General features: G+C 47.3%; 5 protein-coding genes and 1 non-coding gene across 8 annotated transcripts in view; 3 read left to right on the top strand and 3 right to left on the bottom strand.

The window, feature by feature from the left end:
• LOC144325498 (uncharacterized) overlaps positions 1–252 on the top strand; it is a 6,094-nt gene extending 5,842 nt beyond the window's left edge. The window contains exon 1 of the mRNA XM_077918936.1: positions 1–252. This exon is cut by the window's left edge and continues 5,842 nt beyond it. Within this exon, the coding sequence (XP_077775062.1) occupies positions 1–170 (170 nt within the window). The 3' untranslated portion in view covers positions 171–252.
• Positions 253–3,486: 3,234 nt separating this feature from the next.
• TRNAT-CGU (transfer RNA threonine (anticodon CGU)) lies at positions 3,487–3,558 on the top strand. Its single transcript has one exon. It is a non-coding gene; the product is annotated as a tRNA-Thr (tRNA).
• Positions 3,559–36,649: 33,091 nt separating this feature from the next.
• PARN (poly(A)-specific ribonuclease) lies at positions 36,650–83,330 on the bottom strand. Its single transcript, XM_028705717.2, has 24 exons — positions 83,158–83,330; positions 80,154–80,231; positions 78,984–79,063; positions 77,741–77,808; positions 77,562–77,643; positions 77,303–77,363; positions 75,770–75,935; positions 73,969–74,034; positions 73,665–73,703; positions 72,830–72,872; positions 71,017–71,097; positions 70,789–70,845; positions 69,181–69,258; positions 68,201–68,244; positions 67,215–67,257; positions 65,776–65,851; positions 65,077–65,187; positions 64,906–64,975; positions 63,771–63,826; positions 62,824–62,910; positions 61,031–61,105; positions 45,196–45,388; positions 42,391–42,575; positions 36,650–37,606 (listed from the first exon to the last, which is right to left on the bottom strand). Exons 1-24 carry the CDS (start codon positions 83,174–83,176, stop codon positions 37,554–37,556), a joined length of 1,911 nt encoding a protein of 636 aa, XP_028561550.2. The 5' UTR covers positions 83,177–83,330; the 3' UTR covers positions 36,650–37,553.
• Positions 83,331–84,381: 1,051 nt separating this feature from the next.
• Positions 84,382–95,839, top strand: ECI1 (enoyl-CoA delta isomerase 1). Of its 2 annotated transcripts, XM_077918622.1 has the most exons (8): positions 84,473–84,537; positions 87,371–87,456; positions 87,586–87,702; positions 88,495–88,622; positions 89,820–89,966; positions 91,980–92,101; positions 93,819–93,997; positions 95,425–95,839. In XM_077918622.1, exons 4-8 carry the CDS (start codon positions 88,506–88,508, stop codon positions 95,589–95,591), a joined length of 732 nt encoding a protein of 243 aa, XP_077774748.1. In that variant the 5' UTR covers positions 84,473–84,537; positions 87,371–87,456; positions 87,586–87,702; positions 88,495–88,505; the 3' UTR covers positions 95,592–95,839. The 2 variants fall into 2 exon arrangements, with proteins under 2 accessions (XP_028562261.2, XP_077774748.1); XM_028706428.2 differs by lacking the exon at positions 87,371–87,456 and having other exon boundaries at positions 84,382–84,537.
• Positions 95,840–96,173: 334 nt separating this feature from the next.
• DNASE1L2 (deoxyribonuclease 1 like 2) lies at positions 96,174–113,273 on the bottom strand. Of its 2 annotated transcripts, XM_077918620.1 has the most exons (9): positions 113,064–113,219; positions 107,011–107,158; positions 105,186–105,274; positions 102,021–102,104; positions 100,879–100,979; positions 99,828–99,940; positions 98,807–98,961; positions 98,065–98,161; positions 96,174–97,924 (listed from the first exon to the last, which is right to left on the bottom strand). In XM_077918620.1, the coding sequence occupies exons 2-9, from the start codon at positions 107,146–107,148 to the stop codon at positions 97,871–97,873; spliced, it is 831 nt and encodes a 276-aa protein (XP_077774746.1). In that variant the 5' UTR covers positions 107,149–107,158; positions 113,064–113,219; the 3' UTR covers positions 96,174–97,870. The 2 variants fall into 2 exon arrangements, with proteins under 2 accessions (XP_077774746.1, XP_077774745.1); XM_077918619.1 differs by having other exon boundaries at positions 96,174–98,161; positions 113,064–113,273.
• Positions 113,274–119,062: 5,789 nt separating this feature from the next.
• On the bottom strand, positions 119,063–133,603 carry KPNA7 (karyopherin subunit alpha 7). The gene is made up of 10 exons (XM_077918618.1): positions 133,487–133,603; positions 132,955–133,080; positions 131,672–131,757; positions 130,036–130,304; positions 128,366–128,448; positions 127,215–127,478; positions 125,210–125,443; positions 122,647–122,829; positions 121,597–121,746; positions 119,063–119,403 (listed from the first exon to the last, which is right to left on the bottom strand). The coding sequence occupies exons 1-10, from the start codon at positions 133,550–133,552 to the stop codon at positions 119,317–119,319; spliced, it is 1,548 nt and encodes a 515-aa protein (XP_077774744.1). The 5' UTR covers positions 133,553–133,603; the 3' UTR covers positions 119,063–119,316.
• Between the last annotated feature and the right edge of the window lie 7,809 nt (positions 133,604–141,412).

Below are 141,412 nucleotides of genomic sequence, written 5' to 3'. Positions count from 1 at the left end.
GCTGGGTCCTTCCAAAGCGGATTTTGAAAATGAACGGGAACCGGGTCCCCCAGGTGGTACGATGGGAGAGCAAATCCAAAACTGCTCCAACTAACTCTGCTCCTTCCGGCTTGGAAAAGGAGGCAAAAGGGGTGCCAAAAAAACCTGCTGTGACAATCCAGCCGTCTTAGAGAGAGAAGGGGATTTCCTCAGAAGCAGAAGAAATATTGGGGTGGGGAGGAAGAAACTATTAAAGATATTTGCCTGAAAGCAAAGCCCAGCTGCTGGCCATCTTGTGCTGTTTTATGACAGTTTGCTAATGTCGTGGGGAGATTCTCACTCCTAGGGATTGAGGAAGGAAAAATTTGGTTCCGTTTGCTACAAAACCCCACACTTTCTAAAGCACTCTGCAAACCAAAACACAGCGATAGCCTTTGAAAATTGCGTCCCGGTTTAATTCTGCAGCGCAGCTCTCCTGCCAAATAATGTGTGCAAAAAAAAAAAAAAAGATATACTGGGGTAAAGTCTGCAAATAGATGCATGTGCAAGTGAAAATAACGTCTAGAGATTCATTTTATCGGGAGAAACATAAACATTAGGGAAATGCGTTGCAAAAATGTGTATATTGGGCGGAATTTCATACAAAAGATGTATACGGGCAATGACCGTTTTGCAGGGGGGTTGTGTTCCTGACCCCCCCCCACGCGTCAGTGGAGTGCATGGAAGTCCACCCTGTCCCATTATGCCCTCTTTTGTATGACCCCACTCTCTTTTCTGGCCCCATCTGGGTTGCGGCGATGTGCGCATGCGTGGTTGCTTGTTCTTTGAACACATGCAAAACAGTTGTTGCCTTCATTAGACATTTGCACTAAAATGCTGGTGGAGTTTCATGAGGACTTTAAAAATAATAATAAAATAACGGATGTGGAAATGTGCGGAGAATTTAAAGATGGGGGAAATAAGAAACTGAGAAACTGAAATTAGCAGATTTGCCCACCCCACTCACCACAACCCTGTTGGCAGAGTAACTAAACTGCAGCTAGGAAGCCTCCTCAGAGTTTCTGCACTGGTTGTCCATTTGCTCCTGGGCCAAAGTCAAGGCATTATTGTTGGCCCAGAGAAGCATAGAATTGTTGGAAGGGACCCGAGGGTCATCTAGTCCTACCCCCTGCAATGCAGGAATATCTTTTTTATTTTTAAATAATTTTTATTGTTTTTTCCCATAATTTTATGCATTTTAACATAACCATTTCAAACATTAAAGCACAAGGTTCTTTTGAACTTTCAGGCCTCCTTCCCTCCCTCCATGGGTTCCATGTTTAAGATTGAAAGACCTACACTGGCTCCCAGTACGTTTCCGAGCACAATTCAAAGTGTTGGTGCTGACCTTTAAAGCCCTAAATGACCTCGGTCCAGTATACCTGAAGGAGCATCTCCACTCCCATCATTCAGCCCAGAGACTGAGGTCCAGCTCCGAGGGCCTTCTGGCGGTTCCCTCACTGCAAGAAGCCAAGTTACAGGGAACCAGGCAGAGGGCCTTCTCGGTAGTGGCACCTGCCCTGTGGAATGCCCTCCCATCAGATGTCAAAGAGAAAAACAACTACCAGACTTTTAGAAGACATCTGAAGGCAGCCCTGCTTAGGGAAGCTTTTAATGTTTAATAGACAATTGTATTTTAATATTCTGTTGGGAGCTGCCCAGAGTGGCTGGGGAAACCCAGCCAGATGGGCGGGGTATAAATAATATATTATTATTATTATTATTATTATTATTATTATTATTATTGCTGCTGCATCTTTTACCATTATCCATCTATTTTAAATAACCATAATTGTCAAAATTCCTGATGTTTAGTTAGAATCTCCTTTCTTGTAACTTGAATGGTTTGAAGAAAATCTGGTCTGTAGTTACAATCAGGGCCAGATTTAGGTTTGATGAGGCCCTAAGCTACTGAAGGTAATGGGGGCCCTTTATATGTCCAGCTGTCCTTTGTCAACAACAAATTATCGCTGTTTTTTGTGTTGAATATATGCTATATGTTAATTTATGGATCTAATAGGTATCTAAAGACATTTGCACATAACAAAATATGTATTTTATCAAAGTAATTGTTGAACTGAAATTCAATTAAGAAGTATATTAATAGTGGAATTTTTTTGGGGGGGGGGGTCAAGAGAGTGGGGTCCTAAGCTATAGCTTGTTTAGCTTACACGTAAATCATTAATTAAATTAGCTTACAGTATTACATATAAATTACCTTTTAATGAGGGTGAAAGAGGAGAGCGCAAAATATGGTCTGAAGCTCAACATCAAAAAAACGAAGATCATGGCCACTGGTCCCATCACCTTCTGGCAAATAGAAGGGGAAGAAATGGAGGCAGTGAGAGATTTTATTTTCTTGGGCTCCATGATCACTGCAGATGGTGACAGCAGTCACGAAATTAAAAGACGCCTGCTCCTTGGGAGAAAGGCGATGGCAAATCTAGACAACATCTTAAAAAGTAGAGACATCACCTTACCAACAAAGGTCCGTATAGTTAAAGCCATGGTTTTCCCAGTAGTGATGTATGGAAGTGAGAGCTGGACCATAAAGAAGGCTGATCGCCGAAGAATTGATGCTTTTGAATTCTGGTGCTGGAGGAGACTCTTGAGAGTCCCATGGACTGCAAGAAGATCAAACCGATCCATTCTTAAGGAAATCAGACCTGAGTGCTCACTGGAAGGACAGATCCTGAAGCTGAGGCTCCAATACTTTGGCCACCTCATGAGAAGAGAAGACTCCCTGGAAAAGACCCTGATGTTGGGAAAGATGGAGGGCGCAAGGAGAAGGGGACGACAGAGGACGAGATGGTTGGACAGTGTCATAGAAGCTACCAGTATGAGTTTGACCAAACTGTAGGAGGCAGTGGAAGACAGGAGTGCCTGGCGTGCTCTCGTCCGTGGGGTCACGAAGAGTCGGACACGACTAAACGACTAAACAACAACAACAACAATTACATATAAAACAAGCTTGATAGGTTCATGGAAAAATGGGTGGTGTTTTGTTTTGTTTTTTGCAATGTTTTGGAATAATAAGTTCAATGACAGCCTTGTGCAACTTTCAATACTGTGTTTGTCCACCTATCTGCTTTAGTGGATCAAAAATTAATTGAAAAGGAAAGAGCAGCTCGCAATCGGGGATTGGGGAGGGGCACGTGCCCCGCCTCTCCGCAGGTGTCCTGTCTCTCCCCGGGGCTCCTCTGCGTTTGCTCGGTGCGGAGTTGCAAGAACGGGATCGGACCGTCTTTTTGCAACAGACCCAAGCGAACACCCAGGCGCATGCGCACTGAGGTGTGTGCTGGGGGGGTGTGGAGTTCCAAGGAGTGTACTTCCCAGGGCTGCCGCTTGGCGGCGGACAAAAAAAAAAAAGCAAGACAGCGCAGCGAGCGTCGGGGGCGCGCGCCGGCGTCGCCGCCGCCTCGGGAGCGGCGCCAGCTTAGATGGGAGTGAGGCGAGGCTTTCAACGCAGGCGCGGTGGCCAAGTGGTAAGGCGTCGGTCTCGTAAACCGAAGATCACGGGTTCGAACCCCGTCCGTGCCTCGCTAAAACCTCGTGCGGGCCGAATGCCTCTTCCCCTCGCCCCGGTGGGCGCGCCAGAGAGAATGAGAGGGAGGGGCTCATTTTTAGGGCAATTTAAGACCCGAAAGCGAAAGTTTAAAGAAGATGGGGGGAAAGGGGGGGCGAGGAGCCACACCGCAAGGGAAACTAGCGATCTCCGCTCGACTCCGTTTGTTTCCCACGTGAAAGCAAACACGGGGAGAGCATTCGCTCGCCAGGGTCCTGCGCCTTAATCGTACCAGGTCGGCTTTTGATTTAAGGGGTTTTTCCCACGTTAAAGGGAGATCGATCAGCCTGGAATTGCCTTGCACTGCTGGGGTTGCCGGTTTCTTTTCCTAGCTCCTGCGCCTTTTAAGAGCAACCCACCACGCGCCAAGCTTTCCCCCAAGAAACAAAGCGAGGGGGAGGAAAGGCAACGTATATATATATATTTTAATATATACATATTTTTTAAAGCTGCTGACGTGGGAGTAAGCAGGAGTCAAACATCTAACCGTGAACTTTGCTTTTATTTATTTATTCCGGCATGTTCTAATCATTGCACGCTCAACACCTCCACTTAAGTGCTTTTGCTGGGCTGGGAATGGCGATACTTCTTAAATGCCTTGCATTATGGAAAGATAATGTTCTAGTCCTCATGAAAGGCGCATCACGGCGCAATTCACAACAGTGGTGAGCAGCATCCAGGGGGGAAAACACACCTGAAGCCACTAGAGGGCGTTCTTGCAGCACCAGACTTAACTGTGATTGCAGGTTGTCGGAAAGGAAACCGAATTTGCAGAGCAAAAAAGAGTGAGACGTTGGGGGGGGGGAGCAGCAACTGGCAGCTGCTTTGATTACAATTAGGGAACAGCAAGGCGCAAATGTAAATAAGCCAACCAGTTTCAGCCTGGTTGCAAGCCTATGGTGCAAATTCCTATTCCTTAGTTAGTGCATAAGATGCTATAATGATTTGCATTGTTCTCTGACAGCGAAGGTTGATTCCTCTTCTTCTGGTCAGCCTCCTGCACAGCAGGCAGAAGTTCAACAGGTGACTCTTCATGTCTGTCTCAGAGGCCACAATAACCGCACCTGTTGAAATTCAGGCAGCGCCCTCTTTTGCAACAGAACTTTTTGCTTTTGCAAATCAAAGCTCATGTGTGACCATTGGAGGGCAGCAAATCCACCCTGCTGTTTATTTATTTATCTCAATAAATGATTCCCAGGGCGCATTCCGCGAAGGAAATTAAAAGTGAGCGGCAGCAATAATACTGAACCAAGTAATGCGAGCCACCGAGAAGTTTCCGCCTTGGTTTCGGTTCCCAGGGATTGTTCGGAGTGTGACCTCGGATGATAAACAAGCAGTTATTGCTAATTCAGCTGGCAGAATGGTTCTCTCGAATGACCTGAATGCTGATGGGAAGGAACTGTTTGGCTCAAAAGATAACAAGAGTAAGAAACTGTGTTTATGGGAAGTTTTGTTTTTAAATTGTGTATTTTAGCATATCCCACTGATGTTACTAAATGCTACTTTTTAACCTAAATGTTATTAAATGCTAGCTTTTGTAAAGCATTAAAACTTGCTAAGACAGTTTAAATTTGGGGAACGACAGAGGCTTTCCACATGGCTTCTTGTTTGTACACAGTGGCTCAACATGGAAATTGGGGAATATTCAGAACAAAATTGCAATTCTTAGCCGCCCCCCGCCCTCCCAAAGTAGAAAGCATTAGTTAATGTCTTGGTATTTATTTTTTTCTATTTTCACATTCAACTTGCCTTATTTCAGAGGAAAGATCATACTCAGTGGTCGCTCGCATCTCCACAGACTGCAGAGAGAGAGGCCATCTGAAACCCTGGAGAGCAGCTGCCAGTCAGTTTGGACAGTACTGAGCTAGACGAATGGTCTGAGCTGGTACAAGGCAGCTTCCTAATATTTTCCACCCACAACAGCACATGTTATCTGATGTTCCTTGTCTCCTTGCACTGATGATTTTCTTCTCCAGCAGTTGGAATGTTCAGGCGCATTCTATGACCAGACAGATGGCCTGCCTCATTGCGAAAGCCACTGTGACATCACAGAATTTCAGCCAATGGGCGTGGAGGCAGTGCCTAATTTATGCAAAAGGCTCACTGGGGCTCAGAACTGGTGTTTGTCATGCCACGCGATGCAATATTTTAAAAGAGGAGAGCACCTCTGAACATGTACAGTGAGCCTGTTCCGTGCAATTGTACCTGGTCCTGAAATGTCTAGGATTTTATTGTGAGTCGCTGAGAAATGTAGGCATATGATACATCTAATAAATGTATAGTGATGAATAATAATAGGGGTGGAATTTCAGCCAATGCTACGCAGCTTCCAGACAAGTTGCTGGAGGCTGCAAAACCTTTTTTTTATATAAAATGAAGTACTTCTGTCATAGCTGACAACTTTTCCCTTTTCTTGCGAGGAATCCTATTCGGAATAAGGGGATTTCCCTTAAAAAAGGGAAACGTTGACAGCTATGGCTTTTGTAACATAAGGCAATACACAACACATAATGTATACTCTGAAATGAAGTACGTATTTTTGTTAGATACAATGCAATACAATTAATACAAAGTATAATATGTAATTGAACTCAGGTGTGTAAGAAGATAATAGAATTGTAAAGTTGGAAGGGACCCTGAGGGTCATCTATCCAACCCCCTGCAAATGACAGGCAGGATTGTGTTCCTATGCAGCGATTCTGCAGCCACACCACGCAAGTGCAGAAACTAGATGCAAAAGACAGCATCCTGGGCATGCACTTTAAAAGTTAAGATTCTAGTCCCTAAGACAGGCGCAGATATGCGTGAAGGACTCCTGGTAACAGCAGCAGTCCTTCAGAAGGCCCCGTAAAATGTTTTGAGATCAGGAGGTGGTGGTGGAGAAGAGCCAAACAGCCATTTTTGCCCTTTTCCCCAGGCAGGAATAAAGAGTGGAAATGGAAAAAGGTGTTCCTGCGGCCGCTGGTTCCAGCTGCTGTTCCTACAGAACCGTCCGCGAGGCCTTTCTCCTCCAGCTCCGGGTGGGCGTGGTGGCAATTTCAAAACTGCATCTACTCGTTTGCTTCTCTCCCTGCTGCAGCTGCCTGATAACGCAAGAGCCCTGGCTGTGCTGCAAAGTCTCCTCTTTCTTCCAGCGCCTATACTACACCCCCATCCCCTTCCGGAGCATGTTGGACTGCAAGCAAGCTGGTCGGGGCAGGGACCGTACCCGCTTGCCTGTCGCCTCCCTGCGTCCCCCCTGGCAGCTCAGTTGCAGTCGGCAACGTCTGCAAGGGGCGCCGGCTTGGCGAAGCCTGGGAGCCTGTTCCTACGTTCCGGGCGCGCGGTTGCTTGTTGCTTCTTAAAGCGGCAGGGGAATATTGCAAAGCGGAGACAAGAGTGTTGGGGGCAGCAGCAGCTTTTCCTCTCCCCTCCTCGTTCTTTTTCCTTTAATGCGTGAGCTCCAGGCCTTTGCATGGGCGAGGAAGGGCCCCCGTTGCGCGAGGTCGCGGGGTGCTCACCAACACTCCAACTGCAGAGAGAGAAAGAGGGGGCACCCTGGCAGCGCAGAGACACCTCTGGCCAGATGTGGGGCCGGAGGGCTTTTTTGGGGGGGGGAGAAAGCAGACAGCCGCTTCCCCAGTTCCAATCGGCTTTATATGCCACCACCCCACAGTCAGATCTCTTCTCCCTGCCTGGGCCAGCCTTCCCTTGGCTGGCGGGCCACACCCCCCTGTCTCCGCCGACGGGGCGGGCAGAGGAGTCGCTGCCCCGCGGGGCAGCCAGGCAAGCAGGCAGGCAGACAACTCGGGGAGACTCTCTCTTGGGCGATCGGCCGCGGTAAGATTTTGGGGGGGGGGGTCCCAGCCAAAACACGCCCCCCCGCTCCCCACGGCCACCCGCCTGAGTCACGCTTTCGCCGGGGAGGAGAAGCAGCCAGGCAGCCAAGGAGGGAGGGAGGGAGGGAGGGGCGGCGGCCACGCCAGGAGGCGCCCGGTCGCCTCTTCCCCCTCCCCGGCCTCGGCCCCAGGCAGCCGGGAGATTCCCCGTGCCCCCCCCCCCCGCGCCGCCGCTGGCGGAATCTCTTCTGACACCCCCGCCTGTGCAACGCCGCCGGGTGAGTCCTCTCGGGGGAGCCCCTCTGGGGATTCCCCCGGGTCCCTCCTCCGCGCGGGGATCCTCGCCTGGGCTCCGGACGCCGGCAGGTGTATTTGAGGAGGGGGGTAAAGAGGGGGGGCGGGCGGCACCCCCTCCTTGCTTCCTTCCTTCCCTCTCTCCCTTGCCTGTCTCTTGGTGTTATGCAATCAGAAGTGCGGGGGGGGGAGACCCCCCTGGCAGCTCCCCGCCCCCTTTCCCCCCTCCCACCCCGGTGGGCTTTTGTCAGATGGGGGGAGGGGAGGCGGAAGCCGCCAGCCAGCCAGACGGAGCACCGGGGTTCCCCCGGGAGCGCGCAGCAGACACTGGCGCCCGCCTGATCGGCTGGAGAGAGAGAGAGAGGAGTGGGGGGTGGGGGGGGGGCGCGTTCCCGTCCCACCCCCCGGAGCTGGGCTCCTTGCTCTGCCCGAGATGTGGAACTCAGGAAGCAGGTGGCTTGGCGGGGTTGGGACACGAGAGCATTTTATTATTTTATTTTTAAAGGACGGGGATGCAGAAACTAAGCCCCCCCCCCCAAAAAAAAAGACCCACGTGGAGCCCAGGCTCCGCTAGCCTGACTCCCCCACCCGCAATGGCTTGACTGTCTCCACGTGGCTGCTTTGCTTTGCAAAATACAGCGCGTCTTCCTGGAGGACAGCGATGGTGCCAGACATAGCCTGCTTTGTACGTGCTCAGACAGTTCCCTTTGGGGGCTTCGTAAGGACATCTCGGAAGGAGACCCTGCTGGATCGGGGGTTGCTGGAGGGTCCCTAAGCCAGGGCGCTTGCTGGCTGGCCGGCCGGGTGCAGCCCCTCTCCCCATGGGATGCCTGAAGCTGACAGCCCTGACTACTTGGGATTCAGAGGTAGACTGCACTTAGGTATGGAGGTTCCGCTTATCCAACACAAAGAGGAGCCGTTGATGCATGAATGGGCCTCCACCCCTCCTAAAACCCTCGCGTCTTGTGTCAATGAGTTTCGCACATGATTACATAGCTGTCAACGTTTCCCATTTGATTAAGGGAAATCCCCTTATTCCGAATAGGATTCCTCGCAAGAAAAGGGAAACGTTGACAGCTTTGCATTAATAATAACAATAAGAACTTACTCTTGCCTGCCCATCAGCTGGACTGGGTCGTGCTGAGCTCTAGTTTTAGGAGAGAGGCAGAAAAACTTCTCTCTGCTTTCTCCACGTGGTGTATAATTTTAGAAGCCCGTAGAATCATAGAATGGTAGAGTTGGAAGGGGCCACGAGGGTCATCCAGTCCAACCCCCGCAACGCAGCAATCTTTTGCCCCACGTGGGCCTCGAACCCGTGATCTTGAGGTTAAGAGTCTCATGCTCTACAAACTGAGCTATCTCAATTACCTCCCCCCCTCCCTTGCAGGCTTTGAGGTGGGTGGGTGGGTGCATCACTGAAATCTCAGGTGCCGCATCTGGAAAATAAACAGGCATGCCTTGCTTTTTATTCCAGAGAACCTTTGCTTTCGCCAAGACTCCTGCTGTCAGTTTTGACTTCTGGGTGTAATCTGTGGGTTTTTAGGGTTTGTTTTTTTTTAAAAAAATCGCTTGCATGCTTTGTCGTCTTTTGTACAATGGTGCTGCCTTGTGACCTTTGCAGGGAGGACTGGGGAAATATATGGTTTAAATAATAATGAATAGTATTGCGCAGAAACAGGGCAGCTAAGGTGTCAGCAGCTGCTGCTGCAAAGCAGTAAATTAAAAGTAATGCATGGAACCTCCATGCATAGGCACAGTATACCCCCAGAGGGAGAATTCCACTGGGCTGGATGAGTCCTTGATCTAATCCAGTGAAGCACATCTTACAAATCTGTGTTTTTGAAGAAAGTTGCGGGCGCAGAGCATGGGTGTAGCTGGGATTTTTGTTGGGGGAACGGGGGGCAGGCCTTTTGTTAGGGGCAGCAGAACCTCAGTTTGCTCTGTATTTTTATTGGATTTCTACTGATTTTTTTGGGGGGGGTAGCTGCCCCTCCCTGCCCCCCTACCTGGGCTGCACCCATGGCGCTGAGCGTATTGGGGAGGTGATGGCAAAGTGGAAGGAAAACAGCAGAGGTTGGGATGGGGCCTGTCGGAAAGCACATGGTGCGCAGCTTTGCCTCTGGGGTAAGAAGAGGTGGGTTGTTCTGGTCCTTGAGGGATTTCAGGGGAGCCAAATTCAGAGGGCTACTCCGCAGCCGCCGCTGTGAAGCTGCTTCCCTGGTCTGCCACAGGACTGTGGTCTAGTGAATTCTGCAGAGACTGGGGTGATCTGGATGTTCAAAGTTCCCATCAGATTGTGGCTCTTGCAGTTCATTCCTACCAGAGCTTAACCCCACCCTTGATAACAAGCATAAATCTGATCCTTCAAAGACTTTGCTATCTGGCCGTGAATGGGAGTCAGCAGACTCTGAGTAAGATCTGTGCTTGGTTGGTGGGGAGATGGGTGTGTGTGTGTCTTTCTGCACAGGGCAGGAAATTTTGCCGTCTCGTCTCAGCTTGCCAGGAGGGTTGGGAAACTCTCGTAAGGGAGAAATCTAGGCAGGGAAAAAATCCAGGGGAGCGCTCTGTGAAATAAAAGTGAACTTTTGGATGCGGTGGTTCCAGAGTCGGGGTTTTGGGGGCGAGATGAGCTTACGTTTTATCCAACTGGCCCACAAAGTCCCTCTTCTGGAGCTCACGTTGGTCTGCAAAGTAACCCTGTTTTGCGGTGGCTGAGAGAGCGGAGGGTTTGCATGGAGTTTCTACAAAATACCTGTATCTTAACAAAATACCTGCATCTTCACTGGCGTAGCAAATCAGCCTTGGGTCACCTGCAGGCAGCCTGTTTCTTGAGCTCTCCTCTTGATTGCTTTGCGCAAATTCCACATTGTGCATTCTGCTGTTTATTGGATATTCATTCTAATTTATTTATGGGGAGTTTATACAATGTTGCGCCAAGTCCCTGTTACCCCACACTTTTTCAGTGCGTTTCCCTGCCAATTTCCTTACTGTAAAATATATATATCCAGGAGTGTTGTTCCTTTTTGGGGGGTGAGTGGAAACAGATTTGTTGTGCAAAAGCACCAAATCACCCACAAATCGAGCAATCTAAATTCCTGATGTAGATAATCACTCACCCCTCGTTCTCTTGCGGGAAGGGAGCGTGATGGCGTTTTGTGGTTCGCCTCAGGTGCCAAAATGTTTTTAGCCAGCCCTGGTCGTGTGATGTTAGAAATGTCCCTCCGTTTGTCCGGGGGAAATTCCTTGAGAACTCCAGCAGTCCTCATGGGCAGGAAATCAGCTGCAAGATTAACATGTGACAGGAAAAGCAGATTAAAAAACCCCACACGCTTCTAGCAGGCCTTTCCCCATTAATGATACAGGAATTTAATTCATTACGCATTTTTTTTTAAGATTTATTAGTTGCTTTTCTGCAGAAAATGAACTTGGAGCGACTTATGAAACCAAAGATGCAACATAGATTCGAATGAAAAATGAAACCAACCTAAAACTGAATACTGTAATATATTCAACTGTGCCTCAACTAAGAATTGAATTCCAAAGGACTGGGTGAATTGAAATGTTTTCTCCTGGCATCTAAAAACATTGTGAAGGGGCCAGGAATGTCTCATAGCTTTGTGATCACTCCCTGTCCCTATGTGCCCGCCAACTAGTTATTACCTTGGTCAGGGTCTGCTCAAGACATTTTGACACCTGAGGCAAACTACAAAATGGCACCCCGTCCCCAGCAGGGAAGAAGGGGTGTGTGAATATCTGCATCAGGAACATGGGTAGGTGAGTGGAAATAAAGAACTACACCAGGATCTGCTGCCCCTGTGGATCCTGCCGCCTGATGCAGTCGCCTTACCTTGTCTCACAGGTGGGCCGGCCCTGACCTTGGTGGTGTTTATTAGGTAGATCTTGCCAAAAGATCGCCGCGTTCTCATTGCAAAACGTTTTTGCGAGCGTTGGATAGATGCCCCGCTTCCAGTCCCTGTGTGCCTTTTTGACATCTGGAATCTTTTAAAGTATGTTACGGTTTGTGAAGGAACCGTGTGGTTGTGCAACGGTGGCTTTGCTGAATCTGTTAGGAGCAAGCTGAGAAAGTGTCTGAAGTGTCCAAAGCGTGTTGGACGAGCTTTTTCTTTTGTGGGGGTGCAGAGTTGATGGGAGGAAAAGAATGCCTCTGCTTGCAACAGAATGTAAGGCAAAGGAGTTATGGAAAATGAGCAGGCGGGTCCACAGAACTCTGGATCATCCTTTGAAGGCGTTTTTGACCCAGGAGCAGCCATTCTTTGTGTCCTCCCCTTTTGACTCTCCCAGAGCTGCCTGTCAGCTTCCCTTCTTAGCGGTTATTCGGCCTCAATGGCAGACGGCAGTCTCGTCAGTAGGCGGAGCACATCTCCTGCGGGAGGGGCAAGGCAAACCTGCCTTCTCGCCTTACCTGCTCGCTCTATCTTTTGCCAGGACTTCAATGCTGCCTCTCTGGGTTGCCTGGGAGAAGTTGCTGGGGGGGAGGGCACGTTGGCCGAAGAATACAGTGGTACCTCGGGTTACAGATGCTTCAGGTTACAGACGCTTCAGGTTACAGATGCTTCAGGTTACAGACTCCGCTAACCCACAAGTAATGCCTCGGGTTAAGAACTTTGCTTCAGGGTGAGAACAGAAATCGTGCAGTGGCCGTGCAGCGGCAGCAGGAGGCCCCATTAGCTAAAGTGGTGCTTCAGGTTAAGAACAGTTTCAGGTTAAGAACAGACCTCCGGAATGAATTAAGTGCTTAACCCGAGGTACCACTGTAAGTGTTTTGGCGTTTTATGTAGGCTTACTCAAGATGTCATTGCTCGTCTTCGCACATAAAAGGCAAATGTTTTCTGAGGTCCCAGGAATTTTCTGGCTCCCCTCCTTTGGCTCTGAGGACCTTCTTTTTTACCCCAGACAGGGGCATGATGTACCCTGTGCACCCCCCCCCCCACCGAGCCATGACCACAAAACTGTTTAACACTCTGCTGTAGGGACAGTACAGCGGTACCTCGGGTTTACAGACTCCGCTAACCCAGAAATATTACCTCGGGTTAAGAACTTTGCCTCAGGATGAGAACAGAAATCGTGCTCCGGCAGCAGCGGGAGGCACCATTAGCTAAAGTGGTACCTCAGGTTAAGAACAGTTTCAGGTTAAGAACGGGACCTCCAGAACGAATGAAGTTCTTAACCTGAGGTACCACTGTATTATCATCCTGCTGTTGCTCCAGACAGGTGGATTGTGGTTTGTTTTGGCAAGCGAGACCTCCATTCTCTCTCCCCAACCAAAGAGCATGGAGTAGGAGGGGGCCTAGGGTCCCGTGGTCCCCTTCCTCAGGCCTGTTCATTTGTCTATTTATGCCTCTGTCTATGGGCAGAGTACCCAATTAACTCATGTTCCTCTTCTTCATAAAAAGAAGGAAAATCCCATATCCGTATCGGGGCCTTACCTTTCTTAAGCAAACCAGAATATCACAAAACAACAACCACAACAACAACCCACCCATCTGTCTGGGTTTCCCCAGCCACTCTGGGCAGCTTCCAGCACATATAAAAACAAAATAAAGCATCAAACATTAAAAATGTCCTGATACAGAGCTGCCTTCAGATGTCTTCTAAAAGTTGTGTAGTTATTAATCTCCTTGACATCTGATGGAAGGGCATTCCACAGGGCAGGCGCCACTACCGAGAAGGCCCTCGGCCTGGTTCCCTACCTTCTTATTTGTTATAATAATAATAATTTATTATTTATACCCTGCCCGTCTGGCTGGGTTTCCCCAGCCACTCTGGGCAGCTTCCAGCAAAATATTAAAACATAATAATTCAAATATTAAAAGCTTCCCTAAACAGGGCTGCTTTCAGATGTCTTCTAAAAGTCTGGTTACAGATAGGTAGCCGTGTTGGTCTGCCATAGTCAAAACAAAAAAAATTCCTTCCAGTAGCACCTTAAAGACCAACTAAGTTAGTTCTTGGTATGAGCTTTCGTGTGCATGCACACTTCTTCAGATACACTGAAACAGAAGTTGCCAGATCCTTCTATATAGTGAGAAGGTGGGGAGGGGTCTATTTCTGAATAGACTGGAAAGAGAAGCTGCTGAATTGCAACTCATTACCAAACTTAAAACCATGGAGAGACCTGGTCTGAACAAAGACATTGGATTCTTATCTCATTATACATGACAAAGCCATTTTTCACCACCTCACCCCTTGCTTTTTCCTGTAAGACCTATTGCAGTCGTTAAGAGTCGTCAACAGGCTCATCACAGCTATCTGCCAATCACCCATTCCCACCACCCTTCTGAGTAATACCCCTCCCCACCTTCTCACTATATAGAAGGATCAGGCAACTTCTGTTTCAGTGTATCTGAAGAAGTGTGCATGCACACGAAAGCTCATACCAAGAACTAACTTAGTTGGTCTTTAAGGTGCTACTGGAAGGATATTTTTTTTGTTCTAAAAGTCTGGTAGTTGTTTTTTCCTTTGACATCTGGTGGGAGGGTGTTCCACAGGACAGGTGCCACTACTGAGAAGGCCCTCTGCCTGGTTCCCTGTAACTTGGCTTCTTGCAGCAAGGGAACCGCCAGAAGGCCCTCGGAGCTGGACCTCAGTGTCTGGGTAGAACGATGGGGGCGGAGACGCTCCTTCAGATATACAGGACTGAGGCCATTTAGGGCTTTAAAGGTCAGCACCAACACTTTGAATTGTGCTCGGAAACATACTGGGAGCCAGTGAAGATCCTTTCAGACCGGTGTTGTATGGTCCCAGCGGCCACTCCCTGTCACCAGTCTAGCTGCCGCATTCTGCTTAGTTGTAGTTTCTGAGTTGCCTTCAAAAATAGCCCCCAAGGCATGTGAGTTCCCCATAACTCTTCGTTTTCTTGACCATCAAGCCTGAGGAAGTGTCCTGAGGTACTCAGAAGCTTGCATGCTGTTTTGTGACTGTGTGATTGGCCTAAGAAAGGTACGGACGTGATACAGATTTTTACGAGGATTTCATGTTTTGAGAGAGAGCCATAATCGTCCTGTGGGAAGGTGGGAGGCCGGACTGATGAAACCTGACTCTCTGCACCCCAGATTCTGTCAGCGTGTACATCTAAAAACGTTGTGTGTGATGAATGTAGCAAGGAATTTTACATACACAACCAGCAATAAGCTCACCTATATGTGTTAAATTGCTTGTAACACATGAACAAATGTGTTTGTTCTTTGAAGTACATTACAAGTATGTTGCCATATTGGATGTAGGAGAAATTAGAATCAGTTCCCTTATGGAGGCAGACTCTCCTAACTGGTACTTTCTGAATCAACGTGAGAACCAAAACACAGAACATTCCTTCAAAATCCACAGTTCTCTGCAATGCAGTCCTCCAGCGAAGAAAGGGCTGCAGACACCAGGGTAAACTGTGCATAAATATGCATATATTAGTGAAAATACCCTGCAAAAAATGCATTATATTTGGGGAAACCACTTTGCAAAAAAGAAAAGCATATTAGGCAAAATGCATGCAAACGTGTCTTATTAGGAGAAATTTACACTCCAATGCTGTCAAATTTTCACGAGGACTTAAAAAAATAAATCACAAACCGATGTGAAAATGTGGAAAACTAAAGACTGGAAAAATGAAAAACCGAGGGAAACGAAAACTGGCGAATTTGCCTGTCCCTCCTCTCTTAATGCTGGTTGTATATGTTAAATAGGGACCCGCAGTGCATACAGAATTGTATCCAAATAATTCTGTGTGGCAGTAGGGACGCGGGTGGCGCTGTGGGTAAAAGCCTCAGCGCCTAGGGCTTGCCGATCGAAAGGTCGGCGGTTTGAATCCCCGTGGCGGGGTGTGCTCCCGTCATTCGGTCCCAGCGCCTGCCAACCTAGCAGTTCGAAAGCACCCCTGGGTGCAAGTAGATAAATAGGGACCGCTTACAAGCGGGAAGGTAAACGGCGTTTCCGTGTGCGGCTCTGGCTCGCCAGAGCAGCGATGTCACGCTGGCCACGTGACCCGGAAGTGTCTGTGGACAGCGCTGGCTCCCGGCCTATAGAGTGAGATGAGCGCACAACCCTAGAGTCTGTCAAGACTGGCCCTTACGGGCAGGGGTACCTTTACCTTTACCTCTCTTAATGCTGGTTGTATATGTAGAATAGGGACCCGCAGTGCGTACAGAATTGTATCCAAATAATTCTGTGTGGCATAGCAGACCTGCCCTGAGAATTGGCATTTGCTTTGGCTCTCTGTTCAATGTCCGTTTGGTGCACAGGGTCGGGGTCATAGGTCGGCATGTGCTGAGGCCTCGCACCCCAATAGCTCCCTCCTCCTGGACAACGAACCTTTCCCCTCCTTTTCACCATTGCGGCTTGCTTGTTTACCTGCCCCTCCAGCCTGGAGGGGATAATTGAGCCAATTTCAGCGGTGAGAAAGGCAGAGGAGCAGCTGCCATTGCCTGCTTGCTCATTGGCTTTGTCTGGTATCGAGGCAGAGGAGCCTCAGCAGTTGGCAACGATGGAAGTAAGGGAAGCACTTACTCTCTCACCCGAGGCCGCCCAAAAACTTGGGAGCCAACATTACCTTGGTATGCAAACCCGGGTTTATGACAGCAACATGTGAATGGGCTCTTGCTCAATGCTTGCCTGTTATGTTCAAATTGTCGTGGGCTGCCTGACTTTCCTCTGTGTAATGTAGGGTTGTATATCACCACTCAGTTAGATGCAGCGAAATGAACGGACCTAAGGCTGTTTACATACCATGACACCCCACCTGGCCCATTTTTTTGGGAACTGTAGTTTACCCCCTCACTGTGCTACAACTCCCAGCACCCTTAAACTACAGTTTCTGGGATTATTTTTTTTGATTTTTTTTTTTGAGAAGGGTATGTGCTTTAAACATCTGGCTTGTTCACAGCCTTAAGGTAAAGGTAAAGGTACCCCTGCCCGTACGGGCCAGTCTTGCCAAACTCTGGGGTTGTGCGCCCATCTCATTCAAGAGGCCGGGGGCCAGCGCTGTCCGGAGACACTTCCGGGTCACGTGGCCAGCGTGACAAGCTGCATCTGGCGAGCCAGAGCCGCACACGGAAACGCCGTTTACCTTCCCGCTGGTAAGCGGTCCCTATTTATCTACTTGCACCCGGGGGTGCTTTCGAACTGCTAGGTTGGCAGGCGCTGGGACCGAGCAACGGGAGCGCACCCCGCCATGGGGATTCGAACCGCCGACCTTTCGATCGGCAAGCCCTAGGCGCTGAGGCTTTTACCCACAGTGCCACCCGCGTCCTGTTCACAGCCTTAGTCATGTCCATTAATTTAAAGCGGTCTTCTAACACTGGATCTCAACGATTTATTTATTAGGGACCTTGCCGAAAACCCACAACTTAAGAATATATACATGGTTATATACAACACTTTGTGGTGTAGCGGTTGGTCAGGAGGTCGGACGAGAGCTTGGGAGACCCAGGCGCAAACCCCCTTTCAGCCATGAAGTTCATTGCGTCATCGTAGGCCCGTTACTCTCTCTCTTTCAGCCTACCTCAAAAGGTGGTTGTGCAGAGAAAAGGTGGGAGGACAGAGAATTTTTTATTATGTATTTAATTATGGGGTATCAGAGTTTTTAGGGGGTTAACCAGGCTGGGATAGCTGGGATAGCTGGATTGTTGGTTTTTGAATGTCTGATGTAGATTTTTTCAATTTCGTTGTTCTGTATAAAGATTATCGTACTGTATCGTAACCTCGCCTGGCAGTCGGAGCTCTTTGTACGAGTGTGAAACATAAACTTATTTACCCAGCACCATCATTGCTCTTCAACGCAGGGAAAATGAGGGACTTTTGGGGGCAGATGTGTTTTTTTTGCACCACCATAATGCCCCTAAAAATCCTTATTGCTCTTGCAGTATCCTTCCGGTCGGCCGGACTCAGGTCGGCCGACTTTTCTCCAAGGCTGGAGCCACCGACGGCTTGGTGTGGAGGAAAACACCTGCGGGCCCACGGAGCTGCGCTTACCTTTGCCTTATTTTTAGCCTAAACCCCGCTGAGGAGGACCACCTGTTGATCAACGAGTTTAGTCAGTCGTAAATCCCGGGAAGACGTCTCGAGCGCCGCTGGGGGCCTCCCGGGAGCGGCTTGGCAGGGATGGGGTTGCGTTTCGCTAGAGACGGGAGCGGGAGAGCCTTGGGAACGTGTGCTTCTCGTTGGACGGGTCTCGGAGTGAATCCGAGGGCGCAGTCGGGCTGCCCCTACATGTCCCACAGCACCTGAGTCACCTGCCTCGTCCAGGGCTGCTTGCGTCGCCTTTCCACACACCAGAAGGCCATTCAATAGAGCCCTGCAAGCAGTGCTAGAAACTCAGATACAGTTGCCATCAAAATTATTCAACCACCATTGCAAATCAGGTTTATTATCAAAATTTGCAGGCTTTCAGCTGTTTGCAAGGAGCAAATCAAAGTTGGGTTTTCAGCTGAATTTGGGGGAACTTCTTGAACAGTGCTGGATTTTCTTAGCTTAGGGGACCTTCTGCCTGCAAGACGGATGCTCTGCCCGGATAGCTCAGTTGGCTAGAGCATGGTGCCGATAATGCCAAGATTGCGAGTTTGATCCCCGCATGGGACAGCTGCGTATTCCTGCCTTGCAGGGGGTTGGACTTGAATGATCCCTCCTAACTCTACAATCCTATGATTCTATGACCACTAGGCCATGGCCCTTCCCAGTTTGACAAGGGTTTTGTCCATAGTATTTGTTTCTTGGGCGAAACAGCACTGCTTCTGTTACCCCAAGTGTATTCTCCGGGACTTTTGCTGGGAGTTACTGGGCGGTTAGTCCCGTCATGAGCTTAGGAAGCATTGATACCTGCTGGCAAGGTTTCCTTCCCAGAAAGAAAAGCATAATTAAAAGCAACGTTGTGTGGATTGCCATTAATCTGTTTTGAATTAATTTTATAAATGATTTTAGAATGTTTTATCATTTTACTGTTGTTAGCTGCTCTGAGCCCGGCTTCGGCTGGAGAGGCCGGGATATAAATAACAACTTCTTCTTCTTCTTCTTCTTCTTCTTCTTCTTCTTCTTCTTCTTCTTCTTCTTCTTCTTTTCTTATTATTATTATTATTATTAAAATAAACATTCACACTATCTGTATTAGAAAAGTGTGTAGAAGATAGAGAAAGATTACGGTGTACTTACTTTTACTTTTATGTTTCTAGGTTTGATGTTATGTTATTAGTAACTTTTTCTGTCAGGAGGTAGCAAAGTGGGTGAAAGGAGAAACAAACCAGAAGCGGAAGTTGGGGGAAGCCTAGGAGCGGAGGGAGGGAGGAATACATAGTAAATGTTAAGAATGTGAGGTGTATGTAATGAATGAAAAAGAAAAAGGAATAAAAATTGTATAAAAAAAATAAAATAAAAGCAACGTTGTGGGCAAGTTGCTGGGATCTCTTTTGATTTTTTTAAAAAAGATATTTATTAAAGTTTCAAAATGTTACAAAAATATGAAAAAGAAAAAAAGAAAAAAGAAAATACAAAGTACAAAAAAAAACCAGTTAAAAACAAATCAATCTTTCCATATCTTATCTTTCGTTTGCTTGTTTCCCTGACCTCCTCACACCTCCCTTTTTTGTATTCCAGTTCAATTAGTTAATTCAGCAAATCCTTTCCCTCTTTGTTTATCTTAATCCTTTATCTTAATATATTATAACTTTAGATTATCACCTGTTAACAATCCATTTTTACATACTCCTTTAAACATTGCTGCTAAAAACCACTTAACTTCATTCCGACATCATTCTAACATTCATTAATTTTGCAGTATTTCTGTAAATAGTCTTTAAATTTCTTCCAATCATCTTCCACCGACTCTTCTCCCTGGTCTCGGATTCTGCCGGTCATTTCTGCCAGTTCCATATAGTCCATCACCTTCATCTGCCATTCTTCCAGGGTGGGTAGATCTTGTGTCTTCCAATACTTTGCAATAGGTATTCTTGCTGCTGTTGTAGCAGCCGGGATCTCTTTTGAGGACTGCTTGCTCATCGAGCCCAATGCCAACGCCTCGTGCTTTGACTGTAGCGAGCAGATAAATATTTTGGTGGGCTAAGTTGACAGGCAGGAGGAGCCCGATAACCACTCTCCATCTTGGGCTGATTGGTGACTTTGGGGAAAAAACAAAAACAGATACAGCAGGGAATTTGGACCTGGTTGTTGGGGCTGTGGGTGGCAGGAGCATAGCTGTCAACCTTCCCTTTTTTTGCGGGAAATTCCCTTTTTCCAGCGCTGCTTCCCGCTGCTATCCCGGATTGTTAGATATCCCGTAGGCTGTCCCCGGGACAGGTGAGGCTGCTGGTCCCTTATTTTCGAGGCTGCTGACCCCTTATTTTCAAATCTGAAAGTTGACAGCTATGAGCAGGATACACACTGAGATCTGGGATTCTATCTTCCAAGGCAGGGTCCATGCTGTCACAGGAACAACAGAAGAGGCTTGCTGGATCAGACCAATGGCTCATCCAGAATCCTAGGGAAGTTTGCCTGACGCCTTCATTATACAGTGGTACCTCGGGTTGCATATGCTTCAGGTTACAGACACTTCAGGTTACAGACTCCGCTAACCCAGAAATAGTACCTCGGGTTAAGAACTTTGTTTCAGGATGAGAACAGAAATCGTGCAGCGGTGGCAGCGGGAGGCCCCATTAGCTAAAGTGGTGCTTCAGGTTAAGAACAGTTTCAGGTTAAGAATGGACCTCCAGAACAAATTAAGTTCTTAATCCGAGGTACCACTGTGCACCTTTAGACACCAGGCAAAAACTTTCGTTTTCAACCAGGCCTTTGGTTGATCTGATTTACATCCTATGCCCTTTTAAAATGTGTTTTTTTTTAAATTGGGGGGTGCTGTTGTGTTGTTGTTTTATTTTTGTTGGGTGCTTTGTGGTTTTATGTCTTAATTTTATTCTGTGAACTGCCCTGAGACCCACGGGTATAGGGCGGTATATTCATCATCATCATCATCATCATCATCATCATCATGGAATGGTAGTTGGAAGGGAACCCAGGGGGTCATCTAGTCCAACCCGCTGCAATGCAAGAATCTCAACTAGATCATAGTTGACCAGGTGCCTACAGGAAGCTTGCAAGCAAGACCTGAGTAGAAGAGCCCTCTCCCCTCCTGTGATTTCCAGTTTTCAGAAGCATAGGCAGTGCAAGATTTATGTATAAGGTAAACAAGCTATAGCTTAGGGCCCCGCTCTCTTGGGGGCCCCCAAAAGAATTAAAGGAAAAGAAAACCTGGATGTACATTTCCAAAATATAAGATAAAAAACAAATAAAATAAAACCTACATACAGAGGCAGTGTTTTGTTTTGTTTTGTGTTGTGTAGGCTCCTATGGTGTAAGTAATGGGCCCCGTCTGCTAGCCTGCTCCCTAAAATATCACTGGTTTGCTCATTTCTATATATAGGGTGCCTACATTCTGCATGGACTGGTTTAATGGCAACATGTTCAAATGGCTTGAGATACCTATTAGGTCCATAAATTACCATATAGCAGATAAAAGGTAAAGGTACCCCTGCCCGTTCGGGCCAGTCTTGCCAGACTCTAGGGTTGTGCGCCCATCTCACTCAAGAGGCCGGGGGCCAGCGCTGTCTGGAGACACTTCCGGGTCACGTGGCCAGCGTGACAAAGCTGCATCTGGCGAGCCAGCGCAGCACACGGAACGCCGTTTACCTTCCCGCTAGTAAGCGGTCCCTATTTATCTACTTGCACCCGGGAGTGCTTTCGAACTGCTAGGTTGGCAGGCGCTGGGACCGAGCAGCGGGAGCGCACTCCACTGCGGGGATTCGAACCGCCGACCTTTCGATCGGCAAGCCCTAGGCGCTGAGGCTTTTACCCACAGCGCCACCCGCGTCCCCATATAGCAGATAGTCAATACAAAATAGTATATAGTCCCCATATAGCAGATAGTCAATACAAAAAAACAGCGGCAATTTGTTGTTGACAAAGGACAACTCGGCATACAAAGGGCCCCATTACCTTTAGTAGCTCAGGGCCTCATCAGACCTAAATCTGGCCCTGAGCATAGGCACCATGTGTAGAAGTCATTCATTCATAGCCTTTCTCCTCCAGTTCTAAAGTCATCCTAGCTGGTGCTCATCACTGCCTTTGGAAATGAGTTCTGTAGTTCGATTATGTGCCATGTGATTAAAAATTTAGTTTTGCCTGTCTTTCCTCCTCCCTCCTGACCCCACCTTTCAAGAGCTAAGGAGCAACTTTTGAGTTTAGTCCTCAGGTGTTCTTGGGCAAGGGCTTGTAAATCCAAAATCCCACTGGGAATGCAGAAGCTCTTAGGCCTGGCTCTGGCATAGCTCAGTTGGTTAGAGCGTGTTACTCATAATGCCAAGGTTGCAGGTTCAATCCCTGTGTGGGACAGCTGCTTAATCCTGCATTCAGGAGTTTGGACTAGAAGATCCTCAGTTTCCCTTCTGTAATGGCTGGTGGCTCTTTCTATCCCTTCTGTAATCTCTCGGATGTAGTAAGATAATAATAATAATAATAATAATAATAATAATAATAATAATAATAATAATAATTTATTATTTATACCCTGCCCATCTGGCAGGGTTTCCCCAGCCACTCTGTGTGGCTCCCAACCGAATGTTAAAGACACAATACAACACTAAACATTCCCTAAACTTCCCTAAACATGGCTGCCTTCAGATGTCTTTTAAAAGTAAGATACAGTGGTACCTCGGGTTACATACGCTTCAGGTTACAGACTCCGCTAACCCAGAAATAGTTCCTTGGGTTAAGAACTTTGCTTCAGGATGAAAACAGAAATCGCCCGGCGGCAGCAGCAGCAGCGGGAGGCCCCATTAGCTAAAGTGGTGCTTCAGGTTAAGAAGAGTTTCAGGTTAAGAACGGACCTCCGGAACGAATTGAAGTACTTAACCTGAACTACTTAACATGGTAGTTGCTTATTTCCTTGACATCTGATGGGAGGGCGTTCCACAGGGCAGGCGCCACTACCGAGAAGGCCCTCATTGAGGATTGTGTTTCACGAGAAAGAGGGAGACCAGGATTCCAAGATTCCTCCGTGACTCAGAATTAATCAGGAGCTCTATATATTGTGGCTGAAAACCAGCTTTTGCTCTCCTCCTCCTACCCTCCACCCCATTTTTCTAGTCCGGGGTGTGGCTTCAAATATTTAGGGAGTTGTTGAGCCAGATGGTATTTGACTTGGCCCAAAGTAAGCTGCATTCTCTCCCCCCCCCCCCCCACGCACTCTATTATTTTAAACTCAAGTTGTCATTTCAAGGCAATAGTACATTAATCTAGTGAAGGGCTGTTAAAATATTTGACCGTGTTATTTATGGAGCCATTTTTCAGCCGTGATGGAAGATCACTGCATGGTTTTGACTCTTGCTAACTGCATGCTCTCTACCATGAGGTAAGGTGAGGCAGACCCCCAAGGTGGTGGATTTGGGGCACCATTAAGGACCATTAAAGAGTTGGGAACAGATGGATCTGACCTGTAGGAGGCATCAGTCCTGCAGGTAGAGACCTGACTTCAAGACCTTTCTGCAGCACCCTGCAATAGTTTGGGATGAGAAGCGATGCATATGGCGTGCCGTTTATGGATGAGTAAATCTACACAAATTTGGTTTCACTTTCTTGTTTTTTCAATCTCGAGCACAGTTCTACACATTTCTGCATAAGTTTGTTCTGCATCGGCATTTTAATGCAAATCTATCCATTATACACATTTTTGTAGTTTTGCCTAATGTACATATTTTCCCACCACATATAACTTTTGTATGCTGTTTTCATACCTCAGATTACATACGCTTCAGGTTACATACGCTTCAGGTTACAGGCTCCGCTAACCCAGAAATAGTACCTCGGGTTAAGAACTTTGCTTCAGGATGAGAACAGAAATTGTGCTACAGCAGCGCAGCAGCAGCGGGAGGCCCCATTAGCTAAAGTGGTGCTTCAGGTTAAGATCAGTTTCAAGTTAAGAACGGACCTCCAGAACGAATTAAGTACTTAACCCGAGGTACCACTGTATATGCATTAATATGCAGGCTTTACTCTAGCCAAGGCTTTTTAAATACACATTACTTACTTGGCAGAACTGAATTGCAAAATTTGGAGAAGTGCCAGTTTTGAAGGATGGCGGTGTTTTCGTTTGCTACTTGTTTTGGAAAAATATGTGTTTGGTAAGTTTGCCTTTAAATGTGAACTGAATTGAATTTCTCCCCCCATCCCTGCTTGTGACAGGGCCTTATCTGTTGTAGCACCCTGACTTGGGAATGCTTTTCCCAGGGAAGATTGCCTGGTGCTAACTCGAATGCCATTTCAACTCAAAGGCACAGGCCTTTTGATTTGCTCAAGCCAATCTCCTTTAACTGAGGCCCTCCAGATGCTTTGGACTACAACTCCCATCAGCCTCAGGCAACATGGCCGTGATGGGAGGGGGCTGATGGGAGTTGTAGTCCAAAACTACTGGACAATCTCGGGTCGGGAAGACCAGCTTAGGCTATTGTGCTGATTCTGTTCCTTGCATTTTAATATTGTTTTCCTCTGACTTTCATTGTTTCTGTTGGTGGTGCCTTTAAGGACAATGTATAAATAATCAAAATTGGCATGCTTTCTTGCATTGCCCTGCTGGAACTGACTCTAAGTGAGTCTACTTTATCTGTCTTTAGAAAGAAAGAAAGCACTTGAAGATGCTGTGCTTGTGTTTGTGTGCATGTGCGTGCCAAGGGTGTATCTTAAGAGAATGTGTGTAAATTTATTACTCCCCTGTAAAAATGCTTTGTAGACTTGGCCATTCCCTGCAAAACAGCACCTCACTTTTCCTTAGGACGTCCCTATTCTCATTGGATACACACTTACGAAACTTCAGGTTATTACAATAATCCTGCTAATGTTTTTATCTGTCTGCAATTCATCTGTAAATATTTGCTTTGTAAATATTCAACAAACCATTTTCATTCTTTTATAAAAAAAGTTTGTTATCGTAATTCTTATTCTTCTGGTAGGTTTCGCCTTTCCTGCATATTCCATAAGTTTTTGTACCCATTCCTTCTTTGCTAACTGCCCTCCTTATCCAGTGATCAAGCAAGCAGAGGTGTCCAGGCGAGGTCCACAGAGTTAAGAGAGGGCAACAGATACATAGCGTTGCCACCCATCCAGAACTGTCCAGTATTTCAGTGTAAAATCCTACGTCCTGTATTGATTCAATACAGGATGCAGTTTGTCCTGTATTTCCACCCAAGGGGCCTCTGTCTGCATCCAGCTGGAGGGTGATGCTGCTGAGATTTTAAATATATATCCATTGTTTAGGGGTATGTGTACCCCTGCGTACCCCCAGAAAAAAAACACTGCCCTTAGCAGACTAGTTCTCAGAATTCTTCTTCATCTCTGAGCACAGGTGTTATATGGTGACAAGACCTCACTCCTATCAGCAATCGTGCTGCAGCATTCTTTGTTAAGTAGAAGTTTCTGGGGTGCCTCAGACAGGAGGAGAAGGTTTAAAAACAGCAGCAGCAGCAGCCTTCTCTGTCTTTCACAGATGTCCCAATCCTGACTGGATGCTAATAGCAAAACAGCAATGTTAACTGTAGTTTAGCCTTTGGAAGCCAGAGAACAAGGCTCCAGTGTTGTGAATCTAACGGGAGAAGAAACTTTTTTTTTAAAAATAGTTTCTTCTCTAGCATGGTGAATTGTCAGTTCTGTTGCCACCCCAATGGCGGCCTCATTTCCTGTCACGGTGTTTCCTGAGTCTTGGACAGAAGTGAGCGTTTAATGTGTGAAGTAGGAGTTGGAATCTCACACAGTGATTGGTCAGTTTCGTGGTTACCACCTCCGATCGTGGCTTCCTTTCCTTTCCCCATGTAATGCATGTTCTTTGTACTTTTGTCCATTTACTGTATTTATTTTCCCTGATTTGAACTATAAAATGGTGATTTTTTTGAGAATAATAATAATGATAATAATAATAATAATAATAATAATAATATATCCATTGGAAAGCTCAGAAGGAAGCTGGCAGCCTGCAGATTGTGAGGAGCAACTGAATGGCCTTGAAGACATCTGGGGAGGTGGAAGACAGTCTTATCTCCCTCACTCTAGACTTGAGGACTGGGAGCTGCCTCAGGCCATAATGATTAATGGCCTTCAGTAGGTTGGTTCCCTCTGGAGAGGGGAACTGATCCCAGCTGGAAGGAGCAGGAGAGTTTAATCCTCCCAGACCTTCCTCTTCCCTTTCCCCTACAAACCCGTTCCAGAATTCCTCAGCTTGGGTTGGTTTGCTCAGCATTCCTGCCTCACATCTTTGGCACCCCATCAGTGTGTGATTAATACTCTGGAAGGTGCAGCAATTTCCTGAATATCCAGTGAAGGGCTGAAAAGAATCTCTTTTTAAAAAAATAATAATGTGTTCTTTCTTTAAAAAAAAAAAATCTGGATGAAAGCGCCAACGACTTGTGTTTTCGTCTTCTTTCTCGCAGCTCGGTGATTCATCCCTTTGGAATAAATACCCTGAACATCGCCGGCTTATGTTAGAATCTGAGCAGGATTCTGACCGCTTGCCAGAGCAACCAGTTGCCGGTGGCTCCTTTTGCTGTGATCAGTGCATAAATCAACCATGTGCTGTATCTGCTGGTTGCTACGAGAACTCATAAAGACATCAGAAGCATAGCTGTCAACGTTTCCCTTTTTTAAAGGGGAATTCCCTTATTCCGAATAGGATTCCTCGCAAGAAAAGGGGAAAGTTGAGAGCTATGATCAGAAGAGTCCTGCTGGGTCAGGCCAGGGTCCATCTAGTTCAGCTTCCTGTTCTCTTGGTGTCCAACCAGACTCTGCCTGTGAGAAACTCACAAGGAGGACCTGAACACAGGAGCCATCTCCCCTCCTGAGATTTCCAGAAATTGGTATATGGCAGCAATACTGACTCCAGCCGTGGAGGCAGAGCCGAGCCATCACGGTTAATAGCCACGGATAACCCTCTCCTCTGTGCATTTGTCTAATAATCCTCTTTTAATCCACTCAGCGCCTGCCAACCTAGCAGTTCGAAAGCACCCCTGGGTGCAAGTAGATAAATAGGGACCGCTTACTAGCGGGAAGGTAAACAGCGTTTCCGTGTGCGGCTCTGGCTCGCCAGAGCAGCGATGTCACGCTGGCCACGTGACCCGGAAGTGTCTCCGGACAGCGCTGGCCCCCGGCCTCTTGAGTGAGATGGGCGCACAACCCTAGAGTCTGTCAAGACTGGCCCGTACGGGCAGGGGTACCTTTACCTTTACCTTTTATGCTGCCTTGGTCAGATCACACCTGGAACGCTGCATCCAATTCTGGGTACCACAATTTAAGAAGGATGTTGACAAGCCGGAAGAGCATCATATCATACATACTGTTAGAATTCCTGCTCCATGATTGCAGTCATGGGATTGTTGTCTTTCACATGACGGTGTATGTTTTGGCTCCACAAAGTGGGTTGTGATGGAGACAGGATGTTTGTGTTACTGTGTTCCATGAAGTGGGACTATTGTCCTTCGTTCTTTTTCTCTTTGCTGTCTGATGCTAGAGAGAGAGGGAGCCATGTTGCAGTGCTCCATGTGTGTTTATATGTAAATAAAGTGGATTAGCCAAAATGCTGAGTTGCTGAGGTCTGTTATGCAACTGCGCAAACTCAGCGGATCCCTAAGTGTGCCGATGTCTGTTGGCATCAGTTGCTGTGATGTTTGGGCAGAAGAAAGCTTTTGAAGCTCCTGAACGATCTACCAGGAGGGAGAGAACATGCCAGTCAGGCATGTGTCTCTGCCAGAGTTCTACTCGAGTGTAGGACGAGCTCCTAACAACACCACTCTTTAGTGATGCAGCCCTCTTTAGGGAAGTTTTTAATGTTTGATGCTGTACTGTTTTTAATATTCAGTTGGAAGCCGCCCAGAGTGGCTGGGGAAACTCAGCCAGATGGGCGGGGTATAAATAATAAATTATTATTATTATTATTATTATTATTATTATTATTATTATTATTATTATTATTATTATCGCAGAAGGAGGTGGTCTACAACAGAAATCCTGTCTGCCAGGATACCTGACAATGGCCAGTGATGGCTTTACTTTGGCAGCCCGGCCATTATTTTATGATGGTAAATACGACAATGGGGAGACTTTCCCATTTCCTTCCTCCTTGCAGAGAATTTGGGAGAGTCAAAATGCTCTCCTGTACTATTTCAGACACGTGGTTTATATACTTATGTATGTGGTTGCCTTGTAAATTTATGAACATTTAATTTATATATTTGAGACCCCAATTCTTATAACACACCCAAGTTTGTCGCCATAACTATGCACTGCATGAAGAAATACTTCCTTTTATCTCTCCCCAATCGTCCACCATTCAGCATCGGCACTGGACGTGTTATGAGATAGGGAGGAAGACTTTTGTCTGTCTGCTTTTCCTGGAACACTGCCCTTGCTCTCCTGCACCCCTGGCCCAGTCAGGAGAGAGAGAAGCCCATCCTCTTTGGAAGGCATGGGGATGCAGGTCAGCGAGAACAGCCTGCTTCTCTGGAGTATACTGCGGGAATGAATGAAGCCCTGAATTTTCTCACATGGTTGAGCTGTCGCCCAGAGGACTTGGCTTGCTGCAAGTGGTGGCGATTCCATCAGTGTTGGTGGGATCTGGTGGGGTGAGAGGCAAGGGAGCCAAACAGGAGGTGGAGACGAAGCAGGACGCTGAATTAGATGGGCCCTTGTTCTGATCCAGCCAGCTCTTCTGATGCTCTTGGGAGCCTAAGGTGCAGTTGTGGATTAGGTAAAGGGACCCCTGACCGTTAGGTCCAGTTGTGGACGACTCTGGGGTTGCGGCGCTCATCTCGCTTTATTGGCCGAGGGAGCCGGCGTACATGTGGCCAGCATGACTAAGCCACTTCTGGCGAACCAGAGCCGTTTACCTTCTCGCGAGAGCGGTACCTATTTATCTACTTGCACTTTGACGTGCTTTTCAACTGCTAGGTTGGCAGGAGCAGGGACCGAGCAACGGGAGCTCACCCCGTCGCACAATACAAAAGCAATAGCATTGGAGGGAGAGCTTGCTTCGCAAAAGTGGCAGCTGCGCGCACCGTTTCCCGCAGCGGCGTGTGCTGTGACCCAGCCGCGAAGGAAACTGAGCATAGCCTGAAATGCCAAATGCCCGGGGAAGGTCCTGTGGAATGCAGGCATTGTCTAAATGCCTGGCGCATTCATCTTTGCTGCTGTTTGGTGCATTCAGGAACGCCCTGCCCTGGGAGTTTCTGGGTGATGACACCCTCGGGGAAAAGCAGGTAGATGGCTTAGCAAACGCTCCAAAACCCATTAGGAAGCAAACACAGGACAACAGCCCAAGCGGTCTGGGAGCCTTGCCATAGCCGAGAGCTGAGCTGACTGCAGGCCAAAATACATGATGCGTTTTGCTCCGAATCTGACGGCAGGCCTGGGCATACCAGCCTGGGAATAAACGCCATTGAACAAGCCGGGACTTTCTTTGTAGTGAGTACCGTATGAATGAGTTTATTACTTCGGTCCCAGACCAGTTGCAGCTCACATACACATACAATATCAAGGAAGTCATAAAACATGTTAGGGATACATTTGAATTTGCAATTAGGTATAACAGGGACAAAACAGATACAGTGGTACCTCTAGATACGAATGGGATCCGTTCTGGAGCCCTGTTCACATCTAGAGGTAAACGTAACTAGCGACGGTGTGTCTGCACACGCGCGCATCGCTTTTTGATGCTTCTGCGCATGCGCGTGACGTCATTTTGAGCGTCTGCGCATGCGCTCCATTACTTCCGGGTTGCCGAGGAGTGCAACTCGAACGTGCTCAACTCGAAGCATATTTAACCCGAGGTATGACTCTATAGCAACAGTTTAAAAAATACATAAATTAAAACTTAATCACTAAAATATAAAATTATCATTTAAGGCCTTAATCATTATGGTAGCACAGCTTGTTCCCTAAGTTTTAGGGCAATTGCACAGAATTTGGCTACCCCTAATGTGATCTCAGGATCCTTGTCCTCTACCAGGGATTTTAGACATTGAAGTTCGGATTCATTTGGAGATTTTTGCATAGCAGGTGTAATAAATACTGAGCTTATATTCCCATAGAAACGGCAGCATAACAAAGCATGAGAGACAGTTTATACCTCTGTCTACCTCCATTCTTTGTAGTAAGTACCGTATTGGCTCGAATATAAGCCGCGCCCACAATTAAGCCGCACCTTTAAAATTATTGGGGGGGGGGGGGAAGACTACCCAAAAATCACAATTGCTAAAATTGCAAATTGCTATTCAATTACTGCAATTCCGCAGGCACTCACACCCTTAAATGGGAAATGTATAAGAAAATCCTACGGGTACCAGAGAGGACCCGCAAGTGGGTTAAACAGTCTCAAGCTTGCAAATCGGCAATAAAACATTTTTTTGTTCCGTTTTGCTGCATGTTTCAGCAGTGACATCGTAAAAGCTAATTTTTGTAAGGTCACGAATTTAAGTTCCACTTTAACTTTCCACGGTCGGAATTTGGGAAAATGGTGCAGCTTATATTCAGGCCAATACGGTAATGTGTACAGCAGGGCTGAGGAAGCTTTCCCAGCCTGAAGGCTGCATTGCCTAGTGGGCAGTCTACTGGGGGAATAGTGTCCCTGGTTTGTGGAGCTAGAGGTTAAAGTGACAGAGCCATGGCTGTGACCCTTATCCAGGGCGGGATTTAGGTTTGATGAGGCCCTAAGCTACTGACGGTAATGGGGCCCTTTATATGTCCAGCTGTCCTTTGTCAACAACAAATTATCGCTTTTTTGTGTTGAATATATGCTATATGGTAATTTATGGACCTAATAGGTATCTAAAGCCATTTGCACATGTTGCCATGCAACCAGCCCATGGAGAATGTAGGCACCCTATATATAGAAAGAAGCAAACCAGTGATATTTTAGGGAGCAGGCGGGGCCCATGACTTGCATCATAGGAGCCTACACAACACAAAACACTGTTGCTGTATGTAGGTTTTATTTTATTTGCTTTTTATCTTCTATTTTGGAAATGTACATCCAGTTTTTTCCCCTTTAAATTTTTTGGGGGCCTCCAAGGGAGTGGGGCCCTAAGCTATAGCTTGTTTAGCTTATACGTAAATCTGGCACTGCCTTTACCTTGGCATGGGAATCTGCACTGAAGCCATGCAAAGCTTTGAAAGGATGGTGGGGCAAGGAATTCAATTCTGTTTTGATTTAAAGACGAGCCATCCTTTAAAAGTCACACAAATTCTGCAGGGCAGCTCTACAGCCAGAGAAAGTTTACAAGGATGCAAATATTTTGGGGAAAGTGTAAATAGGCATGCATGTGTCAGTGAAAATAGCATTTGCATTAGGAGAAACTGCTTGTGTCTCTTTTTGTTGCGCTGTAGTGCAAAGCTGCCCCCGACGGCAGTAAAACAGAAATGTTGGGGGGAGCGTTGCAGAAGAAGCAATAAAGCCTAGAAGATGCATGGACAGCCCGGAATAAATTTACCATTAAAGGTAAAGGGACCCCTGACCATTAGGTCCAGTCGTGACCGACTCTGGGGTTGCGGCACTCATCTCGCTTTATTGGCCGAGGGAGCCGGCGTACAGCTTCTGGGTCATGTGGCCAGCATGACTAAGCCGCTTCTGGTGAACCAGAGCAGCACACGGAAACGCCGTTTACCTTCCTGCCGGAGCAGTACCTATTTATCTACTTGCACTTTGTCGGGCTTTCAAACTGCTAGGTTGGCAGGAGCAGGGACCGAACAACGGAAGCTCACCCAGTCGTGGGGTTTCAAACCGCCGATCTTCTGATCAGCAAGTCCTAGGCTCTGTGGTTTAACCCACAGCGCCAACTGCGTCCCAAAATTTACCATTAATGCACTATTATTACATCTTTGACATGTTGCAGGACACATGCACACACCAGTCTGGAGTAGATAGGGCTGGGTGAGAACTGGATTTCAATATTGTGATATATCACCAGCTAAACATCCTGATATCCCGATATATCACAATGTCTGAAATAAGGATGGAGCTATGCAGAGACAGTAGTTGGCTTAACCGTTTCCCCCCCATTCTGGCTTTTGCATAGCACACAAATGCAAACATATCATGAGTTGGGATATATCTCCAGGTCCAAAATTTTGAAACAGGTATCACGCTGTGGACTTCAAACCAGTCTGGGACGATTTAGCGTTATATCGCCCAACCCTAGTCTGGAGGGACCTTCAGACTTGTAGATCAGCCTTGTCCACCATCTAGGGCAGGCATAGTTAAACTCGGCCCTCCAGATGTTTTGGGACTACAATTCCCATCATCCCTGACCACTGGTCCTGTTAGCTAGGGATCATGGGAGTTGTAGTTCCAAAACATCTGGAGGGCCAAGTTTGTCTATGCCTGATCTAGGGTGTCCAGGGTCGTGTTCTTCAACCGTGTGCACCCACATCTTGGTGAACCCCAGCTCACCAAGCTCCCATCCATCCCAGCCCAGCGTGGCCAACAGAGAGGGCTGATGGGAGTTGGAGTCCAGTGACTTCTGGAGGCTGCCTTGCTCCCATTTTAGCAGCTGCATTTTATAGTGCCTACATAGCACAAATAACAAGGCAGACTTCAGACTTTGCTTTGGCTGGCTTTCCCGAGCCTCCCTCTCTCCCCTACTCCCATTTCATTCACTGCTAATGGCATTGTTGAAAAGGGAAATATTTTCACCCTAATCAGCAGTAAACAAGAGTGATAAGGAACTGGTGCACACTGAGGATTTGGGCACAGTTTGGAAGGGCCCAGCGGCCTTGCTTGTTTGCTTCTAAACTTTGCACCGCACCTCTTCAGTTCCACATTCACATCCCTGGCACAGCTTACAAGCATAGGATACTATTCTATTAAATGATAATACTAAAATAAAATGATAACTGTAACAATATTAATTGCATTCATATCCCAGCCGCCTTCCCAACGGAGCCCAGAGCAGTAAACACACGTGATAAGACAGGCCATCTTTCTGGATAGCTCAGTCTATGCCTGTTCTGAATCACTTGGAGGACTCAGTCCCTACTTGTGGGCCTTCCTAGGGGGCAATCTTGTTGGCCACTGTTAAGAACAGGATGAGGGCCCCCTGTTTGGCCTGATCCAGCAAGCTCCAAAAATAAAATATAAAATAAAATAAAAATGCCATCTGCTTCAGCTTGTTCTGCATCTTGCCTGGCTTCAGCATCGCCTGATCATCTTCTAATTAACTGTCCTGTTCTGTTCAGCGCTCGTAATTACTAACGTAAATTAGCTCCTTCGCTCTGAGGAATGCGGGCGGCGGTGGATAAACGCTTCCAATTCAGGCCGCTGCTCAATAAACCGTTCTTGCCGCGTGCCAAATGGTTGCCTTAAGCATGGGCTGGATCTCTGCACATGCAATACCTAAAAGATAAGTATTGGCAGCAGTTTGACTTGGTCGAGAGATGGATGCCAGCGGTGTCCTCAGGCTCCACCCCCAGCCTTGACTGTCATTGCTTCGCCTTCTTTACCTCTTCTGGTTCTGGAGGGCTTGCAGGCAGGGAAGCTGGTTGCCGCAGAAGGGGGAGACCCATTGACTTCTTTAGCAGCTTGCCAAATCTCTGCCTCTTGGCTCTGCTCCTTTCCAGCCTCCGCTTCTGCCTCGGATTCTGGACTGCTCTCTGCCACAGGCTCTCCCTGCTCACTGAGCCCTGTTGCCCTTTCAACTTCTGACACCTTGCTCTTCCCAGGGTTCTCTCTCTTCTCCCTCTGACCACTCATTGTTATCCCACTCCCAATCCCTGAGCTCTGAGCCTTCTTAGGGCAGCGGTTCTCAACCTGTGGGTCCCCAGATGTTGTTGGACTACAACTCCCATCATCCCTGAGCTCTGGCCTTGCTAGCTAGGGGTGATGGGAGTTGTAGTTCAACAACATCTGGGGACCCACAGGTTGAGAAAGGCTGCCTTAGGGGTTCCCCAGCTGGTTCCTCCCACTATTCCTCTGTACCCAACCAGTCTATGCCAGCCCCCGGCCTGGAAAAAGATTCTCAACATTGCCATGATGTACTTGATATCTAGGGACGCGGGTGGCGCTGTGGGTTAAACTACAGAGCCTAGGAATTGCCGATCAGAAGGTCGGCTGTCCGAATCCCCACAACGGGGTGAGCTCCCGTTGCTTGGTCCCTGCTCCTGCCAACCTAGCAGTTCGAAAGCACGTCAAAGTGCCTTCGGCGGGAAGGTAAACGGCGTTTCCGTGCGCTGCTCTGGTTCGCCAGAAGCGGCTTAGTCCTGCTGGCCACATGACCCGGAAGCTGTACGCCGGCTCCCTTGGCCAATAAAGTGAGATGAGCTGCAACCCCAGAGTTGGCCACGACTGGACCTAGTGGTCAGGGGTCCCTTTACCTTTTTTTAACTTGATGTCCAGCTGTTCTGGTGGGCTCCAAAAGCCCCCTAACTTCTTGCAGTACTTTTGGGCTGTGCGGCCAGACTCTCTACTTTTTTTAGGGTATGGAAAACTGCGTCCCGGGTGCCCAAGTGCCTGAGCCAGTGCTGCAGCTGGAGAGCAATGCTTCTGTTTTGGGGTGTGTGTGCGGGGAACGGAACATCACTTTGGTTATAGCCTGGAGCCAGAGCTGTCGGCCTACACAAGGACACTTCTGTCTTCGCTTAAACAAAACCGCCTTTGCAGCAAGGAGCCGCGCAGTTTGCGGTGGGATCCTCTACAGCCAAAACATCTGCTCATCTGGCAGACGTCGAGAGCCAGCCGAGGCCAGAAGCTTTGTAGAACAAATATGCAAGCAAATTCCATATTTATTCTCTCGCTGCCCAGGGGCGGGGAGAGCAGGGGAGCTGAGCGATTTGCCTTTGTTACGGCTCACGAAGAGAGCGCAGCGTTCGGCGGCGGTAAGCAAGGATTTCCTGAAAACCACGACAAAGGCCACAAGCAATGACCCACTGTTTGTCTTATTATTGCGGTGTTGTGTCTCTTAGTCCTTCCAGTTGTGTCTGCATTGAGGAAAGAGATTCCACCGAAATATTAGGAAGACCTTCAACAGATTACGATACCGTCAACAGATAAATGGAATGGATTAAAGTTCAAGCTGTAAGCTACCATTGGTAACATATGAAGCTACTTCAATGGTATTTGGAATGAGTCTCCACAGACTATATTAGTTTATTGACAATTGTGTATTAGGATAAGAATATACACATCTGTATAAATGTAGGGCAATAGAACAGTATTATTATTTTTGTTCTTTCTCACTCACTTCTCCCCTTTGCTCTTATCTTTTTATAAATGCAATCCTCATAATATTATTAATAAACAGATGATCCTGGGGACCGCCCCCCTTCCAACTCTACAATTCTATGACAAGTAGCAGCTGCCCAGGGGTTCAGGAAGGAGCTTCTCAATCCTACCTGGCGACAGATTGAACCTGGAACCTCTGCTGCTGAACTTCGCTCCTTTCCCAGCTTGCTGGGTATAAAAGGTTTGCAAGATGGATCTGGTCATTATATGGCAACAAAAGAAAAAAAGAAAAAAGGTAAAGGATCCCTGGACGGTTAAGTCCAGTTAAAGGTGACTATGGGCTTGCTATTGAGAGACCCAGGCCCCATCTGCGCGACACCTTTAAAGCAGTGTCACACGGCTTTGAACAGTCCTCCCCAAACGATCCTGGGAGCTGTAGTCTGTTAAGGGTGTTGAGAGTTCTTAGGAGAGCCCTCTTCATCTCCCAGAGTTACGTTTTCCATGGTGGTTTTAACAAATCTGCCCTTCTTCCCAGGGAATTCTGGGAACCGTAGCTCTCCTGACAACTTTTAGCACCTTAAAAACTGCAGTGCCCAGGATTATCTGGTGGGAAATCATTGTGGTTTGAAGTGGTATGACGCTGCTGTAAGCATGTAAAGGTAAAGGACCCCTGGACAGTTAAGTCCAGTCAAAGGTGACTATGGGGTTGCGGCGCTCATCTCACTTTTGGGCCGAGGGAGCCGCTGTTTGTCCACAGACAGTCATGTGGCCAGCATGACTAAATCGCTACCGGCGCATGGAGGACTGTGACAAGTGCCAGAGCGCATGGAAACACCGTTTACCTTTGTGTCGCAGTCGTACTTATTTATCTACTTGAACTGGCGTGCTTTCTAACTTCTAGGTTGGCAGGAGCTGGGACAGAGCAACGGGAGCTCACCCCGTCATGGGGATTCGAACTGCCAACCTTCTGATTGGCAAGCACAAGTGGCTCGATGGCAGCACGTCTTGGAAGAGTGGGGGGGATCCCACCTAATGCCTCTCTGGATGCTGCCAGATTCCAGCTCCCAGCCCATCACCATGGAGTCCAGTAACAGTTGGTGGGCTCCATGTTGCAGAGACTGTGGAGAGGCATAAGTGCAGGGCTGGGGATGTTTGGCCTTTCATTGGCTACAATCTCCCATCATACCATTGGCCATGTTGGTTGGGGCTGATGGGAGCTGGGAGTCCAACAATCTCTGGAAGCTCAGGGTTCCCTAGCCTTCTGCTAAGTCACTCAGACCCCTCCCAAGTGGCCATGAATAGTGTGAGCCTATCTCGCAGAGCTCTTTCTCAAACCCATGATTTGAGCAAGGCGAATGGGTGATAGAAAAGATTCAGCACAGTCTTCATCCGAGGTTGCGCTCATTGATCAACAAGCAACTGGAACTTTTTTTTAAAAAAAATCTGGCTGGGAAAACCTGTTCCCTCTTCTACAGCTTGTGATGCAATCCTTATTAACCCTAAAATGGTTGGGTGTTTTTTTTTTTTGCAAGGTGGGGGAACAAGAACATTGTGATTTTTTGTAAACCTGCAGAATGTATTTTGTATAGTTAAGTATTTACTTCTAGCTTCAGTACGTTGTATTTTTATTTTATTGCTATGGCTAGTGGCTGATGCAAATAAAAGGTTCTTCTGATTCTGATTCAAAATTGTTTTTTAAAAGCACACACAGAGAGACCCAAGTCCTAAGAAAAAAAATCTTTAATTTTCACTTTATGGAAATACATTCCCCGCCCCCATATTCTCATTTCCATGATACAAAAATGTTAAATATCAAACCAAGTTTATGAAATCTACCAAAGCAGATCTTTTGTTTTGTATTTTAAACTAAGGCTGGTTAATGTCGCAGGTTTCCATTTGTACAACCCACAAAGTTAAGGGGAAAAGGGAGCAGGAAAAGGATGTCCCCCCCTCCCACCTCTATATACCACTCAAATACTTCCCGAATGAAAGGTGAGGTTGAGGAAAATAGTGGGCCCCCCCCTAAAAAAAAGACAAGACAAAGGATGTTAATTTAAGGGGCTGGGGGAGGAAAAGGGGTGGGTGGGAGTACAGATCCTAGAAAGAGAGGAATGAAAGGGAGTCAAGTGGCTGAAAGCATTTTGTTACTGGCCAAGTTGCAACAACAGGTGAAAATCTGGACTAAAGACAACTTGCGTATAAACCGCCCCCCGCCCCCCCCTTGATGGAGCAGCGGAGCAAAGTTACAACACACACAGGTTCTTCTTTTTGCGAATTTCACAGGGTACATGCCGTTTAAAGGTGATCAATACCAAACACTCAGCCTTCTAACATTTATGACGAGCAAAAAGTAAGATTTCAGGTTAAGCAACAAAACCGACGTGTTACACGCACACATGTACGAAGGTGGGGGAGTGGCGGCAGCGATGATTGTTCCGTAGGGTTTTCTTTAATTAAAAAAAATTAAACTGATTGCTGAGAGACATCTTGCTTTTTATTTGTGTATATTATATAAACCCACCCCCCCCACTTCGTTTTAAAATAAAGGGCAGCCCGGCCGAGGTGCGAGGGGCTGCAGATTCATCCGAACTTTGAGTCTGCTTCATGCTGGTGTCGTAGCCGGATGCTACCACGTGTCTGGAACGTCGAAAAGTTGGGTGGGCTGGGCCTGGTGGTCTTCTGGAGGAAAGCACATGACGCAGTGGTTATGGAGAGCATCCTAACAGCTGGGATAGCTCAGCTGGCAAGAGCACGAGATTCTTAATCTCATGGTTGTCAAGTTCGAGTCCTGAGTTGGGCAAAAGATTCCTGTACTGCAGGGAGTTGGACTAGATCAGCCTTTCTCAACCTGTGGGTCCCCAGATGTTGTTGAACTACAACTCCCAGCACCCCTAGCTAGCAAGACCAGAGATGAAGAAGAAGAGAAGAGTCTGGATTTGATATCCCGCTTTATCACTACCCGAAGGAGTCTCAAAGCGGCTAACATTCTCCTTTTCCCTTCCTCCCCCACAACAAACACTCTGTGAGGTGAGTGGGGCTGAGAGACTGCAGAGAAATGTGACTAGCCCAAGGTCACCCAGCAGCTGCATGTGGAGGAGCGGGGAAGCGAACCCGGTTCCCCAGATTACGAGTCCACCGCTCTTAACCACTACACCACACTGGCTGAGGGATGATGGGAGTTGTAGTCCAACAACATCTGGGGACCCACAGGTTGAGAACCGCTGGTCTAGATGATCCTCATGGTCCCTTCCAATGGCAATTCTATGGTCTCGTGTGTCAAAGCGGAAGAGCAGACTCTGCTCATGCCTGTGCAGGGATCCCGAGTAAGGACCAAGGCCAGGGAGCTCATGGACCGTCAGAAGGCTCTGCCAAGTCTTCGTGTTATAAGATAATAAGTGGCACCTCGGTTTTTGAACGTAATCCGTTCCGGAAGACCGTTCGACTTCTGAAACGTTTGAAAACCAAGGTGCAAAGGGCGGTTTGCAAATTTAACTGGGAAAATTGAGAAAAACTCAGGGGAAGCAGTTCGAAAACGGAAGCATTTACTTCCGGGTTTACGGCGTCCGAAATGTTTGTCAACAGAGACGTTTGAAAACCAAGGTGCCACTGTATTTGTTTTAGTGCTTACATTGCAAGCTGCTTTGGGAGCCTTGGCGAGCAGGTGATATATAGACCCAATCAATCAATCAATCAATCTTGAAAGAAAGAAAGAAAGAAAGAAAGAAAGAAAGAAAGAAAGAAAGAAAGAAAGCTGGGTCTCAAACAACGTAATTTGGAAGGGTGTCAGGGCCTCATTTAGCCACAAAGCGGCACAGTGACATTACGGACCGAGGTTGGCTGTGGCTGTCATGGCCGCTGCCCTTTGGGTGTAAAAATGAGTCTTATAGTCAAGGGCGACTTGGGGCACGCAGGGCAGCTATGCAGAGCTTCCGTAACTAAAAGCAGCCTTTCCAAACCTGCTGCCCTCCTGGTATTTGGGCTACAACTCCCAGCAAATGGCTGAGTGGGACTGGTAGAGCAGAAGACAGGGAGGCCAACAGCAGGTGGCGCTAGAGCCAACAATAGGCAGAACCACTGAATCCTAGTTTGGTCTCCGTCATCCTCCCTGCAGAGTCATACAGGAGGCAACCCTGAGACTAAGGAGGAGGAGGGTGGTTGTAAGTAGTAAGAAGGCAGGCTTGGCTTTGCCAGTTTGACAGGCCTGGAGGGAAGGAAAACACACCAGTGTCGGAATTGCTTCTCAGCCTGCGACAGCATTCAAGAACTTAGTGTGTGGGGATGACTGCTCAAATAACTGAGGAGCTGTAGTTTCAAGCACTAATACAACCACTTGGTCATTAGCGTTTTGAAAGCGGTGTACATAAAAATAAATCAAACGGAAAATAAAACCGTAAAAACTCATCATAAAACAGTTATTCCAAACACTACCTGGAGTAAGGAAGTCATTATCATGTGGCTGAAGCTCAGAGCCCATCTAATCTCGGTCAGGCAAGGGTCACTATGGTGAATGCATGGCTTCTAGTCAATATGAGCTGCACATCTGAGCCATGGGGGACGACCAACAGAGACTGTCCCAATATCTTAGTGACCAGGCAGGGATATAAGGGATCAGCTGGCTTCAACTTGCTAAGGGCCTTGTCAATAAATACAGGAACCTGAACCTGGCCTCGTAATATCTGGGCACCAAGCTTGTACACTCCTGGGTTATGTGCTGGCAATATCCTGTTCCCATCAATAGTCTAGTTCCAGCATTTTGTAGCAGCTGGAGCTTCTGGATGTGGTGCAATGGTAGCCTCACATGGAGCAGAGTGCAATAATCGAGACGTTTACAAGCCCTTCGGGACAAAGAGGCCTGCTATTCATTCACATGTGGACAGCTTGAATTATTCTCCCATTTAGTTGCAGTTTGCTTGTGCATAATGAGAAGCACAAAGGTGTCCTAGGTGACTGCTGGAGATGTGGAGAAAAATCAGGCACTTTCTACCATATGTGGTGGCAATGCAAGAAAACTGAGGTGTTTTGGGAGGACATCCATTTAGAATTGCAAAAACTGTTAAAAATCTTTTTCAATAAAAAACCAGAAGCTTACCTTCTGGGAATTACGGATTTGAACTTCCCTTAAAAAATAAAGGACAACTTTTTATATGCTACAGTGGCAGCAAGAGTCCTAATTGCTGCAATCTGGAAATCTGATAAACTTCCATCTATGCAGGAATGGATTCAAAGATTGATTGAATATGCGGAACGAGACAGTTTCTCTGAAAAAATAAAGAACAAACCAAAACAGGTGTTTGTATCTAAATGGAAAGTCTTTAAAATATATTTGAAAAAGAATTATAGTAGCTTAAATTCTGTCGCAGGATTTGATTAACTTCAGTAGTAGCTTCAAGAATGATGTGAGACCTAAGATAAATTAAGATGCAGTTTAAAAAAAAGAGAGAAGCAGCTTGGCAGTGCTGAGTTGTGAGCAGAAGTGTTGGAGGGCTGACACAAGACACCGGCATCACTGCTCAAAAAATCATAGAATCGGAGAGCTGGAAGGGACCATGAGGGTCATTTAGTCCAACCCCCTGCAATGCAGGAATCTTTCGCCTAACCTGGGGCTCGAACCCACGACCCTCGTGCTCTACCAACTGAGCTACCCAGCTGCCACAAATCAAACCTTTGCCAAGTAGAATCCTGCTGTACCCTAACCCTGTTTTGTGTTAACTAACACTGGCCTAGTCTGACACTAGAATTAAGTAAAGGTAACTTGTGCCTTTAACAATAAAGCTGGACCATAAAGAAGGCTGATTGCCGAAGAATTGATGCTTTTGAATTATGGTGCTGGAGGAGACTCTTGAGAGTCCCATGGACTGCAAGAAGATCAAACACATCCATTCTGAAGGAAATCAGCCCTGAGTGCTCACTGGAAGGACAGATCCTGAAGCTGAGGCTCCAATACTTTGGCCACCTCATGAGAAGAGAAGACTCCCTGGAAAAGACCCTGATGTTGGGAAAGATGGAGGGCACAAGGAGAAGGGGACGACAGAGGATGAGATGGTTGGACAGTGTTCTCATGTTTATGACTGGTTGCATTATTTTCAGGTTAATGAAATGTTTTAAAAAGATATTAAAGAAAGGGGTTATGTAGAAAAAGATTCAAAGTTCCAGACAGAAGCGATAAATAATGATTGTAAAATTTTGTCAAAAATGTATAAAATACTGTTGGAATGGAATATGAAAGTTGAGGAAGTTAAATCGGTAATGGTACAATGGGCCAAAGATTTTGGTTACAATATACAGTTTGAGGATTGGGAAAAACTGTGGAAGGAGAACTTAAGATTCACTGCTTGTATGGCACTAAAAGAAAATGTTCTACAGATGGTATATCACACCGGTAAAATTAGCAAAAATGTATAAGACGTGTAATAAGTGTTGGAAATGTAAGGAAACAGAAGGAATGTTTTATCACATGTGGTGGGAATGTAAGAAAGTGAAGGGATTTTGGGAGATGATATACAATGAAATGAAAAAGATGTTAAAATGTAAATTTGTAAAGAAACCAGAGATTTTTCTTTTAGGGATTACAGGAAAGGAAATAAGAAGAAAGGACTTTAAACTTTTCCAATATGCAGTTACAGCAGCAAGAATCCTACTGCCCAGAAATGGAAACAAGAAGAAATACCGACGGTAGAAGAATGGAGACTGAAGCTGACAGACTATGCAGAACTGGACAGATTAACTGGGAAAATTAGATATCTCCGAGACCAAAAGTTCATCGAGGACTGGGGGAAATTTGTTGATTATCTGAAAAGAACGTGTGATGTGCAAACAACGCTAGTGGGGTTTCAAGAAGCACTGTGAAAGTTGAGATATATTGTTAGAAAGAAATAGAAGTGGGAGGGAAGGTTAATGGCAATATAAACAGAAGAAATGCGTAACTGAGAGGTAAATATGGATGATTGTCAGAGAAGCTGAAGGAAGTCCAAACAGAGTTAAATTTGTGGAAATTTTGATATGATTGTTTATTTGTGTTGGAAAATTAATAAAAATTATTATTAAAAAAAAGAAGAGATGGTTGGACAGTGTTCTCGAAGCTACGAACATGAGTTTGACCAAACTGCGGGAGGCAGTGGAAGACAGGAGTGCCTGGCGTGCTCTGGTCCATGGGGTCACAAAGAACTGGACATGACTCAACGACAACAACAAACTTGTGCCTTTGCTAAAGTGAAATTACTGCTGCTGGCTTATTGTAGCGGCCGGCCACAACTGCAGAGCTGTCAAATGCTGCGGCAGACTAAGGAGCAGCTCTAGCACCAGTGTGTTTTTCTCCCCCCCCCCCATCCAGCCCTACCAAACCGGCAGAGCCAAACTCACCCCACAAGCACCACCCACTAAACCTAAATCCATGCAGAGCTAAATCAAGCTCTCTGCGGCACCAGACGTGCTGATTTATCAACACACCTACGTATTCCACTTACCTGCTGAGGCATGTTCCCTTTTGGCTTTCTTGAACTTCTTGGTTTTTTTCTTCCCCTCTTCCAAGGGCTCCGCAAAGGAGTCTGGGGGATCCTCCTGCATTTCGCTCTCTTCCACGTCGTCACAGCCACTCTCCTCTTGAATGGGGCTCATGCTTCTCTTCCCCACGGTGCTGGTAGCTGAAAAACTGGGGAGGGAAAGAGAGAAAAGAGGACATTCTCAGGTTCTCATGCAGAAGTCTGCTTTTGCTGCCTCCTCCCCCAACACCCAAATCCCTTTTCCTTCTGTTTTGTGATATATATATATATATATAATTAAATTTTCTGTTTTACAATTTAAAATACTTTACATTTAAAATATTTTACATCCTTAAAATACCGACTTATTTCCCTTCTTCTCTTTCCATGTTGCATTTTACATACCATAAATCCCTGCATATTTTACAAAAACCATACCATTCAGTATTCCATTATATCAAAAGTTATTTACAATGTTGAATTTATCTGAATGCTGCCAGCGTTTTCAGCTATACACAATTATTTCCCATATATTCAATAGATGTTTTCCAGTCTTCTTTAAATGTATGTTTAAAATTGTAACATGGTTCCTTATATTTTCCATTGATTTCCATTTGGGTGGTCCCCCCGCCCCCGTAAAGTACAGCAATTCCCTTTTAGGTGCCCACTGTCTATCCATATTAATAGTAATAACCTTGACAGGAGATAGCAGTTTTCCTTTCCAGCAGATTTTTATATTTCTCCCTAAATCCTTTTTCCTTACATGTCATGTAAGGACATATTTCTAAGCTATTCTGGGAGCCCTTTCAGCTGAAGAATGGGATGAAAATGTTTAAAATAAAATCAGTGATTCTTGCACAGAATTACCAATTGAACAAGATGGGATGAAGTCAATGCACTGGCTTTGAGGATTTTTCTCTCCCTACAATCAAGCTTTGTGAAACAGCCACGCTGGTTGCTGGTTCATTCACAGGCTTAGTTCAAGGTGCTCACATTAAGTGTTTAAAGCCTTAAATGGCTCAGGTCTCAGATATCTGAAAGGTTGCATCCTTCCCTACAGGCCGTCTCAGGTATCAAGACTGGCAGAGGAGGACCTCTTGGGAGTTCTGACACCCCTGGAATTTTGGGAGGTGGCGGCTCAGGATACGGCATTCCTCTGTGGGAACCCCTAATTTGCAGAAACCCCGCCGCTGCAGAGGTGTGTCGAGCCTCTTCATTGGACAGCTTCCACTGAGTGCTGAAGACACACCCCTTTACCCTGACAGCTATACAGTGGTATCTCGGGTTAAGAACTTACAGTGGTACCCCGCAAGACGAACGCCTCGGAAGACGAAAAACTCGCTAGACGAAGGAGTTTTTCGTTTTCTTAGCCACTTCGCAAGACGCATTTCCCTATGGGCTTGCTTTGCAAAACGAAGCTTGCCCCGCAAGCTCCGGGGATAGCGGGGAAGCGCAGCGCGTCTTCCCCGCTGTCCCCGGACCTCTTTTGAAGCAAGGGGCGGCGGGGAGAAGATTGCTTCTCCCTGTTGCCTGCCCCGCAATCGCCGGGGACAGAGGGGAAGGCGATTCTCCCCGCTGCCCCTTCCCTTGCTTTAAAACAGGGGCAGGCAACGGGGAGAAGCAATCTTCTCCCCGCTGCCCCTTGCTTTAAAACAGGTCCAGGGACAGAGGGGAAGGCGCGCACCGCTTCCCCTCTGTCCCTGGACGGTCTCCATAGGAACGCATTGACTGATTTTCAATGCATTCCTATGGGAAACCGTGCTTCGCAAGACGAAAAACTCACAAGAAGAAAAAACTTGCGGAACGAATTAATTTTGTCTTGCGAGGCACCACTGTAATTCGTTCTGGAGGTCCGTTTTTAACCTGAAACTGTTCTTAACCTGAAGCACCACTTTAGCTAATGGGGCCTCCTGCTGCCGCTGCGCTATTTCTGTTCTCATCCTGAAGCAAAGTTCTTAACCCTGAAGCGTATGTAACCTGAAGCGTATGTAACCTGAGGTACCACTGTAATAATAATAATAATAATAATAATAATAATAATAATAATAATAATATATTTCTACCCCGCCCATCTGGCTGGGTTTCCCCAGCCACTCTGGGCGGCTTTCAACAGAACATTAAAAACAGAATAAAACTTCATACATTAAAAACTTCCCTAAACAGGGCTGCCTTCAGTTGTCTTCTAAAAGTCAGATAGTTGTTTATTTCCTTGACATCTGATGGGAGGGCACCACCACCGAGAAGGCCCTCTGCCTGGTTCCCTGTAACCTCACTTCTCGCAGTGAGGGAACCGCCAGAAGGCCCTCGGCGCTGGACCTCAGCTTAGGCATTTTGCTTCGGGGAACCCGCCTCTGTTGTTCCACGTGAAACGGTTTGACCCATTTTATAACTGCAACGGCTGTATCTGTTTTTATAACATTGTTGTAATCTGCCCTGGGACTTCTCGTAGAATGGATCATCTAATTGCAACCGCAGGAGAATCTCAACTAAAGAGCCCAAGACAGATGGCCATCGAACCTCTGCTCAACATCATCCAAGGAAGGAGGACAGCTCGCTACCTCCAGAGGGAATCAAACAGCCCTTACTGCCAGAAAAGCTCTCCCTGCTGCTTAGTCGGAATCTCCTTTCTTGTAACTTGAAAGCCACGGGTTCGAGTCCTACCCTCCGTGCCGAAGGGTGGGTGTGAAATCTTACAAATGGGGATACCTGGGTATCTTCGAAATGCATGGAAAAGTGATTCTCTCTCACCTGTCTTTCAAAGGCGCAGGCAGTGAAAAAAGTGCCTCTCACCTGTTCGGGTTGTAGTACCGGTTTTGAAGCACGTACGGAGCGGCCTGTGTTTTCAGCCGCTTTCCCTCCATCTCCTTCCAACCATCTTCCGTCCATTTCCTCTTGCCCTGCCTCTTCTCCTCGTGCTTCTTCTCCACGTATTCTGCGTAGGTCTGGATTCTGTAGCTTTCTGCGTACTTGCTGGTGTTCACGGCTGCAGGATGCAATGAGACAGCTAGTTAACACTGAGGCAAACTGGAGCCAGGAGAAATCTCTATTCGCCAGCCACATTCTATTTACAGCCGTGCCTTGGAAGTCGAACGGAATCCGTTCTAGAAGTCCGTTTGACTTCCAAAACCAAATCGCGGCTTCTGATTGGCTGCAGGAAGCTCCAGCAGCCAATCAGAAGCCATGGAAGCCCCGTCGGACATTCCAGGTCCAAAAGAACGTTCGCAAACCGGAACAATCACTTCCGGGTTTGTGGCATTCAGGAGCCAAAGCGTCTGAGTTTCAGGGCGTTCAACAACCAAGGTACGACTGTATTTATATTGTTTCTATACCAATTGGTTATATGTTGTTTTTGTTTTCGTGTTTGTTTTGTTCTTCCTTGTTTTGTTGTTTGTTTCACTATTTTTTTGGTGTTCTGTGTGTATCTGTGTGTAATGAAAATCAATAAAGAGAATAAAAAAAAAAAGATTGTTTCTATACCATTTTACAGGCGTGGGGGGGGGGCAAAGGAGGAAATCTCTTAAGAGGTTTACAGCACCTCTGGAAACATTAGAAAGGCAACACTGCAGAATATCTGACTACAGAGGCCCCTTCTCCCAAATATAAGCACCGAGAGAAGGAAGTTGAGGTCTGAACAGGACACTGCAAAGGCGCATCAAATATAAATAAATGCAACATTCAAAGAAGCAAAATGAGCAGCAAAACAAAGCAGCCTTTTAAATGGCGGGAGCATTACGAAGTAAAAAATCAGGTACAAAAATGCCACATTAGAGCAGGGATGGGAAATCTCAGGAACTGACCCAAATGCATCCCTCCAACGTGCTGGGAACTGTAGCTCAGTGAGGGTGTCTCCTAATACCCCCCCCCCCCCAGGATCCCATAACCAACCCTGGATCGCTCATTGCTGTTTCTAGCACTGAGATCCGCCAGGCTGAAAGGTCTTATTTAAGCGAATTTACTTTTCCTTAACTACAAAAAAGTGATGCAAATTGTGCTATATGGTCTACTGCAGAGCTTTTGAAACTGTGTGTCGCGACGCATTAGTGTTTCGGCTAAAGTGTGTAGTTGTGTGAACGCTCCCCGCGCACTTCCCGGGTCTGGAAGGGGGTTAGTTTAACCTTGCTAGCAAAACTGAATTACTATGTCGCGAAATGATGTGTGTCTAAAAAGTGCGTCACCAACATGAAAAGTTTGGAAAGCTCTGGTTTATTCAGTTCTGCTCAGATGGAGCAACCCCCAGCCCTGTAGCCGAAAGACGATGAGTCTTTTTTCTCAATCTGCAGGGAGCGTTTGTGAGAAACACCCTCTGAACCCACACCCTTTAAAAATATTTCTTTGTAGCCAACCTTTTCCTTGATTTTCCTCCAGGTATTGTGCAACCCAATGCATTACCTGGAGACAGAATTGCCCTCATCTATTCCTGCATTTTGATTCTTTGGCTAATGACGACACATTTTCAGTTTGCACACAGTTTCCCACCCCTTTCCACATTGAATCCATGATTTCTTAACAGCTGTGCTAATGTCTTAAAACTTATGCCTTGCCTCATGGATGGGCCGGCCCTGGCGGATGCGACCCTAATATTCTGAGGACTGGCAGTGCCAACTGGGGCTCCACTCCTGATTCGACCTGTGTGTGTGTGTGTGTGTGTGTGCATCCAAATTTTTTAAATTCTAGTAACCTTTTCGCTAGCAACTTCCTCCCTCCCTAGGTTAGCAGGAGGTCTGACGGAACAAGTTGGGATGCATTTTCCAAAGCTTCTGGAAAAATAGACAGGAAAAATACAACTCATCCATGTTTTGCTTCTGTTGTTGTTGTTGTTGTGTGTGTGTGTGTGTGTGTGTGTGTGTGTGTTGGGGGGCTTTTCCTTACAGACTGGTGGCTCCCGAAATGTGGCGGTTCCTTCTTTCGCCTTGCTGGTTTCTCGCAACATCCCGAAGAAGAAGAAGAGAACCTTTGTGTGTGTGTTCCCTCTCTCACGCACGCACACACGCGCTCCCGGAGGTTTCGCCCTCGCGATTCCCTTCAAGTCCCAGCAGCTTTGCAAACCCGCTGCCTTTCATCTCCCTGCCAAGCTCGGGCGCAAAGCCAGCCACCTCTTAGGGGTGAGTCAGCAAAACCCCTTGGCTGCCAGCTGATGCCCCTTAGCTGTTTTCAGTCCGACTGCTTAGAGGAAAGTGTTGCACAGCTGTCCTGTCCCCCCTGCGCCCCCCCAGGTGTTGTAGGTGGATGAGCTGTTGCTGGAGAGTCACTTCCATGCGCCAAGATGTTCAGCTCCATGCAGCCACCGCTTAAGAGCTGTATCCAACACTAGGCCTACTCAAGAGCAGGCCCACTGAAATGAATGGGCCTGACGGTCCTCCTGTCCATAAATTTCAACAGCGTTGGAGACAACCTGCACTCTCAGTCGTTCAAAAGGAGCAACCACCAAACTGAATTTTAACAGGGACAAATGTAAGGTTTTACACTCGGGCAAGCAAAACCACCTGCACATGTGGAAATGATTTGGGATCTTGGTGGACCACAAGCTTAATGTGAGCTAACCGTGTGATGCAGTAGTGCCAAAAAAAGAGGGGGGGGGGGAAGCGTATGCTAGTATAGGCTGCATCAAAATAATAATAATAATAATAATAATAATAATAATAATAATAATAATAATAATAAAATAAATACCCCACCCATCTGGCTGGGTTTCCCCAGCCACTCTGGGTGGATCCCAACAGATATTAATAATGATGATAATACAAAAGTGATAAAACATTAAACATTAAAAACTTCCCTAAACAGGGCTACCTTCAGATGTCTAAAAGTCAGATAGTGGTTTTATTTCCTTGACATCTGATGGGAGGACATTCCACAGGGCGGGTGCCACTACTGAGAAGGCCCTCTGCCTGGTTCTCTGTAACCTCACTTCTCGCAGAGAGGGAACCGCCAGAAGGCCCTCAGAGCTGGACCTCTGTGTCAGGGCTGAATGATGGGGGTGGAGACGCTCCTTCAGGTATACTGGGCTGAGGCCGTTTAGGGCTGGACCACACTGATCTAGGTTTTCAGACAGGGGTCTCTCCCAGCCCTGCCTGGAAGTGTTCAGGAGACCCTTTGTCTGTGAAATACATGCTCCGCTTGCTGCGCTATGGCCCTTCCGCAATACAGTGTCCACTGACCACACAGGCAGAGCTGTCAAATCCTGCTCAGTAGCCAATTGCCTCTCAGTAGCCAATTGCCACAGTTTGGACCCCCTCCAGTTCAAGGCAGGCAGCAAAGAATTCCTCGGGCAGCAGATCAAAGGACAAAACACAAGGGCAGTGTCACAAAAGCCATTAGCAAAGGATGATCAGCCAAGCCCGGCTCAGGCAGAGGGATCCCGAAGGGATGCAAAAACACAAAGGCCCGCTTTCACCACGGCACGAAGAAGAAGAAGAAGAAGAAGAAGAAGAAGAAGAGGAGGAGGAGGAGGAGGAGGAAGAAGAGGAGGAGGAGGAAGAGGAGGAAGAGGAGGAAGAAGAAGAAGAAGAAGAAGAAGAAGAAGAAGAAGAAGAAGAAGAAGAAGAAGAGGAGGAGGAAGAAGAAGAAGAAGAGGAGGAGGAAGAGGAAGAAGAAGAAAAGGAGGAGGAGGAAGAAGAAGAAGAAGAAGAAGAAGAGGAGGAGGAAGAAAAAGAAGATGAAGAAGAAGAAGAAGAAGAAGAAAAGGAGGAGGAGGAGGAAGAGGAGGAGGAAAAAGAAGAAGATGAAGATGAAGAAGAATCCCCCACCAATCTGGCTGGCTTGTTCCAGCCACTCTGGGCAGCTTCCTACACATATAAAAACATAACAGGTATACTACTACTAATAATAATAATAATGCTGCCCCCCCCCAATGCTGCGGTCCTCAGGCTGAGAAGGGTGCCCTACCCCTGTTTCGAAGTGCACTGCATGTTTTAAAATGCAATCATTGCTTTTTAAATTACGCCTCCCCCCAGTCTCTCTGGTGATGCTCTGGAGATGGGACAAGGCAAAAATCTAAGCCAGCTGACAAGAGGCCGACATTCACGGCTGACACTCTCAAACAGGCCTTTTACCGCCCTGTTTTTCCAGACGACACTTTGGAGATTAGCTTTTACGATGCGTTGTGCATCACTTCCAAGCTACAGCGGCGGCAGAAAATGCACCTCGTTCCCTACATTGCCCGTGGGACTAACAAAAATAAAAACAAACCGCTCTGAATTATTAACTGAAACACATCAAAACCCAAGATGCAGATAGAAAATAGCAGATGAGCGAGTGTCTCAGCGCAGGGTATTTGTGAACTACACAAGCCCAAAGGCTGTTCCCCTCCCTTCCTCAAACCACCTGAATAATATTAATAATAATAATAATAATAATAATTTTTTATTTATACTCCACCCTTCCTGGTTCAAAAACCGGGCTCAGGGCGGCTAACAACAAATTTAAAACACTTAATTGTAAAAGCAGCATAAAATAACAGTATAAAAACATGAATAACAATAAAAATCAAAAATCAATTTAGGGGAAATAAGCATGTTTTCTCCCTTTTCCCAACCTGCTTGAAGGATTTTGCTCCCACCAAAAGCTATTCCTTTTCACGCTATCTCGGCTTCGCCTTTAGACAAATGCTCAGCAGTATCCCACGGGAGACATTAAATCACTGCAGAGGGCATTCTAGAACTTCCTTAAAAGACAGCAGCTAAGCCACAGGTGTCATAATGAAAAGTTGCCATTTTCAGCCACCCGGCAAGCCTTGCATTCCAATATTGGGCTGGTTGGAATGGGCAAGTCAGGCAGGTGGTTAAAACAGGCTCTCCGCATCAGCTCCGATTCTGTAGACAACCGTACTGCAGCTTGGAGCACAATTACTCTTGCCTATATCTCCTTATTTATTTACTTAGCTAGCAAAATTTATATGCCCCTTCATTAAAAAAAAAACCACACACCTCTAAGCGGCTTACATGCGATGATGTGAAACGTTCATTAAAACAGCAATAACCGCTGACCTTAAAATCAGCAAATAAAATGATCAAAATATAGATAAAATCTGTATTTTTAGCCGTATACCGACAACGCTGTACAACTTTATGCTGTTCCCAGGTTGGACGTCAAAAGACTCACAACTAAATTCTAGCCTCTAGCTGAGGTTATCTTCCTCCTCCATTAGTTTTTGTCACAGGTCTATCTAAAGTCCATCTTTGTCCTGAGGGAATGAGAGATCTAAGCTTTTAAAAGGCTGCTGCTTTTGGTAGCTAGACCCAATTGTTTTATTACATAGTTTTGGTCGATCCCTACCATTTTAATGTATTTTTTTTTAAAAAAAAAAAACACCTTCGTGAATTTCATCTGAAAAGTGTTATGTCAGTATCCTGAACAAATAAACCTAACAGTATACTGTATTGGCCCGAATATAAGCCGCACCTTTAAAATTCAAGGGGGGGAAAAGACAATACCCGAATATAAGCCACTCCCTTAAAATTGGGTTACAGGCTGAAAATCGCTGCGGTTGGTACAATTGTAACTCCGAGCCAATTTAAGCCTTTGTTCTTGCAAGCCCGTAAAAGTTACCGTACAATCGCTAAAATCGCAAATCGCTATTCAATTGCTACAATTCTGCAGGCACTCACACCCGCAAATGGCAAATGAACAGTCTCAAGCTCGCAAATTGGCAACAAAACGTTTTTTCCTTCTGTTTTACTGTATGTCTGTTTCAGCAGCGGTATCGTAAAAGCCAATTTTGGGAAGGTCGCAAATTTAAGCCGTACTTTAACTTTTCACGGTTGGAATTTGGAAAAAAAAAGTGCGGCTTATATTCAGGCCAATACGGTATATCCCACATTATTTTCTGGATGTTGCTAAACTACAACTCCCATCAGCCCCCCCAAGCATGCCCAAAGGCCAGGGATTATGGGAGTTATAGTTCAGCAGCACCTGCAGAACCAAAGGTTCCCCATTATCAATCAGCTTTGCATGCAGAAGGTCGCAGGTTTAATCCTCAGCATTTCTAGGCTTGCCTGGGACAGATTCCCTCTCTGAAATCCTAGAGAGGGGCTGCCAGTCAGAGTAGACAATACTGACCTAGATGGACTCGGTATAGGGCAGCGCTTTTAGTTTTTATGTAGTTCCAGCACCAGAAGGCAAGGGGGAAATGTAGACTCTGGAAAACTGAATCCCTGCATCTGAAATCTGATGGCGTCGTTGGGATGATGCGGAAGACTAATACTCTTAAAGATTATTCAGGTGGCGTTTAACACCACTTGAGGCTGTGTATTGGAAGCGGGTGGGAGGGGGGAGCACATGTCAAATATAATGGCGCAAAGGATTCAAGAACTGGAAGGGCACCCTGCCTGCCTGGGGTTTTATATTCTTGAAGGTTTCTCCAGCCCGTTGCAAAAGAATTCAGAGCACGACATTTGTACGCTGTTAGCGATGGAAATAGAAGCTTGGTGCCTTTTGCGGTGGGGAGGAGCGGAGAGGGGAGATGAAATCCCTGCAGTGAAACAGATAGCTTGAGCCAGCTGGAGAGAGAAATCTGCTCAAGGGCTCATTTCTTTCGCAGCCGAATCCTAAGAAGGTTTAACTCAGCACTCGGTAAACTGGGCTACCGCGAAGGTGGTCAGGATGGGAGCCCGAACGGGGACCCTGCTGCGAAAGAAATCTGACGGGCTATGCTGAAAGAACCACGTAAGGGGGTGGGGGAATAACACAGCTCCATTCTGCATTTGCCTCTATAAGAAATCGTGCAGCGCAAAAAGGGGCAGGCTCCATAGCAGCGCGCCACCTGCACTACATGCGTAAAGGGGATGCAGGTGGCGCTGTGGTCTAAACCACTGAGCCTCTTGGGCTTGCTGATCAGAAGGTCAGCGGTTTGAATCCCCACGACGGGGTGAGCTCCTATTGCTCAGTCCCAGCTCCTGCCAACCTAGAAGTTTGAAAGCATGCCAGTGCAAGTAGATAAATAGGTACCGCTGTGGTGGGAAGGTAAACAGCGTTTCCATGCACTCTGGTTTCCGTCACAGTGTTCTGTTGTGCCAGAAACGGTTTAGCCATGCTGGCCACATGACCCGGAAAGCTGTCTGAGGACAAGCGCCGGCTCTCTCGGCCTGAAAGCGAGATGAGCGCCACAACCTCATAGTCGCCTTTGACTGGACTTAACTGTCCAGGGGTCCTTTACCTTTTCCCTTACATGCTTACAGCAGCATCATATCACTTCAAACCACCATGATTTCCCACCAGATAATCCTGGGCACTGTAGTTTTAAGGTGCTAAAAGTTGTCAGGAGAGCTACGGTTCCCAGAGTTCCCTGGGAAGAAGGGCAGATTTGTTAAAACCACCATGGAAAACGTAACTCTGGGAGATGAAGAGGGCACTCCTAAGAACTCTCAACACCCTTAACAGACTACAGCTCCCAGGATCGTTTGGGGAGGACTGTTCAAAGCCATGTGACACTGCTTTAAAGGTGTCGCGCAGACAGGGCCTGGGTCTCTCAGGCTACGAGGCCAGGATCAAGGTACTTGTACAGTCGTACCTTGGTTTTTGAACAGCTTAGTTCCCGAACGGTTTGGCTCCTAAACGCCGCCAACCCGGAAGTGAGTGTTCCAATTTGTGAACCTTTTTGGAAGCCGGCTTCCAATTGGCCGCACGAGCTTCCTGCAGCCAATCGGAAGCCGCGCTTTGGCTTACGAATGTTTTGGAAGTCGTCCGGACGTCCGGAACGGATTCCGTTCGACTTCCAAGGTACGACTGTATTAATTTCACGTGGAGGAGGCACACAAAGAAAGCCTCCGATGATGAATGCAGAGTCTCGGTCGGTTTATGTCCTGCCAGTAAGAGCATAAGAATGCTGGATTAGGCCAGCATCCTGTTCTCACAGCGGCCGACTAGACACCTGTGGGAAGTCCAAAAGATGGACATGAGCGAACCAGCCCTCTATTCACCCATGATTCCCAGTAACAGATACTCAGAGGCACACTGGCTGCGACAGAACCTGGCCACCATGCCAGCAAGCCTTGCCAGCTTCCGTTCATTTTAACTGGGACCTGCGTAGGAGAACTTCCTGGAGGGCATGCCGCAGGGAGGGGGATGAAATTAATTGGGCAGCGTTCAAGTGGCAGTGATCAGCACCATTCAAGCCCATTAACAAGATGATACAGCCTTAATGCCCAGTTAAGGCGCCCTGATCCCCTTCCCTCTCCTGCTGCTCTGTAAGCTGACGGGGAGGATTAGCAGAAGCGAGCAAGCGAGCGTTCCTTGCAAAAAATAAACCAAAACTCGATACGCTGCACCTGCTCCTGCCCCTGAGGCGCTCTCGGCAAGCATGCCGGCCTTCCAGGATCTGCCTCCCTAGAGAGGAACAGGCCTGCAGTGCAGCCCATTTGGCAGGGTATTGTGTGTCATGACGGTAGCGCATGAAACCACTTAAAACACACACACACACATTCAGGGCTTGCCAGTACAGTAGTGCAATGTAGCGCAGATGGTGGCTTGTCGTGTCAAGGCAAGCCTAAAAAATTGATTCCCGGTATTCCACGGAACAGCTTGCATTGCAATGGTTGTCCAACACGAAAGACCAGCTCTTTTCTACCCATTACACTGCAATTAACAGAAAACCAACAGCATTTGGCCTCCCATTTGGGGTGTGTGTGTGTGTGAGTGTGTGTGTGTGTGTGTGTGAGAGAGAGAGAGAGAGAGAGAGAGAGCATACACTTGCATTGCGTTTAGCACTTTTCAAAGAACTACTCTGTCCATTGCAAAGCTCTGCTTATCACCAAGTTTCCCACAGGGTTTTCCCAGCTGATGAAAACTCCCAGGCAGCTAATGGGTGGATGAATCCAATCTGCTCCTCACATTCCTCTATGGCACATGCAGAAACTGCTTCCTTGACCATTGGACCCACTATGGGTCTTGTCCGCTCAATCTGCTGGAGCCTGTCTTCGCTTGCAAGGGATGTCCCTAACACACTGAGGGTTCGAGACCCATCGGCTCCCCTCACCTGGTTTAGCCAGCCAGTCGAAGCCCTTTCCCTGAGTGTAGCCGCTGTCTGATGCTGGCAGCTTCTAGGAGCCACAGGTGAGAGCTGAGAGCAGGATGGGGACCAAAGGTGGACAAACCACTCCAGAAGGCGCATGATGTGTCCCCCGCCAGATGTACTAAAGGTAAAGGTAAAGGGACCCTTGACCATTTGGTCCAGTCGTGGCCGACTCTGGGGTTGCAGCGCTCATCTTGCTCTATAGGCCGAGGGAGCCGGCATACAGCTTCCGGGTCATGTGGCCAGCATGACTAAGCCTCTTCTGGCGAACCAGAGCAGCGCACGGAAACGCCGTTTACCTTCCTGCTAGAGCGGTACCTATTTATCTACTTGCACTTTGAGGTGCTTTCAAACTGCTAGGTTGGCAGGAGCAGGGACCGAGCAACGGGAGCTCACCCTGTCGCGGGGATTCGAACCGCCGACCTTCTGAACGGCAAGCCCTAGGCTCTGTGGTTTAACCCACAGCGCCGCCCGTGTCCCTCCCAGAGGTACTACCCCTCCCCTATCACCCCATACACCCTGCCTTACACAAAATCGGACTATTTACCCACCGAGTCCAGTATTGTTTACTGAATACTTTGCCAGAATTCCAAGCACAAAGACCTTTCCTAGCAACCTATCCTTCATTTTCTTTTTTAACTGGAAATACCGACTGAATGAGACCTTCCAGAGGCAAAGCACATGCTCTATGCCTCTGCTCCCTTCCTTCAAACCTTGCTTTCAAGCACTGCTTCCTCCTCTTTCTGTGCTGATGGGACTTGGCGTCCAAATCATCTGGGAGGGGACCAGGGTGGCGTCGAAGGGGAGATAGGGACGCTGCCCCACGAGGAGCGAAATTGGCAGGTCTCTAGCCATCTGGCTCTCCTGAACTGGCTCTTTACGAAACCAGCCACCCTCAGACTTTTGGCACGGCCCCCGGGGCACAAACCCCCGCCACCCGCTGAAGTAACAGGCGCCGCCTTTCAAACCAGGAAGATTTCGCTACCTGGGATGACGGCACAGCCTCTCGTGCCCCGACACGAATTATGAAGGAGCACTTCAAAGCGGGTTCCTGCCGCTCGGAGCCTCGCAGGGAAGTGTCGATTATGGAGCTATTTATTTCACCATGAAAGGGAGATGAAGATCAGCTGGCAGCGGAGTCGCTGCAACCCTCCTCTCATAACTCATGGGAATTACCTGGAAGAGCACTTTATATGGCGAATAATTACCTTGATAAGAATCTTTTAACAGATTCCCCCCACCCCCTTTACTGGAAGTAGACTAGAATGCACTGCTACACAAAAAAATGATGAATGGAATCTACAGAGAGAGGTGGGAGACTTGACGCCATTCCATGTTCGTCACTGCACTTGTCTGACTGGTCTGCGGCGATTATCTTGTAACAGGCTTCTGACTGAATGTGATAGTCTGCACTTGAGCACAAGGGGCCCATGGAAATGGGGGAAACTGGCTACACCCAGCTACCACCAGACTTCTAGCCTGCTAGTATATTGACCCATTACAGCCGTACTTCGGAAGTCGAACGGAATCTGTTCCGGAAGCTCCTGCAGCCAATCGGAAGCTGTGCCAGAAGTCCGGGTTCTGAAAGAATGTTCGCAAACCGGAGCACTCACTTCTGGCTTTGCGGCGTTTGGGAGCCAAAACGTACAAGTGCCAAGGTGTTCGGCTTCCAAGGTATGACTGTACAGTGGTACCTTGGTTCCCAAACTTAATCCATTCCGTAAGTCTGTTCCAGAACCAAAGCGTTCTAAAACCAAGGCGTGCTTTCCCATAGCAAGTAATGCAAAATGGATTAATCTGTTCCAGACTTCTAAAATTAAAAACAACCCCTCAAACAGCAATTTAACATGAATTTTACTATCTAACGAAACCATTGGTCCACAAAATGAAAGCAATGATCAATGTATTGTGCTATAAAATAAACAAGACAGTATTGTAGATGATAAATATTAAAATATATTTTTTTTCTTACATGCACTGATGATAGTCATTGTTTGGATGGGGGGCTTTTATCCATTTCTGCAGTTACATAATCAATCAGTAGCTGAGCTGGGTTCCACACAGCACACAGTCACAAAAACAAGCCACAAAAATGAAATCACAAGTCACAGTCACATGTCAGTCCCATAAAATGAAGAACAAGTCACAGTCAAAAAAACAAAAAAGCCACACGAACGAAAATGCAAAAAAATAGCAAAAACAAGAGCTCCAAATATCACCTCTCTGTTGCGTATGTGCTCGGGACTCAAAAGCCGACAGATTCAACAGGAAGCCTCTGATTAGCAGCGGGGGACTCAATTTACAAACGGAACACACTCAACAGGAAGCGGAACATGTTCCGCTTCCAAGGCAAAGTTCACAAACCGGAACACCTACTTCTGGGTTTGCAGCGTTCTATTTCCAAGTTGTTCGTAAACCAAGCTGTTCTAAAACCAAGGTACCACTGTATAGCATTTACACCTTCAAATATTTCAGACAGCAGATTTACTAGAATTCCTTCTAAATTTAGATGCTGTCAGTTCAACCACTCGGAGCTTGAAGTGTTCATTCACGCGATCTTTTCACTGTAGTTTTCATCGGGGGTTACGAGAATGCATACTATAAGCTTCTATGAGATCATTTCCTGGTCGATCTTCAGAGGCCCTTCTGAGTGGCCTCACTGAGGAGACCAAATCATTTTTTTACTGAGCAGGTGGGGGAAATACCTGAATCAGCCATTGTGTTTTTGAGTCCTGCTACAATATGCTAGACCTTAGCTCAGGCTTCCTCAACCTCGGCCCTCCAGATGTTTTGAGACTACAATTCCCATCATCCCTGACCACTGGTCCTGCTAGCTAGGGATCATGGGAGTTGTAGGCCCAAAACATCTGGAAGGGCCGAGGTTGAGGAAGCCTGCCTTAGCTTGTTGTTTTTAAAGAATAATTAACTGGACTGGGGTTGCAATTCTGCATTTTATATTTTGTATCCCCCCCCCCCCACACACACACATTGGTGAATCGGCCATAATACACACCTGGCTGGCTGCTTCTCAGCTAAAAAGCTTGCCCTCATCAAAACTGAAGGGGGTTTAATAGCCAATCCCAGGGAACTCTGGGAATTGTAGTTCTGCAAGAAGAATAAGGGTCTCCTAACAACCCTCTGTGCCCTAAACCAACTACACTTCCCAGGATCCTTTGGGGGAAAGCTTTTAAAGTGGTAAGATCCTGCTTTACATGTACAGTGCAGGTGGGGCTAGAGAAAAGAACGTGGGCACCCAGAGAGGCAGCCAGCCACCCCAAAGGCTGAGGATTCTATGGTGCCACTAAGGCAGGGAGCAATGGACTGGACATTTGTGTTGTGCAGGACCTGTAGAAATGAGCATGAACAAGGCACTCTTAGCCAGCAAAGCAGTGCCTGGCCCAACATTACCCACAAGCTATGCCCTCGAAGGGTGGCGCTGTGGGTTAAACCACAGAGCCTAGGACTTGCCGATTCGAAGGTCGGCGGTTCGAATCCCCACGACGGGGTGAGCTCCCATTGCTCGGTCCCTGCTCCTGCCAACCTAGCAGTTCGAAAGCACGTCAAAGTGCAAGTAGATAAATAGGTACCGCTCCAGTGGGAAGGTGAACGGCGTTTCCGTGCGCTGCTCTGGTTCGCCAGAAGCGGCTTAGGCATGCTGGCCACATGACCCGGAAGCTGTACGCTGGCTCCCTCGGCCAATAAAGCGAGATGAGCGCCGCAACCCCAGAGTCGGTCACGACTGGACCTAATGGTCAGGGGTCCCTTTACCTTTACCTTTTTATGCCCTCCAAACTGTCAAAAAGGAAATGTGGCCCCATCCAGAACAGGGAGACCATCAAGTCCAGGTTGAGCGGCCCTCCTACCTTCAACTTCTCTGTGTTATAAATAACTACATATGTATTTGGACAACAACAACAACAACAACACTTAAACACCCATATACTAGACAAGCATATATGAAATTGTAGTGGTTTGCGTATATTATACCTTTCTTTTCTTTTTCTTTCCATGCACTTTTTATCTTTATTTCATTTTGCTCCAACTGAAATGCTTTCAATAGTAATACAGTAGTAATAATAAAAAAACTCTGCTGTGCTGTCTGGATTGAACTTCCCTTCGTCCACCTCTAGCCTGTCCTCCACTGCCCCCTAGGCACCCGTACAGAAGAGAGCTGGGTATCAACAGCACAGAGGGAGCTGCCTTACACTGAGTCGCTCCAGCTCAGCTCAGTATTGTTGACTCCTGACTCTCAGTGGTTCTCCAGGGGTTCAGGCAGGGGTTTTTCCCTGCAGGGGTTGAACCTGGGTCCTTCTGAAGCATGCAAGGCAGATGCTCTGTCACTGAGCTGTGGGCCTTTGCGGACAACACCTCAAGCCTCGGGATTCCAGACGCAGTTCCACGTGTGCTCGTCAATTGCCTTTTTCCCCTGCCCATCCTCTAGAGGAGCTCAGGGCAGCACGCATGACTCCTCCCCTACCACTACCATGCAACGCAACTTTATTCTCACAACAGCTGAGAGGGAGGCAGCTTCACGACTGAGCGAACCCATAAAATCATAGAATTGTAGAGGTGGGAGGGACCCCAATAAAGGAATCACAATTAAGTCCATTACAGGAATCACAATTAAATAATCTATGACAGATGGCCATCCAACGTCTGCTTTAAAAACCTCCACCGCCTTCAGAGATAGTCCGCTCCACTGTTAAATGGCTCTAGATATCAGGAAGGTCTTCCCAAGGTTTAGTCAGAATCTCCTTTTAATTTGGAGCAGCAGAAAACAAGTTTGCTCCATCTTCCACGTTACCCTACTCTTAGTGCAAAGTCGAACCCAACCTGGTGCCCTACTCCCTCCCTAGAGGGACTCCCATCAGTCCCAGCCAGCACAGACAATGATCAGGGACAGTAGGAAAAGCAACCTTCTCCATCACAATTCAACTCCTTTTTTCCTTCCACTCGGCTGGTGCTTCTTCCCAAAGTCACCAGCCTCCTCTCTCTTCCTCAGCCACCATCTGGCAACTGCTGCAACCTGGCACTTATAAGCCTACCAGCGACTGAGAAAATCAGACGCAACTGCTTATTAAACAGAACAGTAATATAAAGCAGTTCACTTGTCATCTTTCATCAGGGCTAATCACTGGCTGCTATTATGCTACCAGGCTCTGTTTTAAGGTCTTGCTATTAGCTTCGTAAAATGATGAACAATCTGGGACCAGGTTACCTCTGGGAATGCCTGAACTTCTATACCTCTTCCCAGTCACTTTAAACCTCAGGAGAGACAGCAGTCCAAACTTTTATGTCCACAAAAAGCAGGGCCTTTAGCATGGCGGCCTCTGCCTGTTGGAATGCGCTTCCAGTCAGTATTAGCATTTATACCATTTGTTCTCCCTGATGTTACCTGATGATTCAGCTGTGTTAGCAAATTAAGCTGATCTACCGATTTGCAACACATTTTGCATTTGTTTTTATAAATGTAATTTTACCATTGGATTTTATGCTGATATTTCCCCCCCGCAATAAAGGCAGTGCAGATTCCTGTTCCAACAGGCTTTTTTGGGAATGGGGTGCTTTTTAATGAGAGGGCTGCTGCTGTGCTGTTTTTATTGCAATTACTGGTATGGTTTTAATAGATTTTTAGATATGTATAGCTATCACTTTATCAATGCTTAGGTTTTTTTAAGCTGTTCTTACTTTTATCTGTAAGCTGCCTTGAGTCCTGTCAGGGAAAAATAAAAATAATATCACCAATATTTTTGCAAGTAAGTAAGTAAGTAAGTAAGTAAGTAAGTAAGTGAGGGACATGGGTGGCGCTGTGGGTTAAACCACAGAGCCTAGGACTTGCCGATCAGAAGGTCAGTGGTTCGAATCCCCACAACGGGGTGAGCTCCAGTTGCTCGGTCCCTGCTCCTGCCAACCTAGCAGTTCAAAAGCACATCAAAGTGCAAGCAGATAAATAGGTACCGCCCCAGCGGGAAGGTAAACGGCGTTTCCGTGCGCTGCTCTGGTTTGCCAGAAGCGGCTTAGTCATGCTGGTCACCTGACCCGGAAGCTGTCTGTGGACAAACGCTGGCTCCCTCGGCCTATAGAGCGAGATGAGCGCGCAACCCCAGAGTCGGTCACGACTGGACCTAATGGTTAGGGGTCCCTTTATCTTTAAGTAAGTAAGTAAGTAAGTAAGTAAGTAAATAAATAAATATTAGCAGCAAGTGAGCAGGAAGCCCTTCCTTTGGTTATGTGTCCATTTCACCACAAGTTCACAATCTTTAGGCAACTATACAACAGGCATGAAGAAAGTGCAGCCTTCCAGGTGTTGTGACTGCCACACGGGGCCACAATGGCGAAGGCTGATGTTGTCCAACCACATCTGGGGGCTCACAGTTCCCCCCTCCTCGCTATACAAGTCTCTGAGATCAATCCCTCAGAAGAACAAGCAGGAAACAAGAAAATCAACCGAGGTCACAAAGAACTCAATAGCAGGCGGCAATCAGCCAGTAAAAACTGGTCTTAAAGGGGCTATAGATACAAGAACCCCTCTCATGTAACCTTCTATCGGTTATGATTCTGCAGAAGTAACGGCGGCCTCTGTGTGTTGGCTCGACAGAGAGGCTCCATGTAACTTACCAATCTGTACTTGTTCAGGCTGGCTAAGCGACACAAAGGCTGACGTATCATCGATCCAGGAAACCTGAATGTTGCCTGCAAAGAAAAGTGTTTGTGAGATGGAAGGGCATAGACCAGGGTTGCCAGCTGCTGTTGGGACTACAACTCCCATCATCCCTAGCTAGCAGGGCCAGGGGTCAGGAATGATGGGAGTTGTAGTCCAACAACAGACTGGGATTAAAGTCTGAGAAACACTAGTATAGCCCATCTTACATTCAGCCATCATCAAGACTGTCAAGAGTGCTATGAAGCAGTGCACTATGGGAAAAGGCAGGCTGGGACAGGAGGGCCTGAGGTCTGATGGTACTGGGAGAAAGCCTTCGCTTCCGAAATCAGAGCAGGTGTGTCTTGACACCTGGCAGATGGGAGGAGCAATCATGGGGCAAACGTGGTCAAGAAAAGCTGGCTCCTTTTCCACAGAAGCAGGTGGCGTGGCCCCTTCTCTGCTGCTGGGTGTATGCAAATCCCTCCCCAAAATGTCCCATCTGTCAAGATTGTACTCAGTGTCTTTGGCCTACCCAGCACAAAGGATGGAGCCACCGCTGATAGCCGAGGGTATAATCCTGCCTTTATCAGGGCTGGCTAACCTGTGGCCCCCTCCAAGGGTCTTTGGACTCTTAACTCCCATCAGCCCCAGACAGCACAGCCAAAAGACAGGGATGATGGGAGTTGGGAGTCTTTTGTTTCTCTTAAAGAGATACCCACACGCTCCAATATTTTATATGCTTCCAAAAACACACAAATCACTTAGTGCTCCACCTGGTAGACCTATTGTCTCAGGCAATGACTCTCTTGGAACCTTTATGTCAATACATGGAGCACTTTCTGTATCCACTTGCTATTGACACTCCTTCCTACATTTTGGATCCAAAAAAAATTCATTGGACATACTGAAAATAGCGCAGTACCACGGGAGACTATGGACTACCATGAACCTATCTCTACTCATAAACTCTTATCTCTAATTCTGTAACTAATTATTGTGCTATACATATCCTCGTAATCTCTATTTGAGTTTGTAATCCTTGTCAGAATACAGTGGTACCTCAGGTTACATACGCTTCAGGTTACATACGCTTCAGGTTACAGACTCCACTAACCCAGAAACAGTGCTTCAGGTTAAGAACTTTGCTTCAGGATGAGAACAGAAATCGTGCTCCAGCGGCGCGGCAGCAGCAGGAGGCCCCATTAGCTAAAGTGGTGCTTCAGGTAAAGAACAGTTTCAGGTTAAGAACAGACCTCCAGAACGAATTAAGTACTTAACCTGAGGTACCACTGTACATACTTTGGAATGGATTAGTTTTTGTTACAATTGACTATTGATTTGCGAGTAGGGACCACTCCCATTATTGAAACTTATATTGGCCTGAGTACTTGGTGTGCTTTTTTCTTGGGAGTTGGGAGTCTAACATCATATGGAGGGCCTTCAGCTATATGCCTGTTCTTTGCCTGTTGCCCTCTCTCCCATGTCTAGTCTGGCAGCCACCAAACCTTTCACTGAATACTTGGTTCCATCAGGGCCAAGCGCAGTACAGAACACTGGAAGGACACCAGCCCAGGGTTTCCCATAGACCAGGGTTTCCCGAACTTGGGTCTCCAACTGTTTTCGGACTACAATTCCCATCATCCCTGACCTCTGGCCCTGCTAGCTAGGGATGATGGGAGTTGTAGTCCCAATAACAGTAGGAGACCGAAGTTTGGGAAGCCCTGACCCCCAGTGGAGTCGCATCCCTCCCTTCTCATTTGTTACTTACCAAAAGCACTGAAAAGCTGGTAAAGGTCGCTCGTCTTCCACTCTTTGGGAAACGTAACGTAAAGAACGTGGTCACGTTTTGGCTGCACTGAAAGTGAAGGCGGGGGGGGGGGAGAGAAGTTTTCAGCTTGCGATTTATTCATTTTTTTAATACAACCTACTGATACTGGGACGCGGGTGGCACCGTGGGTTAAACCACAGAGCCTAGGACTTGCCGATCAGAAGGTCGGCGGTTCAAATCCCTGTGATGGGGTGAGCTCCCGTTGCTCGGTCCCTGCTCCTGCCAACCTAGCAGTTTGAAAGCACGTCAAAGTGCAAGTAGATAAATAGGTACCACTCTGGCGGGAAGGTAAACGGCGTTTCCGTGCGCTGCTCTGGTTTGCCAGAAGCGGCTTAGTCATGCTGGCCACATGACCCGGAAGCTGTACGCCGGCTCCCTCGGCCAATAAAGCAAGATGAGCGCTGCAACCCCAGAGTAGGCAACGACTGAACCTAATGGTCAGGGGTCCCTTTACCTTACTGATTCTCCAGCACAAAACGGAGTTCTCAATTTTTGTCACAGGGTGACAGAAAAAGACACCAAATTCAGAAAGTGGACAAATTGTGCTTGCAAAGGAAGAATTGGGAGTGGGCTTGGACTACTCTCACAATCTTTCCCCTGCAGCAGCCAGGGCTTGGACTTTCTCACACTGGACATCATCTATGGCATTTGGGGTGGAAAGGGGGCATGGCTTGTTGAAAACGGCCTGGCAGGCTTAACTATAGGCCTGCAGACTGGAGGTTCCCGCCACTGAAATAAATTCTGCCTCAGCCTACTACTTACTACTACTACTACTACTACTACTAATAATAATAATAATATCTTTATTGTCACTACTGGGCAAGAGGAAGTTTTGCAGTGGTTCGATTCTCTGAAGAGGGAATGTGAAAGGTGAAAAGAGCACTTACGGTCTGGTCCTTCCAAGTTGAGATATGGGATGTCCATCACCCGCATCAGAAACAGTCTGAAGTGAAAGAAAGAGAGAGAGAGAGAGAGAGAGAGAGAGAGAGTGTGTCACTTGCATGATCCAGTTTCCAAGCTCAATTCAAAGTCCTAGTTTTGACCTATAAAGCTGTATGCTGCTCAGGACTCCAATACTTCAAGGAGTGCCTCTCCCCATATGAACTGACCTGGACCCTGAGATAATCATCTGAGGCCCTTCTCTGTGTGCCTCCTCCAAGGAAGGTCTGGAGGTTTGCAAAACAAGAAGAGGGCAGTCCTAAAAGAACTGCATTGGCTCCCAGCATGTTTCAAAGTGCAATTTAAAGTGTTGGTGCTGACCTTTAAAACAGCCTCGGCCCAGTATACCTGAAGGAGCGTCTCCACCCCCATCGTTCAGCCCGGACACTGAGGTCCAGCTCCAAGGGCCTTCTGGCAGTTCCCTCATTGGAAGAGGTGAGGCTACAGGAAACCAGGCAGGGGGCCTTCTCGGTGGTGGTGCCCACCCTGTGGAATGCCCTCCCATCAGATGTCAAGGAAATAAACAACTACCTGACTTTTAGAAGACATCTGAATGCAGCCCTGTTTAGGGAAGTTTTTACTGTTTGATGCTGTATTGTGCTTTTACTATCTGGGGGGAGAGCCACTCAAAGAGTTGCTGGGGCAACCCATCAGATGAGTGGCATATAAATGATAAATTGTTATTGGTTTTGGTTCCCCCCCCCTATAATTTTTATTAAATTTTCTGTTTCACATTTTAGAATATTCATTCAAACACCCTTAAAATGTCAATGACTTTCCTTCTTCCCTTTCCATGGTTCATTTTGCAAAACATAAATCCCTGCATATTTTATATAAACTAAACCATTCAGCATTCCATTATTACATCCATCAAAACTTATTTACAGTGTTGAATTTATCTGAATGCTGCCCACGTTTCCACATAAACACAATTTTCCTCCCTATTTTCAATAAACATTTCCCAATCTTCTGATTGTTATTGCTTCAACCAGAGGAGCGTTAAAGAACAACAGGTTAAAGTTCAACTCAAAAGCTGGGGTTCTCCTTTGCGTGGTTTTTAAAAAATTAAAAGTGGTTACTCACTTGTTGAAAAAAGGTTCGATGAGCTTTGATTTGGCAGAGACGTGACTTTTGGGGGGGCTGAGATAGGAACCTAGCAAAGAGAAGATGTCCCCACCACAGAAGAATCAGACACAGCTGGCAAAAGGCAGGGATGAACAGACTGCGCAAGATGGAGCAAACGACAAAAAGTACCTAGGAAGTTGGCCATGGAGATGAAGCACAGGCCTGTGATGTAAGCGTCGTAACCTGCTTCGTGAAGCTGCTCTGAAGCTGTGTCGTAACTCGGGAATCCCTCTGCGCTTTCTGGGAAAGGAAAAATGGTTTGCTTTTACTTTCTTTAAACAATTTATGAAGGACTCGAATACAGTCGTCTCTTAAGTGGTAGACAAGAAATGCAATACAGAAAGGGCAAGTATCAAAACGATGGAAGACCTGAGTGATCAGGCCAGGATAGATTAGGCGGCCCTTGAGTTATTCTGGACGCAGGTTGTTAAGGGGCTTGTAAATTAACACAAGAACCTTGAACCTGGCTCTCACTGCAGGTTATCCTAGTTGGAGGAGGGGTATTTTAGCCACACTGGGATGTGGAGCCCTGTTCGAAAGAGCAACAAGTCTCCATTCAAACAGCTTCATCTTTTGCTGGTTCCAGAACAACAGACACATAAATGTAGACCCAAAAGAGCTACAAAAATCATTGCACCCAGTGCAACTGGAGACAAGCTTGCAGTGTCTTTTGCCCACATATACTGGACCAGTAAGATCTCCAGTTCTGTACAGCTTAAGTTCCTCCCTGAGTATTTTCCAGCATAGAGGGGAATCCTTAGATTTTAATCAATCTGTTTCCACCTGTGGTCCAGAACTGGCTGTGCAAAACGCCCTCTGTCGCCTTACCGACTTTTGGAGGGCTGAAGGGAGTCTCCTTTACACGCTTCTCCAGCTCTGCAAGGGATGTGTTGTTAATGATTTCCTGAAAAGCAAAGATCAGTGTGAGCCACAGGTTGTTGATTCCCTCGATCCAAGTGAGTTCAGAGCAAGCACTCAACATTGCAGCCTTCTCCCAACCTAGCACCCCCCTCCCCTGATGTTTCAGGCGGCCATGCTGGCTGGGGCTTATGGAAGCTGTAGTCCAAAACATCTGGACGGCAGCATTAATTCCATGGGACCAGGCAAAAGATAGTTGCAACCTCCCAAATTGAAAAAGGTGTGAGATCTACACATCAACCCTATTTTTGAGGGGGTGTCTAAACCACAAGACAACCAAAGTATGAAAACAGCACTGTATCATACTCCAAGAACATATACAGTGGTACCTCGGGTTACATACGCTTCAGGTTACACACTCCACTAAGCCAGAAATAGTGCTTCAGGTTAAGAACTTTGCTTCAGGATAGGAACAGAAATCGGGCTCCGGCGGCGTGGCGGCAGCAGGAGGCCCCATTAGCTAAAGTGGTTCTTCAGGTTAAGAACAGTTTCAGGTAAAGTACGGACCTCCGGAATGAATTAAGTACTTAACCCGAGGTATCACTGTACAGTGGTATCTTGGAAGTCGAACGGAATCCGTTCCAGAAGTTCGTTCGACGTCCAAAACGTTCAGAAATCAAAGCACAGCTTCTGATTGGCTGCAGGAAGCTCCTACAGCCAATCGGAAGACCTGTCGGACATTCGGCTTTGAAAAATAGTTCGCAAACCGGAACACTCACTTCTGGGTTTGCGGCATTTGGGAGCCAAAATATTCGAGAACTAAGCTGTTTGAAAATCAAGGTACGACTGTATATCCAAAAAATTAATAATGATGCAATTAAGCAAAAAAAAAAAAAAAAAAAAAAGTGCAATATATATTAGAAGATGGAAGAGGGGTTGAAATTCCGTTCTAATTTATGAGTCTTTTTTCAATCCCATCGACTTAATTGAGCATCCTTGGGAAGGGGGATAATGTATCCAAGTCATTTATGTGCATTACCTGCAAACAGAAGCTATTTTGCCTGCATAGCTACATTTTTGTTGGGGATTGTTAGCTGTAAGCGCAGCCTAGCAGATACTGCCCCCCTGCAAACTGATGGGGTGCTTTTCGCTATGCAGGGATCTGTACTGAAGAAATGAGCTCGCTATAGCACGACAAGGAAACTTTCCCTAGCTGATGCTGAGCAGGAAACATCCTAGCGGTGATTTTGCTGTGAAAGCAGTACTGTATTTTGCTTTAACAGTTTGCTTCATCAGAGCAATACAGAACTCGGAGCCCAAATCATCCAGGAGGAAGCAGCTTGGGGAAGGCTGAACTAAAGCTATATTTAATTTTAAAAGTGCCATTAGTTATTGCAGGTGCTGGTTACCTTGAACGGCTGAGTGCTGGCCATCAACTTAGTGTCCAGTAACCTAGAAATGAAAAGAAACAGCAAGGATAAGGCTTCACCATAATTACCAACAATTTTTTTAAAAGGCAAAGGACCCCTGGACGGTTAAGTCCAGTCTAAGGCGACTATGGGGCTGCAGCGCTCATCTCGCTTTCAGGCCAAGGGAGCCGGCGTTTGTCCACAGACAGCTTTCCGGGTCATGTGGCCAGCAGGAGTAAACTGCTTCTGGCACAATGGAACACCATGACGGAAACCAGAGCGCATGGAAACGCCATTTACCTTCCCGCCACAGTGGTACCTATTTATCTACTTGAACTGGAGTGCTTTCGAACTGCTAGGTTGGCAGGAGCTGGGACAGAGCAATGGGAGCTCACTCCGTCGCACAGATTCAAACCGCTGACCTTCTGATCAGCAAACCCAAGAGGCTCAGTGGTTTAGACCACAGCGCCACCTGCGTCCCTTACCAACAATTGCCAGAACTTTGGACCTGTGATTGTGTCACACAGGCATGAGTTTTTGGTTCTGGGAGCTGGTCAGAACCCATAGTTTATATTTATTGCAAAGTTCCAAGTCTTCAGGGATGCAAACTGGGGCTTGGAAATCAAGGGTAACAGCTGAGAAGTCAGAGGTTAGGCAGAGCGGGACTCCCACTGGCCGTGGGACTGAGCTTCCATACCCAGGAGAGCTCTTCAGTTCCCCAACCTGACTCCTGAGCAGCAAAAGCAGAATGAGCCATGTATCATTGCGACTCAATTCCACTCCTCTGCCCCTGATGACAAAATTCAGTTTATCTTGATGTATGCATGGGTGTGAACGCCCCAAGAGTGTAAACTGACCCTCCTGAAACCAGGAAGCTAAACTATAAAGCCTCATTTTGTTGGGAACAAAATATTTCCCTGGGCCAAATTTTTGCTTGCAATTCCCTCTAGGAATGAACTTATGAATTCAGGGCAAAATAAGCCTACCTTGGAAAGACACATGTCGCCAGTTCTTTAAACTCGTTGAGATCCTAAAATTTAAACAGAGCAAGATGATCACCACACAAGGAATAAAGGGATGTACAAATGCGTCAATGCTTATTTATGGTGAATTCCACGCAACAGGCTTATCAAAAATGAACATACCCGTATTATGTAATGTCTATGTACAAACCTGTGTACAACAACACTTGGGTACAATTCTGCTCACTGTATTTCAAAAAAAGATATAGGAGAGGTGGGAAAAAGTCAGAAAAAGACAACAAAAATTATAAGGGAGGTGGAGCAACTCACATGTGAGGAAAATTTACAAGATTTGGGGCCTTTTAGTTTTGAAGAAGGGGGGAAAAGGTGACTAATTCGGGAGGGGGGTTACAACATGGTGTGCCAAAAGTGAGAAGTTTTTCTCCTTTCCTCATAAAGCTAAAACTCTGATTCAAAAATAAGTTTTTCATACAACGTGACGTTAACTTGTGGAACCTTCTACCACAAGATGTAGCGATGACTTCTAGCTCAGATGGCTTTAACAGAGCATTAGACAAGTTCCTGGGAAGGATAGATCTATGAACAACAATTAGCTGTGGTAGCAAAACGGGAAACTAAACTCAGAACCAGTCCACTTTTGAAGACCAGCTAAACTGGGAGCAAAAGTTAGGGAGGCTGTGGTCTTAATTCACTGCTGATGGGCTTTCTGGCTGCCCAGGGTGGAAGGCAGGATGCTAGACTAAAGAGAGAAGGGAAAGCCAGCGTGGTCTCCTCCAGGTGTTCTCGGACTACAACTCCCATAATCTCTGGCCATTGGCCATGCATGACTAGGGCTGATGGGAATTGTAGTCCAAGAACATCTTGAGGGGGCCACATCGGCTACCCCTGAAAGAAGACCTTTGGCTTCTCTTGCAAGGACAGCAGCACAAGTTCAAGTGAAGAACAGCCTTTGAAATGTTGTCCACACTGCAAGGACCACTCACCTCAGGTAGCGGGCAGTAAAACTGGTGGATGGTATGCATGACGTCCAGCAACATGTTGTGTCCAACCACAAGCTTGCCCTGTGGAGAAACATTCACAAGCCCAAAGGCATGAGTTAAGGGACCACCCACATGGTCACACAGACACACAGACACTCGGAGAAAGATACCACTACAGTGGTACCTCGGGTTACAGACGCTTCAGGTTACAGACGCTTCAGGTTACAGACACCGCTAACCCAGAAATAGTACCTCGGGTTAAGAACTTTGCTTCAGAATGAGAACAGAAATCACACAGCAGCGGCAGCGGGAGGCCCCATTAGCTAAAGTGGGGCTTCAGGATAAGAACAATTTCAGCTTAAGAACGGACCTCCAGAACGAATTAAGTTCTTAACCCGAGTTACCACTGTACCATACTACAGGAGGACTTTTAAGAAACAGAGACTTTATTTTACTTGTTAAAAACGTATCTATCCATCCCTTTTTATCAACAGTTCCAAGGTGGTTTGCTAAAATAAAAACATTACGTGCAAAACAAAAATTTAAAAAGCCACCCATCCTGCAGATAAAAGTAAAACAATCTAAAATATTTAAGGGCGAATAAAAAATATATATCTGGTGCCTAAAAGACAAAAGTAAAAAGGTAAAGGTCTGCTGGGCGGTTAAGTCCAGTCAAAGGCGACTATGGGGTTGCGGCGCTCATCTTGCTTTCAGGCTGAGGGAGCCGGCATTTGTCTGCAGACAGCTGTCTGGGTCATGTGGCAAGCAGGACTAAACCGCTTCTGGCGCAACAGAACACCGTGACAGAAACCAGAGCGCACCGAAACGCCATTTACCTTTCTGCCGCAGCGGTACCTATTTATCTACTTGCACTTTGACGTGCTTTCGAACTGCTAGGTTGGGAGGAGCTGGGGCAGAGCAACGGGAGCTCACCCCGTCACGGGGATTCGAACTGCCAACCTTCTGATCGGCAAGCCCAAGAGGCTCAGTGGTTTAGACCACTGCGCCACCTACATCCCATGCCTAAAAGATAAAGTGTGTCTGCTAGGAATATCTTCCTAAGAAACGCTTCCCATAGCTCAGAGGTGAGGGATCTCAAGCCCAGGGGCCTCCAGGCCTTTCTGTTTTGCCCTTGAGACTCTAAATAGGCATTGCTTCATCTTCCCTTCATCTTCATCTTCCATAGCCATCCTCAAGTGATTTTTGCCTAGCTGGAAAGGGTCCTTGATCATTCATTCATTTTACGTGCTAGGATGGGAATGAGAGGTGTGTGTGTTTGAAAGTTTTTGTGTGGCTGGAAAGTAAGAGGGGCATCAGTTTCTCAGCCCACTTCTGCACCAGGACCTGCCACTGGCATGCGGCCCCCAAAAGTTTGCTTGTAACAGAATGTGGCCCTTGAGGTCCCCCACCCCTGCTATAGCTGGAGCGTACCCCTGCTATAGCTGGAGCCTACCAAAGAAACTCCTTGCCTTGTTGCGACAAATTTCACCTCCGATAGACATGCTATCTAAAGAAGGGAGACCGATTCTCAGGTTCTCACCTGCAAGTTGGGAAATTGCACCCCCCCACACCAGAGAGGCAAAAAAACCACGAAAAGGCAGCAAAACTCACGGAATTTGCAAGAGCGTGAACGACTCGGGAAAACCCCACCGCGTCTTTGAGTTCTTCCTGCAAGCAAGAAATCCCAGCGTGAGCAAAAGAGGGATAAGGCCCAATGGGCCGCAAGGCTAGTTCTAGGCACTACAAGGTGGTTCGGCCTTGCGATTCTCAAACAGCAGCACCCACAACCGCCCAGATCCCCCGTCCCTTTTGAAACGAAAAGGAGATGCAGCCACAAACCTGCTCCTTCACTCGCTTCTGCTGCTCTCTCCTTTTTCGCTCCTCTTCATCCACTTTGCTAATGATAATGTATCTTTCCTTCTAGTTGGGGAGAAAGGGGCATTACTGCAGGAAGATGTGAGATGGAGCAGAAAACCTACACAGGCTTTAGGGCTGTCAAGTCACCTTTGAGGCACTGGTGGGCACACACGAGGGACTGCCATGGCTACCAACTTCTCTGGTCACTCTGTCCCCCGAGAATCAGTCCCCCACACAGACATGAGTGTGCACAGGTACACACTTGGCTCTTCCAAAGCGTCTAGGTAAAACTCAGATCCAGTGGAATTAATCTGAGCCTAGAAAAGCCCATAGAGGTGAAAGAGGAAGTGGGAAAGAACATCACTCTTCTGACTTCCTACTTCACCTCTATGCACATGTCAAGAACCACCTCAGAACCAAGGAGGCTACGAGGGTCTGGAAACCAAGCCTGATGAGGAACGGTTGAAGGAGCTGGGTATGTTTAGCCTGGAAAAGAGGAGACTGAGAGGAGATATGACAGCCATCTTCTAATATCTAAAGGGCTGTCACACGTAACATGGGGCAAGCTTCTTTTCTCTGGAGGGTAGGACTTGAACCAATGGCTTCACGTTACAAGGAAGGAGATTCCAACGCAACATGTGGAAGAATTTTGTGACAGAAGGAGCTGTTTGACAAGGGAACGGTCTCCCTCAGGAGGTGGTGGTATCTCTTTCCTTGGAGGTGTTCAAGCAGAGGTTGGATGGCCATCTGTCATGGATGCATAAGTTGAGCTTCCTGCACTGCAGGGGGTGGGACTAGATTACCCTTGGGGTCCTTAAAGGTAAAGGTACCCCTGCCCGTACGGGCCAGTCGTGTCCGACTCTAGGGTTGTGTGCTCATCTCGCTCAAGAGGCCGGGAGCCAGCGCTGTCCGGAGACACTTCCGGGTCACGTGGCCAGCGGGACTAAGCGGCATCTGGCGAACCAGAGCAGCACACGGAAACGCCGTTTACCTTCCCGCTGGTAAGCGGTCCCTATTTATCTGCTTGCACTTAGGGGTGCTTTCGAACTGCTGGGTGGGCAGGAGCTGGGACCGAACAACGGGAGCTCACCACTCCGCGGGGATTTGAACCGCCGACCTTGCGATCAGCAAGTCCTAGGCGCTGAGGTTTTACCCACAGCGCCACCCGCGTCCCAAGGACTGTGGGGTCCTTGCAGCACTACAATTCTATGATTCTTCGAGTTTGGGGATCAGAGGCTTTGTGAGCACCAAGTGAAGATCTCAAAGGTGTCGTTCCACCTCCAGGTGCCATGCTGGCCATCCCTGCTCCAGCCTCACAAATCTTTGAGGAGAAACAGCTAATATGATTTCGGCTTCGCCTCCAGCTGTTGTTGGTCTGTCACCCCCCCCCCCGCCTTCTTACCTACAACAGCCCTAGAGGTGGCCCTGTCAGTCAGTTTTCTCCTCCTCGGTCTCTATGTTACCCTTGTGGAACTCAGCAGGGAAAAGGATGCTGGTGGTTGGCTTGGTCCAATTATCTATTGCATTGCGCACTGGCTTTCTGCCAAGGCGGCTCACAATTTCAAAGGACTAGGGCAAATGATATAACATGCAGAATGGTGGGCAGCGGGGGAGGGGAGAGTCCAACTGGAGCGGACCCTGCCCCCCTTGCTCCTCTGGGGGCAGATGAGCTCCTATCCTGCTGTCTCTCCCTGCCTTCCGCCCTGCGAGTCTCACTGAGCACCAGGCGCCGCTGAATCTCACCAAGTCAGAGTTTGCATTAAACAGAGAGCTTTCAAAATATGCTCCTACCCACCTTCTCCGTTTCCTGAGTTTCGACATGGATGCCTTTCGGAAACCTACCGTGAAAGACAAGAGTTAACGTCCAAGTGATTATTATTATTTGGGGGGGGGGGGTCGGTTTTGCATAAGCTGATAGAATTCAGGGAACGTGCTGGATCAGGAGTCCCTGCAAAGGCAAGGACTCTATAAAGGCAGCCCGGTGGGAAAGCAAAGGCCACCAGGGCTCACCATTTGAACTGCGCAGGGTGCTAGTCCTCCTGAGTTCACTGATTATCAAACACAAAATGACCACTTTGTGCCACCCTTCAAAAGCCTTTGAACTCAAATGTTTTGGCTCCCAAACTCTCGAAACACGGAATTTTCAGAAGCCAAACGTCCAGCGCAGCTTCCGCAGCTTCCGATCGGCTGCAGGAGCCGCGCCTTGGTTTTCGAACTGTTCCAGGAATCAAACAGACTCTTTGAATGGATTAAATTTGAAAACCAAGGTATGACTGTACAGCTTTTTATTCAATTTTTATTCAGTTTTTTTCTTTCAATTTTTTTTGTTGATTTTCCACATTTATCATAAAGAAAACATAAGAAAACATAAACAAAGGAAAAACACATGACACTACAATAAACTAAACTAAACACACACAAAAATTATTACTTCAACTACCTATATAACTTTACATTGGTAACTGATTTCCTCAAATCCCCCCTAACTGAATTTCATTGTATCACCTTGTAACAGTTTTCCAAAATCATCTTTCTAATAAAATTAACTTTTTATTCAATCTAGTTCCTCCCCACTGTCCTAACCCCTTCTCTTTTTGCAACAGTTAGCAGCAATGCAACACAAAACCTACTTCCAGCTCAGCGTCTGATAAATTAGTTTCCTCTGGAATCTAGAGAGAGAAAAAGAGAGATAGAGAGATTAAGCTTTCCAGAGGAAGGACTGGCTCCCTGTTTTATCTTCTCTCCACCCACCCTGCACCAGGGGTGGGGAACTCCAAATATTGTTGTACAACAACTCTCATCAAACCCAGCCAACATGACCAACAGCTGGGGATGCGGGGGGCCACAGCCTGGCAAAGTCTTGAGGGGAAGCTGTTCCTCACCCCTGCCATAAACTCTGTCCAAGACCCCAACTATGTTTTCAGAGGAACTGACCCTGTGCATGGTTCCAGCTGCAAATTTGTGCTCTCTTCCTTCTGCAGGAGGTCTTCTATCCTTTCTCTGAAAAGGGGAGAGAAATATGCAAGGTTCATTTGCATTCACCAGATGACGGTTGACCCTGGCTCCCATCACCTCAGACAACTGGCCATGATGGCTGAGGCTGATGGGAGTTTTGAGTCCAGCAGTGAGAGGTACCCAGGTCCCAAGCCACCTGGTGGAATAATAATAATAATAATAATAATAATAATAATAATAATAATAATAATGTTTTTTCATGTGTTTCCTCCCTCTCTCTCTCTCCACTTTCAAGTAAGTTTTACTAACTGGTTCTCTGATGTTCTGAAACCTGTTGAGCCGTGGTTCAATATTATTATTGAAAAAACAACAACAATAATAATAATAACTTTTATTTATACCCCGCCCATCTGGCTGGGCTTCCCAACCCTGGGCAACTTCCAACAAAATATTAAAATACAGTAATGCATCAAACATTAAAAGCTTCCCTAAACAGGGCTGCCTTCAGATGTCTTCTAAAAGTCTGGTAGTTGTTGTTCTCTTTGACATCTGGTGGGAGGGCGTTCCACAGGGCAGGTGCCACTACCAAGAAGGCCCTCTGCCTGGTTCCCTGTAACTTGGCTTCTCGCAGTGACGGAACCGCCAGAAGGCCCTCGGCGCTGGACCTCAGTGTCCAGGCGGAAAGATGGGGGTGGAGACGCATTAGTCTTGTTTGAAAGTATTCAGTTAGCTGCTCTGTCCCAAGTTTGATCAGTGCAGCTCCCTAGTCAACTCTAGCAACAGCCCTCCGAGATCTCAAGCAAAGATTGTCCAATGATGCAATCCCAAAACCCATTTAAGTGGAGAGACCACGGACTGAGCTGGGGACCTCCAACACGTGAAGCTTGGCTCCTCTCTCTACAGCAGTGGTTCCCAGCCGTTTTCTGGCCATGTCCCACCTAAGCATCCCTAAAATCCTGATGCTCTCCACCCCCCCCCCCGTGACATATAATTATTTCTTACTATTCAAAAAGTGAACTCCTATTCACGTGGAGGAAGCTAAAAGGCCATTAACTTGGTCTAACACATTCTCAAATTGCCCACCTTAAAAATCAAATTGCACCCCTGTGGGTCGTGTGCCCTACATTGGGAACCACGGCTCAACGGGTTTCAGAACATCAGAGAACCAGTTAGTAAAACTTACTTGAAAGTGGAGAGAGAGAGAGAGAGAGAGAGAGAGAGGGAGGAAACACATAAAAAACACACACACACAAACCAACATATCACACACACACATATATAGGTAAAGGTAAAGGTACCCCTGCCCGTATGGGCCAGTCTTGACAGACTCTAGGGTTGTGCGCCCATCTCACTCAAGAGGCCGGGGGCCAGCGCTGTCCGGAGACACTTCCGGGTCACGTGGCCAGCGTGACATCACTGCTCTGGCAAGCCAGAGCCGCACACGGAACGCCGTTTACCTTCCCGCTAGTAAGCGGTCCCTATTTATCTACTTGCACCCGGGGGTGCTTTCGAACTGCTAGGTTGGCAGGCGCTGGGACCGAGCAACGGGAGCGCACCCCGCCGCGGGGATTCGAACCGCCGACCTTTCGATTGGCAAGCCCTAGGCGCTGAGGCTTTTACCCACAGCGCCACCCGCGTCCCTCACACATCCTGGTATAAATTAATTCAGCCCCTAAAGAGAAACACAGCTTAGTTCAGAAAATCGCTGATCTGAATCGGTTTCAAAATAGAGAAGTCCCTGAGGACATCAAAGCTTTTGAGCATCGCTTTTCCCACTTACACTACTTTCTCAATGAACTTCTTCTGGTCCTCCGGAATGGTCACAGGGCACTTCGAAGCATTGGGGGACACGTACGACAAGGCCCCCACTCCGTTGGCTTGGGATCGCCTTTCGTCATATTGCTCCCGTAGCTGCCTTTCCTCCTCTTGATTTAAATAAGGGATTCCTTTGAAAGAGAGAGAAATGGTGATGCTTTTTGTGGCCCAAAGCGTGTGTGTGTGTATGTGTGAAAGAGAGAAACTGGGTGAAGACTGCAACTTGGGAACAGACAAGGCCGGTTCTCACGCATCGGTAAACCAACCTTCCCCAACCTGACACCTTCCAGATTATTGTCTGATTTTATACTAATGTTAGAGATTTGATGTTAGCCGCCCTGAGCCTGATTTCGGCCGGGGAGGGTGGGATATAAATAAAAGTTTATTATTATTATTACAGTGGTACCTCAGGTTACATACGCTTCAGGTTACATACGCTTCGGGTTACAGACTCCGCTAACCCAGAAATAATGCTTCAGGTTAAGAACTTTGCTTCAGGATGAGAACAGAAATCGTGCTCTGGCGGCGCAGCAGCAGCAGGAGGCCCCATTAGCTAAAGTGGTGCTTCAGGTTAAGAACTGTTTCAGGTTAAGAACGGACCTCCGGAACGAATTAAGTACTTAACCCGAGGTACCACTGTATATTATGTAGTGGTTAGACTGTAGACCTGGGAGACCAGGGTTTAAATCCCCGCTGGGTGACCTTGGGCCAGCCAGCATCTCCCAACCTGGTCTACCTTACAGGGCTGTTGTCAGGATAAAATGGAGAGGAGGGGAGCCATTTGTGCCACCTGGAGCTCCACAGAGGAAAGGTGGGAGTATATATGTAATATTAAACAAGCAAACATCTGGAGGGCATCAGCTTGGGAAAGGCAATGCTAAACCATTGTTTAGTGTTACAACACAAGCAGGAAGATCCTGAATGAAAACTTGGGCTTATACACACACACTTCTTTCCACATGGTCAGAACGACTTACTTCCAGTTTCTCCTAATCCTGGTTTGTGTCATTTTATAGGAACCAGAGACTGGGTTAAAAAATAATAATAATCAGGTCAGTTTCTCAACAAGCCGGCTTCATGGTTTAAAGCTGGCTTGGTGAGAAATTGACCAGAGGTAGTTCTAAACCACAATCTATGATTCTAACAACAAACTGAAGTAAACACTAGCAAAGTCTTCCTGGCCACGTGGGAGGGAGAGAGCTTTGTTCAGGATCCTTCCTATTCATGCATATAGCACCGTAAACAATGGCTTTGCGTTAACACATAAGCCAAATCATTGTTTCAGTATACGGCCATTGTTACAGATGCATAAAGAAGTTGGAAGCAGCAATTCTACAGGTGCTTTAGAAGCAGTTCATTTGCTGGGCAAATATCCTGAAGAAGCTCACTGCAACTGAGATGACGCATCAATGGGGAGTTGGCAGTAGAAGTTATAGCTATGCAGACATCAGTATTATGAGAGTATACACTTTATGGCAGGTTGAAAAACGAAGCTTACCATTGCGAAAAACTTTATTAAAATCAAATCCCTGGTTTGCTAAAAAGTCTATACTTGAACTCTGGAAGAGAAAACAAGAAGAAGCTTTAAGGCGGACGCATTACTTGAATCCAGTGAAAGTTGATATTTTTTTTAAGTGGTGAAGAACACAAAACATGGGCCCCAGAGCAAGGTTTTGCTTTGAACTGCACCCAACCCCGTTACAGCATCAGAAGGAAGGGGGAAACGGGAAAACGTATGAAGCAAGCTTCTCACTAACCTGACAGACAAACTTCACATCTGGCGACGTTCTATTGAAAGGTTTGGGGAAGATGTAGAAATTAAACGTTTTTATAACGTACCTAGGAAAGGTAAAGGATATGGGAGGTCAGTTGATGGGGCTGTCGCTATCAACATGCTAAGGTTTAAAAGTATCATCAATTCAAGAAAGCCACGTACTTAGATTCTGTGAGATCGTATTTAAAAGTGCAAAGGCCAAACTGGAACAGCAAGAAATCCATGGAATGCTAGAGGTGACGAGACAAAAATAAGATCTAAACAGTCAGGTTATTCATTCAGAGGAGCCGCAGGAATCCCAGAGCAGAGCGAAACTTAAAGGGTCACTAAACTGCATTTCCCACTGAATTCGGGCACTTTGTACAGTCATATCTCAGGTTAAATGTGCTTCAGGTTGAGCGTTTTCAGGTTATGCTCCGTGGCGACCCGGAAGTAACGGAGCACGTTACTTCCAGGTTTCGCTGCTCACGCATGCGCAGACGCTCAAAACACCGTCACGCGCATGCGCAGAAGCGGCAAATTGTGACCCGCGCACGCGCGGGTTGCATTCGTTTCAGGATGCGAATGGGGCTCCGGAACGGATTCGGTTCGCATCCAGAAGTACCACTGTACATGAATGCATGAAGTAATCAAGAATTTCTCCAGAGTATTCAACGCAACGCCCTCCAGATGCTGCTGGACTTCAGTTCTCTTGCGTCTCAGCCAGCAAGGCCACTGGTCAGAGATGCTGACCAACAAAACCTGGAGGACCGTATTGTGGGTCACTAGAAGAAACAAAACCCCAAGGTGTTTCTAAACAGAATATAAACAATGCACAGCAAAAATATCTCAAGCTCTTGGAAGATGTGGAGAAAGGGAAGAAGTAGTTTAGGACATTTATTTTCCAGTTAAAGAAACCACGGGAGAACCCAATAAATGCACACATTAGAATGCAAGAAGAGCCTGCTGTTCTCAGTGATCAATCAGAAGTCTGCAAGCAGGGCCTGGTTGCAACAGCACTACCACAGGGACCAACACCTAGGGGCCCAGGTTCCTTTGGGCCCTCCAATAAAATATCTGAGGATGTGGAGACCCCCTCATAAGTTTACACCTTTACTCACTTCTGTGCAAGTCCCACTGTGTTCAAGGGAGCTTACCCCCAAGTAAACATGCACAGGATTGTAGCAAGACCAACCCTTCTAACCTGACCTAATAAAAGCTTGTGGCCCAAAGAGGACTATTATTCACAGAAGAAAGTCTTCCATTCTGTGCCTGGTTTGCAACAATGAATTTTTATTTATTGAAAATGTCTCCCCACAGCGCTGTACTTAGCAACAGAAATCTGTCCAGCACACAGATGTCACAACCCCGTGTCCAAAATATTTCATTGACGAAGCACTGTAACGCAATGATTTAAGATTTTTACCTTTTTAAGTTTTTGATACCTTTCTTCAGGTGTGTCGAAGCCATTCGTTAATGCGCTAACAGATGGTCCATCGCTAATTCCTAATAAGTATAAAAAGGTTGTTTGAACAAGCCTCTTAGGGATGCATTAGAGCAGCTATTTAATCCGTAATGATTGCAGCGCATGCTTAAATCACACCCTAAATTATTATTATTTGGGCCCAAGTATCTCAAGGAACACCACATACCATATAGACCCACCCAAGTGTTGAGAGTTGCAGGGAAGATGCTGGTGGTAGTTTTGCTGTCCTGTCAAGCTCACAGGGCAGCACTACATGACAGGGCCTTTTCTGTGGTGGCCCCAGATTATAGGATGCCCACCCACAAGTACGTTTGGCCTCATCACTGCATCTGTTTCGATGTCAGGCCTTTCTGCAGAGGCCTTTGGGGGTTGGAAGATGTAAGAACATATGGAGAGCCTGCTGGATCAGGCCAATGGTCCAACGAGTCCAGAATCCTGTTTTCATAGTGGCCAACCAGATGTCTATTGGGAAGCATGCAAGCGGTAGCTGAGCACAACGGCACTCTCCCCTACTGTGATTTCCGGCTACAGTGGTACCTCGGGTTACATACGCTTCAGGTTACAGACTCCGCTAACCCAGAAATAGTGCTTCAGGTTAAGAACTTTGCTTCAGGATGAGAACAGAAATCGTGCAGCGGCAGCAGGAGGCCCCATTAGCTAAAGTGGTGCTTCAGATTAAGAACAGTTTCAGGTTAAGTACAGACCTCCGGAACGAATTAAGTACTTAACCCGAGGTACCACTGTATTGGTATTCAGAAGCATACTGCTTCCAACAGCTGAAATACGTAACCCACTCTGGGACCACATGGTGAAGGGTGGGCTACAGATGCCTATAAATAAATAAACACTTCTTAAAAAAAAGAAAGAAAAAGAAATCCGCATGTCCCTCATTCCTTTCCCACCGTCTCTAAATATGTACCACATTGTCTCATTTCTCTGTTACACCCAAGAGACAGAACACAGAAAATGTAGGAACATCCCATGATCGGCTTTTACCAATATCCTTTCTGCCTCCCCATAATCAATAAGCGACAATGAGCAGCGATCCGCAAGGAGCCGCAGATTCAGATCTTTACATTATAAGAGAGAATTCCATGAAATACTCCATACCTGAAAACTCTCCATCGATAGCCAAAAAGTCTGCATCTTCGATAGCTTCATAAACTTTGCTGAGATTGTCCTTAAAATCTGTAGGCAAGAGAGAGAGAAAGAAATAGACCATGTCAAGAAGCGAAAGTGGGCAAAGCACATAATGGTTGCCCCTCTACCTCTGAAGAATCATTCGCAGCTCTGCAACTGAAATAACACATTCACCAAGCACATTAAGGATCACCTAGGCATTTTCATGGGTTGCAGTTAATATGTATTACCACCCTTGTCCAATTATGTTCTAGTCACTTTAAATATCAGCACTCCCATTCCAGCTAGCGTGGGACAGACAACGCAGGGACCATCTTTGCCTATACCAGATGCTCCAGGACCAGAGTCCATCGTGATATGACTGGGGACAATTTGACAGTGTGCGATGCCCCACCTCCTGCATTAGCTTCTTATCTGCCCCACCATCATTTCCTCCAAACACATACAGTGGTACCTCGGGTTAAGAACTTAATTCCTTCCGGAGGTCTGTTCTTAACCTGAAACTGTTCTTAACCTGAAGCACCACTTTAGCTAATGGGGCCTCCCGCCGTCGCTGCGCGATTTCTGTTCTCATCCTGAAGCAAAGTTCTTAACCTGAGGTACTATTTCTGGGTTAGCGGAGTCTGTAACTTGAAGCGTCTGTAACCTGAAGAGTCTGTAACCCGAGGTACCACAGTATTTAAAAAAAACCACTTCTGCTCCATCGTGAAAATGACAAAACCTTTTCCATTTCACCAAGAAATATATCTAGGTGATGCCAATAGGATGAAAATAAATCCTTGGCAATTCAATGGCTACTAATCCTGATAGCTACGTTCTATCTCTACCGTCAGACGAAGCAAGAATGCTTGTCTAGATGTGGGACACGGGTGGCGCTGTGGGTTAAACCACAGAGCCTAGGACTTGCCGATCAAAAGGTCGGCGGTTTGAATCCCCATGACGGGGTGAGCTCCCATTGCTCGGTACCAGCTCCTGCCAACCTAGCAGTTCGAAAGCACATCAAAGTGCAAGTAGATGAATAGGTACCACTCCGGCGGGAAGGTAAACGGCGTTTCTGTGTGCTGCTCTGGTTCGCCAGAAGTGGCTTAGTCATGCTGGCCACTTGACCCGGAAATTGTACGCCGGCTCCCTTGGCCAATAAAGTGAGATGAGTACCGCAATCCCAGAGTCATCAGAACTGGACCTAATGGTTGGGGGTCCCTTTACCTTTACATTCTATCTCTACCGTCAGACGAAGCAAGAATGCTTGTCTAGATGGGCCACTTGCCTGATCCAGTAGCCTCTTCTTATATTTTTATATCCACACAGCCCAACCACTCCCTAGTGGGACTCTGATGGGACAGGTCTGAGGGTGGCAGTTGGAAATGTTGTCCATTTACCAGTGCCACCTCCGTTTGTTTGTTTTAATTAAGAATTACAAAGCGCACGTGTGATGTACACAGATACCCTTTGGAAGGGGGAGGAGACTCACGGGTGAAGCTGAGACGACTGCCCTATGGCCATGTAAATTTTACCAGAGAACATGAAGTAAATGGGAACGCCACACATACCCTGTATGCAAGATGCTTCTATATAGGAAGGAGAATTTATTCATTTTTTTTATTAGAATCTTTGTAAATGGATAGAACCGTATGGCAAAAATGTTCGTTGGAAGACTAGAAATGTATCCGTTAACGGATGTGGTCAGTCAATGATCACAGCGTATCTGTTAATGGGTGTTATTAAAAAGCAAGGTTGCAATGAAATTGTAAATCCAGCTTCTTGCATCACAGTTAACTGATTCTTTTTTTAAAAAAAAAACACCCCGGTATTTAAACTGCATTTCAGTAGTTCAGTATTTTTTCTGTCACGTGCTATGGGCTGCAACATGTGTGGCCAGAAGGGAAAGCTCCAAGCAGCATGCCCCCAAAATTGGGGTGTGTGTGAGTGTTGAGACAGCAATACATAAGAGCAGATTGTCCCCAACTGTACAACTAAACCTACACACAGAAAAAGAGACCTTGTGGAAACAGGCCAAAGGCCCATCTAGTCTAGCATTCTGTTTTCACAGTGGCCAGCCCGATGCATTACAGATCAGGCAGAAAACGAAACTGATCTCCTCCTGCTTCCACCTCCCTGTTTTTCTCTGCTTCTTATAAATCATACCCTAGCCGGCATACTACAACGCATAACTGCAGCGACAGACCGCAAGCCAGCACGATGCACATGGATGGCCACCACGCAAAACAAGCCTGTTGGGAAACGATCGCTGCAGATTCTCTCCTTCCAGCATAATCTTCTTTTTTTTAAGCTGATGAAAACAACAGAGGGGTCTTTCCCTCCCATCCATGACACAGAGAAGAGGCTTTTTGCAGATACGCACATGGTGCTCAGCCTCACAGTTCTCTCAATTTCCTTTTGTATTGTAGCCGGTAGTGTTTTTAAAAAACAAAATAAAATGGGGGAATGCAATACATACATATACATATGCATATATATTTATATATCTATAGCTATATCTATGTACATATATATATCTCTCGATCAAATAACCAGTAGAGAAGGAAGGAAGGAAACAGACCACCTAAAACACAATATAATACATTAAGTGCACTACTAAATGGGGGCAATGTGGGAAAGCAAATGGCAAAGGGAGAGCCTTTGGGTATGAATGGGGGGGTGTTGTGGGGTTTTTGTGGTGGGAGCATTATAAAGGATGTGTGAGGAGGGAGAGGGGAAATATCAGCCTGGAGGGATCAGGGGCAGCCTGAGCAGCAGGAGGAAGGGGCAGGATCTGGGCCTCTGCCCACCCCCCTCCTGTTCTGGGGGGGGGGGGTCAGGTTTCCTTCTCGGCCTCCCCCCAACCCCCACCCCAAGGGAGGAAGTTCAGCCTGCCTTGAGGGGCAGCCAAGAGGAGGGGCGGCGGGAGGCCACTCTGCATATGTTCAGAGGCGCTCTCGTGGCTGACCCTCTCCCCGACCCCAGCCGGACTCACTGTTCCTGGTTATCTCCATCCCTGCGGCTGGCTGGCTGGCCGGCTCCGGCTTCAGAGACAGCAGTAGCAACAGTAGCAGCAGCGAGAGCCGCGGGCCGGGTCAGGCCTCGGCTCAGGCCCAGCAGAAGCGCGGGCACTTCCGGAAACAAACCCCACTCCGGCGACCCCCCCTCCCTCCCCTCTGGCCCGAGAGCGTGACGCGGCCCACGTGACCACACACCCCCTCCCGGGGAGAAGCGGGCCGTTCGAAGGCTGCTTCCCCAGGCGCGTGCGCAAAACCGCCTCGCGCATGCCCAGCGGAGTCCCCTGAAGCCTCTCCGCCGCCCTTCCCCTTTCTGCCCTGACTTGATGGGTTTGCAGGAGAATCTTGGCATCCCGAGAGGTGAAGGCGCCCCAGGTTTTTGTGCACCGCCTGGTCCGACACGTGCACGGGAAAGTTAATGTACGCGCTCCGCGTGTGCACGAGCGGATTCAGGGTTAAAAAATAAATTAGAAATTCCCCGATGCTCCAGTGTTCGTGGATTAGAAGCAGGACTCGGGGGTCGAGGCGCCTTCAGGGTAAAGGGGCCCCAATCCTATGGGAGAGAACAGGCATGGCACCGTCCTTTGCAAAGTTTCCGGCGTCGAGGTCAAAACAAGTTTTATTTCAGGAGGTCTTTGCACCACGAGTGCTCTTCTTAGATCTATATATCTATAGACCTCCCCTTGTGCAAAATACCAGGGCGGCATTCAGCAAAGTTTACAAGAGGTTTCAAAAATGTAATTAAAAGCATACCACGAACATCCTTGGTTTCCCGACGTTTTAAATTCTGTGCATTGGGTGTTTTATTTTTTATAATTTTTGCAAGCCACCTTGAGACACGGGCGAAAAGCGGGGTATGATTTCAGGCGCTTGTTAGAAATAAATACTAAATGGTAAAATAAGTAATATGTCCGGGCATCCCGCGGCCAGTTCCTTCCTGGGCTGCCACAAGCGTGGAGCGAGGCAAGGCCAGGCGGATGCCATCCTTCCATCCCCAAAAGGCACTTCTGTCTACGGAACTCCCTGCCACGTGGGCGATCTTGCAGCCTGACGACAAGCACGGTCAGGCAACATCCTCGGATGCGACTCGGCGCGGCTTTACTCGCGAGTAAACGCGCAACCAAGGATACCGCGCAGTCGTGCCCCGGGCCAGAGGCTAATCCTCGTGGAGGGATTCCGCTAGTTCCTCTGGGTGGGCAGGCAGAGAAGCCGTCGGAGGGGCGCGTCCGGGGCGGATCTCGGCCTCGGCACGCTGGGCCAACCCTCCTCCTCCTCCTCCGCCTCTTGCTCCTGCCTCCCGTGCAACATGGCGGCTGCAGCGACGGTGTCCCGGGCTTGGCAGCAGCTCCGCTACTCAGGTACGATCCTGCGCGCTTTGGTCCGCGCCGTCGGGGCGTTGCAAGAAGCGCTCCGGGGAATGCAAAGCGCCGGCTTTGCGGCTGCACCCGCTGCATCGAGGGGCGCGAAGTGGGCGGGTTGGGGGGGGGTTGCTCCCCGTTCTGCTCCCCTTCCAGCCCACCTTGGCAAGGGTGACTTTGAGACCATTGCTGGGCCTCAGGCCTGCTCGGAAGGCCAGCAGGTAGCCTCGTCTACTCGGGAGCAAGTCCCCCTTAGTTCAGCGAAACTTAGGGGAGCGTCTCAAAGGATTGCAACGTATTTTCTCCGTTTCCTTCCTAAATGTTTAACATCAAAGTCTGCTCTGAAATCAGCAGGACAACATCATTAAAAGTTTTTTTTTTCAAAACCTGTGCAAGCCAGCATCGGCATCCGAGAAATAATAATAATAATAATAATAATAATTTATTTATACCCCAGCCACTCTGGGCAGCTTCCAACAGAATATTAAAATACAGTGGTCTGTTAAACATGAAAAGCTTCCCTAAACAGGGCTGCCTTCAGATGTCTTCTAAAAGTCTGGTAGTTGTTTTTATCTTTGACATTTGGTGGGAGGGTGTTCCACAGGGTGGGTGCCGCTACCAAGAAGGCCCTCTGCCTGATTCCCTGTGACTTGGCTTCTCGCAGCAAGGGGACCAGCGAGAAAACAACTTAAAGCAGATTTTAAGGGAAGGGGCGTTTTGCCTGGGATCAGGGACATCTAATCTGAGGCACAGCCTCCTCCGTGTGTTCTCACTTGGAAGTAACTTGACCACAGGAATTGCTGGAAGGAGGCCTGCAACCACCATAGGGACTCCAGATTTGTGTAGGGTTTACTCCTTAGCCTTTTCTTACCCCCCCCCAAGATACCCCACAAGGCAGCGGAGGTTTAGGATCAGTGTTTTCCTTCTAGAGTTTTCCTAGGTGGGTGTGCCCCATCTGCCACTCACTACCTTCTATGGCATGTGCTTGACCGTTGGACCCACTTTTGGTCTTCTCAATCTGCTGGAGTTTGTCTTCACACGCAGGGGAAGTGGCGAACTCACTGTGGCGATCACACAGGGTCCCCGGACGTTTCACCGTCTATTGATCCCTGTGCCACCACTTTATTTCTCGCTCCCACCACCAAGGCCCTACCTGGTACAATACTGAGTCCAGTCACGGTTAAATTGGAACATAAACTTCTGTTTATTTATTGCAGTTTAACAAGCGTGTGGTTTCATAAATGGTATCAGTCAATTACATTCATGGGGTGCCTATCCAGACCTATAACTTCCGCTACCTGCTCTCACTCACTAAACCACCTCTCAGATATTTACTTGTCTTCCTAGCTCCTAACTGTTCCTGACTCAGCTTATTTCGCTACACTATCTCAACCTCCTCACAGAGTCTTCCACTCCAACCACCCAACTCCCAACAATTGCGCTCCCAGAGCTGGTTTTATAGTCCCTCTGACTCCACCCCCCTGGATTCTGATTGGGTAACTTGTTTAACTATTTCACCTCCAGCACTCTCATATGTTCACGCCACACTCACCGAGGGTTTGGGCTCACCTCACCTGGTTTAGCGGGTCAGTCGAAGCCGTTCCTGGGATTGTGGCCGCTGTCACATGCTGACAGCTTCTAGGAGCCACAGCTGAGAGCTGAGTGCAGGGTGGGGGCCAAAGATGGACAAACTACCCCCAGAAGGATCATGACATGTCCTCCACCAGAGGTACTACCCCTTCTATGTACAGTCATACTTCAGGCTGTGTTTTTTCGGGTTGTGGACCGCCGAAACCCGGAAGTACCGGAACGGGTTCAGAGTTTTTCAGAGACCTCTAATATCCAAGCAGCCAAATCTGTGTGTAGTTCTGTAACAAATAAGCAGCCTTAAACAAGCCTTGCTGTTTGTGTTTTGCTGGTCTGCAGCAGCCGATTCACCAGAAACCATGGTTGGAAGAAGGGAGAGACGAGGGCATTTTTCATTGTTTCAGAGGGTTTTCCTGGTTTCTTTTGCCGTGTTGGGACGCGGGTGGCGCTGTGGGTTAAAGCCTCAGCGCCTAGGACTTGCCGATCGAAAGGTCGGCGGTTCGAATCCCCGCAGCGGGGTGCGCTCCCGTTGCTCGGTCCCAGCGCCTGCCAACCTAACAGTTCGAAAGCACCCCCAGGTGCAAGTAGATAAATAGGGACCGCTTACTAGCGGGAAGGTAAACGGCGTTCCGTGTGCTGCGCTGGCTCGCCAGATGCAGCTTGTCATGCTGGCCACATGACCCGGAAGTGTCTGCGGACAGCGCTGGCCCCCGGCCTCTTAAGTGAGATGGGCTCACAACCCTAGAGTCTGTCAAGACTGGCCCGTATGGGCAGGGCTAGCTTTACCTTTTACCTTTGCCGTGTTGGGGTCACAATTCTGTGTTCAGCAGGAATCCATGGAAATTGTCAGTTCATTATGTGAACACTTGTTTAGAAAACAACTTCCTGTCAACGCATTGTTATTGGAAATTGTGATCTGCACGTCTACAAAATACAGAACATGTCAGTAAATTCTGAATAACAAAAAAATAAACAATACAGAATAAATTCAATATTACAAAAGGAAAACCCGTCTAGGGGGTCTTAAATACATAAATACAAAGCAAAAGACCAGGCACACAAGATACATTTAAAGCACATTCGAAACACATTCCTCCTTTCAGAGAATTCTGGGCACTGTAGTTTGTTAACGGTTGCTGGGAATTGGAACTCTGAGGAGTAAACTACATTGCCCAGAATTCTTTGAGGGAAGGAACGTTATTTGGATGTGCTTTAAAATTAAAGCGTGCCTTCGTTTCTTCAGCAGCAGCCTGAACTATGTAGAAAGCCACATCTGAAAGGAAGTTTGAAAAGCTGCTTATGAGAGGAGGAGCAACAGAAAGAATAAAAAAGGCAAGGATTCCTTTCCTAAAATGTTGATTCTTTTCACCCCAAGGCAGTGGGCTCTCAGCTGCTGAGCTGCCACTCTCCTGGGCAACGACAAGCTGGTAATATCTGGATTCTCTCCCCCCCCCCCCCCAGGTTCTTTACTTCAGTTTCAACATAGCCGAGCTGCTGCCCAGAGACTAGGATGCCCTGCTGTCCAGAGGAGGTCGTTCAGCAACAACAAGATCCTGGTGGAACTGGATGAGGGCACAGGTAAACCCCCTCAGGCTTTCGTAGAAATCATAGAAATGTAGAGTTGGAAGGGCCCCTGAGGATCATCTAGTCTAACCCTCTGCAAGGCAGGAATATGCAACTGTCCCTTATGGGGATCAAACCTGCAACTGTGGCGTTATCAACACCGCACACTAACCAACTGAGCTATCCACATCCTTTTGTGTGGTTCTTTGAAGGAATGGTGGCGTACACACTATACATTTAAAGCACATGACTTCCCGCAAAGAATCCTGGGAACTGCAGTTTTACCCCTCACCCAGCACCCTTCGCAAACTACAGTTCCCAGGATTCTTTGGGAGAGGTTGTTCCCAGCACACAGCATTTCATAGATATATTGCTTCTGCACATAAGAAGAGTTTGGATTTGATATCCCGCTTTATCGCTATCCTAAGGAGTCTCAAAGCGGCTAACATTCTCCTTTCCCTTCCTCCCCCACAACAAACACTCTGTGAGGTGAGTGGGGCTGAGAGACTTCAGAGAAGTGTGACTGGCCCAAGGTCACCCAGCAGCTGCATGTGGAGGAGCGGGGAATCAAACCCGGTTCACCAGATTACGAGTCCACCGCTCTTAACCACTACACCACACTGGCTCTCTTGAACCACATGCAGGTTCTCTTTAGCTGTCACGGCTGGGAAGCAATAATAGATCCATCCTTTGTGAATTGGTTCAAAAACCCGGGACAGCAGCTGTTGGTCAGTGTAGACAACACTGAGGTAGGTGGACTTCCTAATCTCTGGCAGCAACTCTTGTTTCCTTGTGTTTCTCGTTCAGGGGTAGCAGTGATGAAGATGAAGAGCCCACCTGTTAACAGCTTTAGCTTGGAGTTTCTGACGGAGCTTTCCATAAGCCTGGAAAAGCTGGAGAACAACAAAGCGTGCCGCGGTGTCATTCTGACCTCGGTACGGGTGACAAATAGAAAAAAATAGCAATCGACCATTTGGTTCTGGGTCCATCTTTGCTGGCTGGTGGGGGGCAAGCTATGCTGGGTGAGAGCGTCCATTGCACAGGCAGGGATGATGATGATTGACAGGTGCCTAACCCTGCCAACCCTTAGCACCAGCCCACCCTGGATACAAGACCTCTCAAAGGACCTGTTGATGGCATTTTACCATTGCACTGTGGAGAGTGTATTAACTTATGGTCTGTGTCTGTGGTTTGGGAGCTGCACGGTCAGGGAAAAAACAATGCTGTCCAGAGTTGTAAAAACTTCAGAGAGAATAATTGGGTGCACTCTTCCCACCTTGGATCAAATCTATGCTTCCAAGTGCCATAAGAAAGCTGCAGAGATAGTGCAGGATAGTGCGCACCCCGGAAATGATCTCTTTCAGCTTCTGCCTTCTGGAAGAAGGTACAGGGTTATAAAGACTAGGACTAGAGAAACAGTTTCTACCCAAATGCCATTTTGGTTTTAAACACAGTGTAAGGAGTCTCTATAAGGGGACGCGGGTGGTGCTGTGGGTTAAACCACAGAGCCTAGGACTTGCCGATCAGAAGGTTGGCGGTTTGAATCCCCGCGATGGGGTGAGCTCCCGTTGCTCGGTCCCCGCTCCTGCCAACCTAGCAGTTCGAAAGCACGTCAAAGTGCAAGTAGATAAATAGGCACCGCTCCAGTGGGAAGGTAAACGGCGTTTCCGTGCGCTGCTGTGGTTCGCCAGAAGCGGCTTAGTCATGCTGGCCACATGACCTGGAAGCTGTACGCCGGCTCCCTCGGCCAATAAAGCGAGATGAGCGCCGCAACCCCAGAGTCAGTCACGACTGGACCTAATGGTCAGGGGTCCCTTTACCTTTACCTTTAAGGAGTCTCTATGGGAGTATATTGTATTTAAAAATAGGGTATCAGAGTTTTTAGGGGGCTAACCAGGTTAGGATAGCTGGAATAGCAGGCTTGTTGGTTTTTTAATGTCTTATGTAGATTTTTCAATTTTCTTGTTCTGTATAGGACAATGACAATAAAGATTATCGTATTGTATCGTAAGATCTCTCCTCTTTCTGGGAGCTGGGCAAAAACGGCCCGTAGGACTTTTCAGAGCGAAGCAGCGTGGCGTAAAGCAGGGACGCACGTTGCCGGCTATGACAGATCCTTTTCCTTTTCCCAGGTTGTCCCCAAAATCTTCTCCGGGGGCCTGGACATCACTGAGATGTTTGGGAAGAGCGAGGAGCACTACGCAGAGTTCTGGAAAGCCGTGCAGCAGATGTGGATTACTCTGTACAATTCCAGCCTGGTGACCATTGCAGCTGTCAATGCAAGTTCCATTAATTTACTCCCTATCCCTCCAGAAGAATCACCTTAAGCCGGTGGCTGTTGGTGGCTGGTAGGGTGGAGGGCAGGGAGGCCGACAGTAGGGGGCGCCAGAGCCAGGCAGAGCCAGCCACCGACCAGCGGTAAGCAAGAAGGCAGGCAGGTGAGAGCAGAGTGCGGTCGGTGGGGCAGTGCCCCATTTGCCCTAACGGATAAGCCGCTACAGTTTTTAGCTCTTTGCTCAATGGGCTATTCCAAGCACACCCCAGTGCAGTTCAGACATGAATGTATAGCTATTGTAACGCTGCAGGCTTGGACCTGGGGTGGGTTTAGGAATTAGTGCAATTCAAGCAGCGGTTGTCTTGCCAAAGGCAAGGTGGGTCTTTTAAAATGAGATTCAGAAGCAATACAAAATACCGTATTTTTCGCTCTATAGGACGCACTTCCCCCCTCCCAAAATGAAGGGGAAATGTGTGTGCGTCCTATGGAGTGAATGCAGGCCTTGGCTTCAGCGATAGCAACGCGAAGCCTCTGAAGCACAGAGGGAGAGCTCCCCCTGCGCTCCGGAGGCTTCGCGTTGCTTTCGCTGAAGCCCTGGAGCGCAGGGAACTCCTGCTGCGCTCCGGGGGCTTCAGGCAGCTATCGGCAAGCCTTCGTAGCGCAGCAGGAATTCCCGCTGTGCTCCGAAGGCTTGCGGACAGCCGCCTGAAGCCTGGAGAGCGAGAGGGGTCAGTGCACACCGATCACTCTTGCTCTCCAGGCTTCGCTTCGCTGGAGAGGCACTGCACAGTTTTCCCTCTCTGCGCATGCCCCTTCCGCGAAGCAGGAGGAGAAATGGAAGGGGCTCCGTTTCTCCTGCTGCTTCACTGAAGGGGCGCTGAGCAGAGAGGGGGAGAATTCCCCCCCCCTGTTCTCCCCCTCCTATGGTCCAGTGCGTTCTATGGTCTGGTGCGCCCTATAGAGCGAAAAATACGGTACACAAGTGGGTGAGAAGATGAAAGGTTTTATTCTAAAACTGCAAGCAATGTATACATACCAAGCAGGCACTTAAACCTGCCACTTGGAAGCCCTCAAAAAGCGGCAAAGTGACTCCCCCAGGTAGCCTCAGTTTGCACGGCTCACGGCCAGTCAGTCCGTGCACCAGCTTCAAAGAAACTCTGGCCAAACCGTCCCAGTTTAGAGGTAGCCTGTGTGGCTTCCAAGACTACGTGCAGATCATCCATTCGCCACTCCCTCCCAATGCCTCACTTTCTCAAAACAATGTCCAACATCTAAGAAGGTACCCAGCACAACTGATCCACAACTGATTAATCCACAACTGATTAAGGGAGCTGGGAGGGTGCGGGGGGGGGGGGGGCTTCACCTCCTCCCAATGTTTTTCAGGACATTAAAGACTGTTCTCACACCATCAGAAACTTAACAAGAGTGGGGAAGGAACAGAGGCAGGAAGGGTAACTGTGTCAGGTCACTAGCTCCTCGATACATTTGGTCTTCCAGATGCATTTCCCATGCATAAATTCAGGTACTGCCCCACCACCATCTAAATAATGCCCCGTTTTAAATGGCAAAAATACAAAATGGCAAAAAATGGTTATTTCACCAGGCAGGTTTACCCAGGAAAAAAACAAGGAAATGATGAGTTCAAGAAAGACCTGGTTGTTTCCCTGTTTCAACGATCTAAGTCAGGCCTAGGCAAACTCCTGCCCTCCAGATGTTTGGGACTGCTATTCCCATCATCCCTGACCACTGGTCCTGTTAGCTAGGGATGATGGGAATTGTAGTCCCAAACACCTGGAGGGCCAGCGTTTGCCTATGCCTGATCTAAGTATCCAAACAATTTAAATACCCTGGCTCAGGCTTCCTCAACCTCGGCCCTCCAGATGTTTTGAGCCAGTGAGGGGTGTGACCTGGGGAGAGTTCCAAGGGCCATGTAGAGAGACCCAGAGGGCCACCTTGGCTGCCAGGCCCAAGGCTCTCCACCCTTGAACTAGATTTCCTGTTCTCTGCTTCCTCCCAGGGTTCCAGTCCTGCAGGCGGCTGCCTGATGGCAATGTCTTGTGACTACAGGATCATGGCAGACAATCCCAAGTACAGCATTGGGCTGAATGAGACGAAGCTGGGAATCGTGGCCCCTTTCTGGTGAGGTGGCGGAGGAGGAGGAAGAAGAATGGGGGTGTGGGCTGCAATTCGCTGTGACTTCTCTAGGGTTTCTCTGAACCCCGGCACAGCCAACCACATGGCAGAGGGCCTTCTCGGTACTGGCGCCCGCCCTGTGGAACACCCTCCCATCAGATGTCAAGGAAATAAACAACTATCTGACTTTTAGAAGACATTTGAAGGCAGCCCTGTTTAGGGAAGTTTTTCATGTCTGATCTATTTATCTATTATTATTATTATTATTATTATTATTATTATCTTCATTAATTCTGTTGGGAGCCGCCCAGAGTGGCTGGGGAAATCCGGCCAGATGGGTGGGGTATTAATAATAATAATAATAACAACAATAATAATAATAATGTTAAGCACAGCTTAAATTCCTGGCTGCGCTACCTAGCCTGTCGTTCGTTCGTTCCTGCTTGAATGTCTCTCCTGCCTCCCTGCATTTTACTGCACTTCAATAATGATTGGGGGATTATTCGCTTGTTTTTGCTCTTATTTTTATTACGTATTTTCTGTTGTTGTTTTTATATGCTGTATTTTACGTTGTGGGCCGCCCTGAGATCTACAGATGAAGGGCAGTATGCAAATTTAATTAATAATAACGATGATGGTGACAGGCAGGTAGAGAGGACAAAATGAGAGGAGAAAAAGATTCGTTGTCACAATTGCCAATAAATATGGAGGATACAGGCACTGTGAGTCAATAATAAAACCTTTCAGAGAAGAAAAGGCTGTGTAATCTAGAATTACTGAAAGAGTCCAATGGTCTAAATTGCCATTTTTCCCCCCAGAAGAAAAAGAAGATAAAAAGTAACCTTGAACTGCACTAAATCCAAAAACTCACATAGACCTGTGGGACCGAGGCTCCTGAGCTAATTGTGTTTGTATATAAAATAAAATTAGAATACAGTCTGGAGGAAAAAACTAACCCTCACATAAACCAAAAGTGTGCAAAGGCCAAAGTACATAGGGGTGGTCTTTTTCCTCCAGACTGGCAATTTTCCAAGTCTTGGAATACCAATAGTAGAGATCATTCAGATCAAAGGTCTTTCAAAACTTGGTGACAGTGGCCCAGGCTGTTACCAAAGAACACAAGATTAGCTCCTTGTTATTCAGATCTCAATCCAAATCTAAAGAATCAAGCAAAGAGAGGGGTGGCTCATTTCTTACACCTCAAGGACGGTCTCTCCCCATAGGAACCAACACAGCCACTGAGATCATCATCTGAATCCCTTCTTTGTGTGCCCCCTCCAAGAAAGATTTGGAGGGTGTTCAACACAGGGCCTTTTCTGTAGTGGCTCCCCATTTCTGGAATGCTCTTCTCAGGGAGGCTTGCCTGGTGCCTTCATAATACATTTTTAGGCGCCTTGCAAAAATATTCCTCTTCTCCCATGCCTCTGGTGCCTTTACTACATATCTTTAGGTGCCATTTTAATCAGCCTTTTGCTGATTAAAAAAAAAACCTATGGCCTTTTTAATGTGTATTTAGGCAGCAGGTTATTGTTGTTATGTGCTACGCTGTGATCAGATGAAGGGTGGTATGTAAATTTTAATGAAAATAATTATCGATGAGATCTCAGAAACTGCTTTTGTCCAAGAACGTTTTTCTCTTGGAGCAGCTCCACCACATGTGCTGATAGGTCTCTGTTATCTCTCTCTCTCTCTCTCTCTCTCTCTCTCTCTCTCTCTCTGCCAGGTTTAAAGACACAATGGTCAATGCCATTGGCCACAGAGCCACGGACCGGTCCATCCAGCTGGGACTCCTATACCCTGCTGCTGATGCCCTCAAAATTGGCATCGTGGATGAGTTGGCGCCCGAAGAGAATATCCAGAAGGTGGCTGCAGAGGTGATGGCCCAGTGGCTGGCCGTTCCAGGTGAGGCAGCTGACCCCCAGAATCCTGCACCACAAATACACATTCCAAAACAAATAACGTCCTATAGTGGGGAAGGTTTCCTTGGTACCAGGCCAACCCTGCTTTAACTACTATACCATACTGCCTCATACCCTAGTGGTGAAAGAAAGGTCTGTTGGCAGTAATTGAGGGAATTGGCAGCAAGGTGGGAGGGTTGGCTTAAAGCCAGGAAGAAAGGCTTCCGATCACATGGGTCAGGAGGTCAGTAATAACTTGCAAGATATCAGTAAACTTAATTCTTTATTCAAATGAACGAAACGCCTCAGGCCTAGTGAGCACAAAACCTCTTCCCAGTAGGGCTTTCCCTAAGCAGGCAATTGTGGGAACTGAAAAGTCCCTTCTCTCCAAGCCTCCTCCTTCCCAAGCAGTCTGAGGCTCAAACACCTTGTCTGTCTCTGCTCCTCCCTCTTCATACCTCTTCAGGTTCTGGGAGACCAGCAGGGAGGGGAGCTGGTTGCAGCAGGAGGGGAAGACCCCCTGGCATCTTCAACAGCCTGCCTGATCTCTGCCTCTTGGCCCTGCTCCTCTCTAGCCTCTGCTTCTGCCTCTGCTTCTGGGCCTCTCTCTGGCACAGCCTCTTCCTGCTCACTAAACCCTGTTACCTTTTCAGCTTCTGACACTCCTCCTTCCAGTCTCTCCCCCCCCCCCCCATCATCGTCCCACCAGCACTGCCCAGGCTCTAAGTCTTCTTCCCTTATGGGTTCCTTTTGGGGGTTCCCCAGCTGGTGCCTCCCACCCAGGGGAGTCTTTAGCATATGCGCCGCCGGGGTGCAAAGATCCACCCAGCACCCCCAAGTCTGACAAGCGGCGCCATTGTGAATGACAAGCGCCACCGTTGGTGCGGCGCGTCTTTGGTAGATGAGCGCACAAAGTCGAAAGCCCTTTAGTGAAACAGTAGGTATACATTTCGGTATTGCCTATATGTGCAGTGGTACTTCTGGATGCAAACGGGATCCGTTCCGGAGCCCCGTTCACATCCAGAAGCGAACACGGGGCGCGATTCGCCACTTCTGTGCATATGCGTGATGTCATTTTGACCGTCTCTGCATGCGCGACCGGCAAAACCCGGAAGTAACGTGCTCCGTTACTTCCGGGTCGCCGCAGTGCGCAACCTGAAAATAATTATCCTGAAGCTACTTCAACCCGAGGTATGACTGTATTTTGTTTTTCTAGCTTGATCAAAATTATTTATTATTTCATAATGGGTAGATAGTTAAGAGCTTAGGCGGCTTCAGTGGCAGGCACCTGGCGCCTCCCAGACATCGGCGCGCAGGTGCCTTGCACCCTTGGGTAAAGACGGTCCTGTTCCCAGCAGTCCTATGCGTCCATGACACCGGGCCGCAATTCAACATGCGCTCTCTCTTTCTCTTTCTCTTCTTGCTGCCCAGACCATGCCCGCCAACTCTCCAAATCCTTGATGCGGAAGCCCACAGTGGACCACCTCCTGGCGCACCGTGAAGCCGACATCCAGAACTTTGTGCGCTTCATCTCCAGGGACTCCATTCAGAAATCCCTCCAGATGTACATGCAGATGCTGAAGCAGAAGAAAGCCTGACCTGGGAGCAGAGCAGCCATGACCTCATCACTGTTTATCTCAAGCGCCTTTGTTTCCCAGCTGGTGCCTTTTGCACAGAGTTTTGCTCTCGAGGTTTTTTCCTTTGGACGCTGGATCTCAGGTTGTGGGCAAGTGGGGCTGAGGCCCGTTCTACAAGGGGCACGTTAGGCCACAGGCTCGCTCTTCGGGCACTTGGGAAGAATCAGTTTTGCGCAAAATGTGAAGGGTCAATAAATCACTAAAAGAGAGGCTGTGGTTGGTCTCTTCCTAACTGCAGCCATAGGCTTAGGGCCAGGGCTGAGTACCTTTGGCCCTGCAGATGCCGCTGAACTACAGATCCCATCAAACCACCCCGTTGGCTATTCTGGATGGGGATGATGGGAGTTGTAGTCCAGAAGCAGCTGGAAGGCTAATAGGTGCCCCAGCCCTGTCTTGTGCAACACCTCTGGATCTCTTTGTTGCTGCATGGAATAACACACGTACCAGACCTTTGGATTTAGTAAGTAAACTATTTTAAACTTACTTATCAGGGGTCTGTGGAGTCAAAAGTGGTGATTATGCCTTAAAAACAGGAGACTGGGCATTGTTTATTTTATTTATTATCATGCATCCATGGTCAGGACAGTTAAAAGAAAGTACTTCTTCACATAGCACATAGTTAAGCTATGGAACTCCCAAAGGAGGCAGTGATGGACACCAACTTGGGCGGCTGGACTGGACAAATTAATAGAGGAGGAGATGATCAGTGGCTAGTAGCCATGATGAATATTCTCCGCTTCCACAGCTGGAGGCAGCAGTACTTCTGAATACCAGTTGCTGGAAACCACAGGAGGGGAGAGGGCTCTTGTGCTCGGGTTGTGCTTGGGGCATCTGGTTGGCCAAAGTGAGGAGAAGAAGATGCTGGATCAGAGGGGTCATTGGTCTGATCCAGCAGACTCTCCTTGTGTACTTACAGTTCCCCCTCCCTTTTATCACAACCAGCACATGAGGTAGGTTAGTCCCAAAGTCATCCAGAGCTTGATGGCCTCGCCAATCCAGTGTGCTAAGTGGGAGTAGCCTGTGGCCTACCAAATGTTGCTTAGCCAGTGGTGATGGGGAGCTGTAGTCCAGCAAGGGACATCGACCGATAATCTGCCTTCTACTAAGGCAGGTACCTCTCTAGGTCAGAATGGTCTGCATCAGCTGGTAGGAGTTCTCTGTGATTTCAGCTAAGAAGGTTCTCCCAGCCCGACCTGGAGACACCAGGGATCAAACCTGAGACCTTCTGTATGCAAAGCAGATGAGCTACAGCCCTGTCCCCCTAAGCAATGTCTGGAGACCCACAGGTTTCCTCTCCCTCTCACTGCAACCCACTGAATCTCTCGAAGGCCTTTTGGTGCCCTCCAACTCAGCTCGGGTGGAATACAACACAGGTGGACAATGTCACATAAGTCAATTGGTCTGCAGAAGAACAGAAGGTTCCAGGTTGAATCCCTGGCAGCAACAACTCTAGCAAAAACAGGACCTGGAGGACCTGCAGATAATGTTGGACTCCAGTTATCATCTTCCTCATCTGCTGGCTAAGAGCTGGTGGGCACTGGGAGTCTAGCAACATCAGGAGAGCCACAGGTTCTCCCACCTGTGAGCCACAAAGATCTCAAGGGAAGAGGCTCTCCTTTGCCTAAGAGCTCAGGAAGCAGCTACCTGTCAGGGACTGGGCAGAGGAGGAATGACCAGCCTGACCCTTCTAGAGAAGAAGAAGACCGGGGTTTGAGGGAGGTCACAGCTCAGAGGCAGATGAGGGGAAAAGCTGGGAAACAATGGGAGAGGAGGAGGAAGAGGAACCACCAGGAGGGCAACAGCTGACGGACGCAGTGTCTTAAGAAAGCATTCCAGAACACGGCGAGCCTTGAAAGTAGGAGAGCAAAGGGCTCGGAAGCAAATGGCCCTCAGCACCACCCGTGGAAGAGATGATGAATGAGGAAGTGGGAGGAAAAAGGGGGTGGAGAGTCACTCAGGACAACGCCATTATTCTGAGAGGCTGCGTTCCAAGCCCCTCTCTGTAAATATTGAATGAAAGCAGATGGTAAGCACTTTTCCTTGTCTGATCCATTCCTGGCAACCTGCCTTAGGGGTTGTTTCCTCTGCTGGCTGACACTACCAAACAGAAGAGGTCCATCAAGGCAGCTTTGTACGTCTGCGAGTGAACATGTAGCTGTGGGGTGAGAAGACCCAGGGGTGGCCAGAACCCCTTTTCCGGCACGGGGTGTCAAAGCAAGGCTGTGAGGTCGCACGGAGTTTCAGTGAGATTTCAGCGTCACCTCCACCGGGAAATGGTCGCTAATGGCCAGAGCCTGCATGGGAGGAGAGAACAACAGGGAAGCTCAGAGCATCTCTTGTTGCCAAAGCCAGAACACATTGTTTTCCCAGCATGCACTGCGAGCCCCAGGAAACCCTGTTTGGACCAAGGGCTTAAACACTGAATGTGATTTACCTCCTCTTGGCTCAGCTTGAAGGCGCTCTGGAAGTCAAACACTTGGGCCGACTTGGGATCAATCCACTTCCTCAGCTTTGAACCGCTCACGACAATCCTAGGATACCAAAGGAAAGAAATGGAGTGGTCCTCTCCCGTTTTTGGGGGGAGCTGAGGCTGCCCAGGGTCCCTTGCTCTGGGATCATCTGACGCCTTTCGATGCTGAGTGTCCTTTCAATAGTGGGAAAGGAGGGAAGAGAAGGAGGAGGAGAAAGAGGAGAGGTGGCTTGTTGTGGCAGCTGGGAAGCCTCAGTGGGCCAGTTGTGGCTCTTGGTCAAGAGCCCTTAAGGTAAAGGTAAAGGGACCCCTGACCATTAGGTCCAGTCGTGGCTGACCCTGGGGTTGCGGCACTCATCTCGCTTTACTGGCTGAGGGAGCCGGCGTACAGCTTCCGGGTCATGTGGCCAGCATGACTAAGCTGCTTCTGGCGAACCAGAGCAGCGCACGGAAACACCGTTTACCTTCCCGCCGGAGCAGTACCTATTTATCTACTTGCACTTCGTGCTTTCAAACTGCTAGGTTGGCAGGAGCAGGGACAGAGCAACAGGAGCTCACCCCGTTGTGGGGATTCAAACCGCCGACCTTCTGATCGGCAAGCCCTAGGCTTTGTGGTTTAACCCACAGCGCCACCCCGCCCCTAATGGTCATGAGCCCTACTGGGGTCTAAAGATCTATCACTGCTTGGCGGTTTGGCCAACCTCACCTGTCATAGGCGCAATTGGAGTTGCCCACGGTGGTGTCTACAGAGTCTGGGATGAGCCACTTGAAAACCTCGCTGGTGCGCAGGCGGATGGAGGACCAGGCGTTCTTTCCCACGTAACTGCAGTCAGCATTGAAGTCTCCCAGGAACATCATGTTCTACAAAGGGAAGAAGATTTGCTGCTGGGAATCGCAGGTGGGGAGAGAGCATGGTTGCACTCGGATCCTGACCGTAGGCTTCTCCACAAGGACCTGGTGGGCCACTGTGGGAACAGAGTTCTGGCTAGGTGGGCCATTGGCCTGATCCAGCAGGGGCCTTCTTATATTCTGAAGTTGGGTCTAATGTCCTGTCTCCAACAGTGGTCAGCAAGGTGTGGGATGGGTGGAACAGAACATCCTGTTCAAGGGGCTTGGCTCAGGGGTAGAGCATCTGCTTTGCAGAGGTCCTTGATTCAATCCCTGGCATAATAATAATAATAATAACAATAACAATAATAATAATAATAATAATAATAATAATAATAATAATAATAATAATAATAATAATTTATTATTTATACCCCGCCCATCTGGCTGGGTACCCCCAGCCACTCTGGGCAGCTTCCAACAGAATATTAAAATACAATAACATATTAAACATTAAAAGCTTCCCTAAAGAGGGCTGCCTTCAGATGTCTTCTAAAAGTCTGGTAGTTGTTTTTCTCTTTGACATCTGGTGGGAGGGCGTTCCACAGGGTGGGTGCCACTACCGAGAAGGCCCTCTGCCTGGTTCCCTGTAACTTGGCTTCTCGCAGTGAGGGAACCGCCAGAAGGCCCTCAAGAGCTGGACCTTGGTGTCCGGGCAGAACGATGGGGGTGGAGACGCTCCTTCAGGTATACTGGACCGAGGCCGCATCTCCAAAACAGAGCTGGGAATGTATCCCATCTGAAACCCCAGACCAGGGTGGTTCAACCTGTGGCCACAAGTCCTTCTTTTCAGAAAACATTCAACGAAAAGCATCTTAACTGTTAACAAAAGCACGTACATCCGTCCCCCACTTGTCAATGATCTTCAAGTAGACGTCGTAGAGGGCATCAATCTCTGCCACAGCGTCATTTGGAGCTGTGTGGAGGGGAATCAAGACCAGCTCGTCGTCTTCTGCAAAAGAACCAGGATTAGCACAGGGAGCCCTTTCATTCCCTTGTGGGACTCAGGTGCCAGGAATGTTCTCCAGAGCATTGGCGTGTGGTCAGTGGACTAGGGGAACTAGGGTAGCCCCCTAAATTTTCCCTTGTCACCCTCTTCCCAAAGCCCAGGAAGCTTCTGCCCAGCTTAGGGAGGGAGGTGTGATGCATGTGTGACTTGTGATGTCATGCGCATGATGTAGCCCCCCCCCCCATCACCCTCGCACTGTTCCCCCAGGAAAAAAATCACTGCACGCCACTGCTCCAAAGGCACATAGGCAAGACCACTGACTTCCAAGGCTTTTCTAGAGGGGCAGGATTTGCCAATCCTGAACCCCTTGCTATCCCATCATCATCATTTATTATTTGTATGCCGCCTGTCTGACTGAGTTGCCGCAGCTGCTCTGGGAAGCTTCCAAGAAAATATTAAAAACACAATAAAACATCACACACTAAAAACGTCCCTAAACAGGGCTGACTTCAGATGTCTTCTGAAAGTCAGGCAGATGTTTAATTCCTTGACTTCTGATGGAAGGGCGTTCCACAGGGAGGGCGCCACCACCGAGAAGGCCCTCTGCTTGGTTCCCTGTAACCTCACAGTGAGGGAACCGCCAGAAGACCCTCGGAGCTGGACCTCAGGGTCTGGGCTGAGCTATGGGGGTGGAGACGCTACTCTTTTTTGTACTGGTGATGAACCTCACTTTGCTCCTTTCCCATTCTGCCTGCCCGGAGCATCCATTTGGACCTCCTGGTCCCGATCCTGTTGGCCCACCTGAGTTGTAAGCCAACCTCCAGCCCCTTGAGCTCCCAAGCTACAAATGTCCAGCCTTAGCCTCACATGGAGTTTGGGCTATGGGCCTATGAAGTAAATGGGTGTGTCTGTGTGTGGGGGATCCCTTCTGTTTCACTCACTGGCGTTGAGAGGCGAGAACTTGACAATGAAAGGCGGTCTGCTGAAGGCATTGTTTTTATCTGAGTACTGGTACTTGTCCACAACAGAGACACTCTTTGTCCTGGATAGAAAGCAGAGGGAGACGGAGTCAGCAAAGGAACAATGCAGACACACTCCAGTCGGATTACGAGGTAAGCTGGGAAAGGGACACATCCCATTGTTGATAAAGCCCCCTATTGTGAACCCTATCCAACACAATCTGCAAATGGAACTGTGGTCCTCTATATGTCTGATGTATAGAGGAGGAGATTATCCAGGGATTGTCTACCCCATGCTTGTGTTTGTAACTGCTGTTTCTTTATGCTCTGAGTGCCTAAACAGCTCAGGACCGCAATACCTCAAGGACCGACTCCTTCCATATGAACCTACCTGGACCCTGAGATCATCTTCTGAGGCCCTCCTTTGTGTGCCTACTCCTCGAGAGGTCCGGAGGGTAGCAACTCGAGAACGGGGCCTTCTTTGCAGTGGCTCCCCGTCTGTGGAATGCTCTCTCCAGGGAAGTCCGCCTGGCGCCTTCATTATGCATCTTTACGCTCCAGGCAAAAACGTTTTTTAGCTGGGCCTTTGGTTGATCTGATTTACATCCTATGCCCTTTTAAAATGTGTTTATTTGGGGGGTGGGGCGGCTATTGAGTTGTTTTTATTCTTATTATGTACAGTGGTACCTTGGTCTACGAACAGTCCTGTTAACAAACGATTCGGGCAACCAACTGCAAAACCAGAAGTAGGTGGAAGGGCACCGGTAGCGGGAGGCCTCAGTAGGGAAAGCGCACCTCGGTTTAAGAACGCTTTGGTTTAAGAATGGACTTCCAGAACAAATTAAGTTCATAGGCCGAGGTGCCACTGTATTTTGTGGTTTTACGTTTTGATTTTATTCTGTGAACTGGCCTGAGACCCCTGGGTATAGGGTGGTATATAAATTCATTCATTCATTCATTCAATCAATCAATCAATCAATCAATCAATCAATCAATTAAAAAAATATATTGCTTTTTCTGCAGTTCTGAAGATGGGTGTACCCGGATGAGAAAATGTCAATGGGAGAGTACAATTTGGAATGTAGGAATGTGCTTGTCCACAAAGCACTGATTTGATCCGGTACCTGTAGAGGAAGAGGTACATTTCCCTGTAGTTCTCCCGTCCCAGTGACTCGCTGATTTCGTAGGCATAATTGTGCTTAGAGGCACTGCGGAGCAAGAAGAGGGAGAGGGAAAATCAAGGAAAGGCAGAGCAGCAGTTTGCAGAGCAGCAGTTTAAGCACTCTGAATCACCGGTAGTTAAACAGAGTTGGCTTGTAAAACAAGGCAGATGCCCCCACACCCCCACATCGCCTGCCAAACTCTTTCCCATCCAGCTGTCGCATGCTAAGCAATGGCAGCCCGGGTAGGAACACCTGTAGGCCTCTTGAAGAATAGCTGGCCTGCACACTGCATGGCTCTCATAGCAAGAGCAGGATGGTAAGAGCTGTTTGACAGTGGAATGGGTTCTCTCAGGAGATGGTAGACTCTCATTCCTTTTTAAGCAGAGCTTGGATGGCCATCTGAAATATACTCGGAATCGAGAGTGGATTTCATGCTCTTTATTCAGCTCATAGTGGTGAGGAGGAATGGAAGTCCCCCCAGAATGTCTGCTTTATATACATTATTTACACAAGGGCCCCATGTGATTGGCTAATTCTGGGATTCTCCTGTAGACCAATCAGGTTGCGGATTCACTTCCACATGGAGCTAGATTGGGTGGCTCCTGTGGACCAATCAGACTGCTGCATTCTGAATCCTATTGTCCTAGGACCAATCAGACTGCTGCATTCTGGGTCCTATTGTCTTAGGACCAATCAGACTGCTGCATTCTGAATCCTATTGTTCTAGGACCAATCAGACTGCTGCATTTTGGATCCTATTCAACTCAGTACATAACACCATCTGTCATGGATGCTTTAATTGAGATTCCTGCATCAAAGGGGTTGGACAAGATGACTCTATGAACCCCACAGTCGCCAACCAAGCACCTCCAGGAAGCCCATCGGAAGGGAAGGAGGCTGCAGGGCTCTCCTGCTGCTGTTCTCCAGACACTGACTTCCAGTGGCCCTCTACATCTGACCCTGGAGGTTCTATCCTCTTGCCTGCTGCTTATTTTTTAAAAGCCTAGCAGCACCGACATTGCACAGCTTAGAATCATAGAATCATAGAATCATAGAGTTGGAAGAGACCACAAGGGCCATCGAGTCCAACCCCCTGCCAAGCAGGAAACACCATCAGAGCACTCCTGACATATGGTTGTCAAGCCTCTGCTTAAAGACCTCCAAAGAAGGAGACTCCACCACACTCCTTGGCAGCAAATTCCACTGTCGAACAGCTCTTACTGTCAGGAAGTTCTTCCTAATGTTTAGGTGGAATCTTCTTTCTTGTAGTTTGGATCCATTGCTCCGTGTCCGCTTCTCTGGAGCAGCAGAAAACAGCCTTTCTCCCTCCTCTATGTGACATCCTTTTATATATTTGAACATGGCTATCATATCACCCCTTAACCTCCTCTTCTCCAGGCTAAACATGCCCAGCTCCCTTAGCCGTTCCTCATAAGGCATCATTTCCAGGCCTTTGACCATTTTGGTTGCCCTCCTCTGGACACGTTCCAGTTTGTCAGTGTCCTTCTTGAACTGTGGTGCCCAGAACTGGACACAGTACTCCAGGTGAGGTCTGACCAGAGCAGAATACAGTGGCACTATTACTTCCCTTGATCTAGATGCTATACTCCTATTGATGAGGCCCAGAATTGCATTGGCTTTTTTAGCTGCCGCGTCACACTGTTGGCTCATGTCAAGTTTGTGGTCAACCAAGACTCCTAGATCCTTTTCACATGTACTGCTCTCAAGCCAGGTGTCACCCATCTTGTATTTGTGCCTCTCATTTTTTTTGCCCAAGTGCAATACTTTACATTTCTCCCTGTTAAAATTCATCTTGTTTGTTTTGGCCCAGTTCTCTAATCTGTCAAGGTCGTTTTGAAGTGTGATCCTGTCCTCTGGGGTGTTAGCCACCCCTCCCAGTTTGGTGTCATCTGCAAATTTGATCAGGATGCCCTTGAGTCCATCATCCAAGTCGTTGATAAAGATGTTGAATAAGACCGGGCCCAAGACAGAACCCTGTGGCACCCCACTAGTCACTCTTCTCCAGGATGAAGAGGAACCATTGATGAGCACCCTTTGGGTTCGGTCAGTCAGCCAGTTACAAATCCACTGAGTGGTAGCATAGTCAAGACCGCATTTTACCAGCTTCTTTACAAGAATATCATGGGGCACCTTGTCAAATGCCTTGCTGAAATCAAGGTAGACTACATCCACTGCGTTCCCTTCATCTACCAGGCTTGTAATTCTGTCAAAAAATGAGATCAGGTTAGTCTGACATGACTTATTTTTCAGAAATCCATGCTGACTATTGGTGATCACAGCATTCCTTTCTAGGTGCTCACAGACTGTTTGCTTAATGATCTGCTCCAGAATCTTCCCTGGTATTGATGTCAGACTGACTGGGCGGTAATTATTTGGGTCCTCTCTTTTCCCCTTTTTGAAAATAGGGACAACATTTGCCCTCCTCCAGTCTGCCGGGACTTCGCCTGTTCTCCAGGAATTCTCAAAGATGACTGCCAGTGGTTCTGAAATCACATCTGCCAGTTCTTTTAATACTCTTGGATGCAGTTCATCTGGCCCTGGAGACTTGAATACATCTAGACTAGCCAAGTATTCTTGTACTATCTCCTTAGTTATTCTGGGCTGTGTTTCCTCTGCTGAATCATTTGCTCCAAATTCTTCAGGTCGGGCATTGTTTTCTTTATCGGAGAAGACTGAGGCAAAGAAGGCATTGAGGAGTTCAGCCCTTTCTGTGTCCCCTGTTTGCATTTCACCATCTTCTCCTCTGAGTGACCCCACGGTTTCTTTGTTCTTCCTTTTGCTACGAACATACCCATAAAAGCCTTTTTTGTTGCTTTTAACCTCTCTAGCAAGCCTGAGTTCATTTTGTGCTTGGATGTTCTGCATATATTTCCCGAGAAAGGAAACTGGTCCTCGAGCTCACTCTCCCTAATTCGTCTTCTCCTCCCATTGAGAAACAATCCATCGCCGCCTTCTCTCTCTCCCGTCCTGCCCAAAGTCTTCGTGGAATCCAACCCCCTGCAATGCAGGAATCTTTTGTCCAAGGCGTGACTCGAACCCACAGCCCTGAGATGAAGAGCTCCCATGCTCTGCCAACTTGCCTGCAAAGACTTAGGGCAGTGTTACCTGTTGAGCCGCTCCAGCAATTCACTAACGGCGCTCAGGTCGGCATCCCGCACCTCTTGCACCAAGGCGATGTCGTACCGCGACAGGATCTGGAAGAAGCATGCATGCATAAGAAGACCAGAAGGCATAGCTGTCAACGTCTCCCTTTCTTTAAGGGAAATTCCCTTATTCCGTATAGGATTCCTCGCAAGAAAAGGGGAAAGTTGACAGCTATGCCAGAAGGGCCCCGTTGGATCTGATGGAAGGTCCATCTTGTCCAACTTCTGGCTTCCCACAGTGGTCAACACAACCCATCTCTTCTGCTGCTGCTCCCCACCAACTGCTGTTCAGAGGTAAGGTAAAGGTAATGGGACCCCTGACCATTAGGTCCAGTCATGGCCGACTCTGGGGTTGCGGCACTCATCTCGCTTTATTGGCCGAGGGAGCCGGCGTACAGCTTCCGGGTCATGTGGCCAGCATGACTAAGCCGCTTCTGGCGAACCAGAGCAGTGCATGGAAACGCCATTTACTGCTAGGTTGGCAGGAGCAGGGACTGAGCAACAGGAGCTCACCCCGCCGCGGGGATTCGAACCACCGACCTTCTGATCAGCAAGTCCTAGGCTCTGTGGTTTAACCCACAGCGCCACCCACATCCCTGCAGAGGTAGGCTGCCTCTAAAAATGGAAGCCCCACTAATGTCATGACTAATACCCAGTGGCTGGCCTCTTCTCATCTTTCCCTTATGGGACCCTTTCAAAGCCACCTGAGACAGCAGCCATCACCACTTCTTGTGGCAGCAAGTTCCCCAGATCAGTTGTGTAAAGAAGAATTTCATTAGAAAAGCTCTGCTGGATCAGGCGAACAAGCAATAAATATGTTGTCTGGAGGAGCCCTCAAGTTGTGTTCATTGATTTCAGTGATTCTACTCGATGAGTATGGGGACGCAGGTGGCACTGTGGGTTAAACCACAGAGCCTAGGACTTGCCGATCAAAAGGTCGGTGGTTCGAATCCCCGTGACGGGGTAAGCTCCCGTTTTTCGGTTCCTGCTCCTGCCAACCTAGCAGTTCAAAAGCAAGTCAAAGTGCAAGTAGATAAATAGGTACCACTCCGGCGGGAAGGGAAACAGCGTTTTCGTGCGCTGCTCTGGTTCACCAGAAGCGGCTTAGTCATGCTGGCCACATGACCCGGAAGCTGTACGCCGGCTCCCTCGGCCAATAAAGCAAGATGAGCGCCGCAACCCCAGAGTCGGCCACGACTGGACCTAATGGTCAGGGGTCCCTTTACTTACTCTGAGTATAATAATAATAATAATAATAATAATAATAATAATAATTTATTATTTATACCCCGCCTATCTGGCTGGGCTTCCCCAGCCATTCTGGGCAGCTTCCAAAAAAATATTAAAATACTGTAATACATCAAACATTAAAAGCTTCCCTAAACATGAGAGCTGGTGGACAGTGGAACGGACTCCCTAGGGAGGTTGTGGAGGTTTTAAAGCAGAGGTTGGATAACCATCTATCATGGAGATTCCTGCATGATTCTACAATTTGATACCATTATTTGTTTTGAGCTCACAGTCCTTCTGCAGGAAAATCCATTCCTGGTTACCCCATCCTTTCTTCATTTCAGCATTCTGTTTTTGGATGATGGGCAGGAAGCCATCTTGTTGCTGCTATTCTTGTACAAGTGGGAGTCAGGAATCCCTGCCCATCTACCTGCCCATCACTCAGAGCTCCGCCAAAGGACCCAGATTTTCCTTCTTCCCAAACCTGTCTGCTGCAGTCGGGCTGGTATTGGGTCTCTCATGTTGGGGATTCTGTCCTTGCAAAGCCCCGTTCTCACCTTCACAATAATTTCCGAGATCCCCTCATTAGACAGTTTGCTGTCTCCAAAGCTCTGGATGTTGAACGCGCAGATCTTCAGAGGAGTGGCTGCCTGCATCAGGAAAGCCAGGGCGGAAATGCCCAACAACAGCTTCATGGTAATTCCCCTAAATGGGAGAGACGGGAGGAGAATATTTTAGTTGTGGGCTATAAGCACCAGCTACTGGGTCATGAGAGGGCCCATTGGGGTGGCACCAGTTGTAGCTGGTTCCCACTGAGACTGGTTGGGCAGACTGCAAGGAGCCCATCAGCAGGTGGCGCTAGAGTGCATGGCGGGCAGGGCCAACCTGTTCTAGCTTTGTCTCCATCCTCCTTCTCCCTGCTGAGTTCTAGCATCGCACCAGTTTAAACAGCCCTGGCTTCCCACAAGGAATCCTGGGAAGTGTCATTTGTTAAGGGTGCTGAAAGTTGTTATGAGACCCTATGAGCATGAAATTTATTACGGTGAGAGACCAGCTTGAGAAGCACAAATGGAACCACAATCCCAATAGCAAAACAAACATTTAAAACAATATATAACAATAGATTTTAAGTTTGAAAGTGTGATAGGCATATAAACACATAAAAACTTTAAAATAGACTACCTTAGAGCAGTGTTTCCCAACCTTGGGCCTCCAGCTGTTTTTGAACTACAATTCCCATCATCCCTGACCACTTGTCTTGCTAGCCAGGGATGGTGGGAGTTGTAGTCCAAAAACAGCTGGAGGCCCAAGGTTGGGAAACACTGCCTTAGAGAAATGACCCAAAGTCACGCGTGGATCCGGGTTTGGGAATTTTCTTAACAAAATAGATTGAATCAGGATGGTCTGCGCCTACACATCTGTGCACAGAATCTGGCGACGATCCTAGTCGTCTTGTGGTCTTTGCCTAACGAGAAGATCGAATTTTTGCTTTACCGGGAGGTCAGTAAGCCTTACCAGCAGGGGGTTATGAGACCCCTGTTCCCTTCACGAGAGCAGCAATTCCCAAAGTTTCCTGGGAAGACGGGCTGGTTGTTAAACTACTCTGGGAACTGTAGTTCCATGAGGGGAATAGGGGTCTCCTAACATCCGTCAGCACCCTTAACAAGCCACAGTTCCCAGGATTCCTTGGGGAAAGCCAAGGCTGTTGAAAGTGGGGTGATACTACGAAAGAAAACTGTTCATGTATGCTACAACAGATGCTGCTAGCCCAGAGATGGAAGGAAGAGACAACCCCGACCAGAGAAGAAGGGCAAATCAAATTTGACTCTGCCAAAATGGCAAAATTAACCGGGAAACGTAGGAACCAAGAAGACAAGAAATTAAAAAAAAAAAGGAAAATGTTTATAATGTATATAGAAAGTCATTGTAAACAGGTCAAAACATTAGCAGGATTTTAAACACACTTGTAGTAGAAAGTACAGATGATTCAGGAAGCTGAAAAACTGGAGAAGTATTGATATGCAGTTGAAAATAGATTCAAGAGGAGAAATGCCCCCTGACATGGTGATACATTTGTATGAGAAATTATAATAATATTAATCGCAAACTGATGCCGAAAGGGGGAGAACTGAATTAAGTTTGGAAAAACGAGGGTCCGTAATTGACAGATTTATCCCTCTCTGCCACCCACAGATTATCATCTTCAAAATGCTGCCCTGTATCTGCCATCCACTTAACCCAGATTTATCTTTTCCAGGGAAACTACAATAAATGGAAGAAAACCTGCTACCAGTGAGCCATTCGTGATATCTCGGTGACCCATTTGCAAAATTAAGCCCTCAGATGGAACCACATTTAATGGATTTCCCATGGGAAGGTAAATCCGGATTAAATGTGTGGGTGAGTGAAATACACACTGCGGATTTGCAGCTGATAAACTGTGGGGACGGCAAAAGAAATTGCTTGCTTGAGGAGAGCTCATCTCACAAAATAAACACATCTATCTGGAAGCGCCAAGAATATCCAGTGCACAATAACTTGTTGATAATGCAAGAAGGAAACAATCAAAGCAAAAAATTCAAAAGCAGGTTAATGCAAAATTGCAAAAATCCATCTTTAATCATTCCAAATGTTTCCATATAAACAAGCCTAAAAGCAGGAAGATGGCAGCATAACAATATCCACATCTTCAGTCTCAATGTTGTCCTTGATGAGCTCAGCTGGGAGGAGGATCGAGGCAAAACTAGAAATAGTTTCTGGTTTGGGCTCCCTGCATTCTGACCCACAAGTCTCTATGGACATCAGCCTCCGCTTCCAGCTCTAAATGATAGCTGATAGGGTTGCCATAGGTCTGGGAATTTCCGGATATGTCCTCTCTTGGGAGTCCTACATGCCCATCCGGGGGCAATTTTACATTTTAAAGCAAATGTCCTGGATTTTGGGTTGGGTTGGTTTTTTTTTAAGTGTGCTGGTGGTTCTGGTTCAAGCTCGGGTGATTTGGGTGCTCTGGCTCTGGCATGGCAGAGGGACTATTGGGCGATTGCCCTAAAAAAACTCAACAACTTTTTGTGTCCGGATTTTGACCTCTTGAAATATGCCAATACTATGATAGCATAAGAAGAGGGTGCTGGATCAGGCCAATGGCCCATCTATTCCTGCATCCTGTTCTTACAGTGGCCGACCAGATGCCAGAGAGAAGCCCTGGGCAACTGGTCTTCAAAGGCATGAGGAACCTGACAACCGCAGGAAGAGCGCTTGCATCACCTCTTAGCCGAGAAGAGATGGTGGAAGAAGATTGGAAGAAGTTTAAAGAATATTTGAAAAAACATGTTAATATTTAAATTTTAGAATAGCTTTGGAAGTGGATATAGGCTGTAGGGTTAGAGGTAGAAGATAGTGTTTTTTAAAATATTATTATTTGTAAGTGATAAAATGTGAAGATTTTTATGGTAAAAGTAAGTGTGATAAAAAAATGGTTAAAAATTATGATATATGTAAACTGCTAAAGATGAGGTAAAATGAAAATCAGATAGGGGGGACTTGGGAAAGCTCATCTAACAATTTTAAGAAAAAATAAGGATAAGACATGAATTTGTTTGTATTGTTTGTTTTTCTGTTTGTGTTGTTTAGTTGTATTATAAAAAAAATTGGGGGGGGGGGGGAAGGATCCCAGTGGCTTGGATGAGCTCTGAGCCAGTGACTCACAGCTGCGTCTTGGTCTTGGCATCCAGGCCTCTGGCTACGGCAGGCGTGAAGGTGTTGCCGCGTCAGCAGAGATGTTCCCTCAGTATCTCAAGGTTGCGGGGCTTTGGAATCTGGCCCAGTCGCAGTATCTTCCCAGGCTGAGAGCTTGGCAGGTGTTTCCTTCCCCCAAGGTCTCTGGAGGGAGCAGCTCTCAGCCAGACTCCCAAGGCCGACACCCAGGCCCTGGGCTGTGCTTGCTCACTTTCTCATCATCGGCGTCGCTCAGTGCGCTGAGATGCTTGGCACCCTCCGGGAGTGGCTTAGGTATCTCTGGCAAGCACTGCCAAATCTTTCACCTTGCAAGGTGGAATTATGCTCCTTCAAAGAGGGAGCGATTAGAGCTGCACTCCCACCTCTCTCTTCCACAAACTAAGGGTTAGGTAAAGGTAAGGGGACCCCTGACCATTAGGTCCAGTCGCGGACGACTCTGGGGTTGCGGCGCTCAGCTTGCTTTACTGGCCAAGGGAGCAGGTACATCTTCCGGGTCATGTGGCCAGCATGACTAAGCCACTTCTGGTGAACCAGAGCAGCGCACGGAAACGCCGTTTACCTTCCCGCCGGAGCGGTACCTATTTATCTACTTGCACTTTGATGTCCTTTCGAACTGCTAGGTTGGCAGGAGCAGGGACCGAGCAACAGGAGCTCACCCTGTCGCGGGGATTCGAACCACCGACCTTCTGATCGACAAGTCCTAGGCTCTGTGGTTTAACCCACAGTGCCACCTGCATCCAAAGGGTTGCCCCTCGCCAAAAAGGGTACTTGATTAAGAAGAGCTGCAACTCACGGACAGTGCATCTGCTTTGTGTGCAGAAGGTCACAGGTTAAATCCCCGACTTCTCCAGGTAAGGCAGGGGAAAATCCCTGCCTGGAAGCCTGGAGATGTGTTGCCGGTCAGTTTAGACAATACTGAGCTAGATGGACCAATGCCTGACTCCGAATTCTGTTGCCAACTCCTCTCCCTGCTGCTCTGAAGCCTTGCAGGCTCTGTCTTGCTCTGTTCTCTGTGTCAGTGGAAGGTGTCTTGTCTCTTCCCACCTGGCAGGTGCATTGCAGGCAGTGGTTCACCAAGATGATCCTGGCATCGCTCTGCTGGCAGGAGATTCTCCTGCCAAATGTTTGTTCAGTAAAAAAACCACCACCACCACTATGTGGGTGGAGATTGCAAGTTTATTTTGGTCCAGGCAGGTACTGTGGGACTTTACCCCTTCCTTCCCAGAAATAAGCATTAGAATATCAAACTTTTTTTAAAAAAAATAATAATCTTTATTAATTTAAATTACACACATATACAAAGAATTTACAATCTCATACTACAAAAAGAAAATTAAAGAAAAAACAATTAAGAAAAAAGAAAAGAAGAAAATACAGAAAAAAGAAAGAAAAATCAGATTTACGTGCCTAAAAAACCTTAATCTTCCTCATTAATACTTAAATAAAAAAGACTTCTGACAAAACGAGTCTTCCAATCCTTCTCATTGTACTGTTTATACTGTCGGTTTTCCCGCACAGTTTTATATTCTTTAATATTGTTCCTGTCTACTCCACAAACGGTATTTGTTGTGTTAACAAATATCACTCAAATTCTGCTAAGGTGGTGCGGTTGGTACAATATGATCTTATATCATCCTTAAATATTCTCCATTCTCCAAACATTTTCTGGTTCAATACTCCTCTAACCCTTCTCCTCTGTTTTGCTAGTTGTAAATAGAGTATCAATTTTTTTAAAAAAACCACTGGACTACCTTGGGGATTATAAAGATCCCATGAAGATTGCTGCTGGAGCAGACCAAAAAACCCCATCTACTCCAACATCCTGATTACTTACAATGATCAGTCAGATACCTCCAGGAGCCTGCAACCAAGGCAGGCAGGCTCTAGCCCTCTCCACCTGTTATTTTCCTCAGCAGCTGGTATTTCGAGGTACACTGCTCTTAACCCTGGAGGTTTCATTTTATCACCTGGGCTATAATTGCTACCTTGTTTTGCTCCTGCCTTTATTCTAGGCAGGCTCTACAGGATGTCTCCTCCTCCATCTTATCTTACAACCACCCTGCCAGATAGGTAGGGGATGAAAGAATCTGTCCCCATTTTGGCCTTCACCATTTCTCGTTTTCCCAGTCTTAAAACATCTTCTCCACATTTCTATAGCAATTTGTGACTATTGTTATTTTTTTTTTTTAAAAAAAAACCCTAATGAAAATTCAACAGCATTTTAGGGAGAACCTCTCCTAATAAACACATTCTTGTTTGCGGTTTTGACTAACGTACATGGGTTTTTTTTTCAAGCAAGTTCTCCAAATATAATGCATCTTCATCTTTTCGTTCCACTAATACATTCCTTTTTGTATGCATTTGAATGTATGTAATACATTCCCTAATGTATGCATTTTTGTAAACATCCTTTGGTTGGGGAACTGCATTGCAAAATTTTTGGGAAGTGAGGGTTTTATTTTTATCCATTAAATATGTACACCACCCCTATACCCACAGATCTCAGGGTGGTTACAACATAAAATCAAAATATAATTTTTTTGAGGTACGAGCTGTGTTTTGGGGTTGCTGCATTGTTTCGGAAAGAGCGAATTGGGTAGGCACACGTGAAAATCCTAACCAAATTGGATTTCTCCTCCCTCCCTAAGCACCACCTATCTTGTGGCAAGGAGTTCCACCAGTTTCTCACGCCCTGTGCCCAGAAGGGCTTGTTCTGATCTGCCCCTGATCTGCCAGGAAATCTCTCTCACTGGGTGATCCCAGGTTCTAATATTAGGATAGAGGAAGAAAAAGCCCCTCCAAAAAAAGTCCCCCCAGAAAAACCCCACAATAAAATCAAATAGTTTTTTTAAAAATAAAATGAACTAGCCCCTACCGTGTGTTCCACAGGCAGTGGGAAAATGGTTTGGAGGTGTTCCCAGAGCCTCTCCAGTCACTGCCGCCCCGTGCGGTCCTGATGCGAAATCTCCCACAACTTTTGGTTCCTCACCAAGTTTTATGGAAATGAAAGACAGTCCCCACCCATCTCCCTGGCGCAACATCCGTCACCTCGCTGCAGTTTCTTTACACAAAATGCAGCAAGTTCCCATCCCTGGGCTGGGCGGGGCAGAGACACATTAATAAGCATTTTCTGAGCGTACATTTTATAAAAACACAAGCCTTACAGACTCCGCCTTGGGAGAAGCGAGTGCATTGCATAACCTGGGATGGCAAATAAAGAATCATAGAATCATAGAGTTGGAATAGACCACAAGGGCCATCGAGTCCAACCCCCTGCCAAGCAGGAAACACCATCAGAGCACTCCTGACATATGGTTGTCAAGCCTCTGCTTAAAGACCTCCAAAGAAGGAGACTCCACCACACTCCTGGGCAGCAAATTTCACTGTCGAACAGCTCTTACTGTCAGGAAGTTCTTCCTAATGTTTAGGTGGAATCTTCTTTCTTGTAGTTTGGATCCATTGCTTCATGTCTGCTTCTCTGGAGCAGCAGAAAACAACCTTTCTCCCTCCGCTATATGACATCCTTTTATATATTTGAACATGGCTATCATATAACCCCTTAACCTCCTCTTCTCCAGGCTAACAAGGTGTCAGGGTGGGATCCGTCCGTTCACCAAAACCACAGAGATTGCATTTATGATAGCCGCCTCCCCCAGCCCTCTGTATTCAACAACGGGTCACGAGTTATAAACCCAACAGGTGAAGCTTTTCTGAGGACAAGACATTTAAATTTTTATTTATAACTTATCAAAATACATGGAAAAGTTTATACCCAAGACCAAGTCTCTTTTTACAATAGATAGACCATCATTATTATTATTCTTATTCTTATTACTGTATTATTATTATTAATAATAATACTCCACCCATCAGGCTGGGTTCCCCAGCATTTTAAAATGCTTTAAAAATCTAACCTAAAAGAACAATGGCAAGTGAAGCTGGTGAACTATGCAGAACTGGCAAAAATGACAGACAGACTAAGAGAAAAAGACAACAGTGACTTTGAAAAAGAACGGGAACCATTTATATTATACTTGCAGAAACAAATAAAGTCTATAGACTTGATGGCAGGATTTAAATAAACATTCACATTATTAGTATTAGAAAATGTGTGGGAGATAGAGAAATAATATGATGTATCCATTGTTATTTTTATGTTTCTAGGTTTGGTGTTATTGTATAAATATGTTATTAGTAGTTTTTTTTTTCTTTTGGAAGGTAGCAAAGTGGGTGAAAGGAGAAACAGACCAGAAGCGGAAGTTGGGGGGAGCCTAGGAGGGGAGGGAGGGAGGAATACATAGTAAATGTTAGGAATATGAGATGTATGTAATGAATGAAAAAGAAAAATGAATTTAAAAATAAAAAAATAAAAAAATAAAAATCTAACCTAAAAGGAAACAGGAGCAAAGAGAAGAGGAAAGTGGGGTGGGGAAAGAAACAAAAAGAAAAGAGAAAATTAGATCATAACACAATGTAAATTTTAACCCTTTAGTCCACATGCATTCCCACTGTTCCATCTGAAGCCTTTTTGAGGATGAATCAAGGCTGGCAGCTTCACCTGTTGAATTTTTGCTTGCACAAGAGCTCAGAGAGAGACTTTTAGCTTCCTCACTAATGAACGGGGAGCAGACATACTTCTTGACTCCCGCCTCTCCCCCACCCACAAATACATGCATCATCATATCCATATACAGTGGTGCCCCGCAAGACGAATGCCTCGCAAGATGAAAAACTCGCTAGACGAAAGGGTTTTCTGTTTTTTGAGTCGTTCCGCAAGACGAATTTCCCTATGGGCTTGCTTCGCAAGATGAAACGTCTTGCGAGTTCTTGCGAGTTTGTTTCCTTTTTCTTAAAGCCGCTAAGCCGCTAATAGCCGCTAAACCGCTAATAGCCGTGCTTCGCAAGACGAAAAAACCGCAAGACGAAGAGACTCGCGGAACGGATTAATTTCGTTTTGCGAGGCACCACTGTATACTCTGCATCAACCTAATAGGGCAGCTTTACCCAGCCTTGGGCCTTCCCAAGGTTTTGGACTCCAACTCCCATCAGCCTCTGCTAGCATGGCCAATGGATAGGGCTGATGGGAGTTGGAGTCCAAAACATCCCACCAGGGATGGCTGGTCCAAGGATTGCGCCAGCGATATTGATGGCGTTCAGCAACCCAATTGGGAAACCTGGCAAACTCGTGTGCAGTTCATCATGGTGACTACGTTGGAGTAAAATGCCCTCCAGGTGTTTTTTTGGGAACAAGGTGATTAAAATATAATTAGCCAGTGAGATGACAAGAGGATGAGTGGAAGGCAGGGAGGAATCTCAGCGTAACCTGAAAAGCAGCTTTGAGGGGTGGTTGTGATGCTTCAGCTCTGTGGTGCATCATTTGGGCTAATTTAGGCAGGCAGAGGATATGACCCCTCACACGACCACTGTGCTTTGCAGTGTGCCCCACCTATAAACCATGGACGGGGAGCCATGCATGGGAGAAGAGAACATGCCAATCTCAGGTTCTCTTAGTTTCTCATTTTCCCAGTCTTAAATTTAGTTCTCCATATTTCCACATCAGTTTGCAATTTTGTTTATTTTTAAGGTCCTCGTGAAAATTCACCAGCGATTCAGTGCAAATTTCTGGTAATGGACACATCTTTGTACAGTGGTACCTCGGGTTACAGACGCTTCAGGTTACAGACTCCGCTAACCCAGAAATAGTACCTCTGGTTAAGAACTTTGCTTCAGGATAAGAACAGAAATCGTGTGGTGGCGGCACGGCGGCAGCGGGAGGCCCCATTAGCTAAAGTGGTACCTCAGGTTAAGAACAGTTTCAGGTTAAGAACGGACCTCCGGAACGAATTAAGTTCTTAACCAGAGGTACCACTCTACGCAATTTTGCCTGATACACACATTTCCCCAAAGCGATACCCACTAACACAGCGTATTTTTGTATGTTACTTTTACTCATATATGAACCATGCATTCCTCTAGCACAGGGGTCAGCAAACTTTTCAGCAGGGAGCCAGTCCATTGTCCCTCAGACCTTGTGGGGGACTGGGCTATATTTGGGGGGGGGGGGGGAGAAAATGAACGAATTCCTATGCCCCACAAATAACCCAGAGATGAATTTTAAATAAAAGGACACATTCTACTCATGTAAAAACACGCTGATTCCCAGACTGTCCGCAGGCTGGATTTAGAAGGCGATTGGGTCGGATCCGACCCTTGGGCCTTAGTTTGCCTACCCATTCTCTAGAGCAGCCTTTCTCAACCTGTGGGTCCCCAGATGTTGGACTACAACTCCCATCACCCCTAGCTAGCAAGGCCAGAGCTCAGGGATGATGGGAGTTGTAGTCCAACAACATCTGGGGACCCACAGGTTGAGAATCGCTGTTCTAGCACATGCATTTCTGTACATACTTATTGGCTGGAAAACCATTTTGCAAAATTCACATTAGGGTGAATTTTGAAGAAATCGCTGTGTTTCGGTTTTTGCATCACAAGTGGTGCAAATTTGGTGGGTTTGCCTTCAAATGCAAGCTGAATGGGATTTCCCCCCTCTCCCTACCCCACAATCACATCCACATCACACATGTGAAGCCCTCTTAAATCATTCAACAGTAATGAGTTCCTCCAAAGAGCCCTGCGAATCCTAGTGTAGGGTGCTGAGACTCCTTTGTAGAGCTACAATTCCCAGCACCCTGAACAAGCTATAATTCCCAGGATTTTGAATGGAAGCCATGACTGTTCACTTGGTATTAAAGGTAAAGGACCCTGACCATTAGGTCCAGTCGTGACTGACTCTGGGGTTGCGGCGCTCATCTCGCTTTATTGGCCGAGGGAGCCGGCGTACAGCTTCCGGATCATGTGGCCAGCATGACTCAGCCACTCCTGGCGAGCCAGAGCAGCGCACGGAAACGCCGTTTACCTTCCCACCAGAGCGGTACCTATTTATCTACTTGCACTTTGATGTGCTTTTGAACTGCTAGGTTGGCAGGAGCAGGGACGGAGCAACGGGAGCTCACCCCATCGCGGGGATTCAATCCGCCGACCTTCTGATCGGCAAGTCCTAGGCTCTGTGGTTTAACCCACAGCGCCACCCGCGTCCCTTCACTTGGTATTAGAATGCTTTAAATGCATGATATGGCTGCGAGCGTAAAGTGGCTAAATAATTTCACGATGCAGTCCTGCAAAAGGACTAGGAGTGGAGTTTTTGCAAGCCCTTCTTTGCACAGGAGGTGAGAATTCAGGTTTCCGTGCATCAACCACAATTGCAAGACCAGAGTTTCCTCAAACTTCCCATTTCACAAAGGAGAGGCATTACACATCATCTGGTCTGGGAAGAAGCTTGCTTGCCACATTCAGCTGATTTTCTTCACTGGCTCCCTTCACCCTACTTGGCTATTAGCCATGGGTTGGAATAGTAAACCCGGAACCAGGAATATGGTCAGGATGACAAGGGATGAGTCAGCCTATCAATCTCTTTCTCATTTTCCCCATCGTAAATTCAGTTCTGCATATTTCCCCACCAGATTGCAATTTTTTAAAAAGTGCTCTTGAACATTTGCCAGCATTTTAGAGTGAATTTATCCTAATATACACATTTTTGGTATGCAATTTTGTCATACGCTTCAGATTACAGACTCTGCTAACCCAGAAATACTACCTTGGGTTAAGAACTTTGCTTCAGGATGAGAACAGAAATCTTGCTCCGGCGGCGTGGCGGCAGCAGGAGGCCCCATTGGCTAAAGTGGTGCTTCAGGTTAAGAACAGTTTCAGGTTAAGTACGGACCTCCAGGACGAGTTAAGTACTTAACCTGAGGTACCACTGTACTTCTTGCAGGAGGGATGGCCAGGACACTGGTAAGACGGCCACAGGTAGCTTCAGTTGCATCCTGAGGCCTGGGAAACACCCTCAAAGAGCAGCCTGTCCCGTGATGTTGTAAAGCGAAACTCAGCTATTCCCCGCAGGGTCTGGTTTGTTGCTAATGATAGTAAACACCCCGGGTGAGCTGGGAATCTATTTCTGCAAGCCGATGCTCCTTTGGGTCTGCCTCTTTTTAAAGCACAAATTTCATTCAGTGGGTCGGCTAACCGGTTCACTGAAGTTACTTTTAAAATAAGGTTGCGAAATTTTGGAATGCATTTAAACACCCTTATTTGTTTTTTGTTTGCAAAATAAAGCAGTTAACAAATTATTATTGCTGCTAATAATAGAATTCTGATATGCAAAGGTTTGGCAGGCAGCCCTGTTAGAAACACATTCACCTAAATTAAGAGTAGCCAGAAGACAAAGCAAGCACGCTAACTATTTTTTGGGGCAGTTTGGTGTGTTCCTATTTCTTCTATGGATAAACCACAACCTAATCGCCCAGTTCCCTCAGAATATCAGGCCACAATGATAACATGGTGACTGTCCCTGTATTTTGTTAGCTTCAGCATCTCTGCTCTGTGTTGCGTTCTCATTGTGCATGGTCCCCCCCCCCCGCTTTTTTCTGTATACTGAATATTGTGAAAACATATTGCGCATGTGGAACAAACATTCAACAGAAGCCTGCTACTTGTTGTTTTGGGATTCTTGCTATAGCAGAAATGAGAACTGTTGAACAAGTGACACATCTTTCACAAGTGGCTTGGCCACTCGTCACTTGCGTAAGTAGGTGTTTTGCAGGAAATCAACAAGCTTTGAGGAAGAGGTTGAGAGATGGGATGTGGAGATCTGTTTTCTGCCTGTTGCACAGGGGAAAGATGTGCAACCTGGAGAATGTCAATATTTTGCAGGAGAGGTTCAAGCACAGACCAGAAATTTAGTTTTGCACAATTAAAGTGAATTAGAGTGCTCTGCTGACCTGGTACAACAATTCCGGTTTTTGTTTTGACTCATTTTTTTTTTTTTTTTTTTTTTTTTTTTTGCAATTAAAACTGCAGCAGGCAATTCTAAGACTACTCTCCCTGAAAGAGCTGGCTTGAGATGCAGATTTGTACAAATGCAGGATTTATTTTTACATTATTCATTCATTACAAAAGCAGTATTTATTCATTACAAATGAACCCCGTTCCCCCGGTGGTGCTTTTAAATAGCCGAGTCAAACGTGGTGCCTTTCACCAAGTCAATAAAGTGTGTTGTGGGCTGAGTCTCCCAGTCAGAATTTAAAGCAGTCTTGCATGTCAGTCAAGAAAGGTGAAGGGGCTGTTCCTTCTCCTGTTTCTGAAACCGAGTTTTCAGCATGCTGATGATGAAGAGGGGGAGGTGGAGGAGAAAGAGAAGAGGGGACAACCATTGAACTGCATGGCCTCTTCAAACCTGCAATAGATTCTGCAACTGCCAAGTCCCCCATTCCAAAAATCCCAGTTTGTTATGCTACCCAATAACTCTCTAGCAGTCTTCACAGAAATACACTGCCCAGGAATCTGGGAGAAGAGAAAACTATTCTGTAGTTTGCAGGAATGCTGTCTTACGCTGCCTCAGATAGTCAAAACTCTGATCCACCTACCGTATTTTTCACTCTATAGGATGCACCCAACCAAGGATGCCCCTTGTTTTAGAGGGGGAGAACAAGAAAAAAAAAATCTCCCCCTCTCTGCTCAGCGACCCTTCAGCGAAGCGGCAGGAGAAACGGAGCCCCTTCCATTTCTCCTCCCGCTTGGCTGAAGGGGCGCTGCGCAGCTCTCCCTCTCTGCTGAAGCCGGGAGAGTCTTGCTGAAGCCGGGAGAGAGGAATCTGAAGCCTGCGGAGCACAGTGCAAGTTCCCGCTGCACTCCAAAGGCTTCAGGCAGCTATCCCTGAAGCCTGGAGAGCGAGAGGGGTCGGTGCGAGAGGTCGGTGCCTCTAGCTCTCCAGGCTTCAGCGAAAGCAGCGCGAAGCCTCCGGAGCGTGGAGGGAGCACTCCCTCTGCGCTTCGGAGGGTTTGAGTTGCTTTCGCTGAAGCCAAGGAGCCTGCATTCGCTCCATAGGATGCACACACATTTCCCCTTAATTTTTGGAGGGGGAAAAGTGCGCCCTATAGAGCAAAAAATACGGTACTTTAGTTCTGTCAACACTGGCCGGCAGCATTTATCCAAGATTGCAGGCAAGGTATCTTTCCTAGTCTTACCTGGAGATGCCATTTGGAACTGAACCCAGAAAAACCTTCTACAGGCCAAGCAGATGCTCTCCTGTTGCCCTGCAACCCCTTCCCCCTGACATCACCCAACTGAAGAAATCTTAACCAATGAATTGTGCCGCTTGTCACTGGCTGACTGTCTCCAGTGCACACATTTAAACAATTGTTTTGAAGCAAGAGGTGGACTTTGGTTTGCGATATCTGTATTTCGGCAGGGCAGGGCGGTGAGGAGGCCAACGCCTTCTCTCGTGGGTGGGAACTATTCTTCAAACTTAGCTTCAAGGGGGCTCCTTGAAATCTTGCTGTCCTGTGAACTGGGGAACTTTTTAATAGAGCCTACGGGAAAATGTGTGCATGTTTGCGTTTGGAACGAAAAGAAGTTCTGTGGCCGAGTTCTGCTGTGGAACTGCAAGCCCGTTTCGTGCTAAGTTCTTGGTGACAGACTCTAACAAGAGGAGGGAGAGAAAATGTCACAGTTGCATTATGAAAAGCAAGGCTCACTTTTTTCTCTGCACTGGCAACCTCTTGTACTACCCCAGCTAGATTGGCATGTAAAGACAAGGCTTTATGATGTTAGCCGCCCTGAGCTCCCTCTGGCCAGGGAGGGCGGGGTACAAATAAAATTTTATTGTTGTTGTTGTTGCTGCTGCATTTTATTGGGAAAAAGCAGCATAAAAATGCCCACTGCCCAATTGCTCCTGATTCACTCTATTATGACATGCCTAGGATGGAAGGGAATACGATTACGGAATTCTGATATCTCTAGGTAAAGGTAAAGGGGCCCCTGACCATTAGGTCCAGTCGTGACCGACTCTGGGGTTGCAGCGCTCATCTCGCTTTATTGGCCAAGGGAGCCGGGCGTACAGCCTCCGGGTCATGTGGCCAACATGACTAAGCCGCTTCTGGCGAACCAGAGCAGCACATGGAAACACCGTTTACCTTCCCGCAGGAGCGGTACCAATTTATCTACTTGCACTTTGAGGTGCTTTCAAACTGCTAGGTTGGCAGGAGCAGGGACCGAGCAACAGGAGCTCACCCCATCGCGGGAATTTGAACCGCCAACCTTCTGATCAGCAAGTCCTAGGTTCTGTGGTTTAACCCACAGCGCCACCCGCGTCCCTTCTGATATTTCTAGTTTTCACTCATTTCTCCCTTTCCTTTTGTGTAAGGTTATTTTTGGGCTTTGCTATGTTTCCATTAAGTAAATAAAATCTTTAGTGCGGAGGCAGGAATTACCCAGCTGCAGTGCCCTCAACTCTCTCTGCTCAGATGCTGGACCTTCCAAAATGTGCAGGGAGACCAATGCCAGCAGCTACTTACATTGTCGGGAAAATATTTCTCAATGAGGCCCAGGGCAGCTCGGTAGACAAAGGTGTTCTCGTGAGTCTGGAGGGCTTCGATCTTCTCCAGGCCCCCCAGCTCTTCCACCAAAAGGCACAGCTTCTGCGTTGCACCCAGCTTCTCAGCAGCCTATTATTGGGATACAATGCAGGGTCCATCTAGTTCAGTATTGTCTACACTGATTGGCAGCAGACCCCCTATTTTTCCAGGTGGAAAGCCCTGCCAGGAGATGTGAGGGGCTGAACTTGGATGCAAGGCAGATTCTCTGCTATTGAGATGCCTGCAAGCCTGTGCCAAAGAGGAAAAACTGTGTTCTTCCTGCAACAGCATCGATTCCAGGTTAGAACGCTGCTCAGTTGTTCTGGACTGGTTGGATGCGGAGGAACGGTGGGAGGAACCAACTGGTGATACTTCAAGGGAAGAAAGCTCAGAGCCAGAGGAGGGGTGGTGGGACAATGAGGAGCGGTCAGAGGGAGAAGACTGGGAAGAGGAGGTGTCGGAAGCTGAAGAAGTAACAGGGCTTAGTGAGCGGGGAGACTCTGTGGCAGGGAGCAGTCCAGAATCAGAGGCAGAAGCAGAAGAGGAAGGAGGCCGAGAGAAAGAGATGAGTCAGGTTGGGGAAGAGTCGTGGGTGACTTTCCCTCCTGCTACAACAAGCTCCCCTCCCCGGCCCCTGGTCTCCTGGAACCTGAAGAGGTAAGACGACAGCCGAGCAAAGACAGGCAAGATGAAGAAGCAACAGATTGCTTGAGGGAAAACCAGAGAAGTAGATTTAGAGAGGTGTGGGAATGTGGAGACCTTCTGTCCTGCCTCACTGGGGCAAGATGTACTACTGGGAAGAGTTGCTGTGCTCACTAGGCCTGAGCTGTTTTGTTTCTTTGAATAAAGAGTTAACTGCACGGACACCTGGTGAGTTATTGCTGACCTGCTCCAGACATCTGTCTGTCTCCTCCCCCCCCCCCCGCCCCACCAATATCACTTCTCCCAGGAAGCCTACCAGAGAAGCAGCGATAAAACACGCACACTTACCAGGAAGAAACTAGAGATGCTGTCCAAGACGACGAGGATAATTTTGGCATCTTTGATAGCCAGCAAGTTCAGCAGAGGTTTAAGGACCCCCGCCTGGACCATTTCCTCCACCTGCTGCTCCGTCCCTCCAGTGGTGAAGTTGGCAACCGCCCACACAGCCTCCCTTTGGGCCCTGATGTCTCCCTGTTGAAGGTGGGGAAGGATGGGCAGCCAAGTGAATACAAGATGGCTGCAGATCAGCCGGTTCTAGTACAGTGGTACCTCGGGTTACAGATGCTTCAGGTTACAGATGCTTCAGGTTACAGACTCCGCTAACCCAGAAATAGTACCTTGGGTTAAGAACTTTGCTTCAGGATGAGAACAGAAATCGCGTGGCGGCGGCAGCGGGGCGGCAGCGAGAGGCCCCATTAGCTAAAGTGGTGCTTCAGGTTAAGAACAGTTTCAGGTTAAGAACGGACCTCTAGAACAAATTAAGTTCTTAACCAGAGGTACCACGGTAATTTAACAGTGAACAGCGCTCAGCATGCAGCAGCTGATAGCAGGACTCTCACCTATCCCACCCCAACGAAAGCAGAAACCACTTACTATAAATAAGGCATGACTTGCTTTATACGAAACGTGCATTTATTTTTGTTTAGCAAGACTTATATACTGCCTAATCAGATTTGGAAACCTTTGGCCCTCTAGATCAGTGTTTCCCCAAACTTGGGTCTCCAGCTGTTTGTTGGACTACAATTCCCATCATCCCTGACCACTGGTCCTGATAGCTAGGGATGATGGGAGTTGTAGTCCAGAAAAAAAAAACACCAGCTGGGGAGACCTAAGTTTGAGAAACGGTGCTCTGGATGTTGAACTGTTCGACAGTGGAACTATCTCCTTCGGGAAGTGGTGGACTCTCCTTCCTTGGAGGTTTTTAAGCAGAGGTTGGGTGGCCATCTGTCTTGGATACTTTTGTTGAGATTCCTGCATTGCAGGGGGTTGGACTAGATGACCCTCAGGGTCCCTTCCAACACTACAGTTCCATGATTCTATGAACTACAACTCCCATCATCCCTGGTCACTAGGCCAGGCTTCTTTCGATTTGTAGTTCAGCAACACCTGGAAGGCCAAACGTTCCCCACATCTGCACTAAGCAGTTTACCTAAAATGTATAATATTCATAAAAATTCAAATAATTTATTACATTTGCTTGTTAAAGCATCAAAATACTGTCGACTGTTGTTTTTTAAAAGCAAGATCCGTACATAATTAAACAGCATGCCTGGATAGCCTTGCCTAATCAGAAAAGCTGTTAGCAGAGCAGGCATTGAAAACAGTGCAACAGATGTCTAATATTTAAAAACTTGCATGGGCTTGGCAGTCATGTCATGGGCAGGGGCCAAGAGTTGTGCAGAAGCACCCTCCAGTTCCAGAGATTTTCACATTCCCTTTATGCATGATGTCATAAGGACTAGAAACATTCCTCTTTCAATTAAGGTGAAGGGGAATGCAGATTCTCAGGAAGGGCAACCCTTTTCTGTGTGCACTCAGTGTTATGTATTCAGTGGCCTGTGCTTGCCTGAGCTTGAGTCTGGACTAAGGATTCTGAGCTCCTGTGTTCTGATTCGATACATGATGTCCAATCACAGAACATTTCAAGATTGGGGCCTCTGCCATTGGCCCTTGAACTCTGAGTTGTGATTCGCAGCTTGGAAGTTTAGACAGCCAATCACGGGTTGAGTGGGAGTGTCCCAGGCTTTCAGGAATGTATACAGTGATACCTCGGGTTACAACTTACCGTATTTTTCGCTCCATAAGACACACTTTTTTCCTCCTAAAAAGTAAGGGGAAAGGTCTGTGCATCTTATGGAGCAAATATGTGGTCAATTGCTGGCTCCCTTTCCGGCCCCAGCCCCTTGCGCAGGCCTCCATTGCTGAATGTTCAGCAGATGGAAGCTGTTTGTTTCCCCAGCGACATGTGACTGGCTGATTAGATTATCTGTCTGGTAACTGTAGAAACGGCTCCCTTTCCTTTCCTAAAGAAGCTGCAGAACTGTAAGTTGAACCCCATGAAAACAGGATTTCCCCCTTTGCAAAGTAAGCTCACCAACTTTGAGCTGATTCCCCCCAAAAACGGGGCTTTCCCTCTTTCCTCCTCTAAAAACTAGGCACGTCTTATGGTCAGGTGCATCTTATGGAGCGAAAAATATGGTAATTCATTCCGGAGGTCCGTTCTTAATGCGAAACTGTTCTTAACCTGAGGCACGCTTTCGCTAATGGGGTCTCCCGCTGTCATTGTGCCACCAGTGCGCGATTTCCGTTCTCATCCTGGGGCAAAGTTTGCAACCCTGGGTACTACTTCTGGGTTAGCGGAGTTTGTAACCTGAAGTGTTCGTAACCCGAGGTACCACTGTATAAGCAGTTGTTTTGCCCCTATTTCCCAGTTATGCAGTTAAGTAAAGGTTCTTGCTGTTATCGCTGTGTCTTGCCTCTTGTCATAACACACCCTTCCACCAGCATTTAGCAATTACCAGCAGCGTTCCCCAGCCTGAGCAAGGGAACCCAGGACAATGCGAAACGTTACCTTCTCCAGCAGCTCCACCAGGGGAGGCAGGAGGCCACAAGTGATGAGCTGCTGTATCTGGCTGCTGGGCCCTGCTGCAATGTTGCTCAAAGCCCAGGCGGCCTCCTTCTGTATGGATGGCTTAGGGTGGTGCAGGAGGTGTGGCAAGACAGACAGCACACCGGCATCGATGGCCATCTGCGTCTGCTCATCTGTGCCAGTGACGATGTTGCCCAGAGTGCGGAGAGCTGGAGTCTGAAACAAAAAACAAAATGCAGAAAAAGTATAGATTAATCAGGGGTGCTGGAGACGCCACCAGTATTCTGAGCATAACTCGCAAATACGGGGATGGGTGGAGGGATTTGTGCATGCGAGTTCTTCTCAAGCTCTCCTTTTTCCAATCTTTTAAGTCTGGTTCTCCACATGCATTTGTGAATTATTTTTCCTTAAAAAATTCACCCACAAATATATGAATTATTTGAAAAGCAATTGTAATGAACCGATTACGCTAGTAGGACTGCAAGAAGTTCCGTAAGGAGGACTATTTGAAATATTGCAAGAAGGACTATGAAGAGAATTATTAGTTAATGATAATTAAGAGTAATAGAGAAATTAAGAAATGCAGAATAAGTGATAAAGAACGGAAAACCATCAGAGGTTGTTGATGGAAGTCTAAAATATTGTATAAGATAAGAAGTTATGTCAAAGGATTGTTGAAAATGATATGTAAAAAAACCAATAAAAATGTAAATAAAAATTAAAAATTCACCCACATCTTAGTGCTAAGTTCTCTCGATTGACAGTCTTTTGGCAGGCCATTTCCCCCAATACAATACATTTTGTGTGTTATGCATACAAAACAATGCAGCATTTCTCGTGCCGCCAGCTGTTGTTGGACTACAACTCCCATCATCCCTGACCACTGGGTCCTGCTAGCTAGGGATGATGGGAGTTGTAGCCCAGCAACAGCTGGTGACCCAAGCTTCAGAAACACTGCAATGCATTATGGCATATTTGCATCTTAATACCCCAATATTTGCATTATTGTACTCCTTATTTGGCCGGAGACCTGCATTGTAAAATACAGAGAAGTGCAGGTTTTGAAGCAAGGCTGTGTTTCTGTTCCCGTGTTGTTGGGATGTGAACTGAACTGAATTTCTGGCCCATCCCAACAGATGACCTCAGCCATCGAGGGAAAGGGAGAAATATATTTAGCAGTAGCCGGCAAGACTATATGGCACTGCTTTTCCTAAACGCCTCTTACGCAGGTGGCACTGTGGTCTAAACCACTGAGCATCTTGTGCTTGCCGATTGGAAGGTTGGTGGTTCAAATCCCTGCAACGGAGTGAGCTCCCGTTGCTCGGTCCCAGCTCCTGCCAACCTAGCAGATCGAAAGAACGCCAGTGCAAGTAGATAAACAGTCACCACTGCGGCGGGAAGGTAAACAGCATTTCCATGCACTCTGGTTTCTGTCACGGTGTCTCATTGCACCAGAAGCGGTTTAGTCATGCTGGTCACATGACCTGGAAAGCTGTCTGTGGACAAACGCTGGCTCCTTTGGCCTGTAAAGCGAGATGAGCACCGCAACCCCATAGTCGCCTTTGACTGGACTTAACCGTCCAGGGGTCCTTTAAAAAGGTAAAGGGACCCCTAACCATTAGGTCCTGTTGTGAACGACTCTGGGGTTACGGTGCTCATCTCGCTTTATTGGCTGAGGGAGCTGGTGTACAGCTTCTGGGTCATGTGGCCAGCATGACTAAGCCGCTTCTGGCGAACCAGAGCAGCACACGGAAACGCCGTTTACCTTCCTGCCTGAGCGGTACCTATTTATCTACTTGCACTTTGACGTGCTTTCGAACTGCTAGGTTGGCAGGAGCAGGGACCGAGCAACGGGAGCTCACCCCGTCGCGGGGATTCAAACCGCCAATCTTCTGATTGGCAAGTCCTAGGCTCTGTGGTTTAACCCACAGCACCATCTGCTTCCCTCCAGGGGTCCTTTACCTTACCTTTTTTTACCTTTACTTACCAGGACTGGCAGGTCTGCGTAGGCCAGGAGCTGCACCAGCCGCGGCAGTACCCCAACCTCCACCACCACATGGATGCGGTCATTGGAGCCATCCGTCAGGTAAGAGAAAGCCCAGCTGGCGTCCGCAAGGATGCCCTCGTCGTCATACTGCAGAAGGTTCATGAGCATGGGGAGCATCTGTTGCACAGCTCCCATGGGAGGATACGGGTTTTTGCCTCTGCAGAGGTTGGACAGTGTCCATGTGATGTTGCGCAGGAACCCAACCTGGAAAAACAGAATCATGTCCAAGGAAACCATTAGCTGAAACCAGAGTGGGGAAACAGAACTTCCAAAGACTCTAGGGCCATGGATAAGCTCATAGCTGTCAACTTTTCCCTTGTCTTGCGAGGAATCCTATTCGGAATAAGGGAATTTCCCTTAAAAAAAGGGAAATGTTGACAGCTATGCTCTGGAGCTGAGAAGACCGGTTAATCCATGGGTAGCCAAACTAAGGCCTGGGGGCCGAATTTGGCCCAATTGCCTTCTAAATCCGGCCCACGGACGGTCTGGGAATTAGTGTGTTTTTACATGAGTAGAATGTGTGCTTTTATTTAAAATGCATCTCCGGCTTATTTGTGGGGCATAGGAATTTGTTCTCCCCCCCCCCAAAAAAAATCATTGTTCGGCCCCTCACAAGGTCTGAGGGACAGTGGACCGGCCCCCTGCTGAAAAAGTTTGCTGACCTCTGGGTTAAACCCTTGAGGTAACCAGTTAATCCCTTGACCTATGCAACTGATGAATAGAAGAGGATAGGCTTGAATTAGTGGGAGAGACCTGATTGAAACCAACCCACTGCACCCTTGACTTGGCAAATCATGATTTCCCTCTGGAACGAGAGGGGAAAATGCAGCAGAAAGGAGGCTCGTCTGCTAAATCTGTCATTCAAGAACTGGCTGGATACAGCCATTGGTAGCTAATGGGAATACAAGCTGGGCACAAGACATTGCAATTTCTATAACTATTGCTCAGTAGGCCAGGGATGGGAAGCCTGTAACCCTCCAGATCCTGCTCCAGAGAGCCATATCTATTATCTATCTGTCTATCTATCTATCTATCTATCTATCTATCTATCTATCTATCATCTATCTAACCAGGCGGAAGCAGAAACATACCGGAGTGCAAGGTGTCACCAAGGACAGGAGGGGAGGGATTACATTGAAGCTGATCAGCACATCTCTATACTGTGGGCCGTCACCTACATAGGATAAAGCATTGGAAATGGTAGTTACTCTCCGGGTGGGTGAAAATAGCGAAACACGGTCATCTCTCCCTGAACCATCCATGGCGGCTGGTTTCCTTTGGCACTGATGGGACAGAGAGGAGGAAGACCAACAGCAGGTGGCGCCAGAGTCAATGCACCTTTTCCGTGGTGGCTCCCCGCTTGTCGAATGTTCTCCCCAGGGAGGCTTGCCTGGCACCTTTACTACAAACCTTTAGGGTGGAAACGTTTCTCTATAACCAGGCCTCTGGTGGATTGACATATTCTATGGCCATATATATATATATTCTCTAAATGACATTTCAAAATATTCATTTAAACAATTTTAAACCAATAACTTCCCTTCTTCTCTTTCGGTGGTTCATTTTGTATACCATACATCCCTGCATATTTTACATGAACTATACCATTCAACAGGCGCGGGTGGCGCTGCGGCTTAAACCACTGAGCCTCTTGGGCTTGCCGATCAGAAGGTCGGTGGTTCAAATCCCCGCAATGGGGTGAGCTCCCGTTGTTTGGTCCCTGCTCCTGCCAACCTAGCAGTTCGAAAGCACGTCAAAGTGCAGGTAGATAAATAGGTACCGCTCCAGCGGGAAGGTAAACGGCGTTTCTGTGCGCTGCTCTGGTTCGCCAGAAGCGGCTTAGTCATGCTGGCCACATGACCCGGAAGCTATATGCCAGCTCCCCCGGCCAGTAAAGCAAGATGAGCGCCGCAACCCCAGAGTCAGCCACAACTGGACCTAATGGGCAGGGGTCGCTTTACCCTTTACCTTTATACCATTCAACAATCCACCACTGAGCCTCCTGGGCTTGCCGATCAGAAGGTCGGCGGTTCAAATCCCCGCGACAGAGTGAGCTCCCATTGCTCAGTCCCTGTGGACAAACACCGGCTCCCTCGGCCTGAAAGCGAGATGAGCGCCACAATCCCATAGTCGCCTTTGACTGGGCTTAACCATCCGGGGGTCCTTTACCTTTTTCACCTTATTACATCAATCAAAACTTATTTACACTGTTGAATTTATCATAATGCTACCAGTATTTTTAAATGAACACAATTCCCCCCCCCATGGGACATTCTATGGCCTTTTAAATGTGTTTGTGGAAGGGGCCTTATTAGTTTGTTTTTATTGTGTTATTTATTTTGTGTTCTCATTTTGTATTTTTATGTTGTGAACCACCACCCGGCAACCTGCGGTATACAAATCAAATAAATAACAAGAATTGCAACCCTCCCCTAGCTCACTTCATTGTGCACCTGGGAAAGCCATACGGTTTTCTGCTGCCCAGGCAGGGTGGACCAAGAAGTCTCCAAATGAAGTTACGTGTGGACCCTAGAACGTTCTGGGCACCCTGTGTTGGGAACCAGTCACAAGAGAACTGGGTTCCAGCATGGGCAAGCGCCCCTTGAACTGGGATTGCCTGCCTTTATGACTGAACTAGCCTGGGATGTTGATGGTCTACTACTTGTTGGCTCCCCCAAATGTTGACGGTTTGGCTCTCACTGACCAAGACCCAGCAGTTCATTGGCTGCCATCTTGGAAATCCAAAAGCACCGCCACTTACCTGCTATGTTCCCCAAGGCCCACACAGCCTGCTCACAGATAGGCATCTTTGGAGAAGACAAGATGACTATCAAGCCTTGCACGGCATTGGCCTCCACTACCGCTCTGGTCTGCTCAGGTGTCCCAGAAGCAATGTTAGTGAGCGCCCAAGCAGCCTCCAGCTGCAAGCTTGGAGCGTCGTGGTGATACAAAAAGTCCACGAGTTTAGGAATGACTCCAGTTTCAACGACTTGGTCAATGGGAGGGTTCTTATGTTGAGAGAGTAGTTTCCTGTGGATGGGGAGATGGATGAGAGCCTTAATCCACTATTTAGCACAGATCGGCTGACTTCAGGCTTGCAGGACACACTTTTTAAAAACAAACAAACCTCAAGTCCCAATATCCGGCAATCAGAACCATGAGCAAAATAGTAGCTGGCTGAACAGAGTGCCTCCGTAAGGCCAACACAAGCTCAGCCCAGTAATTTGTAATCAGCACCAAAAAGAAGTCCATCAATCCTTCCACACTAAATTCCACTTCTGGTTTTCTCAGAGTCAGAAACCTTCGTTGCTCACCCAGAGAGTTACCAGGGAACTCCCAGTTAACTTCTACTGCTCCAGATTTTGCAATGCCAGTAGAACCACAACAGATTCAAAGGCCAGTGAATACAAAGTCTACATATATAGGAGTTCAAGCTGTGGCTGCACACTGTTGCAGAAAAAATATACATTGGCGGCTTCAAATGCAGTGAGGCAATTTCCCTTGATTCTGTTGGTCCAGGTCCTACCTGCCAGAACAGGATAAAACAAACTTGCTCCATCTTCCGTGTGACAACCGTCTAAATATAGTCTCCTCCTATCCAAGCTAAACATGCCCAACTATCTCAACTGCTCCTCCTAAGGCTTATTTCCAGACCCTTGATCATCTTGATCACCCACATCTGCAGCTTGTTAACATCCTTCCCAAATTGTGGCTCCCAGAACTGGACACAGGACTCCAGGTGTGGTTTGACCAAGGCAGAATAGAGCAGTACTATGACTTCTTTTGAGTTGGACTCTATACTTCTGGTGATGCAGCCTAGAATAGTATTAACTTTTTTTGCTGCTGCATCACACTGTTGACTCATGTTAAGCCTGGCGTCTACTAAGACCCCCAGACCCTTTTCACATGTACTACTGGCAAGTCAGGTGTCCCCCATCTTACATTTGTGCATTCCTACCTAAGTGCAGAACCTGACATTTGTCTCTATCAAAATTCATTTTGTTAGTTGGGGCTCAGTTCTCCAATCTTCTAAGATAATCTTTAAGCCTTCCTTTGCGATTTCTCCTTCCTTCCATCTCTCCCTTATTACATCTCAGCTCACCTGTAAGCTTCCTTCGGTTCTGCTGGGTAGCAGACCAGACTGGGACTCTGCAGCTGTGGCAAGGAAACCTTTGCCCGGCCTTGCCATCCAAGATATTTCAGAAGGCTTACCAATCCCGGCAGAGGCACCAAGAAAGAGCTTAAAACAGTGGCAGCTCACCTGTGGTCCTCCAGATGTTGCTGGACCACAACTCCCATCATGCCTTGCTGGCTGGGAGGTGTAGTCCCAACAAAATTCCAAAGGGCACTGGAATTGGGAAAGCGGTGTTAGAAGAATCAGCTTTGCCTTCACATACCTGATGGACATGGTTGCCTTGAGAATAAGATGTTGATCGTCTGATTTCAGTGCCTCAACTATTTCCTCCAAAGGAATTGGAGCAACCTGGGTTAGGGAAGAAGGGAATTATGAATCAGGCATGACAGAGACCACAAGACCAACCTACTGAAAACCCATTTGACCCAGAATCTTGTTCTCAAAGTAGCCAACCAGATGCCTCAATAGAAAGCCAGCAAGAAAGACATGGTCACTTGGGGCATAGAAGAAGAAGAAGAAGAAGAAGAAGAAGAAGAAGAAGAAGAAGAAGAGGAGTTTGGATTTGATATCCCACTTTATCACTACCCAAAGGAGCCTCAAAGCGGCTAACATTCTCCTTTCCCTTCCTCCCCCACAACAAACACTCTGTGAGGTGAGTGGGGCTGAGAGACTTCAGAGAAGTCTCTGACTTGCTTCTGACTTGCCTTTTCTCAGGATCAGTCACAACTGCTACAAGCTTTTCTGGTAAGGAAATTGGCTCCACCCCCTTGATCATTTTGGTTGCTCTGGCCAGGAACGACAACAACTGGGTTGCATCCTGATCTAAAGTGGCTGGGTAAACCCAGCCAGATGGGCAGGGTGTAAATAATAAAATAATTATTATTCTTATTCTTATTATTATTATTATTATTATTAAAGTGGGTTGCAGCAGCAGCCCCATCATCATACAAATATACGGTAGTGGGTCTCCTATTACCTATTTAGACCAAAGTCGGGGGTCACATCTGGAAATTCTGAAGGCTGCTACTAAAGAGCAGGTAGACTAACCAGTGGCCTTCCAGTCCAGATGTGTTGGACTACGACTCCCATCATCCTTGGCCATGCTGGCTGAGGCTGATGGGAGTTTGAGTCCAACTATATCTGCTGTGCCACAAGTTAGCCACTCCTCTCAGAATATACTTCCTCTCAGTTGAGAGGAGATATGATAGCCATCTTCAGATATCTCAAGGGCTGTCACATGGAAGATGGAGCAAGCTTGTTTTCTCCTGCTCTGGAGGGTAGGACTCGAACCCATGGCTTCAAGTGACAAGAAACAAGATTCCAATGAAACATACAGAAAAACTTTCTGACAGTAAGAGCTGTTTGAGAGTGGAATGGACTCTATTGGGAGGTGGTGGCCTCTCCTTCCTTGGAAGTTTTTAAGCAGAGGCTGGATGGCCATCTGTCATGGATGCTTTAGCTGAGATTCCTGCATTGCAGGGGGTTGGACTAGATGACCCTCAGGGTCCCTTCCAACTCTACAATTCCATGATTCTGTGTGCATACCTGATTCTTCTCTGGTGTGAGGTCATCTTCTGTGCTGACACTGATGTTCCTCCGCTTCAAGATCTGCAGGTCCTTCCTCGCCTTGCGAAGTTCAACTTCCGTTTCCACTCTTTGCCTTCGCATTTCCTAGAAAGGGAGACAGTCAAGTATTGCTTAAAAAAAAACAAAAGTAAGTGTTACTGTCTTGGGGTGGCCATGATGACAGGGCCAAGTCTCAGGTGTACGCATTGTAGGGCCTTCATCTCAGCAGTCTAATCTAGGGAGGGGCCTCCAACTGTTTTGAAGAGGGGGGTGGATTCAAGTCCCTACCAGTAATTCTGGCACCAACTTGAGCCCTATGCTGCAACATTCTGTTGCAGTTCCTACTGTCTCAATTATATGGAGATTCCCGGTCTGCAAATTCCATGTGCAAAGCACAAGTTTGCATTTCTGCTCTGCTCCCCTTACTGCACATGCCCTGCTGCTTCCTAATCCATCAGCCGGCCTAGCTAGAGACTCGTTTCTCAGTCCTGGTAGGATTCCCCATACTTACTAGAAGGTTTTTGCCTCTGTTTTTGAATTTCTGCATCCGCTTCTCTTGCTCACTGGTGACTGGCATCTTCACAGCTGTCTTCAGGAGACACAAAATGGCCGACGGGGCTGCCTGGCACCTAAGGGACCAGAGTCAGATTTCGTTCTGGGTGCTTCCAGACCGTTGCTGGCAGAATTAAATCTGATTTTGTGCTAGCACATCACACAGGAAGGTGGTGGATGTTTGGTGGAAGGCAGGGCGAGAGGCAGGGAACGGATGACCTACTGCAGTGCGCTCTGTGTGGGGCTACCTTTCAAGGTGACCCGGAAACTACAACTTATCCAGAATTCAGCAGCTGGACTGGGAGTGGCCACCAAGATCATATAACACTGGTCCTGAAAGACCTACATTGGTTCCCAGTATGTTTCCGAGCACAATTCAAAGTGTTGGTGCTGACCTTGAAAGCCTTAAATGGCCTCGGCCCAGTATACCTGAAGGAGCTTCTCCACCCCCATCGAAGGACACTGAGGTCCAGCCCAGAGGGCCTTCTGGCGGTTCCCTCCCTGCGAGAAGCCAAGTTACAGAGAACCAGGCAGAGGACCTTCTCGGTGGTGGTGCCCTCCCATCAGATGTCAAGGAAATAAACAACTATCTGACTTTTAGAAGACGTCTGAAGGCAGCTCTGTTTAGGGAAGTTTATAATGTTTGATGTTTTATTGTGCTTTTAATATTCAGTTGGAGCTGCCCAGAGTGACTGGGGAAACTTAGCCAGATGGGCGGGGTATAAATATCATCATCATCATCTTCATCCCAGGGGGAGAGATTGGGAGAAGAAATGGAAGCTCTCAGGTAAGAGCTGAAAGGGTCCACCACTTTCTGTGCATGATAAGGGAATTACCCTTGAGAGAGGACTATGTATTTTCTTTCTTTCTTTCAGGCTGTCATATGTCTGGATTTTCCCAGACATCACCGGGATTTCAAAGGCGGAATTGGCGTCCGGGAAGAATTTCCAGAAGGTGGCACTTTGTCCTGGATCTTAGGCAAGTCAATCAAACAATCGCGGGTTTGGAGTTGTTTGGGTTTTTGTAAAAGAAAAGCTCAAGAATTTTGGGGTTTGTGTACAAAAAGCTCGACAAAACAACAACTTTCAGGGTGTCCTGGTTTTCATTTTTTGAAATATTGCAACCCTACTTTCTCTCTCTCTTTTGCTTTTAATTTAGATTAGTTTCTTTTAACTTACTGTGTCATGAAAAAAGCTTCCATAAAATCTTACAAAAAAGATTTTGTGCTGGTATTACTACCAACCGTTATATTCCTTACCTACCCTCCATGCCTTACGACAACTCGAAAAATATAATATTAGATTTCTCTGGAAATACTTGCCAAAAAAAGTCTTTTGTTTCCAAACAGCCTTAGTGGCTCAACTCAGGTCCTGCAAAAGTAGCTGGAGGGCAGATCCCACCATCCCTGACCTCTGGCCATTGCATTAATAATAATAATAAATTTTATTTATACCCCGCCCTCCCTGGCCAGAGCCAGGCTCAGGGCAGCTAACACCAATAAAATCACAGTAAAAACATAATAGGGGAAGAAGAGAGAGGTGGAAAAAAGAATTGCATGCAAAAGTGTGTACGCTGGGAGAAAATAGCACTAAAATTGTCAGACTGGTCACAACTACAGGTACTACATACCGGTAATACCTGTACAGCATTTGTAAGAACCAGATCATTTAGTGTAGCAGCACCTAAACTTTTTGGCGTATTTTTCCGTCTATAAGACGCCCCCATGTATAAGATGCCCCCTATTTTGGGGGACTCCGATTTAAGAAAATGGGGGGAGATGTATCTGTGTATAAGATGCCTCCAAATTTTTGACATTATTTTTTAGGGAAAAAACCTAGTCTTATACACAGAAAAATATGGTAATTCCTGTTTAGACAAACCTATCCAGATGCTTAGAATGTCAAGGTAATTTTAATATGTTTTAGCATTTTATCTTTCCTATGTTTTAAAGAAGTTTTGTAAGTTTTTCTTGAATTTACTGTTTTAGATTTTGTAAACCGCTTTGTTTTTGTTTTTCCAATCAAGCGGCGAATACATTTTATGAAATAAATAATAAATAAAACGCTGGTGAATTTTCAGGACTCTTTTTAAAAAATAGAACTTAAGAGTGGAAAAAGGAACCTTATAACAAAACAAAAAAATGACAGGAAAAGAGAAGAATCCAGAAATCCAGAAAACTAAATGCCAAATATGAAGTCTCTGCGATGCAACAACTGAAATAGTTAAATCCAGAAACTCGTCATCACCTGTCCTGACAATGTCTCCACAACACACAATCATCTGAATAAAAGAAAACTTCTGTTCAACATGCAAAATGTCCCTATAGTCATATGTTTTAGATGCTGAAATGTCAGCATAAGGTGTTCAAAACATTATTTGGATAATTGAAATTCCAAATGCATTTTGACTTAGGAGTCTTCTCTGGTGGCCTGTTTAGTTATGCAACATCCTTTCTGCATGAGTTCAGCCTAAAACTACAAATAATTTTGCTTTAAAAGTGAAATAAAAAAACCAAGTCACCCAATTTTCTCCAGTTGCATAAACTAAAAACAGTCTTCTGCCCCTCAAATCATTGCCTGTGCCAATGTCAAAAGCCTTTATCTCCACTTGGTTCAAGCTTACAAAAATTGGCTATCATCTGTTAAAAACAATATATATAACAGAAAACCATCCCTCTGTGCACATACAGAAAAACTTACTAATGTAAACTTCTGAGGCCTACTAGTCAGGAATTTGTCCTATGAACTCATGCAGAAGGACCTCCTATATATTACCAAACCTTATTCATTGCACACCTGACCTTAACATGTTAATCAGGTTCCTACTCCCATTTCTCAGACATTTCCATCCATTCTGTGAAGACTTACAGTGACAGCAATCACCAATCTCTCCCCCTATATATATGAATACAGTGTAATAACCACAACGGCGAGAAGGATGGCACAATTCCTAGGAAGATTGCAGCTTCCAATTCTTACACAGCAGACATCCGTTCTATGTTTCCATGGAGTCTGTTACGGTAGGTGCTTCTGTCTTTAATGGTCCACCTGGTTTCAAATAGCCATCAGTGGTTTCCCCCCCCTTCAATTATTTTTATTGATTTTCCAAAATTGTAAACAAACAAACAAACAAACAAACAAACAAACATCTTAATTGTACTTAATCTGATCCTAGTAACATTGTTAAGTGACTTCCTCAAATCCCCCTGGCTGGATTTCAGTGTAACAGTTTTCCAAAACCAATTTTCTTATAGAATTAACTTAACCACTTAACATCTTTCTTTCTTTTCCTTTTAACTTTAAACATGTCATTCTCTAACATTTCATATTTAAATCCTAAACCTGGATGGTTTCTGGGTAGGAGTTGGTCACGGTGAGGGTTTGCCAAACGTGCCTTCCTCTTAGCACCTTTCCCCCTTTCGTCCTGAGTCCGCGACCAGAAGAAGGAGGACTGGAGGAAATTCAAAGACTACTTAGTTAAATAGGTTAAGATAACTTAATTGGAAAAACTTGCAAATATCAAATAGCCATCAGTGTTGGAGCTGCTGGCACCTGAGAGGAGAGAAGGCCAGGCCAAAGTCAAGGGTGCACCAGGGAGACCACTAGAGGCCATTGGTCCATCCATCCAGCCCACATTTGTTCCACAATTGGTTTTTAAAAGTGTTTGAAACAGCCCTGTTTGAGTGGCCAGGTGGGGGGAAACCCAGGTCAAGGCAGAGGAAAGGGGGGGCAAGGGGAGCGTGCCGCCCCTGGCACCATCGGGGAGGGGGGTACCATTGCGGCCACTCCCCACCGCACCGGCGCCATGCCCCACAGGCGGCACACCACAACCCCATCTGCTCTCTGCTCCCGGGTGCCAAAGCATGCAGCTCTGCCACTGACCCAGGTGGGGCTTTTGCCCCTTTAATAAAGCTGTGTAGCAGAGGGAAGGTCAGGAAAGCTGGTTTGGCAAGATGTAGCATGTTAAAGCTATGGTTTTCCCAGTGGTGATGTATGGAAGTGAGAGCTGGACCATAAAGAAGACTGATCGCCGGAGAATTGATGCTTTTGAATTATGGTGCTGGAGGAGACTCTTGAGAGTCCCATGGACTGCAAGAAGATCAAACCTCTCCATTCTTAAGGAAATCAGCCCTGAGTGCTCATTGGAAGGACAGATCTGAAGCTGAGGCTCCAATACTTTGGCCACCTCATGAGAAGAGAAGACTCCCTGGAAAAGACCCTGATGTTGGGAAAGATGGAGGGCACAAGAAGAAGGGGACGACAGAGGACGAGATGGTTGGATAGTGTTCTCGAAGCTACCAGCATGAGTTTGACCCAACTGTGGGAGGCAGTGGAAGACAGGAGTGCCTGGCGTGCTCTGGTCCAGGGGGTCACGAAGAGTCGGACACGACTAAACGACTAAACAACAACAAGCATGTCTTCTGCAACTGCAGTTCAGTGGGCTGGCTATACCAGCTGAGATCCCCTCTTCTGCCCTACTATTAAAGGTGCAGCAGCCCTGTTCTTTTTTGCTAGACCTCCTGAGATCCCCATTTCAACCCAGCTATTAAAGGTGCAGGAGCCCTTTGGCAACCCTAGATTTATTTATTTTTCATGGAGTCAGGGGTTGGGTCAGGAGCTGGATTTGAGGAGAAGGGGTGACTACAGGCAGTGGGAAAAAGGGAAAAGTATGGGAAAATCGGACAATTTCAGTTTCTGAGCTTTCCAACCTTAAGTTTAGTTTTCCACATTTCCACATCAGCTTGCATGAAAAGAAAAAGAAAAAATCCTCGTGAAAATTCATTCACATTGTAGTGTGAATTTCTCTAGCGAACATGCCCATTTTTACAAAAGCGGCTTCCCATAATATAATGCAACCTTGTGCGCTGTTTTCACCAATTCATGTGCTTCTTTGCACACTTTGGACACGGGTGGTGCTGTGGGTTAAACCACAGAGCCTAGGACTTGCTGATCAGAAGGTCGGCGGTTCGAATCCCCGCAACGGGGTGAGCTCCCGTTGCTCGGTCCCTGCTCCTGTCAACCTAGCAGTTCGAAAGCACGTCAAAGTGCAAGTAGATAAATAGGTACCGCTCCAGCGGGAAGGTAAACGGCGTTTCCGTGCGCTGCTCTGGTTCGCCAGAAACCGCTTAGTCACACTGGCCACATGACCCGGAAGCTGTACACCGGCTCCCTCGGCCAGTAAAGCGAGATGAGCACCGCAACCCCAGAGTCGGCCACAACTGGACCTAATGGTCAGGGGTCCCTTTACCTTTATGCACACTTTGCTCCGCGATATACATTCTGGGGCACATGGCAACTACGCTGGAAAATTCGGAGAATTCTTAAGGATAGTTGCGTTTTAGTCCTCAAATTGGTTTGGATAGAGTGACCTAGGTAGGGTGGCCTTTAAATCTGAATGGAGCCTAATTTATCCCCCGATCCCTAACTACCAGGTTACACTCAAGCTGCAAGCATGCAGGCAGTATTTTGGATCTGCAGTAAGGGGGAAGCTCGATGACTTGGTCTTAAGCCAACGGGTGGGCTTTTGAGGGGTGACCCCCAGGAAATTCTGCATCCTGTGGCGCAATGGGTCAGTGTGTCTGGCTGTCAACCAGAAGGTTGCTGGTTCGAGCCCACCCAGGGACGAATGTGGGCAGAATTTCAGCATTGCAGGGGGTCTACCAACTCCCTATGATTCTTTGAAGAGGGAGGGAAGATTGCAGGCCTTTTCCCTGATGGAGAAACCCTGGGCTGCTTCTGTAAATAGAAGCCCAAGAGAAAGTTTATTGCCCTTGTTTGGACCAATATCCAGCCTCTGCCACGGTGAGGATACCAAAGGGAGTATTCCAGTTCCGTGCAACAGCTGGGGATTAAGATGTCCTGCCAAAGGGGTGAGTCAGCACTCCTGCATTTTGTGTTGTGACTAATAAAATCTCAGAGTCTAAACAGGCACACACACCCCTCTCAAAAGAACTGCACGAGACCCGCTTCCAGACTTTCCCTCCTGGTCTTTTGGTAAAGGGAGAAGCATCTTCGCCTGTCAATTTGGGCTACTAATTACAGTGGTACCTCGGGTTAAGAACTTAATTCGTTCTGGAGGTCCGTTCTTAACCTGAAACTGTTCTTAACCTGAAGCACCACTTTAGCTAATGGGGCCTCCTGCTGCCACCACGCCACATTTCTGTTCTCATCCTGAAGCAAAGTTCTTAACCCAAGGTAATATTTCTGGCTTAGCGGAGTCTGTAACCTGAAGCATCTGTAACCTGAAGCGTCTGTAACCCGAAGTACCACTGTAGTTGCTTCCTCCATGAAAGGAACGTTAATCCACCCTTCTGCTTGTCCCAACCCAAGCAGTTTTCTGTTTGCCCCATGCTTTTTAGGCATGGATCTAAGTCAGGGGTCAGCAAACATTTTTAGCAGGGGGCCGGTCCCCTGTCCCTCAGACCTTGTGGGGGGCCAGACAATTTTTTTTTTGGGGGGGGGGAGAATGAACAAATTCCTATGCCCCACAAATAACCCAGAGATGCATTTTAAATAAAAGAACACATTCTAACTCATGTAAAAAAACCAGGCAGGCCCCACAAATAATCCAGAGATTTATTTTAAATAAAAGGACACATTCTACTCATGTAAAAACACGCTGATTCCCAGACCGTCCACGGGCCGAATTTAGAAGGTGATTGGGCCGGATTCGGCCCACGGGGCCTTAGTTTGCCTACCCATGATCTAAGTGGTTCTGCCTTTGCCCTGAAGAACCCACTCTTTAGTGCTCAATCGGAACAAACGACAATCCATGGAAATCCCAATTGCCATTTGTTCTGTTTCAGTGATGAACTTCAGCTTTTCCTGGGGGAAATGGAGCTGTTGATAAGCCCAGAAGGGAGCCTTTCCCCCTCATCCTGGTCACAGTCCATTGCTTTGTGGATGTGCAGAATCGTTGTTTTTGCTCATTTGCACATTTATGCACATGTAACTAACACTCACACAATTGATTGAAGACGATGCTTTCAGCCTGTCGACAGCCCTGATGATTATTTATATAGCGGCAACAAGGTGCAGGGCACTTGGCAGAGTAACATCAGGGAAGCGAGGGCAAGGAGCCAGGTACAACAGCACCATTGTAGCTTCTCGACGACCCTGCGCCTGCAGCCTAACACAGTAGAGCGCATTTAGCCGTTCAAAACACGGCTGGAGGAGTAAGGGTTACCCAGTGTTTTCTAAGCAATGGACGCAAAGACAGTGGATAACTGACAAGCCCTCCAGGCCAAGGATGGGGAAGCTGTGGTCCTCCAGATGTTCTTGGTCTCCAATTCTCATCAGCCCCAGCTCACTTAGCCAATGATGAGACCAATGACAAGACTTCAGTAGTTTTTCGTAATTTGGCGCCTTGGCCGAGGCCAAAATTTGGTGCCCCCAAATGCATCTTCTCAATTATGGAGCTGTTCGGTTTTGTGGCCCCCTCAGCTCGGCGCCCAGTTCAGGGGAACTGCCTGCAGCACCCTAAATCTGGTGCTGATGAGATGCTGGGAGTTGTAGTTCAGGAACGTCCACAGGGCCACAGGTTCTCCACCTCTCCCCTGGGCTTCAACTTTTAAATGTTCAATATTAAATATTGCAGTATGAATCTTTTCATGCAAATGGAATAACTTTAAACATAGCAGGCTATATCGGAACCACTAAAATCATCCCCTTTTGGCACCTGCTAAAATGATTCCTGTTTAGACAAGCCTATCCAGATGCTTAGAAAGTTGATGTGAATCTTAACCTATTCTAGTGTTTCAGCTTTTGTATGTTTTAAATTATTGTTTACATTTTTCTTGATTTTATCATTTTATATTTTTGTAAACCGCTTTGAGGGTGTTGGGTTTTTTTTTACAATCAAGAGATGTAATATATTATTATCTCAA

The sequence above is a fragment of the Podarcis muralis genome, chromosome 14, assembly GCF_964188315.1.
Source record: "Podarcis muralis chromosome 14, rPodMur119.hap1.1, whole genome shotgun sequence".
Taxonomy (NCBI): Eukaryota; Metazoa; Chordata; class Lepidosauria; order Squamata; family Lacertidae; genus Podarcis; species Podarcis muralis.
Note: the sequence above shows the minus strand (reverse complement) of the source record. Positions and strands in the feature narration are given on the sequence as shown.

Bases quoted from the DNA above. Each gene is read 5' to 3' on its own strand.
- PARN (XM_028705717.2), bottom strand. The intron at 77,644-77,740 runs GTACGTGGCTTT...TACCTTTCCTAG, and splicing joins TACGATCTCACAGAATCTAA to GTACGTTATAAAAACGTTTA. The intron at 73,704-73,968 runs GTCAGTTCCTCT...TTCTCTCTCTAG, and splicing joins CAGCTGGAACCATGCACAGG to ATTCCAGAGGAAACTAATTT.
- ECI1 (XM_028706428.2), top strand. From the start codon at position 84,486: ATGGCGGCTGCAGCGACGGTGTCCCGGGCTTGGCAGCAGCTCCGCTAC. The intron at 87,703-88,494 runs GTAAACCCCCTC...TTTCTCGTTCAG, and splicing joins GGAACTGGATGAGGGCACAG to GGGTAGCAGTGATGAAGATG. The intron at 89,967-91,979 runs GCAAGTTCCATT...GCTTCCTCCCAG, and splicing joins TGACCATTGCAGCTGTCAAT to GGTTCCAGTCCTGCAGGCGG.
- DNASE1L2 (XM_077918619.1), bottom strand. From the start codon at position 107,148: ATGAAGCTGTTGTTGGGCATTTCCGCCCTGGCTTTCCTGATGCAGGCA. The intron at 100,980-102,020 runs GTACCGGATCAA...CTTTCTATCCAG, and splicing joins ATGTACCTCTTCCTCTACAG to GACAAAGAGTGTCTCTGTTG. The intron at 98,962-99,827 runs GTACGTGCTTTT...TTCCCTTTGTAG, and splicing joins TTGACAAGTGGGGGACGGAT to AACATGATGTTCCTGGGAGA.
- KPNA7 (XM_077918618.1), bottom strand. From the start codon at position 133,552: ATGCCAGTCACCAGTGAGCAAGAGAAGCGGATGCAGAAATTCAAAAAC. The intron at 133,081-133,486 runs GTAAGTATGGGG...CTCCCTTTCTAG, and splicing joins ACAGAGGCAAAAACCTTCTA to GAAATGCGAAGGCAAAGAGT. The intron at 122,830-125,209 runs GTAACGTTTCGC...CACCTTCAACAG, and splicing joins TGGTGGAGCTGCTGGAGAAG to GGAGACATCAGGGCCCAAAG.